The sequence below is a fragment of the Cydia splendana genome, chromosome 4 (assembly GCF_910591565.1).
Source record: "Cydia splendana chromosome 4, ilCydSple1.2, whole genome shotgun sequence".
Lineage (NCBI taxonomy): Eukaryota > Metazoa > Arthropoda > Insecta > Lepidoptera > Tortricidae > Cydia > Cydia splendana.
Window position 1 is genome coordinate 22,142,352 of NC_085963.1, and position 122,419 is coordinate 22,264,770.

The 122,419-nt window shown below is 37.9% G+C and overlaps 1 protein-coding gene across 1 annotated transcript; it reads left to right on the top strand.

Annotated features, from left to right (window-relative positions):
• Positions 1 to 25,202: 25,202 nt before the first annotated feature.
• Positions 25,203 to 116,004, top strand: LOC134790220 (uncharacterized). Its single transcript, XM_063761055.1, has 25 exons — positions 25,203 to 25,404; positions 73,871 to 73,899; positions 83,082 to 83,212; positions 83,885 to 84,007; positions 87,295 to 87,454; positions 88,877 to 89,111; positions 89,926 to 90,263; positions 90,661 to 90,828; positions 91,461 to 91,604; positions 92,376 to 92,565; positions 93,334 to 93,449; positions 94,066 to 94,165; positions 94,584 to 94,731; positions 97,403 to 97,467; positions 98,163 to 98,242; positions 105,072 to 105,179; positions 105,820 to 105,856; positions 106,317 to 106,450; positions 109,318 to 109,476; positions 111,196 to 111,450; positions 111,889 to 112,210; positions 112,736 to 112,929; positions 113,977 to 114,117; positions 114,988 to 115,307; positions 115,583 to 116,004. Exons 3-24 carry the CDS (start codon positions 83,118 to 83,120, stop codon positions 115,057 to 115,059), a joined length of 3,384 nt encoding a protein of 1,127 aa, XP_063617125.1. The 5' UTR covers positions 25,203 to 25,404; positions 73,871 to 73,899; positions 83,082 to 83,117; the 3' UTR covers positions 115,060 to 115,307; positions 115,583 to 116,004.
• Positions 116,005 to 122,419: the final 6,415 nt, after the last annotated feature.

A 122,419-nucleotide genomic window follows, 5' to 3' on the forward strand; every position in this document is an offset into this window, starting at 1 on the left:
AAAAAATCTTTTTTTGGAAATTTTGTGCCAGCCGTGCGCAAAATGTTCTAAAATATTTATGCAAACACCACAGTTGTGCTAATAGCACATGTCGTTAAGAACGTTAAACTTTCAAACTGTACACGATTCATCTATTTTGTACGCCAAACTTTTAGCAGTCAGCAAAACTGGAACCTACACATCAAGATGACGTGATTTGTGAACTAGTAGAGTCTGTCCAGCGCCTGGCCAGCAAGTCGTGTCAAAAAATGCAGTACATTCAATAGTTATTTTACACTGGGGCAAAGTTGTTGTTTAATCTCTCGTGCTAATATTGATTGATATCCGAGCAAGCGAAAGATCAGTCTATATCAAATTAAGAACTCAAAACTTGCCTCAGATTACTTTGCCACACATGTGGATAAAATGCAACTTATCAGTTTTTGAAGTACGAAACAGCCTTTCCGAGCTTTTGTGGTAAAAAACTTTTTTTACCTGGAAATACAGGGTGTGTAATGTTTAATATAATTATAAAAAAACTATCATACATTTGTTATAACGCCATTTGATATATTATTGTATGTTATAATGTAATTTTTATTATACGTTTCCTTTATTATATTGTGATTTCATCTAAACTGTCATTGATATAATGCCTAATGTAATATAATTTTCAAATAGTATATAGACATGTTTTATAATGACATTTGTTATATTATATTTTTGTATAACGTAATACTTCATACAATTTTATCAAGTATAAATACATATATCGTATAACATTTATTGTCATATTTCATTTACTGATAACGTTAAGTTTTACATACTTTTTGTAACTAGTACGCAGGCCTACTGCTTTTGCTAGCTATTTTATTCTAGGGAGGTCGCAGTTCTAACCTAACCTAACCTATTTTTTCACGGCTTTCGTTCTGCGGGGGCCGCAGTTCAAACCTAACCTAAACCACTTTTTTTATAGAATATTTTATTCTACAGAGGGTCAAAGTTCTAACCTAACCTAGCCCTCCTTTTGTTAGGTAGTTATTCGTTTGTGCGGAGTTGCAGTTTCAACCTAATCTAGCCCATTTATGTCATGCAACTATTATGCTACATAAATAATTATGTGATGTTACTTGTTATATCAAATAATATGCTTTAGAGTATGTAATAATTATGGCAATGTATTTTAGACGAAGTGTAAATATACCTTATGACCATTATACCAATAATAACATTATGTATACCGTTAATTAGGTATTACGGAAGTATGCCATTTATTACGTTATTCAAAATAACGATATATCAAACTATAATATATGAAAAGTAATTATAACAAATGTAATGCACCCGGAAATACAATTGCTATGACATTAAATGACAGCTTGAAACTGACTGAACTGAAAATGTGTGCATTGGTCATTACACACATCGGCTTTCTTATTCCGCGCTCGCTTACAGCTCGTGCGCATAATATCGCCTCGTGTGTTACGGGTGTAATGGCCAACGTAGCACAATAGGGAAATAGGGAATATTAGGCAAAGCTCTGCGTAGGTGGCACAACTAGCACATAAAGTAAACAAACATCAATGACACATCTTGCGTCACTACGTCAATCACCTGACTTACCGTGAAACACGACAATCGAAAGTTCGGTTTCTGCCTCTCTATCACTCTTGCATATTCGAGCGATAAAGAGGCAGATAACTAAATTTCGATTTTCGCGTTTACCGGTAGGCCCTTGTTAACAAACCGCCTTGATGCATCAATGTCATGTCTGTGAAAGCTTGTCAAAAAACAGTTTAAGGCACAGTATGTATAAGTTAGTCTATGAATTTACTAGAGTCGGTAGAGCTGCACGACAGTCGGCAGAACAGAACATTGCAGTAATATCCCCTATTGCTATCAATTATATGAACTATTTATATAAACTACACAATTTTGTTAGTATAAATCTCTATAACGCCTTGCCCTGAATTCCAGCTTCCCAAGAGCACCTTCAGTAAGTCGCAAACGTTAGACAGACGTAGTACAAGAGCAACAAGCCGCAACCGCCGCCAGCCGCAGCCCTAATGAAGCCAATCCGTGATTACAAGTGCAGTTACCGTAGTATTAGTATTTTATATACATACTTAGACTTACTTGGGAATAATATGTGTCTAAAGTGAGGCGATTTATAAGATCTCATTATTCATAGATTTTTCCAAGTTCAATAAATACTGATACTTACACATTTCAAACAGAATACCTATACGTATCTTGGACTCCTTACCTAGAGTTGGCTAGCTTCCCAAGAATCCCAAGAGGACCTACAGTAACTCGCAAACAGACTGCAGACAAACTGTAGAGCAACAAACTGCGTAACCATCGCCAGCGGCAGCCCTAATGAAGCCAATCCGTGAACACGTGGAGTTACCGTAGTATTAGTATTTTAAATAGTCTAATGCTTAAGGTTATACGGTAATTTCCAAAACTTATGTAAGCACCTCTTCGGAAACACTTGGGAATAACATCTAAAGTGAAACGATTTTTGTATTTGTAAGAAAGGGATAAAAGATAAGACAAGAAGGCAAAACAAGAATGCGCCTTACCCAGCCAGGAACGGCATGCTCCGGAACAGCCGGCATACCAGAAGCCGAAATTTTGTGGGGAGTGACACGTTCTGGGATGGGGCCTTCAGGTATAGGGATAAAACATAAATTAACTAATTGAAGCTTGTAAAGTTTTATGAATAATGGGGTTAGTAAGGCGAAATCTGTGCATGCAGCATATTTAATCTGCATGCAGGCGTGCAAATTATCAACTCGACATTAATGACTTCCATGAGCGACGAGCGGCCATTACACCAATAAATCGCCTGGACGCGACTGTATGCCATACTTCGCCAACAGTCTGGTATCTGCGCTGACAGCTATTAGTTTAATTCGGATGCGATAATATGCAAATGCGCCATCAATTATACTCGCAATATCGGTGCAGGCGGTGCGTCTGTACAATACAGTCACTACACTGATGTAAACTTTCACGATTATTAAACATTGCACACGTCGTTCGCCGTTCGTCGTCGTCGTCATCGTCGTTGTCGTCGTGGTCGTCGTTGAAACGTCGGAGGTAAATCTTAAAACTTAAATACGCGATTAAGTCCCGTTCTGCAATTTAATAACAGTCACTACAGTCAAGCACGACATGTTCAGTCAAGCTTATAATCTTTATGAAGTGTGCGGTTTTCAAAAAGTGCCAGTGTTGCCGAAATTAACTTTTTATGCGACTGAAAATTTCCTTTTCTAGAATATGCAAGGGGTTTTTTCAACACTTCCATACTCGTTAACTGTATTAACATTCATTATGGGACCAATTCCGAAAGAGGTGGAGAAAAAAAATCGCTTATATCCCGACATGCAAATGTTTCTTTCGTCAGATTAGTCCCAACGTAAAAAGTTGTTCAGTTTTGTCTATATATTCAATAATATATCGACCGAAGTTTAGATTTCGATATATTTCGACATAAAAATCATGTTTTAGCCGAAGGTTCAGTTTGGGCCAAGAAATGCCGAACCTTACGGACGCGCCGAAACTGTATTTTCGGCAGTGTCCGACTGAAGGTTCAGATTAGCTTTCGGCAAAAAAAAACGTTTTTCGGCCGAAGATTCAATTTGTATAGGTAAGTATATTGACTTCGCATAGTACGACTACCTATGGCTAAAAGTAACATTATAGATATACTAGTCCTGTCTTCTGCTGTGGCCACAGTGTAAAAAGTAACTTCTGCTGTGTATCGGCCCGATATGGATTAGATATGTCTGTGTCAAAAGTGATGTTTTTGTTTGAAGAAACGTCACTTACGACACTGACGAATCTAATCCATATCGTATCTAGTCGTAATATTTGACGTATCTTAAAGTTCTAATCGGGCCGTAACTCGGTAAGTTAATAACATCAATGAGATTAATATTCGTGCCTAACTCGTAACTTCGCCTGAATGCCACATAGCCCTCCATCATCGCTAAACTATCTGATTACGTCTGTCACTGACGCATTAATACATTAGATTAGAAACGGCACCTGTCAGTTAATCGGTTGATTCATAGTACATTGTGCAAAGTGGACGATAAATTATAACATTTATAACATACTCGTAACATTGCATCAAATAAGCCAATTACAAAAGAAATGTAAACAAGGACCCGCTCTTTTTATACATTTTAACGTCAGATACGTAAGACAAAGACCATAATGCACAATATCTGAGAGACAAAACATATAAAAACTCAAAAATACTCTAAATCGATTTATCACCCCCGAAAACCCACATATAGCAAATTTAATCGAAATCGTTAGAACCGTTTCCAAGATCCCCGAAATAAATATATAAATAAACAAGAATTGCTCGTTTAAAGGTATTAGATAGATGGACATACAGCCACGATTGTATACTATGTATATCCATAGCTTGTATAGGTACGAATAGAAACATAATACGTTAAGAACACAAATACGTAGGTATGTATTGTATCAAATATAAGGGTAACGGTGCCCAAGGGGTTCCAAGTAAAATGAATTTTCGAAGATGGGTCACGAACTAATCTATTTTGGCCTTTGGAACATTTGTTCCGCTTTGTAACTTTTGTCGTGAACATAGCAGGGGTAGAAAGAGAAGAGATCGTTTCTTACAACTATTTATTGGCCTGATTCGAACTTTAATGTACGTCAAATAATAGGTCTAGTCTAGATACGATATAATTCGGATAGAGTTTTCTTGATTTCAAAATCGTCCTTTGGAAACAAATCAAATTACGGCATTTTATTACTTTTTATTTAGTGTATGAAATAAATGTGATTTTAGTAAAAAAAATTATATAGCTGTTATTCTTTGCGTGATGGACATTTCAGTCGTTTGATTTACGCGTTTTCAAAAACTCTGAAGCTATTGTCAAAGGACTGTCTAATTTCAAACATAGATAGAGAGAATCATACTATCTTTGTCTTACACTAGTACTGGCACCCAAAAGAAAAGGATGAGTATAGTTTTTTTTGTTCCTATTTACTGACAAATTGGTTTGACCAGCGGGCTCAGCACGGTTCCATTTTTATCGACTATCACTATGCGCGTCCCTTTCGCACTTACATACTTGTTAGAACGCAACAGGCATGGTGACAAGGGATAAAAACGCGACCGTGCTAAGCCGCCTGCTATATATATCAACATTTTTGATATCTCAAACATCGACAAAACCATAGATAACATAACAATGTCCAAACAAAACAAGGTGATATTTTAAACGCAACGACCCGTCCAACTGCCAGCAACAAACTTAAACCCGAGTTCTGTTACTGGCAATACCGTGACGCGGGTCGTAACCTATATTTTGTCTGCGCCGTATCTGTCAGTAGCAGACTTTCGACAGTCTGCGGACCCATTTGGCACCGCTGCTAGGAATTGCCTGGTAAAATCTAGATTTCTCGGCAAACGCTAGGAATTGGAATATTAGACTAGCTTCTTACCACGGTTCTGGGTAATAGTTTTGCTTACGCTTGTCGGAATTTGCATTTATCTGGCAAATCAGCTTGCAACTATTGCTTCACGTGAGCTAGGCAAGTAAATTATATAAACTAACGATTTCTTTTTTTTTGTTTGCTTCGTATAGTTCTACTATTTTATATAAAGTTTTAGAATGCATCATTAACAATGCCCCACGTTGGGTGCCAAATAAAATATAACGAGTTGGTTCAGTTGGTACTATTTTGTAATGTCAGAAAAGAATTCAATACGTACAACTGTACATTTCAATTCCTATTATTCCGTGTTCATTTAATCTCGTATAGTGTAAATAACATTATTTGCGGTATTTGACACATTATGACTGACGTATATAGAGATGTAACTAACGCAAATCGATTGTCACAGCAAGCGATTACGATTGGATGGCACGTAGACTGAGGTATCGAATTGTGACGTATAATGAATTTTTATTTGAGATTTAAATAAAGCTAGAATTATATGGTTTTCCCGCAAGCTACCGGTCGGTCGGTGTATTTAATACACCGACCGAGTAGGTCGCACCCATTGTCAAAATTGAAACTAACTGGGGATCTATTTTAAAGTTTATTTATGTTATTTCTGTGTCAAATTTGTTGTCTGTTAAGTGACGATAAATATATCCATATTTACTAAAATTTTTATTAAAAGAAAAATGAAAAATTCATATCGATTTACTTAGACGACTACCGATTCATAACGGTGGTGTCCGGCCAACCCTAAAATTAAAAAAAAAAAGACGTAGAACGTAAACGTTCGCAGTGCAGTTGTTTTCCTTTGTGATTTTGATGTGCAAAACATTTTACGTAGTATTGCTGTTGTGAGTGACAGATGTCAAATACCGCAAATAATGTTATTTACACTATAATATACTCAATGTAGATGTAGGATTAAGACACATGTAATGACTACTTGTCACCGTAGTACAAGAAAGAAATTGCTTCCTATATTTATTCTGGCAAATCAACTTTGTCAATAGAGAAAGGCGCGAAATTCAAAATTTGTTTAAGATACCGATCTTTCACGCCTACAAATTCTACACTATTCAAATTTGCCGTTTTGCTACTGACAAAACTGACTTTGTAGAGTATATTAAATTTAGTTTTTAGCGGAAGCCATATTTGACAAGCGTGACAAGCAAAATCATCGCTAGTGATCCGGCTGTTGAAATCAAATGGGGGACTAATACGCAGCGGACTCCCTTTGACGTTTTTTCGCGACAATTATTCTATAGCCCAAACAATAACTAAAGTGCAACCCCAAAGCTTTATCAACGCAATCTGTGCCTTACGCAACAAAACATAAGTATTGAATTCCTTTGTAAGTTTCGAAATAATCAGGCGGACTGACGTTCCCAAACGAAGGCAATCAACTGAATCATGATTTCGAAATTTTAATGTCGTATCGTTTCAGTTCTGAATTCGAATGCTATAGTTTGGTTGGATGGCTCTGATAGTTAAATATATTCTACAATAAATATGTATCTAGTTAATTTCGTGACAGCCGATGCTCCTACAGTTGGCCGCATAGTATTTTTTCTATAATACGAGAGGAACAGAACATACCTATATTTGTGGTAGTTATATTGAAGGCGGCCTTATATACAATACAAATGTAGAATCCCCTCATTTCTTACTACAGACATTTTAAAACACGTTAAGGAGAAAGTTGGGCAGTTATTTTATTTCAAACCTAAGAACGAATAGGTACATAAGTTACTACCTATCTGATTTTGAAATCGCTAAAAACTCCGGGGTAACTCCATTGGCCAACCTATCTCAATTATTACGATTTCATCAAAACGGACAAATAGACAACAAAACCTAATGGATTGAAGTTTCTTTTTCCGCTGAACGGCAGCTGGTAAAACGTCTTCCCTAAACCACTCTCAGAAAATAAAAGATATAAACAAGTAGTTTCTTTGAAAATAGTTCCAATCAAGCTCCGGAACAATTAAAAACCCAACATTAATCTATAGTTAAGCTCCCCAACGCACCATCAGTTTAATCCAAACAACTACAACTTCTGGAAACTTTCATTAAAGGCATTAGGCCCGGAACTCCGGTATTGGCTGCCTCGATTTATGGCTGCAATACAATTTATCGACTAAGACAGATCGCTCGAAAAAGCCGTAAGTCCAAGGAAAAACCTGTAAGATACGTCATTCTTAATTAGCACGCGAGGGAATGTCGCCACGTGATCCAAGGGAATAAAACTTACCCGAGTAATGTACCATTTGCGGAGGTCAACGACGAGGGGTAGGGTGGGCAACCCTTTGGTTTAAATATATGGAAAGGTTAATGTTATAGGTGTTGTTTCAAAGAGATTTTATGGATAAACCGGTGAGTTTATCGTGCGCTATCGTATAAGGCTTTGCGTTATCGTTGATAGTTTTTTGATTGCTAAGTAACAAAAAAAACACACTGCTACAGAACTTAGAAAAATATTTTATAATAATTTTATATTAGTTCCACATGATTCATCTCAATATTTTTGGCTTTATATGAGGATATAGACCGTAATAAAAATGTTAGATCTTGCGAAAATGTAGGCCTCATCACAAGCCTCATCAAATCAGCCTTTTAGTACTATTTCTATCCAATTTTATATACTTAATATTTATCCAATGAAGCATTTACAAAATTTCATAGTTTTATATCACGCAAAGGCCCAGTCTCAAAGGTTCAGTCTTGTTTGTATTAAATTTCATTTAATATTTACTCAATGTAGCATTTACACGCTTTCACAGACTTATAAATTGTATCAATTTACCGCTACCGAACACAATTGCTTTCAAAGATACATTACGAGTAGAACTTTTCAGAATAACTAGCGTTCAGAAAATTTTCTCACAAAACTCGTTGAGTTATTTCTTAAGGGTGTCTCAGTCACCTCGTAAGTTGTTTATCGATCCGTCTAGCTTGCTAATGAGTCTGTAACTTTACTTTAGAAAAAAAAGTAGGTACCTAAGTACAGTTTGGCCCGAAATACGTTGGCCAAATTATTATAGGAACATTTTACTTACTAACACTTTACATCTTGTACATAATATCATTAAAAAATTAAACTAGAATAATTTTACTAAATAAAAAGTAGTTATTCTTATAGTTAATAGTAATAGGGTATTTGCCTGTATTTAACAAACCCTATTATTATCGCCTTTGCTTTCACTTTCACCCCCCCCCCCCCCCCCCCCCTCCGTCCCACTCCCCCTTCGGAGAAACTACTCTGCAAGTTGGACTCAATTGGACTCCCATCAAAAATATTATCTCAGTTAAGTACAAACTAAAACGAATAACATTTCACCAATAACACTCTCCAAGATTAAACGATAAATAAAACCAGTTTTCCTTGCAATAGCTTTTCCTTAACCTTTGAAAGATCTGAAAAGGTTTAACCCACAATCAAATTATAGTTTGTTGAGACTCAATTTCACTTGACTCAGCGTTTCATTCCGCTGACAGCTGTCAGGCGTGATATTTTTTTTTTATTCTGGCTTTTACTGCCTGCAATTTTGCACAGGGTGAATTTGCCAATGTGTTGACTTTCACACGTGAGGAGAATGTTTGGTAACAATTGCTGACAAAAATTCGCAATAAACTCTTGACAGTGACATGTGACGTATTCGTAATTTGACAGATTGAATAAGCTATGAATAGGTAAAAACATGCATTTATCGTTGAACTTAAAAATGGCGAAGTCGTCTCGAGAATATTTTTTGTTATTTGCTTATTAAGTGGGGGACCCGCGCAAAATCGCCTTTTCATACAAACGTAGTCCTCATTTTCCTCTGGATATTACCATTATTGAAAATATTTTGACACAATTGGTTGTATATCAACCACAGCTATGCCCTTAAGTTTGATTTTTTCGAATTTTTGATCAAAGAGTTAGGAGCATCTAAAAAATTGTATGTTAAACTGTTTTTACAATAATCAAAAAATTGAGAAAAGTCAAACGTAGAGGCATAACTATGGTTAAATTGGTTAATATAAAATTAGATCATGTTGCCGATCACAATGCGCTTTCCAAAGCTATCTACATACCATCAGGCCACATGAAAACAGCTAAACCAGGACTAGGTCCAATTTCCCTGAACGTGTACCAGAAGAAGCCAACCTAACAAAACCGCAGTAGCCCCGAGCACTAGGCGCTCGTAAAATGTAGGCCACTACAGTGCTAGCCTTAGTTTAACCGCTGCGGAGAATTTATGGCGTGGAGTTTACTTCAAGAACATGCAGCTAAAGAAGTCATTTTGTAGCACACTGACATATAGTCTTACCGGCCCGAAGTATAATCATACACGTCTAATTTTATGTAAATACGACCTTTCAAGTGACACTTCCACACTTTAGCACTGCATAGTTGTATGGGACCAACTCAAGCAAGACCTCAGGGTCTTAGAGCCCTATATGATTAGGTATCATTCTAGTTGTAGCGAAAATTACATTATTTACGACGAAATAACTAAGTAGGTTAAGTACTTTAATGTTCTATACTGCATGAAGACTGAGTAGTAGTAACCTTTATTACCTATAATAAAGTAAACGATTGCTTATTTTATTTAAAATATTTAGTAAGCGATAAAACAACGTGTAAAGCACTTTTGACACAATTTTTTCAAAGCAAGCGAAACATGTTCATAAAATTAATATCTAGTTTATAACTGAATAAATATTTAAAAAAAGGCTTTAAAACTCCGGCAACGTGTCTGTTAAAGACATCGGAAATTCTTTCTAAATTTGAAATTACAAAGTAGAACGGGTGGATCCCCTTGACATTCGTATTTTAAATTCCGCTCGCGCGTTGTTGGCAGAATTGTGGGGCATGCATTGCAAGCTTTACTGAATTAGGCTTGCCTCTAGTTTTGAATCTATGGAAGGGTGAAACTTTTTAAATACAGGGCAGGAGGGTCGACTTAATTTTAATTCTAGTCATTTGCTTCCTTTAAATATTTATTTTTGTCTTACTATTCACAGTTTATTAGGGTTCCGAAGCCAAAATGGGAAAAAGTAACCCATATAGTTTCGTCATGTCCGTCTATCCTTATGTCACAGTCACAGATATTTCTCTCAAAATCTATTAGGGAATACTTATGAATGAGTAACTGTATTTTGTGAGCCGCTACTAAGTTTAAAATTAATTAAAAATAAAATACTTAATAAAATCTTGTCCTTGTTTCAGATTGTGGCAATCCTGATGTTTTAAGCAATAAACTCCAGCTCTAATTAAAGGTGAGTGTTTTTAATTTATATTGTAATCGATTAGATAGTTTTTTTAAAACCAATATATATATGTGGCTACGACCAGGGTGCGTAGCCAACATGTCAATCGTTGACGCTCCGTAGCGAACGAAACGCAACTGTCACTGTCGCACTAATATGGAAGAGTGATAGAGAGATACAAAGCGGTTCGTTGTCGTAGCGCAAGCGATTGTCATCTTGGCTAGGCACCCAGGAACGCACTAGGTTTATATACCTATTATGTAAGTACGATTAAGACAAGACCAAAATAAGATATTTTTCTCAAAAATGGACGGCAAAGTCGACTTTGCCGTTTAAAAAATAGGTCGCGAAGCGCGTAGTTTATGGTCAGTCAAAAATTAAAAAGTTAAAAACATTGCAGTCTCGATTTTGGGACTGCAATGTTGCATACAAATTCCATTATTTGTCGAGTTCCAAACTTTTTAAAAGTTGAAATGGCCATATCAAATGAAGGCACAGGCCCATTAAACAGCCAAACAGATGATTAGTACCGCGACTATTTAGCTGTCTCAAATAGGTTGGCGTATTTTCGGCAGAAAAATACACTTCTATTTTTTTATTAAAAAAATAAAAAGGCGGCAAAGCTAATTTTTTCAATTGTTTCTACTTTTTTCTGTGAAAATATATACGTAAGAACGTTGCTTTTGTAAAATATTTCTATGATATTTATATTTCTTGCACCATTTTTGAGAAAAGCACTATATATGACTCGGCTGGAAGGCTACTTGCTGGCTTCGGATTCAATTAAACGGACTCCCAAGGTCGTCCGTTTAAAACGAATCCTCAGCCTGCAAGTAGCTACTTCCGACCCTCGACAATAATGTACTATATTAAAATTCCATTTGGTCTTGGAAATAATAAGCTTTCAAATTTAAATTTTCAGCAATAAATAATCATTATAAATATGATTCTAATCCTAACAAGACGTGACTTTATTTATTTAAAACTGGCAACATTTAATTCCAAGAAGGCGCGTTGTTCGCGAACGTGTATGATTGTAATTTATGTCCGTTTCGAGACTTTCCCCCGCGTCTGGTTCATTGACCCTGAATCCGCAACCAGCTATCCTGTTCCTGCGGCGAAAAAGGGAACTAAATTTCTCCATACGAAATTCCTGCGTTTTATATCTGACAGCGCCATCGCTCGGTTTTCGAATAACTTTGTCGTTATACTACCATCTTGTTGGTGCGGCGAAAAAATGAACTAATGTTTTGTCATACCAAATTCCGTTGTTTTCATATACGACAGCGCCACCCTGCGTTGTTCGGATAACTTTGTCGTTGTAATGAAATGATCCTCGGAATATTTGCAGTTCCCGTATGATATTAACTCGTTATTCTGAAGCGAAATGTTTGTAAATAATTATACGCGGAGTTCGTTCAGGTGGAAATAAAGACGTGAATTATGTATAAATAATGAGGCCCTGTTAGCTTTTTCCAGCATTTCAAGTTTTGCGAAATAAATGCCATTTTACCGAGCAATTTGTTGTATATCAACCACAGCGTCCACAGCTATGCCCCTACGTTTTAATTTTTTACGGATTTTTTTATTATTATAAGAGGAGCATTTTAAAATTTGTATGAAATCTGTTTCTTGCTCCAAATTTTTACAATAAACAAGAAATCGAAAAAAGTCAAACGTCCTCTTCAATGAGTCAACGAATGAATGGGTAGTAGAGTGACGTCATAGTTCATATTGTCTGCGTGAGGGTGAAATATGTTAGTCATCTTATAGCAATTTGATTCCTTTTTCGTTATTTTTATACAGAAAGTTGTAGGTTTTTTGTCATCTATTAATAATCAACCACCGAATAAGTAAAGATGTTTCTACTACCTTACTTATATAGATAGATATTTTGGAGAGCTAATATATTTTTTTACAATAACAAAACACAAATAGAAGCATAAAGAAATAATTTAATATTTTATATAAAGTGGTAGGAATAAACGTGTGCGAGACAGTTTATTTCCAAGTAATTTGTCACCGTCGACCACACGAGGATTCATCATATCTTGCTAAGCCTTACACGCACCTATACAACCTAAAATAAACCTTATCTTGAAGAAGTAAGGTTTAATTTGACAAGTCTGTCGTCATTGATAAACCAACCTTTTCATTAACTCGTGTGTTACCTTTATACGTGGTCGGCTCAGATAAGAGCTCAAAGGAATTTGTATTTAGACTCATTTGCATAAGATTCAATTTTACTTATCCATGTCGAATTATCGACTGTATTTCCAACCGTCTTAGCATGAAAAGGATGTGTCTTTGGTTTAAAATCAGGGCTCTTACGACGTTCAGTGCTTGAAATTGGTGTGGCATTTTATTGAAATTAGTATTGGCAAAGACATATGTAACTTCGTATAAGACGAATAAAGTCTAAGGAAAAAACGTGCCTCGGAATTCAAGTAAAAGTCATTCTCGAATAGATGGCGCACACACCTTTAGCCTATCCTCGGCTAGACGGCGTGACGACACCGTTTCATATTTAACAATTTTAACACATAGATATCAGTGAATGAACATGGAATAAAATGATATAAAAATAATAAAATGATTTATCCAGAGGATCCCCGCTCCGAATCGTTTCTGGTGCAGAGGCTGTCCATAGCCATCCAGCGGGGTAATGCCGTGAGTGTTATGGGCACTTTTGCACCGGAAGCGATTAAGAACGGGTTTGGCGGATAGTTACTTTCGTAATTATTTAAGATGTTCATATGTATTGTTTTAGAATGAATATAAATTGTATCATTAATTGAATCTATACAAAAATTATTAAAGGCATTTGCAGTTTAACCATATATATAAAATTTTTGATAACTCTATACGTTTTCATTTTGAGTTTTAGTCGTGTGTCGATAGATGGCAGTAAATTTACTGTGACTACAAAATTTACAATGACAGGACAGGACCCCTCTATATTGGTGTTTGCCGAGGTGCGATAAGGAACGCTTGTAGAAGGGGAGAGGAGTATGTAAACTAAACGAATAACTTCCGATTTACTGCAGGCCTACCGCGGACATCGATAATTCGATTTTTTATGATATAGGAGCCAAACGAGTTTCAATAGATAGAAAAAAAATTACGAACACAGGTCTAAAATGCACTTTAAAAACTGAAAATAATTATGCACAAAATCTAAATCGGCAATAGGTATCACGTTTGAGGGAAAGAATCGATTGCTTTTTAGGGTTCCGTACCCAAAGGGTAAAACGGGACCCTATTACTAAGACTCCGCTGTCCGTCCGTCCGTCCGTCCGTCCGTCCGTCTGTCACCGGGCTGTATCTCACGAACCGTGACAGTTGAAATTTTCACAGATGATGTATTTCTGTTGCCGCTATAACAACAAATACTAAAAACAGAATAAAATAAAGATTTAAGTGGGGCTCCCATACAACAAACGTGATTTGTGACCGAAGTTAAGCAACGTCGGGCGGGGTCAGTACTTGGATGGGTGACCGTTTTTTTTTTTTGTCGTTTTTTGCATTATGGGTCGGAACCCTTCGTGCGCGCGAGTCCGACTCGCACTTGCCCAGTTTTTTTTTACTTACACGTCCAAAAAATTTAAATTAAGGCACCCAGGCACTTCCATCTCGCTTGTGCTCAGGGAGAGTGAGAGAAAAACACAAACTAGTGGCCTATTTGCCCGATTCGAACTTTAAGATACGTCAAATATTACGCCTAGATACGATATGGATTAGATATGCCAGTTTCAAAAGAGAAGTTTCGTCAAAAAAACGTCACTTTTGACACTGACAAATCTATGAGATGACGATCTAGACGTAATATTTGACGTATCTTAAAGTTCAATTGGGCCACGGGTTGTCACTATACAGTGACAAGTACGGTGTTAAAAATAGACTAGAGTACTAGACGATACGTTCACGACGAAGGCGAAGCGTCGAAACAGCGGAGCGAGCATAATGAATGCAGAGCTCCATATTGGAACGCGCTTTCAGCCAAATAAAAATTTACCCTCCCATAGAAAATGGACCAGCCAAAATGTATGAAACAGCCAAATATTTTTTTCGCGATTTCGGGGTTGGTTCAATAGTAACAGTTGCTCAGTATAATCCCAAAACCTCCCTGGCAACGGGAATGCACTTATTTTTTGGCCACCCTGTATAGGCCCTATAGTGACAAGTACGGTGTTAAAAATAGACTGGACGACACGTCGCGACGAAGCGTCGAATCAGTGGAGCGAGTATAATGAATGCAGCTCCATATTGGAACGCGCTTTCAGCCTGGTTTGGATATTCGAGCAAAGAAGGTTACGAGTGGATTGAAAACATGTGAAGTGCGAGTCGGGCTACGCAAAATGGAAGCTTCAGATCTATCTTTATACTTCTTCTTCGTTACACTCTTGACAGAGTGGTCGTGGCCATTATGTAGACTTTTGAGCTAGGTACTCGTTTAACGACACGTCACCATTCCTCCCGTAGAGCTGCTTTCCGTGAGCCTGTGGCCGACACACCGGCTTTGATTTGGTCGGTCCATCTCATTGGCGATCTTCCTCTAGCCCTGTCACCTCCCACTCTTCCTAGCGCAACTAGACGTTCTATGGATGTTTCGTCTCGCCGAGACACGTGTCCAAAGAAGTTGAGAATCCAAGTTTTCTTATACAATATGTACGAAAAAGAAAACTGTTTCTAGAAGGGCCCAGCAATAGTTAAAAATACCGGTAAGGTTACCGTTATAAGGATTGAAAGCGACTCGACCGGAGGATGATTCCCGGTTAAAAATTTGTAATCGCTCTGAAGTGTGTTGATACGACCTTGACCATCATCTCGGTAAGGTAAACGTACTAGTGCTCGACTTGCTAATATGCCCAATAAATGACACCTTGCTGTCACCTCTATTGGCAATGACTTATTTCAAGATATGTACTGGGACCGCGTCGAGCACCAGTACGTTTACCTTAATTAGACGCACCTCGAGTGCGACTTTCACTCTATTTCGCATGCACCAATCAGCGTGACCGATCTTCAGAATCGTATCAAAATAGGTAAAAATCAAAACTGTAACAAAATGTTATATCTGACTGAACCAGGCGTGGCTCACTCCGCGATTTCGCCGCTTTGCTACAGGTAGCTAAAAGTACATCCGTTCGGCCCCAATTTTGGGGAAAGCCATAAGCCGCGCGTGGCGCTGTCGGCACCTAGCGTCCATATCTGTGCTGATCGTAACAGACGCGTTTTGTTAGAGAGTGAGTCTTCTGTACCTAGTACTATTATTTATTCTGTGACTGAACCAGGTTCCCGGTATCAAATACAGCCGCTTCCGTTCCGTAGTGCAGCGGGCAGGTCGACGGCCGCCCGGCGCCGCCCCATCGATTCACAGTACTCACACGCAACCTTCAACCCGCACCGCACACAAAACTAAGCAGGGGGCCTAGCCAAGGTGACAATCGCTTGCGCTTCGCCATCGAATCGCTTTGTGTCTCTCTATCACTCTTCCATATTAGTGTGAGTGACAGTTTTGTTTCGTTTCGTTCGCTACGGAGCGTTAGCGATTGGTATGTTGTCTACGGAACCATGTTCCGGGTATTAAATACAGCCGCTTCCGTTCCGTAGTGCAGCGGGCAGGTCGACGGCCGCCCGGCGCCGCCCCATCGATTCACAGTATTCACACGCAACCTTCAACCCGCACCGCACACAAAACTGAGCAGCCCTACTAGCGGCTTATTCGAACATACTGATGTGCATAATTACCTATATTCCATCGTATTTTCACGGAAATTATCTGGGAGAACGGAAAACATATAAAAACTCAAAAATGCGCGTTTTCCCAGAGATAAGACCTAGCTGGATCGATTTATCGCCCCCGAAAACGCCGTAATAGCAAATTTCATCAAATCGTTAGATCCCCGAAATATATATATAAATAAATAAACAAGAATTGCTCGTTTAAAGGTATTAGATAGATAGATAAATGTACGAACGTGTCTTGCTATTTCAGTCAGTCTCGGTACAATACGGCGACCGGTCTGGCCTAGTGGATAGTGACCCTGCCTGCGAAGCCGACGGTCCTGGGTTCGAATCCCAGTAAGGGCATTTATTTGTGCGATGAACACTATATTTGTTCCTGAGTCATGGGTGTTTTCTATGTATATAAGTATGTATTTATCTATATAAGTATGTATATCGTCGCCTAGCACCCATAGTACAAGCTTTGCTTAGTTTGGGGCTAGGTTGATCTGTGTAAGATGTCCCCTAATAATAATAAAAAAAATAAAATAATAAGTACTAAGGTTGACTGAATTAGCATGACAAAAACGAACGTGCCGAGAAAATACGAAAGAAAACAATTATACACTACATCTGTAGGTTGATTTCAGTGTCAAAAGTGACGTTTCTGCAAACAAAAACGTCACTTTTGACACTGACATATCGGATCATATCGTACCTATCTAGGCCTAATATTTGAATTTGACGTATCTAAAGTTCGAATCAGTACGGATATGATGGTCGTTCTCGTCTACGTGACAGCATGTTAAAACGGTGTCCGTCACTTTCTATCCCACGGTGTTAAAAAGTGACAGTTATTTTATCACGTGGATAAAGATGAATAAAGCCATCCATAATACGCCGGCTGGCCCAATCATAGTGTGGCCGTATTAAAACGTCCATTATCGCGATAATCAAGTTAATCAACGGCGTTTCCCGTTAGTGTGGCCCCGGCATTCGAGAATGGTGAATGCTTTTGACGCATAGCAAAGAGATTTGAAATAGAATGTTACTGTCATGGTAAATTATGTAGCTACAGTACCTACATTTACTGCTGTCTTTCGACAGAAGATTAAAACTGTTAGAACGGCATTTGACTTTGATCATTATTCTTTCACTGATATGTGTTAACACTGTTAACTTGTTAAATATTAATATTAACGCCATCTACTCGAGAGTAGGCTGAAGGTTATGGCGCCATCGCTCGAAAAGATTGCACCATACCTTTGGCCTAGTGTCGAGTAGATGGTGTTAATATTAATATTTAACAAGTTAACACATATCAGTGAAAGAATAAGGATCAAAGTCAAATGGCGTTCTAACAGTTTTAATCTTCTGTTGAAAGATGGCAGTAAAGTTTACAGTGGCAAGTTGGCTACATAATTTTCTTTGACAATCCGCCTCTATACACTCTATTCTCTTTGCGCATAGTCTGATACTACAGTCAGCATCAATATTAGTCTGATGTTACTATTATGCTGACTGTACACCGACAAAATACCAGTACACCCCGTCGGCGAACTTTTAAGTGGCCGTAGCGAAACTTGTAACGAAAAACTAAAAATGTCTACAATCCCTGTAAATGTTTACACCGTTTTAGAGCTTATTCTTGCAGCATTTAGGCGTGTAATCGCTTGTTAACTAAAATGGAGTTAGGTCACTCCAGTTATAAGTACATATTGAAAGCATATCGATATTCCTAGACCGTTTATATTTTAGATTAAAGAAGCGTAAGGTGGCGAGCTGTGGTCTGAACGATGTTTTTGTAACTTATTTGAAAGTCTGGGGTCTGATACAGGGCTTCTGGCTGTAAACTTTGGAAAATTGGAAGTGATATTTACTTACGAAGCCTATAGGCTTCCTACAGGTATCAGTTATTCTAAAGAGCTCCGTATATTTTACAGCAGTGGCAGGTGGTCTTCCACGTCCTCGCTTCGTCGTTGCAATATCGAGCGCTACCTTAACCATGTAGTCTACTGTACGGTTACCATCAGTTTGTCACTGACATAAACGCCGTCGAGAACGTAATTTACTTTCTATACATCCCGTTTGCACTAATATGTGAGTGCGAGCGAGATGTATAGAAAGTAAATTACGTTCTCGACGGCGTTTATGTCAGTGACAAACTGATGGTAACCGTACTGGACGCCTCTGTACATGACCGTACCACCTCAAACTTTTTCCGTCAGCTTTTCTTTTATTGGCCTTGAAACTACCCCGGATATACAAGTTTCTTACCTTGTCCATCATGGTGACGGTCGGGCCGTTCGATTTTTTTAATTATTTAAAGATTTTGGAACGAAAAACAGGTTTTATACAAAATTTTATAAGCTCCTAACTCTTGTTATAAAGTAGAAATCGAAAAGAATGAAACGGTCGGGCATAGCTATGATTAAAATACATCATATTGTATAAAAATATTTTATATAATGTAAATATCCAGGGAGGAAAATGAGGACTACGTTTGTATGGAGAATCGATCGTCGCCTTTCCTCTTAACGCCCTCCTCCGAAAGAATTTAAGTGCGAAGTTCGAAGTTATATGTGAAGAATTCGAATAGTATTCGCGAAGTATTCGCGATATTTGCGAGTTCCTCGCTGGCCTCGCTGCAAGCGTGCGTGGAACCAAATATGCTTACCGACCACGTTACTGAAAGGTCTTAGCCGACAGTGTTAGCTGTCATTCGCGCGTTCATTTCGCTGAGACTTGTTCTCACAAGTACGATCGAGACGCCCGCGCGAATGACAGCTAACAAATGTGAAATGATTACAGTATCATTCTAATAAGTACCTGTACTTAAAATAACTATTATTTACAGTACATATGGCCCTATTTTCCCGCACTAATAGTGCGTGAAATAGCACTTTTCGTGTGTATGTCAAAAGTTTAAAGGGCCATATGTAGGTACTGTAAAACGTTGTACGATACACGTGCGAATAGGTAATTCGCACTTGTATCGTAAATAACTATTTCATAAAATAATTTGATTTTTATAGATATTGTACTCGTATAATCGTTTTAAATAATATCATGGAGCCACAAAACTCTATATAATTTTAACTGCAAAGCTATGTAACCAAACCGTCGAGTTGGTAATCCTGGTTAAAGCAGAGGCCATGAAATATGCATTTTCGCAGCTGTTGTGCATCTAGACTAGGGTGACCAGACGTCCCAAATATTTCAGGACGTCTCTATTTTTAGCCACTACTTCAGATTTTTCCAGTATTAGTAGTTTCGCAATAAAAGATAAAAGAGAGATTGGTACTTATTCTAGAAAAGAAATGATTTAAAATAAATATACAAGGTAACCCTAACGCTGATTATGATTTAACAATTTGTTACGTGTTTCATCTTGTTTTTAAACGGCTTTGAATATATCAGTCTTAGGGTTACGTTGTATATTCCTTTTAAATCATTTCTTTTCTAGTTAGACTACCATTCCTTCAAATGGGCAAATAGATAGGTCGTTTCACGAAAGCTGGCACAAATGGATTGAACGAAACATTCATTGTTTGAGTGACACAAGATACAAGATACACGTGCATCGGCAGGTATACAGTCAGAGCTGCCAGTTTAATGGACATGTAAACTAGAGATGCACCGGATATTCGGTTACTATCCGGTATCCGGCCTATCCGGCCATGATTTTAATGTCCGGCCGGATCCCGGATAGTGACCTACTATCCGGCCGGATACCGGATAGTAACATAGCTTGATTTCGGAGTAAACTAATTGGATTTAAGAAACAGTCTTGATCATAATCGTACTTGTTTATTATTTTAAAACAATTTAAACATTCCACTGACTTGCACGCGCACTCGTTTCGAACCTAGAAATGTGTCAGCGCGAACGTTCACTAGGAAACAGGTCAAACCTTCAGAATGCGCACCTGAAAAACCGAAATGTAGGTATAGTACCGCTGGCCGAATATCCGGCGGCCGGATACCGGATATTCGGCCGATGGTCAGGCCGAATATCCGGTATCCGGTATTCGGCCAAACAACTATCCGTTGCATCTCTAATATACACATAAATATTTTCATTCACTCATTCGTTCCATTCGTGCCAGCTCTTGTGAATTGACCTGTACATACTACAGTATGTATTGAACTGATGTGTTGACTTGTATTTTTAGTCAATACCTAAGTTTAATTTCGAAAATGTATTGATTTCAAGGAAATACAATAAATTATTATTTGTCCCGAATTATAACCCCGAGTCCCGACTTTTTGGGATCTGTTCTGGTAACCCTAATCTAGACTGTTTAATTATTTGTTATTTTGCAAGAGCCGGGCAACAGTTGTTTTATACCATTGTATCCGTGATAAAAATAAGAACGAGAATAATAGGAACAAGATAGCTTTTTAATTAAAAATCTGTTACTGAGTTAATACAATGCTATTACTGTGAAAAATTAGGACAAGAGCATGTGTATACACACTACACCTTATAAAACTAAGTCCCCCGCCGCGTCTGTCTGTTTGTGTGTTTGCTCGCGATAAACTCAAAAACTACTGAATGGATTTTCATGCGGTTTTCACCTATTAACCTTTTGGACGCCAATGACCGATATATCCGCACCGCAGGTTCAACGCCAAAGACTGATTAATCGGTCGCAAACCACAGAGCAACATAGACCTACGTGCATATGCATAAAGTTCAATTTCAGATTTGACACTTCGATGACGTGGCATCCGCGTGACAGCTTTTGTGTTTGTCACGGCGCCGAAAAGGTTAATAGAGTGATTCTTGAGGATGGTTTACATAGGTGCATAATTTGTTAACGCGTGCGAAGCCGGGGCGAGTCGCTAGTATTTAAATAAAGTAGTAGGTAGGTACAGTCGCCATCAGATATATTGGAGCGGTCAAGGCGCTCACAAATATCTGAACACGCCTCTATTGTCAAGGCGCTAGAGTGCGTGTTCAGATGTTGTGAACACCTTGGCCGCTCCGATATATCTGATAGCGACTTTACTTAACATATTAATAATTACTAGGTATATTTTCCACAACGAATATTCCTCAGAACATTTCAATACCGTGCCGAGTATTTAAATGAGTACTTCTCTTCATAAAAAGATTATAAAGCAATACCGCGGTATTAACGGTATCTAGCGGTAACAGACGCCCTCGAGGGATTATACTGAAACTAAAACATACCTTCGTACCAACCTTTATAAAGGATGGCGCTCACATGCGGTTCGGCCTCCTAGACTAGACTATAAAGTGTCATTCTATGGAACTTGCTAACTATGTAAACAAACCGCCATATTGAAATTGTCTCTGAATGATGATTTTTTTTACATAGTTACTTTTGTTTACATAGTTATCAAGTTCCATAGAATGACTCTTTAGTCTGAATCTTTACGTATTTAAATAAAAGTAAACAAACAATTTGTAAATTTTTCGGTAGTTATAAGTGTTATAACATTTATTTGTTAACCAAGCAAATACAAAACCGCCTGAAACTGTCATTGAACGACCTGACTTTAACCTACATTATTTGATCATGTAATGTCTTCATCTACCCTCAACTGGCTTAAGCAGCCATTTGAGGGTACATTTTGTTTACTTTTATTTAAATACCTAAAGATACAGAATATAGAAGATGAGAGCCGAGAAAACAAAACCCACGCGAGATAACCGTTCAATTCGTACGATTTCTGACTAGAAAAGGCTGTCTTCCAATAGGGTATATGATTGTATTTAAAATAAATTATTTCACACCATGCATGAAATAAAGCACCCGATAATTATTAGAAAAACAGATAGCTGTTATTTTTTAACACACATTCTATTTAATAAATCGGATAGAAATATAAAAAGTAGGTGTGTAATCTTTCATATAAATTCCATATTAGCAAATCGTTTTGACAGTTCTAAAGAAGAAACTGGTTTGACTAGTAGGAGAATACCCTATTATGAAAATACTACATACAGTGATATTAACTATAAGGCCTAAACAACATTTGTATTAATTCGGCAAAGCCGAGCTGCTTGCGGTACGAGTTTCATTTAACTGTGAATAAGAGTGCAACAACCTTAACAGTCTAAACAATTGACGTATAATACAAGAAAATCCATGGCGCATATGACCTTTTAAATCTTCCAGTTGTAACCTATTTGAATGATATCAATCTTGCGCACATAATTTTAAAGTACAAAATCCAATGAAAGTATTAGCGAGAAGCGAGCTTGCGAAGGTAATTTTTTCTTTGTGTCTCTATTTCTGTTTTAAAATGTAAAATGATTTCGAAAAACATTTCCCTCGCAGATGCCGCTCGCGGCGTTTTGTTTTTGTTTATAAATTTTACAATGAAGTTTGTCTGAGTTTATTATAAAACAGAGTCCGAGATAAGTAGGACGAACATAAGCTGCTACTGTTCTTAATAATAGGTAGGGTAGGTACTTGTAATTTTTTTGTAAGTATAATGTTTTTAATATCTGGGGGACCAAGCTTTGCTTGGAAAACATAAAAAAAACTCAAAAATGCGCGTTTTCCCAGAGATAGGACCTAGCTAGGGACTTATTCTATTTATTAATTTTAGATATTTCAAATACTTACTGAAAATTAAACGATTTCGAACGAAATAGTTCTTTTGTAGTCTGATATATTGTAAAAGGTCAAATGTCCTTTAGCGCCAGGTCATAGAAAAGCTTAGCAAAATGTTAAATTCCAGACTTCGAAAATGCTATCTCAACACCGAGCTCGAAGTGCATTTCAACTGTTCAAGGGTTCCATTTTCCAGGTGACTGCACACACTCAGTGGAAAAACGCATTAAGTGCATTCGAGTTTCATATGTTTTTGCTACCCTTTGTTACAATGCAATGCAGTTGTTGTGTTTGAAACGCTTGGAGCGCTGGCGATACGAACGCTTACATAAACCAGTATAAGTGAGTTCATACCATAGACTATAAAGAAATACAGGTGTCCCTAGCCATTGGTCAAAGCCGAAATGTACATATGCATTAGGGTATTTAGAACCAGTATACAAAGTATCATAACAGTCGGTGTAGCGGTTACGAAGAAATTAACAAATTACGATTTTTTTACTTTGGAGCAACCTGTATGTGATAGTAGCTCCTGAGGTAATAAATAGTATGAAACCTTCTTCGACCGTTTTGATTATCTTTTTTATTTATGACATTAATAAGATTCTGACTTTTGACAAATGTCATCATTGCCGCACATTTTCAAACAAATTGTCAAAAGCACTGCCAATGACTCATACAGTATTTTTCTTTTTGTTGTCGATTATTGGAAATAACTTCTGTTTGATATTTTTTTTTATCTTTGTTCTAATTAAAAAAATATTTCCGTTAGAGCATTTCTGAGAAGTAACCCTACGTGGGATTTCAGGGTTTGTCCAATGGCTAAGGTCAGCCTGTATAAGTAAAGAAAGAGTGGTAACTCCATACATCAGTTTTCTTATCAAAAACGCGAATTATTTCGTAATCGACATCAAGCGTCAAGTAGCGGAATTTATCAGTACTGCTAGTTGACAATAGATGTCGCGACGAACGAAAACTCTAATGCTCAATAATTTTCAGCTAATATTATAACCGGATTAACCGGAAGTATATTTTCAACTCCTTCCGCTTATAACATTAGTTGTGACATCTGTACGGTTACCATCAGTTAGTCACTGACATAAACGCCGTCGAGAACGTAATTTACTTTCTATACATCCCGTTTGCACTAATTTGCGAGTGCGAGCGAGATGTATAGAAAGTAAATTACGTTCTCGACGGCGTTTATGTCAGTGACAAACTGATGGTAACCGTACTGGTGTTAAGTAGCGGTACTGATAGTTCCACTACTTGACGATACTTAACTCGCGTTTTGGTAAGAAAACTGATGTATGGAGTTACCACTCTTTCCTTAATTATGTTTCTCTATGGTTTATACTTGTAATACGAATCTAAGGCCCACTTGCACCATTCCACTAATCCGGGGTTAAGCGTTTAAACCGTTAACCTAGTGTCAAATTGTACGGGTAACCATGGCAACTCCAGGTTTAACCGGGTTAGTGGAATAGTGCAAGTGGGCCTTAAGGGCACTTTTTAAACTGGTATAAGTAAGCATGAGCTTTGGACTAACGCTTGGTAAGAAACGGGAATAGTGCGCAACGACCAAGCCTTATTGCAGCCGGCGAAATTACAGAACACTTTACAACTGTTGTATAAACAGAGCCGTAAAAGCCAAATTAGTGTGAAGAGCAATTTGCGAGCCGCATTATTAAGTTTGCTTTGTGGGGTTTCGGGAAATAAGTTGGTGTTACAATTTGGGGTATGGAAGCCTGTTGGCAATGTACGGAATTATACTTATTTAATGTTATTGTTGCGATCTCTTGATAAAATTTTATATTTAAAGCCACTTACAACATAATTATTGTGATTCATGCAATTTCTATGAGAGTATTTATAACACTCAAATACCACAGACCTAGGTTTTTTTTGCCAAAGGTTTGCATAGATGGCGCCACTTTCTAGTTCTGTTCTATGCGATTTGGTTCAAAGGCAGGCCATAAAATTGCAAAAAAACACGAGAATTGGACACAAATCAAGGGATTGACAGGAAAACCTATGCTGGCGCCATCTGTAAAATACTTCGACCAGCCAACCCTATTTAATAGGGTTCTGCATTGACAGAAAGCTTTTATTTTCCCGATTGAAAACCGAAAAACATTTGACACGCTACGAATCCATCCTTACGCAGGGCGTAGCGCATGCGCGTAGCCGCCGCGCCGCGCCGCAGTCGCCCTCCGCGCGCCGCCCGCTACGCACGTAGCTACGCGTAGCGCTACGCGCCCGCAGTGACGTGTGGTGTAGTGTAGTGTAGTCTTGTGACGTCCAAGTGTAAAATGTAATGACGTGTCGAAAAATGTAAGTGTGTGAAAAAGGTACGTAAAGGCAGCGTGGTCTATGTAGAAGTAATATATGTCTGTACAAGTGTATACATTGACGTTCCAATCGTTCCATATTTGAATTTTGACGTATATTCCATATTAGTGTTTTAACGTTTTGTAAAATATAGAAATCTATCTACAAATTGATGTTCTGTATTTGAATTTTGACATATATTCTACAGCTGTTTTACCTAATATACTTTCTTGACTCTTTGCATGTGAGCACTTGTTTAAGTTTTTTATGTAAGTAGTGACAGATGTTTGGCTTCAGATTAAGGGTGTTACATATGTGATCATTTAAGTGCTATATGGTTACTCGTTGTTGCTAAGCGCCACTTGAACCATCCCACTAACCCGGGGTTAAGTGGTTAAACTGTTAACCTAGTGTCACTCTGTACTGGTAAGTGGTAACCATGGTAACTCCAGGTTTAATCGGTTAACCCCGGTTTAGTGAATGGTGCAAGTAACCCCGAGAGTTCTATCTGCGATCTATTTGTTTTTTTTAATTAGGGTCAGGATTGGTCTTTCGACTTTCACTGAATACATTTATATACATAACTTGTTTTTTTCGGGTTCGTTATATAAGAACGGCATTATACCGGCGATGAAGTATCCTTTTCTTTTTTGCCTTTGTTTCTGCAGGTAGTAAAACACCGTATCACAAAGGAATAAGACACATTATCGAATGACTAACTAGTTTTTGGTAAAGACAGATTACTTATGAAGAATATAACATTGTAATATTCTTTTATTGAACTTGCGAACGTTATTAGGTTGTCTTTCGACGCTTTTTAGTACTGGAGCCACGGGTAGTTTAAATAAGCAAATTCCTAACCGTATATCTGGGTTAAATTGTGATAGAACATAGACATAGTGTTGAAGGTCCCCTCTGTGATATTATTATATTTTTTTAGGCTACCTCCGGGACACTTGAAGTGGGGATGAATTTTTTTTCGCTTTAACCCTATGGTGTCGGGTGTCATTGGATACGTAGGTATTTCAAAACGAATATGGGTTTTCAATAACAATTCTTAGATGAACTGATATTTTCGTAAATAATCGCTCCGAAAGAAAAACGAAACGTGCCTCCCATCAAACTTTTTTATTTGTATTATTTCTAAACCTATCGCAAGTCTATCTATAATTTTACCCATACCCGTTTTTCAGTATATCTTTTTCTGTAGGTATCTTATCTTCATCTAACCATGTATATGTATCCGTCAGAAGATCGAGTAACCCGTTTAGCGCTCCCGATTTCCGTAAATATCGACACCGGGACTAATTGACGGGATGCGGATATTTTCCGGGATTCCGGATATTTTCCGGGGTTCCGGACGGGCTTTTAACTGCCGTTGATTGACTGGGACGTGTCTGGGCCGTTATTAGGTTCTATTTCTTTAGGTAATCTGTCTCTTTTTGACAGTTTCAGTGTGGGAAAGATGGATGTCTAAATAAGTAGGCTAAAGTAGTATAATTACGTAATATACAGTCCTTGTTGTAAAACCTACCCGACCAATTTAAGAAGGGTCCATTTCTATACATATTATTAGCAATCAGTTACTATAAAATTCAGTCGGATTATCATTCATTACCTAACAAGCGCTATAATATAATGAAAAAAGCACGCGTGCGTAATATTTCGGATTATAAGCCTAGAAGCTGTTCAATAATTTCCACGACGCTATGTAATTATGTATAGGCTTTGGGAATTAAACCAGCGACCAAAAGCGACCAAAGCGACCGTTGCCTCAGGCTATACGAAACAGTTCAAAAATCGAATCTTAAAATCCGCGTCTATCAAAAATTAACCCTCACGTCAACACAAAGAGCTCAAAGTCCAACGCTGTTGACCAAAACAATCGAGGCTAAAAATAAACGGCAAGGTTTTCAGCGGCCGTCAATCGAGTGTTTCGTTAGCCGGCTCTTTTAGCTCTTTTTGGCTCTTTTGAGCTCTTTTTTGAACGTGTGAAAGCTGAAGGGCTAAACATTGCACGGTTAGGTTTTTAGTCGTCTGATGTTGATTGAGATTTGTGTGAACAGACCAAAAAATAGGTTACTGTATAAAAAAGGAGTCATGAAATTCGTTGTTACTAAATACACGGTTCGATTTGTTATCATTTAATTAAATCTACCACATTCATACTTAGAGCATTTAGTAACTGGAGATGTCATCGCTGTCATTTTCTTTACGAAACAGTTTGCCGATTTTTGCGGGGGAGGGGATGTCAAATGTATTGCTATTTCTACATGATTTATACGTAACGTACAAATAGCCATGTCAGTCCATACACAAGTTTGCACAATTGAGCAAGTTTTCCGGCAGAGGGGTAAGCTTTTAAAGACGACTCCATTTATTAAATGCGCTAAGATTCATACAAAACAGCCCATTTCGATCATAGGCAAGTTAGTTTTCATATTGTCCGATCCGATATCGGATGTCGGATGCGCTTGAGAATGACAGCTGCTGTAAAGTGCCTCATGGCTCTGTCCTTTTATTTTTGCATTAATTCTTTCTTCTAAATATTAAACTTTTCATGAACAAGTCAATATAATCGTAGCTGATATCGGATCGAACGTGATAACTAAATAACTTAAACTTTTAACAAATTAACAACAAAGTTTGTGTTTAAATTATGATGAGACCTCGTTGCTTATCACTACACGCGCTTGGCGCTTACGCTATTATTAACGTTGCTCCAATATTATTGCGGCGCTATGCGACGTAAGCGCAGCCGCCATAAGGTACCTTTTGCCGTGGAACGTCTCATAACTTTACTATTTCATATCTAGTGAATCTCTAATTCATTTCCCGAATCGCGCCGAAAGTCATTGATTTGAGTCAATCGGTCCTCGCTAGAAATACGAGCGGCCGTTGTTGCTCTTTGTTTCAGTAAGAGTTGTGTTGGTAGTGGATTGCGGTGTGATCGCAATATTCGCAATAGAAGCTGTATGTTTGTATTTATGTATGCATGTTCACGTGAATAGAATACAGTGCTTCTTGAACATGAAATTTGACACGAACATTCAAGTACCATATAGCTATGTCTGGTACTAGTTTTCGTTGCTAAAAATTGGTATAAAAAGAAAACAGAGCGAATAGAAGTTATTATTATTAACTTCTCACCAAAGAATTGACTATTTTTCTTTCTATACAACGCCGACTTTCCAATCTCATGTCCAAGCCACATAAATAGAAAGGTCCCCGTCCACTTCCATCGTAAATCAATTCATTACGTTTTCTCATTTTCTCTTCCAAGTTTCCCGCTGGGGCCGCAAATATTTGAAACCGAAGAAAACCATATAACTGCGAAGTACGTTCAATGGGGTTTCAAAAGGAGTTTTGTCGTATTACATATAAACTATAAAGTCTTGCAGTTCTTCTTTGTTTTGAGACACTGTTGTAGTACTTGTAGTGTTTGCTTAATCGGATAGGTTTCAAATAATGTCCCTTGATATTTTTTAATTATTTATATTGCTTATTTATACTCATGTTCTTGTTCCTTTGTATTTAGTTTAAAATTTACAAATTTTCAATGTAGGTATATTTAAACTGATCAATATAAATTACGTAATAAAAAAACGTTTGAAATCGTGATGAAAGATGCCTATATAGTCTTTCTAGCAGCGACGGAGTGGCCTAGGGGTTCATGGCGTAGTCACATTTATATTGATCAGTTTAAATATACCTACATTGAAAATTTGTAAATTTTAAACTAAATACAAAGGAACAAGAACATGAGTATAAATAAGCAATATAAATAATTAAAAAATATCATATCTTTCATCACGTTTTCTTTAGTAGTTGACTTCAAAATCAATTATAAATAACTTTTGAGAACAAATAAAAATATTTTATCAAATATTTTAATTTGTGCTTTTTAAGTAATAAAACTACTATATAGGTATATATTATATATTATAAACAGAAATATACATATGTCATATATGTATATAGTAGTTTCATTACCTAAAAAACACACATTAAAATATTTGATAAAATATTTTCATTTGTTCTCAAAAGTTATTTATAACTAATTTTGAAGTCAACTCGGGTTTTATGAATAGCCACAGAGGATATAATTTCTAAGTTGTATGCATAGAAAATTTTATGGGCCTATTACTAGCACTTGTTACCCAAAACTCAAGACACTTAAATAATGCACAATCCTGCGAGTTAACCCTACCATAAAGCACTTAAAAAGGGAGGTAATTTTTATTAAGGCACTTCAGGTTATAAACGTCTGAAAGTAAACACAATTTCCCCGTTTTTATTCCGTTGTTCGGTTTTATTTCTGAGGAAAACGGTACCATTTATAAGATTAAGTTTCCGCCATTTAGAATTATTATTAAGCAATCTTCTAAAGTGTAGGTACTCGTGAAGTTAGTACAGTCTGCGTCAACAGTAGTGAATATAACAGCGGGTCAAAATGTGGCTTTCCATCACAGAAGGATATCCGCGCAGCGACATCGATTTTGACATTTGCGGCAGCAAGACAGTAATGTCGCACTGCACTTCTGCTGCAGTAATGCTCATGTAGTCTGAATCGGAACGCAACTACAGACTGTTTATAATGACCCAATGCATATGGAAATAACAGTGACAGCGAGCGGCATTTGTTAAGTACAGACGCTGTTGAAGAATGAACTGAGTAACTTTGAGGTTAGCCATATTGGATTTACTGATAGATGTTTGAAGGCAGAACATTTGTAAAAGTTATTTTAAAATTAATCTAATAATACTCAGTGTCAGCTACAAGTGGTTTTATTATATCGCGCAGTCGGTAGGATCGCCCTACCTTAATTTTAAAACTAGAATTTCAGATAATTTGTGGCTTTCCATTAGAGAAGTCTTTGTACTTCAAGTGCAATAAGGACGTTTCCATGTGAAATTTCAACAGAAATTCTGATAGAAACGTCTCCTTATTGCAGGTTTGAATAGATTGAAAAATAATACCGTAAAATGGGGTGAGTAGGGATTGCGAGGAGAGTCGGGTTATGAATGGGGAGAGAAGGGATGACATGGTTTTTAAAGGCTACTGCTACCTAAATAATGTATTCCTATTACAAATGGAGCTAATATTCATAATAAAAAAATATCGATTTAACAATGTTTCAAAATCACCTTTTGTATTAAATCCCATCTCACCCCAAATACGAGGGACTACGGGGTGAGGAGGGATTTTGTGTTTATCGTTAAAGTTATGAAATGGAACTACCTAAAATCATAAACGAAATAAAATACAAACGGCCGGAACATTTATTAATAAAATAAAATTCGCGTAAAGTGTAAAAATAAAATGTTACCGAGGTTTGAATGTCAGTTTTGTCCCTACTCACCCCATTTTACGTACAGTTGCCAGTAATGTCGCGCTGCAAAACTGCTGCAGTAATGCTGCCGATTGCATTACGTTTCGCACAATTGACAATAACGATCGTTATACCTCGAGTAATAAAAAAAATATGGCTATAGGTAATCAGATTATTAGCCGGCATATCAAATTTACAATGCGGTTATGATTCATGGCAACGCTACACCCTGTAGGGGAGTTTTTTGGGGACGCCATAATAATTGGATTAATTGGCTTATTTGTTGCTGAGCTCATTATCAAGAGGGAAATAACAGCAATTAAAAATCCGTGCAAATTGCCATGGCTTTGGATCCACATTATTTTTGTCACAAAAGCGTTCAGCAAGAACTCATACCTATTAAAGAGGTGGATTCATCACTATACATTGGTACGATGTCTCTCTTACCAATGTTTCATGCAAAACAGTAGAACAGTAGCGAAGTATATACGCACTGGTTTTTTTTTTCATTCTAGGGTAGAAAAACGCACACATTTGCCATCTGTTGAGCTCCGGGGTTAATAGTCGTAGGGCCAAAAAAGCTGGAGTGATTGAAAGCCCTACATTTATGGATCTACCAAATGGTCTTCTGATAAATCGCGTCCATCAAACGTAATGGCGACTGCCAAGTGATATATCCATTTAAGAGATATCGGCTCTCTTCGGATTTTACTCGAGGTCTACCTTAAGGATGACTCACGTTAGACCGGGCCGTGTCCGGGCCGGAGCTTCCAGGGCTTACTTTTCTATGACATGACAGGCGATCACGTGATGCTTTCCATAGAAAACGATGCGCCGGAACCTCTGGGTCGGAGACGGCCCGGTCTAACGTGAGTCATCCTTTAATGTGTTTTAAATTCACACTGTCACAATAACTACTATTACAGTTCGATTAGGTTAGGCTAGATACCTAGAGGCCTAATCGAACTTTAATGTGACCACTCATTCACTTAATACCAACAAAAACCGGATAAGTGCGAGTCGGACTCGCCTACCGAGGGTTTCGTACTTTTTAGTATTTGTTGTTATAGCGGCAACAGAGTTGAAATTTTTAGTTTCTATCACGGTTCATGGGATACAGCTTTGGTGACAGACAGACAGACGGACAGACAGACGAACAGCGGAGTCTTAGTAATAGCAAAGAGAATAGATAGTATAGAGGGGTCCTGTCGTAGTAAATTTTGTAGTCACAGTAAATTTACTGCCATCTATCGACACACGACTGAAACTTAAAATGAAAACGTATAAAACTATCGAAAAAATTTATATATATGGATAAATGATTTTATTATTTTTATATCATTTTGACCCATGTTCATTCACTGATACCTATGTGTTAAAATTGTTAAATATAAAACGGTGTCGTCAACGCCATCTAGCCAACCATAGGCTAAAGGTGTGTGCGCCATCTATCCGAGAATGACTTTTTCTTGATTTCCGAGGCACGTTTTTTTCTTAGACTTTATTCATCTTATACGGAGTTACATATGTCTTTGGTAATAGGGTCCCGTTTTTAACCTTTGGGTATACGGTACACTAAGAACGTGACCAGTATTTATTGGTTTTAAGTAAATAAGTAGGTACTTATTCACTTAAAACCAATAAAAACTGGTCACGTTCTATAACAATCCTTACAGTGTCTCGTTTTCATTGCTCTTTTGTCCACATACACGTCACGTTTATTACTCAGCACTCTTCCATAAAATGGGCCGAAATTTCATTACTTCCCCCACAAAAATAAACAGGCCGTATTAGGGGAGGGTGGTGCTAATAGGAGTTCTCAGTTCGATTCCCCGCTGGATAAACTAGGGGCGACGTGAGTGCGGTGCATTATAGATGTGGCTTGGACCATACTTTGGAGTTTCACGTCCTTATACCTATTGTAAAAGTGAAATATACTCTGTCTATTAGGTACTTAGAGCATTTAGTAACTGGAGACGTCATGGCTATCATTTTCTGTACAAAACAGTCTGCCGATTTTTGCGGGGGAGGGACCGTAAATGTATTGCTATTTCTACACGATTTGTACGTAACGTACAAATAGCCAAGTCAGTCCATACAAAAGTTTTCACAATTGTGCAAGTTTTTCGGCAGAGGGCTCTAAGCTCTTAGAGGCGACTCCAGTTATTAAATGCTCTAAGGCGCTTAAGTACTGAAACAATTTTGTTAATATTTGGCACGTATGTATTACTTATAAAACTATTTAGATTTTGTTTTTAAAGCCCTAGAGATGCACATAGATTTTGTTTTTGAAAATCCACCCCTTGTGTTCTGCAGATTGTTTGTTTACAGAAAATAAAGTATTATTTCCGGCGGAGTTCCTTTCTAGGTCAAATTTGCTCTGACCAGTACGGTTATGATGGTCGTTCTTTGTCTACGTGACAGCGTGATAAAACAGCGTCCGTCACTTTCAATCCCGCGGTGTTAAAAAGTGACGGAGATTATGTCACGTGGGTAAAGCCATCTATAATAGGCCTGCAGCTCACTTTATTGGGTCAATGGGTTACACTTTATTAAGTAGGTAACTTTGAGCGTTCTTATGAGACAATTTGTTACAACCAGAGTTACAACCTGAGGTTACAACTTAGTAAGTACTTAAGTGTATTTCAAAGAATTCAAATTAAAGTAAATACGTACATTGAGCACTTCGATATGTGATTTACTAGTATTTAATACGCAATTCAATTCATACTCCGAACATGACTAAACTACTGATACTAAATAGATGATGTTATCCCATTCCATTTTCAAATCACGCGCCCATATGTGACAGCATTAAGGTACAGTCATAAAACATGGAATTTACGGCGTACTGAGGACATAACGAACGACGTGTAACAACCCAACCCCGTACCATCGCATACACTGTGGTACATCGGTGGACCTTATGCCTTTTGTTATAAGGTCTACCGATGTACAGTCACCTGCAATAATATGTTACACAACGAAGGCCGCAAAAATATCTGACACGATCTTATTTGTAGAGCATAACAGCGTGTCACATATTTTTGCGGCCTTCGTTGTGTAATATAATATTGCAGGTGACTGTACAGTTAGGAGTGTTCGTGTTGCTGTTTGTATGTAGCAGTCAATGACCTTTTATTTATGTAGACGTGTGACGTTCATAGTTGACAAAATTAAAAATTGATCCAACGATTTTGACAGCTTGACAGGTTGGCGTCACCCATATGCCTAACTAAATATAGGTTCCGGAACCTATATTTAATGGCTCACAATCGTGCGCCTGGTACCATATCTACCTCAATTTACTTACATCTATGGTAGCAGTATATTCCCATCGCCTACTGTTGATGTTGAAACAGCCAACCACAGTATTCTCAGGCTGCCTTTGCACCGAGGAGATGAGAGACGTACGAGAATCTACCAATAGCATATTTAATTACACAAACTGGTGTACCGCGCTGTAATTTCATTGTTTTTACCTTAAATTCCGACGTTTCAGCTGAGTTGCACCAGCTGTGGTCACGGAAATACCCGCGGGGTTATATCGCGATAGACCCGTTTGTGTAATTAAATATGTGTACAAAACGCGAGAGCTTAAAGTGTTATAACAACATTGGTTGTAATCAACATTTTTTCTAAGCTCTGCTGGATCACAACAAATGCTATTGGTTGATATACGTGGCTTTCAATATGACGAATAAGGCAAAACTAATAATATTTAGATTTATAAGTGCCACTTGCACCATTCCACTAACCCGGGTTAACCGGTCAAACCTGGAGTTATCATGGTTACCAGTACAATTTGACACTGGGTTAACGGTCTAACCGCTTAACCCCGGGTTAGTGGGATGGTGCAAGTGGCCCTAAGTCGTTTATCAACAACGACATACATATTTGACTCTTACTAATATTTATATATTTCTGAACACTCTTTTTAGGGCAGACCTTTTAACAACACAACAGTTCCCCCTCCTATTATAGAAAGAACAAACCAGTGGAGGGCCCTTGACTCGCCGAGGGCCCTCAGTCTTGCTCCACAGATATTAATAAACTTGCTATAGATATTGGGGATTTAGTTAAGACAATGGATGGTTTCAAGTTTCTATTGGAAACTTGTATGTATTATTAGACGTTCGTGGGTTAAATACTTGTAGGTTGTTATAATAAAATGTTTACATCAAAAAAGGAGGAAAGATTGCGTAGCATTCCAGTACTAACCCTACCACCATTTATAACCACTCGCATTCAAACAATAAATCAGTTGTATTTGCAATAAAAAATCTTATGAAATAATTAGGCTGCGTTTCCACCAGAGATGTGTTAGGACGCGTAGCGAGGATGGGTTTTACCCTGGCCGCACACGCTGTCTCGCTTACACATGTCATTCCGTACGGAAAATTCCGTACGTGTGCGGCCAGGGTAAGAGCCAACAGAATGATTTTATTTAAGTACCTATTCTAGAATAGCGCAGCTCTAGTCGGCAATTTGCTATTGATTCTTAACAAACACATCCACCGCTACGCATCCTTGCACATCTCAAGTGGAAACGCAGCCTTAGTACTTTACTACGTACTTTCATTTTATTTGACTACAATTACATGAAGTATTTGTAGTCAAATAAATTTATTGCCTTATGCAAGCTGTTTGTAGCCACACTATCATGCCAAAACCACCACCATTTTACCTGCTTATCGATTATTTCAAACGAAAACCGCGTGTCCACAATCGACTCAGTCCAAAACTTGGTAAACTGGAGCGGAAGCAAATCATTTCCAACCCCACAACTAACCGCCCGGCCTAAATCGGTCTAACCCTTCGCTGAAAGGTTTATGATTCGTAAGTGTAGCGACCACAACTCGAATGGAATCAAACGTAACCTGCTTTGAAAGGATTATACGCAGGAACTATCTACAGTATTGCAAATGCTCCTGTAGACAGAGTAGACCTTTGTTTAAACAGTTCAACGTCTTGCCTTTGGCTTGCATATATATATTAAAAATTTGTACTTTTGTTAAGCAATTTCCAAATTATTTCGTAAAGCGTTCAGACTTGTTTTGTGCTAATCCACGACCACAATATAAAAATCTCCTCAATCAGCCACGATGTATGACCAGCATTTATAAAAAAATGCTTTTAATATGAGTATTGTGATCTTTAACAAGTTGCCTGTTCAAATAAAAGCTATCGAAGGCAATGAGTTTAAGCAAACTTTAAGAAATTGGCATAACAATAAGACCTTAAATACCCTTTTTTGCAAATAAATAAATTGTTTGTTTGTTGTTTGTTTGTTACAGATGTAGTGCATAATTATTTTCCATCGTATTTTCACGGAAACTTATTACGAACGTGTCTATTTCAGTCAGTCTCGGTACAAAAAGTACTGAGGTTGACTGAACTAGCATGACAAATGAACGTTTCCGAGAAAATACGATGGAAAACAATTATGTCACTACATCTGTATCTATCTAACTAAGCGATAGAAAATATAGAAAATAGTAAGCTCAATACGGATAAGTGTGGTTGCGGGATAAGTGTAACTGGCCTTCACATTCGAATCGGGACACGCGGCCCGATTCGAACAATGCGTATAAGAAGAAACAGCGGTACGACACCGATCTGTCGGTGTCTAAGGGACATGGCACACTACGTCCTCCGAAGTTTGAGCGAGATAAAGATAACGCTATGCGCGTATTGTAGCGACATCCCCACGTGCGAATCGGACGCAGTGTGCCATGCATCAAAAGTAACATTACCAAAAAACGTCACTTTTGACATTGACAAATCGGTATCGTACCGCTGTGACTTCTTTAAAGTATTGTTCAAATCGGGCCGACACGACAGTGTGTCACTTCAGACGAAATTAGAATTATTTTCTTCAAGTCTTAGTCACATTTCATATTTTTTTATATTACCTTAAAACACATTTCTCTTATAAATACAATATTCCGTAACCTAAGCTCCCCATCCTTCTCAAAGCCACGCGAAAAGAAAAAGACAAAGCCATAATCCGGTCCATTTCTCTACGGAGTCATTTAATTTTTTTAAATCTGGGTATTACGAATCTCATCTCCTTTGATAAAGCGTGTTCGTTTCAAAGCGGAATTAACTTTCGGCCGAGTTGTTTGGTTTTATGTAAGGAGTTTTTTAAGCAATAATAACTCAAATTCTCAGTTCACTTGATGTGTGGACAGGCGTGGCTCACTCCGCGATTTCGTCGCTTTGCTACAGGTAGCTAAAAGTACATCCGTTCGGCCCCAATTTTGGGGTTTGTCATAAGCCGCGCGTGGCGCTGTCGCCACCTAGCGGCCATATCTGTGCTGATCGTAACAGACGCGTTTTGTTAGAGAGTGAGTTTTCTGTACCTAGTATTATTATTTATTCTGTGGTGTGGATAAGATGAAATGTGACCCAAAATAATGTGGATTATACAGAACCCCTAGTGTAAGACTCGCGTGACGAGACTCACGTTCACTAATGAGTAATGAGTGAAATAATGTATGTTAGTATGTCTATTTCTTTTGAACCTTACAATGCAAACGGTTAGAAAGTATTTTACATATAAGGTGTTGTCCATTTTTAAGACTAGTCAAGATTGTGGGTAAAATATTAATGTTTTTTAACTCATCTTAACATTTTCGTTTTCTTTTCAGGTACTTAAGCCTATTCCTGTTCTATTACGCTGAGACACACTTCGAAAGCAGTAATGTATAGTTTGGTATAGTCAACCAAAAATGGAAAATCTTAGTTGGTAGAGCAGTGGGCCGGTACCGGTATCCTGGAGTCACGAGTTTGAAATCCGCCCTAGGATTTTTTTTCTTTCTTTCAGAAGTTTTAATTATCGTCAACTTTGTTGAGGACAAATATAGGTAAATAAAGTCTTATGACTATAGTAAGCTTACATTTATAGCAAAGACATATGTAACTTCGTATAAGACGAATAAAGTCTAAGGAAAAAACGTGCCTCAGATTTCAAGTAAAAGTCATTCTCGAATAGATGGCGCACACACCTTTAGCCTATCCTCGGCTAGATGGCGTGACGACACCGTTTCATATTTAACAATTTTAACACATAGATATCAGTGAATGAACATGGATCAAAATGATATAAAAATAACAAAATCATTTTATCCATATATATACATTTTTTGATAACTTTATACGTTTTCATTTTGAGTTTTAGTCGTGTGTCGATAGATGGCAGTAAATTTACAGTGACTATAAAATTTACAATGACAGGACCCCTCTATACTATCTATTCTTTTTGATTTATAGTAAGCGTAGGCTATAGCCTAACTTAACTGCTGTAACTTTATAAAGTTAATTATAGTACCTAAGCGTACTGTCTCCGATAGTGTACATTTCATTCTATAGCGTGACTTGACGTTTGCGTCGTCATTTTGTATGGGATTTTGAGTTTCCAAAACGTCCCGCTTGGTGCGCTGTTCAAAATCCCATACAAAAATAGACATAGGTAACGCAAACGCGAACGCTCGTCACGCTATTGAATTCTTACACTTACACACTTACACATCACACACTTACACGTACCTGTACCGATATTACATATTGTCACAGAATATATAATAGTACTAGGTACATAAGACTCACTCTCTAACAAAACGCGTCTGTTACGATGGACAGATATGGCCGCTAGGTGGCGACAGCGCCACGCGCGGCTTATGGCTAGCCACCAAAATTGGTGTGGAACGGATGTACTTTTAGCTACCTGTTGCAAAGCGACGAAATCGCGGAGTGAGCCACGCCTGATATTGTAGAAAAACGACTCCCCTCATAATTTATGGCCAAGTCCTGGTAATATACATATTTGTGACCTTGACAGTACAAACGGATGGCATGAACATAACGAATGGGTGGTAACCTAAATTGAAGCACAAGGGGGCAAAATATATCTTTCTCGCACGCGTAACCGTAATAAAAGGATTCCCGCTCTATTACAGTCACAGACGCCGTCAAGTAACTCCGCCATCTTGTAATTGAAGACGGGTAATTTGTGTCTTGTGTCGTATTGTTAACAGGTTGCTATTTTCCGAGGTTTCCCGGAATCCTGTTTAAAGGTCATGAGGATGAACTGGTTACTTGGAAAAATAGAAATTGCTTAGGATTATTATCGTCGTGTAAGTACGGGCAAAAGATAAATAACAATAACCTCTTTAATAATTAAAAAACCGGACAAGTGCGAGTCGGACTCGCCCCCCGAGGGTTCCGTACTTTTTAGTATTTGTTGTTATAGCGGCAACAGAAATACATCATCTGTGAAAATTTCAACTGTCTAGCTATCACGGTTCGTGAGATACAGCCTGTTGACAGACGGACGGACGGACAGCGGAGTCTTAGTAATAAACGACAAACAAAAAGGTTTTTTTTTAATCGTGGAATAATAATTAATAATCTTATGCAAAGGAAATAAGTCAAATAAGTAAGAAAAGTATTTTTCTTTTCTCATGCTTTGAAACAGGGTCGTTGTCGTTCTACAAGGTGTGCAGAAAATGAACGAAGTACGAAATTTTTCATTTTTCCCACGCCCGCGCCAATATATGTATGAACGGACAAGTACCTACGAGCGAAATGCACGATAACTGAATGAAATCATTCTGATATCAGTCTAAGTACCTACGTACAAATTGGCCTGTAATTCTCTAACAAAAAATAAAGCGATTTTATTTGTACAATTACCGTTCTACTCCCTTAAGGGTAAATAGTTCGTAGCAAACTGCCACAAGTTAACAGTGAAAAGAGCAAAAATCGAAGTGAGGTCACTGACCTTGCCAGTGCACATACGGAGTATTCACATCGCTTTGTGAGGCGAAAATCCAATACAGGGCGGTAATCCTTAGTGAGGTAAATGAAAATTAAAAACCGATGGATAATACATTTTTAATATTTCGGGCAAGATTCAAAAGCCAAAGTGGCGTTTTTGAAGTGAAAAGTTCTTTAGCGGCGCGGAGCACTTTTTGAGGTGGGGAAAAAATGATAAACTCGAGACAGCGTAACGGGTAACGGGTAACGCGTAACGCGCTGACGTCATGTGTGACGGACAATGTTATTCACCAAAGAACTTTAGTCATAACGTATCATAATCAGGTCAATTATTTAAAACTGGACTTTTATATTAAGCAATAAAGCTCAATGTTCTAATCCTGTACGGGCTGAAATACGAGGATCTCACAGTTACATTCTAACTTTATATCACTCCTTAATTCAAGAAAGCTACATCTTGATGAAATGGCTAATAAAAGTGAACTCTAGTACTGGTGAATAAAACTCAAAATATCATGACCAAATATATTTAGATGCGACGTCTGCAAGGTAACTTTACAATTTCTATTCGAATTTTAAACAATTAACGCTACAAATTTAAGCTCACTGGCCAGCAATTTCGGAACTAAAGTTTTTCAATAGAAAGGAGGATGGGCATGGGTCAATTATACATAGTGCTGCAGACATTTTGGACTAGTCATTGAGTTTTCACTTCTGTTGGCACTCCCGGTGTGCAACCCGTTGTTTTTTTCCATTTTTACTTTATTTTAAACTATGTAGCGACCGTGTTAGCCTAATCGTTCGACTTGGCTGCAGCGATAGTAATATACCATCAGCTGACTAATATCGATCCTCTAAGAACGAAGCAGAACTACAGATTGTATCAACCCTATTTCATTTGAATAAGGTGTATAATTGTTTAGCTTATTGTGGTTTCGTTGGTAACAACTGAGCTATTCGATTAGGCTCGGGGTTTTTAAAGTTTGCGTTATTAATTTCTTTTGCAAGAAAATATTATTTTGTTATGGTTTTAGCTCACGAGTACTCACGACAGATCGTAAGTTTATTGTGCTTATGAAAAAAATTATAAGCATTGGTAATTATGCAAATCACCAGTACCGTCTTTACCATAAGGGCACATGGAGCCCGTGCCCAGGGCCCCCATCCTCAGGGGGCCCCGAAGGACAGACAGTAACAGTATATTTGATTACTCATAATATAGAAGATCATAGTAGAAAAATGTTAGTTTAATTCGCTTTCTTTACTTTCCAAAAGGGCTCCAAATTCTTATGTGCCCATGCAGGGGCCCCAGCATAATTAAAGACGGTCACACTACCGCATACGTTATACTAGACTTATTAAATTATTATACATATCTATCAAGATTTTAGTACGATAGAGTCGGACCAAACCAACTCTTCATTGCATTAATATTTGCTATGACAAGGTATGCTAAATTGGTAATGTATAAAATTTCTATGAAAATATGTTTATGACACTCCACTTTGTTCGTTCAAGTCGGTGCAAAGTTAGCTTAGATGGACTCTAACGGCCCGATTCAAACTTTAAGATATGTCAATTAATAGATCTAGAAACGATATGGAGTAGATATGTGGCAAATGTGACGTTTCATCAAACAAAAATGTCACTTTGACACTGACACATCTACTAATGTGGTAGTGTGTACTGTGTATGCAGTGAATGGAGAATTAATCTTGAAATGCGTTTAACCACCATTTTGACACTGACACATCTAATCCATATCGTTTCTAAACTAATGTGGTAGTGTGCTGTGAATGGAGAATTAATCTTGAAATGCGTTTAACCACCATTTTGACACTGACACATCTAATCCATATCGTTTCTAAACTAATGTGGTAGTGTGCAGTGAATGGAGAATTAATCTTGAAATGCGTTTAACCACCATATTGGAGTCAACGGCCGGTAGTCCACGTGCTACTTGTAAAGTCCAGCTATCGCTTTACAAGAGCTAATAAAATCACCGTACACTTGTAGTAAATAACCGTACAATTTTAGTCGTCGTATTTAGTGCTAATACCTTCACACTGGCGAAATGGTCCCACTGGACTGAAGCCATAATTTAAAAAAAAATAATGAATGAAATACCTAAAGATACAGAGTAACAGACATACCCCTTTTATTGATAAACGCGCTACAAACCTCAATTAGCTAATAATCGTTTGTCCTTATTTGTCATTTTGAATTATGTATTTGTAAGAAAGGGATAAAACATAATTTAACTAAATCAGGCCCGTAAAGTTTTATGAATAATAGTAGTAGTAGCAAGTAGGACGGCACTTGTACCCCACTTTAACCCCTTCAACGAACAAGTCGTTAATAACGGGCTTCATTAACACGAGGGTGCATTCGACCCGGTAGGCGGTCGCTCGTGACGTCACGCGCTTGACGCTACCGCAAAAGGCGTACTAGACAGCTGACATAGCTGTGTCATGTTTGGTCACAAGTAATATGAAATAATCGTAATAATTAAATTTGGCGTTTGTCGATGTAAGGATCGTCATCTTGGCTAGGCCCCTTGGAGTAGAACCCTGATAATAAGAGTAAGTAACATAAATTAAAAAATATACCCTCTACTTGTGTTAGCGCCACTTGGACCATGACACTGATCCGGGGTTAACCGGTTAAACCGTTAACCCCGGGTTATTGTACTGGTAACCATAGTAGTTATCTCCAGTAGGGTGGATCAAAAAACATTTTTTTTCCTACGGGGCACCCCCTTATTTTGTTACACTTTTATGCTGACAAAATACACCAAGTTTCGTAACTTTATCTCAACTACAAGGGGGTGTTCAACCACTTTGAAATTTTGTATGTTGCATGAAACCCAAAAAAAAAGTATTTATTATTCAGAATTTTATTTAAGTATCTGTTTTCACACTATTTGCACATGTCATTTATAAGTTTTAAAGTAGAAAAACATTTCTATTTATATTTTTTATAATTTTTCAAAAGTAAGATTTTTTGAATTTCACCTAAAAAAATCATAAAAATAGAAATAAAAATAAAACTTTTAAATCACACTTTCTAATAATGTTAAAACTACTACTTACAAATAATAATTTTTTTTTTTGGATTTCATACAACTTTGAAAAATTTCAACGTGTTTGAGCACCCCTTTGTAGTTCAGATAAGATTTAAAACTTGGCGTATTTATGTCAATTTATAATAAGTGTAACAAAATGAGGGGGTGCTGCTTCTTCTAGCTAGAGTTTGAATTTTTCCCATACAAACGTGAACCACCCTAATCTCCGGGTTAGAGAATAGAATAGAACAGAAAAAGTTTATTGGTGTCAAAATAAAACTTAACCTAAAAATACATCTTATTCTAATACATATTTACACCAAAATGGATGCCACTCAGCATTTGCCGATGGCTAAGATACTTAGCCATGGCGCTGGTTTTCAGGGTAACCAGAGAGAAAAACACAATAAAATTAAAAAATAAAACTAAGCTAACACATGGGAGAAGGTAGTTTAAACTATAACCAGACAAAAAACAGTAAATACTTTTCACATTGTCCGATCCAATTTCGGATGTACGATCCTACATCCGCGTAGTCAGGCCACGGGGGTGCGCCCGGTCGCCGTCTATAGCGGTCACGCACACTACAACAAGCTTTAGGTATGCCTACACATACGCACACAAACAATTGTTATCGGTCCGACAGCTGATGGGGGGCTCCGACATGGCTGAATTTATCGCAAGCGCATTTCCGATATCGGATGTCGGAAGGCACCTATGACAAAAACAGGTGCAGGAGAGTGCCTCTGGCATTAAGTCCGCGTTTTTTGCGTTATTTATAATTTTTTAGTAATAATAATTTATTAAATGCAAAAAGAAATACAGAGAAACACATATAACTACATTTTACTTTCTTCCTACCTCCGATATTGGATCGGAAAATGTGAAAACGCTCTTACTGTTTTTTTGTAAAATTTTCTTCTATTGTGGTGTTAAATAATGAATATTTGTATTGTATCGTATACCCCTGTAAATCTCAATTAATAAAAAACGTCAATTAATACGTTTTAATGGGCCTTCCTTCAATGATCGGCAATCGTATCAATGTCGCCGGTTTAAGGACTGATTTAGACGGCGCGTGAACTCGCATGCGATTTTAGTTACATTGCGGACTGTTGGCTACGCCCAATTCAACCGACCGATCAAAACCCGCAATGTAATGAAACTCTCATGCGAGTTATCGCATCGTTTAAATGAGCCCTAAAACTCGTAGGTTTATAAAGTAGGGCTCTTATTGAGGATGCCCTTTACAAGCCTTGCCTGTTCAATGGCGTCTGTAGGGCATGATATTAAAAGCTGGGGAAAGGGCAACAATCTATTGTTTGCAGTGATTGACGCAGTTAGTCTGTCGGTAGAGTTTGTTATAGTTGGCTCTATAACATCGCACACAGTCACAGAGTGCATGAAAATGTTAGAAGTTTTAGAACCAGATTCTAAGTGTCAGTTGCACCATCCGCATAGCGAACTCTTTAACGATGACAAACATTTGGTGCAACCGACCCTAAGTTTGACATTGTAACATCTGTTAGTTCTTAAGGCGTAACCTGCCTGCCTGAAAGTTGCACCCATAACAGAAAAAGTAAGGGCAAATCGCCTAGCGTGGTACGGGCATGTGATGCGGAGGGGATGTGCGAAAGTCATGTGACGAGAAATATATTACGAATGAATGTGGAGGGAGGTACGAGGAAAAGATGGATGGACTGTGTGAGAGATGATATGAAACGAACGCAAGTGAATGATGAGATGGCGTGCGACAGAGAGGTATGGAAGAAAAATACATGTTGCGTCGACCCCAAGTGAATGGGACAAGGGCAAGCGAATGATGATGAGTTCTTAAGGCGTAAAGCCACGAAATTAGAAAAGAACAAAAGATGCCACTTGCGACGGGGGATATGGCCACTTGAAAATAAATAAACATTAGAAATGTTTTCGTGATATTTTCTATCGAGCTGACTTTAACCTGGTAAGATTAAGTTGGAGTCTGCCCTTGGAAATATAATTTAGTTTCCGTGTGAACTGCTTAATAGCATTTGCCTGTTGTAAAAACGTGTCACAATTAAATATAAAAACTGCAATTTTGCGTTAGCCTCTTAATTTACAGCACCACCTACTCAACAACAATAACAAATTTAAGGTTGTTCTTGGAAAACTTTGATTAATTAAAAACTTAATAAAGTCAGACCGAGAAAAGTCTGCAGCTATTTTGATAGCCCTCGCAGTGCAAGTGTCATTTTAAACCTCAAACTTCTATGAAATTATGACGTATAAATAACACTTGCACTGCGTGGGCTATCAAAATCGCTGCAGACTTTTCTTGGTGTTACTCTAATAACCGTTCGATTATCTACCCATGTTAAGTATGTTAGTTTTCAAATTTCTTATTGTTATTTTACAGTTCTAGTTTGCTCTCACTACAATGCAGAATTCATTATAGTAGTTTATGTGACTGCTACATAATGAAAGGCATTAAAATGAGTGTGGATTTAAGAAACGAACGAAGTGAGTTTTTTAAAAGGATCACACGAGTGTACAGTTACATACAGTACTTTATCTACACCCATAATTATTATAAACTTTCTATGATATATTCACTAACCTCATATTTCAGCCGACATGGGGCATCGTTGCTCTCTAGCGGAACTCGCAGATTTGAGAGGTGCAGTCTCCGAAATATCTTTATCGCTCATTTTACACGAGGCTTTGGCTTTAAGTTTGTTTAAAAGCAACAAAACAAATTAATTTTATACTTAAAACTAATTAGAAGATAAACAGTACGTCAAATGGCGGTAAATGAAAACTTTTTTCACGCATGTCACATATCCGTAGTTTTTTTTAATTCATTGACAAAAGAATGAAGTCCCTATCCTCATGTCACTCGAGATCAAATGTCGTGCGGTTTATATTAAAAAAACATACTGAATTGACGTTTCGTATCGACAACTGTTTTAATATCTATGGATACTAGAATAGAGACCCACTTGAGTTTTGAAAACTGTTCCAAATTTAAACTCATAAATAACCTTACAAAAATCTATAGAGTCAGACCAAGAATAGTCTGCAGCGAATTTGATAGCCCACGCAATGAAAGTGTTATGTTAAACGTCAAACTTCTGTGAAATTATGACGTATAAATGACACTTGCACTGCGTGGGCTATCAAATCCGCTGCAGACTTTTTTTGGTCCGACTTTAATATAATAGTACATTACTACAGAGGCTGGGAATGAATGAATGAATGAAATGTATTTATTTGTCAGAATATGGTACATTGATGTGATCTTAAATTAGAATGAATGCAAGTTCCATCATATTCAACAGTATAGTCGGTGTACAATAGTACATTACTACAGAGGCCGGGACGAAAGGGGTTGCCGGCCGAAGATATATAGACGGCCGAGCGAAGCGAGCGCGGGCAACCCCATTTCCCGCCGAGGTATGTACAGTAGAGTCCGGTTAGTACGACTTCGCATATAACAACCAACCGCTTATTGCGACGTAAGTATAGGCACTTGTTTGGTTTTAGTACAAGCTACTATGAAAGTACAACCGTTTAGAACGACTCCGCTTATAACGACCGACCGCTTTTAACGACGGAAATTGACACAAAATCCGTCCGTCAAGTCCGGTTACAACGACGAGCGACGTAGTTTTTACAAATAAATTGTTGGTAAGAAACTTACTCCGTCCCGCGCACTCAACTCCTCCCCCCCTTTGCCTATACGCAGCAAGATGAAATAGTCATGCGACTTTTCGTAATCTTGCAAACAAATTAAAACCCAATTCCCATGTAAGTTGGGTGACAATGCAATATTTCAGTACCTACGAGCTAATCTAATGATGGACTCAGGAGGTGGCCAATGGCCATAGGAACTGTGTGACAAAACGCATCCTAATTGAGTTTGGGATTGTAAGAATTGTCTCAATTGAGTATAAGTTGCTTGTTGAAAAAAAAAGTACACAGTCAGCGATAAGCTTGAGTGAAAATTGAAATATTTTTTGACTTTTTTGATTGTCGATGTACGATTGTCATCTTGATTAGATTCCCAAGAATTACGACTTTTTATTTTACGGGATTCGAGTAATTTGCGGATGATGAGTTTTACGCGTTGCCTACAAAAGTACCTTCTTCTAAACACACAAAAGTCTCTCCATTGAAGACAAAGGGTTGTAATACTAACGTAAATAAATATTTTAATTGAAATGTTTTTTTTTCTTTGATTATCGCATATAATACAAAATGATGTAATTATTTTGTTTCAAAAATATATTTAAATTGGCAGTTCGTTTAGTGCGACGTCCGGTTAGTACGACGTAATATCAGCGGTCCCTTGAACGTCGTTATAACCGGACTCTACTGTATAGTGCTTTTCTCAAACATGCAATGAAATAAATAAAATAAAAAATCCACGAAACCCAAGTTTTATTTATAGAAAAAACTAAAATTAACTACACCCAAAATATAACCAACACGTACCTATATCATTATCACGCGTATGTTTTACACGAGTCGTGTAAAACATACGCGAGCCTATTATAAGGAACATAACATCGATATTTCATTGCATGTTTGAGAAAAAACATTCAAAATATTTCATCTAAACTAGTGTCCGACCGAAACATGTTTTTTTGCCGAAACCGAAACCGAAACCGAATGTTCGGCTTTGGCTCTAGTTTCGGCCGAAACCGAAACCGAAACCGAAACTTTTGTAGACTTGTTAAAATCGTTGAAAAATTACATAAAACCGCTTTTACACACATATTATGGGACTGTCAACACCCAATGTCCTTGAGATTGATGTTACTTAAGCAGTTTTTTAAGAAAATTACTAGAGTCAGACCAAGATAATTCTGCAACGATTTTGATAACACACGCTGTGCAAGTGTTATTTTAAACGTCAAAACTTCTATGAAATTATGACGTATAAATAACATTTGCACTAGTTGCACTGCGTATGCTATCAAATTAATTGCAGAATTTTATTGGTCTAACTCTATTCATTCACCAGTCAAGCTAACATGTAGATACAGGGTCAACCAAAAACGCGAGCGCAGCGAGCGCGAATTTTTTGTTAATAATATCGCAAGGCCGGGTACCGATCTTCACCTGGGCCTAAAAGTCCGAAGTGCCGTGCTTCAGGCTTCAGGATAAGTAGTGAGCACAGACTCCAACCAATGTCCATTGTATTAAAAAGCGAGACCGCAGGCCGAGCATGGCGCAGCGAGGCCAAAGGCTAAGCTGAAGTAGAGGACATGTGGAACACAACCCAATGGTAAATTGAGGTAAAAAGTCAGGCTAAGGTCGAGCATTCGTATGAAAAACTGTACTGGGGACACTTTCAAGGGTTTTTCTTCGTTTTAATCAATAGTCAGCTGTTCAGCCTCGCAAAATATTAACTATTGAGAAAATCAACTTTGCGGCACTAGTTGAGCGTAGCCTTTAGCCTCGCTTAAAATTTGCCATTAGAGGTAGATAGGAAAATGACTGAATAAGTGAGTGAATAAGAGCGAAAAAGACATCGTTGGACTCGGGCCGAGCTGATACTCGGCCAACGTGTGAAGATTGAAATTAAAAACGTAAACTTATTTCCCTGTACTGAACAACAGAACATGCTGTATGCAAAATTTGATATTTACTATTTGCTTTTCGGTGAAGGAAAAACATCGTGAGGAAGCCGGACTAGTCCCGATAAGGCCTAGTTTACTCTCTGGGTTAGAAGGTCAGTCTAATGGCAGTCGCTTTCGTAACAACTAGTGCCTACACCAATTCTTGGGATTAGTTGTCTATTGGACCCCAGGCCCCCATTCCCATTTCCACGGCTCGGAAAAAATTCCGGGATTACGCGAGGAAGATGATGAGTTTTAATCTTATTATTCTCTTTCCCAGGAGGGCCCAGTATCATGCGACAGTGCTATCTCATTCACTCCGATACAATTAGACAGTGTGCGCGTTATAGGTATTGACAGCCTCTTAAAACTGCGTCGACCGTCCAGTGGCGCCCTCATTAGTGGAATTGTGTTTTATAATAAACTAAATAATTTCTGTACCTATACATGAATCAGTATATGTAGGTATTAATATTGTTGTCCTACTTATTCCCCAACTTTTAGTCTTTGTCCGAAGTACCATTTCGTTAGTTTCGGCCCGGCCGAAAGGTTCGGCCGTTTTTTGGCCGAAACCGAAACTACAGCCGAAACATGATTTTTAGGCCGAAACTGGCCGAAACCGAAACCGAACCTTCGGTCGGACACTAATCTAAACGTTAGGGGTAAAAAGGTCTACTCAAACACGCGTAGTTATATTTTTTAAATTGTTATGGAGGTAAAGTTGAAAAATATTCATTCTGTTTTATTGGATTTATGGTGCGTCGTACTTTAACACATTCAACACCAAGAACCCGACTGTCGGGTACACTGTTCGTAGCGACTACGCGCTACATACGACGAAACCGTGGCTACGCGCTACGAGCGTAACCCGTAGCACTTAGTGGTATTGAATGTGTTAATATGAGTTCCGACGAAATAATGAAATTAATATTAATTGTAATCGTAGGTGTTGGAATTGGCAGCGTAAGCAGAATTGATTTTAATAACTTGCTTTTAAAATTATAAAACTATAGAATGTATTATATATTAAGTTCATGTTGATTTTATACAAATAAAACTGCAAATTATAGCAAACATTGTTTTTTGTTTTTTTTTTATAGGCGTAGTGGCAGAGTGTCATTACGAACCATAAAGCAAATACTGCCTCTAGTTTTTTTTTAATGGATGAATGCCACGATGCTGTGTCACAAATATCTGTGAAATGAAAATTAAAAAAGAGGACTATGCCGGCCTAGGCCTGCAAGATGTGTATGAAATTCCATTAACGACCTTTTGTCCTAGCCGCACCTGAAACGTCATACTTCGCAGCCTATTATAAGGAACATAACATCAATATTTCATTGCATGTTTGAGAAAATATTTTTACTTATATCTAAGTAAGTAAAAATAAGGGAAGTAAGGGGTTGCCGGCCGAATGCATTTTTTTATATTAATTAGGGGTTTCTTACAGACGAACGAACATTTTATTATTTTTGCGCTACGACGCATGGTTTAGGAGATACAACCCTATAAACATTTTTCTTTCCTTTTTTTATTTTTATTATTTTTCGTGTTTTTTAAATATTACTTGGGGGGCTTTGAAAGGGGAACGAATATTTGATTATTTTTGCGCTACGACGCACGGTTTAGGAGATACAGCCCTATAAAGATTTAAAAAAAAAGAAATCGTACCATAAACCATAAAGCAAATACTGCCTATAGTTTTTTTTAAAGCGGTGCGATAGTGTGTTACCACTTTAATGGCTGAATGCCACGATGGTGTGTCACAAATATCTGTGCAATGGAAATTTAAAAAAAATTACTTCCCGGCCTAGGCCTTCAATTTTGTATGAAATTCCGTTACAGTTCTCTGGAGTTGCTCCGCCCTAAACGTGATACTTCGAAGCCTGATATAACGCCCGGAGCAACGACATTTCATTGCATGTTTGAGAAAAAACAGTACAGATTTTACCTACTACCACAGATAAGAAAGTTCTCATAGTAAAATTGGTTGTAATAATGCTGGTCATTTCCTACGGTTTCTGAACGCATTATTGAGCACTAATGATATATACATGGCGTAGATACAAACTAATTCGTATTAAATTGCCGATGAATTTTCTGATAACCATACTAGTAGGCCGGTGGCACAGACTTTAGGTTAGGTTTCGTTCATGTCGTTTCGGATATGGATGAATGGGCCATTTTATTTAAAGTTGTCCCCCACACTTTTTTTTCGAAATTTCGAGCTCGTGATTCTGAGTAGAAATAACATAAAAAATCCCAATTTTGAAAAAAAAAGTCTAGGGGACAACTTTAAATAAAATGGCCCGAATATGGTATCAATGTATTCAGTGTAATGCCCTGAACACTGATGTCTATCCTCTATCCCTGGAGATTATCCTCCTTCTGATGTAGTCGGGTAAAATACTATTTTATACTATTTCGTTACTGGAAACGTATTTTTACGCGACTGATTCAGAAGGAGGGTAACGTTTTACTAGCGTGGGTATGTATATATGTCCATTTATTTGGCACGCCCTACAGCCTAAACGGCTAGACGGTTTTTGACATCTGAGGTGTGGTTGAATTCTTCAGAATTGTGGTAGTGACACAAATGAAAAAATAAGCGCGGGGGCGGGTTTTTTTTTTACATAGCAATATGGGTACCAAATGAAAGCTAGTAAAAAGGCCACAACAAAAATATATGTCAACAGTCGGGTTTTTTTGTTTTTTTTTTAATAATAGTTGTAGTTTAATGTAACAGAAAATAATACTTTTATCAACTTGATGTACTTTTCTTATCTGGTTAATTATTTTTTATCATGATATAGAGGATATTCACAGTCACTTGGTATGTATTTTGGACTAATCCATTCAGCCATTTTTAATTTAGAGTACTTGAAAGTCAACTGTGGATTGTACAATTTTTAAACGTTTTCTAATAATTTTATAGACCAAGTATTGAAAATGTTACAGTATGTTTATATTTGTGATCTACTCACAAAGCCCTTTCATTGGGTACCCCACATGATATGTTTAATAGAAAATAAAAAAAAGTCTGTACTGCCGACTTTATGACGTCAGTGACGTCACAGCAACTACCCCCACCACTTTCGCGCTTGTCATCTCATAATATTTGTGTTCAGGGCATTACACTGAATGCGTCGATACCATATTCATCCATATCCGAGACGACATGAGCGAAAATCGATTTCTAGAAGACTTTTCTTTCGCTGGCCGGTCTACTATACTTTTGTAATAGGTTTCCAAGCAATTTTATCATTAAATGCACATTGAACTTTTGAGCTCTCTAGCTGTTGTCATTATTGCTTGTTCCATCCTACCGCCATGAAGTGTTTAGTAATATTAACTTTTTTACTGCAATACAGTTGCGCTAAACAGTACAAAATTAATCTCATCAGCGTAGAAAATTGCAGAAATCCTGACCCGCCATACATAAAACCGTTTCCTTACGATGAAGACATAAAACTCTATAAAGACAGCGAAGGATATAATCTCATGAGCATAAACATGACACTAAAGACGGATATACCAGCAAAAGATAAACAAGGACGTTTAAAAATTGGTAAAGAGACACCTGCAGGAGTCAAATGGATAATGACGGTCAAAAATGTAACTTGCCATAGCGCTTTTTCTAAAGCGCTATTCACAGTTTTCAAATTCCCTATAAAAGGGTGTACGCTCGTGAAAGGACATTATTATATAAAAGATATAAACATTGAGAATATGGAAAAGGCGTTTCCTGGGACAATAGGACGGCAGTACGGTATCATGGCTTCAAAGATGTGGATATTTAGCAAAACTCATACGTTTGGGTGCTGGGACAGTCGGTTTGAAATAGTGCCTTTGAAGAAAATGGCACAAGCAAAATTCTAAATAAAATTATACTTTCAAAGTTATTGAGGTAAAACGTTACCTGCGCGCTCGTCAAATCATTCATCGCAAGTTTGTCGTAGCGCGCAATATCTTTTGTTCCTTTCTAATTTCCTGGATATACCCCCCTCTTAAATGCATAATAAACTATACAGTAGACACTGATTATTGTTTTATTAACCTAAATTACGTACCTAGTCGTAGTAGTAGTTTCGTAAAACTAGTGCCTACGTCAAATCATGGGATTAGTTGTCAAGCGGACCCCACAGGCTCCCATGAGCCGTGGCAAAATGCCGGGATAACGCAAGGAAGAAAATACACTTGAAGTTACGCATTAAAAAAAAGACTTTCTATAATAACATGATATTTGGTATGAAGAATAATAGTACATTATTGTCGAGGCTCGGAAGTAGCTACTTGCAGGCTGAGGATTCGTTTTAAACGGACGACCTTGGGAGTCCGTTTAATTGAATCCGAAGCCAGCAAGTAGCCTTCCAGCCGAGTCATATATAGTGCTTTTCTCAAAAATGGTGGAAGAAATATAAATATCATAGAAATATTTTACAAAAGCAACGTTGTTACGTATATATTTTCACAGAAGAAAGCCCTTGCCGCCTTTTTATTTTTTTTATAAAAAAATAGAAGTGTATTTTTCTGCCGAAAATACGCCAACCTATTTGAGACAACTAAATAGTCGCGGCACTAATCATCTGTTTGGCTGTTCAAAGGGCCTGTGCCTTCAATTGATATGGCCATTTCAACTTTTAAAAAGTTTGGAACTCGACAAATAATGGAATTTGTATGCGACATTGCAGTCCCAAAATCGAGACTGCAATGTTTTTAACTTTTTAATTTTTGACTGACCATAAACTAAGCGCTTCGCAACCTAATTTTTAGACGGCAAAGTCGACTTTGCCGTCCATTTTTGAGAAAAGTAATATTCCTGGGTGTTAGGAGGTTAATATCTGTTAAAAGTGACATACGTATGTACCTACCTATATCACTTTCTCCCTAACAGATAGCTACCTCCTGCTTTCACAAGACTGCAAGCTTTAATGATTTTAACTATCAAAATGGAAACATAGGTAATTAATAACAAAACTATGATAAAATGTAACCTAAATTTAATTGATGATGTACTCCAAATATAATTATATCTTCTTTCCCCTGCCCTTATCCCACGTTATGTGTGGTCGGCACAACATGTTTTTCTCTTCCATTCTCCTCTGTCTTTCGTCTCCTCAGCACTCACTCCTTTCTTTCTCATATCCTCTTTCACACAATCCATCCATCGTTTTTTGGGTCTACCATACGCTCTCCGTCCATCAACATTCATCCCTAACATTCTTTTGCCTATATGGCATTCATCCCTCCTCATTACATGCCCATACCACGCTAACCTAGTACTCCTCATTTTCTCCGTTACTGGAGCTACTTTCAAACTTCCTCTTATATACTCATTCTTAATACGATCCTTTCTCGTCACTCCACACATCCATCTCAGCATTCTCATTTCCGGTGCGTGCACTCTTCTTTCATCCGCTACTTTCGTCGCCCAGCATCCTGATCCATACATTACAACAGGTCTCACGATCGTTCTGTATATTTTCCCCTTAAGTTTAAGGGGCATTCGTGGATCGCAAGTTGTTCCAGAGACCTGTCGCCATTTCATCTATCCCGCATTTATTCTATACTCCAAATATAATTATATACACGCCATTATTATCGGAAATGCATCAGAAGAACTAATTCATTTTAAATTATGGTGGTATAATAACAATATTACCTATTATATTCAATGACCCTTGAAATTATGTTACATGGCGGTTTTCAGAAAAAATGGTACCATTTACTTTTTTTCGAATAACCATCAACTTTTGGGTTAATTTTAGACTCAGAATCACGAGTACTATTGAATGAGACAAAGAAAAAAAGTGTCCCCAGTTTTTCATACAAATTTTGGGTGTCAGTTTTGTAACGGTCCATACAAAATGTATGTGAAAATGCGTTACAAAACTGAATTTTTTTTGGGACTGATTTTTATTTCTTTTTAAATCGATAATTCCCGTGGTTCTGAGTAGAAATAACCCAAAAGTTAATGGATTTTCGAAAAAAGTAAATGGTACACTTTTTAAGTGAAAGTGCCCATATACATTAATGCAGCATAGTCCCTAATCACTAAACTTTATAAAACAAAGTCCCAAAGTCTGTTTGTATGTTCGCGATAAACTCAAAAACCACTGAACGGATTTTAATGCGGTTTTCAGCTATCAATTGAGTGATTCTTAAGGAAGGTTTAGGTGCATAATTTGTTAACCCGTGCGAAGCCGGGGCGGGTCGCTAATAGTAATATTATAAATCTATACTTACTAAAGTGACGTCTGTCTGTCTGTTACCTCTTCATCACGCTTAAACCGCTGTATACCGATTTAGATATTCATCTAAATCTATCGGTATGGATAAAGTAGGAGCCCTGTGGAAAAACTTGGGACCACGGAAATCATTCTACTACGCGGGCAGAAGCTGTAAATAGCAGAAAATAGTGTTTATTTAGGCTAAGTTAAAATAAATTTCCTACATAATAACAGCACTTTAAGTAAGTAATCAATCCACTCTACAAATGCCATGTGAAAGACTGCATTAGCTGTGTAGGTGTCCCGTGTCACTCACACAAAAAGCTAAGTCTATTTATATAAAAAAATATTGCCCGCAGCGTGTATTAAGTTAGTATATGGATATGCAGAGTAGATTGAAATGGCGTAGTCCATCTCCAATCGAAGATATTTACTATATTTTCATACGCTAGCGGCGCGTGCAAAAAACTAGGGACGATACCTTCTACATGGGCAGAGCTGAAGTATATACATGCTCATCACACAAATAAATGCCCTTTACCAGGATTTGAACCCGTGACCATCGGCTTCATAGGCAGGGTCAATAACTAAACCAGACCGGTCGGCAAATTTTGGTAGTATTTGTCAATAGACCGATAATTATAGTATCTGAAATAAAAATACATAGTTTAAAAGGTATATTTGAACATATTCGCAGTGCATCTCTTTCGCACCTCGTACTTATACACTGGTTCGAGTGATACTCGCTGCTGGATCGGAAACAAATAGAATAGGCATTGATATAGAAATCGAACGTGAATTTTTAAATATTTAAACATAGATTACTGTCCTTGTCCTATACTGTGATTGTGGTAAAGGTCCGGATGTAGGGAAGTCGGTCAAATTGCGGCTTACCGAAGAAAGGAAAAGGTTCCAGCAATTTTTGAGGGGCTAAAGTGTTGGTATAGAACAGGAAATGATAGTCCCAACTACAGTGCTACTGACAGGCCGGAACGTTGCGTTCAAAATAAAAATGAAAAACCAAAAATTTAGTATCAGGCAACAAGGCCTAGAAACTAAAAATCATCAAAAAACATCGCAGTTTTTTTGCTGTGACACCTGTTCTGCTGTAGGATTCTGCAGATTCCCACGGAATCGCCGAAATACCACACCTTTACCCAACATACATACCATATTTCAGGACTGTTCTAGAGATTTCGAGCTTTGTCCTAGCTCGATCTTAGAGAAGTTCGATTGTGCTATTTTGAGCTTATTTAAACTATTTCAATAACTAGCGTAGAGTTAGACCAAGAAAAGTCTGCAGAGATTTTGACAGCACACGCAGTGCCTGTGTTATTTATACGTCATATTTTCATAGAAGTTTGGCGTTTAAAATAACACCTGCACTGCGTTTGCTGTCAAAATCTCTGCAGACTTTTCTTGGTTTAACTCTAGTTGTTTGGGGCTAAGCAAGTAGGTAGAACGACCTTGAAAACCAACCCGTAATCCCAACAACCTTGACCGTCAAATAATCAATAGGCGAGGCAAAACACGTGAAATTCTCGATCATAACACCAAAAGGCAATTAATGGATCACAATACAATCCACGTGCCTCAACATATAATATATATATATTTCAGCGAATGTAGCCGCAGGTTAGTTGAATTGACGCGTGACCAGAGGCCCTCTGGCAGAGGGCTGGGTCATATCTAGCGCAGCGGATCAGCATTGCCATACAACGTGGCAATGCTGCCAGCCTTCTGGGCACGCTGCCAATAGACAGACGGCGACTTGGGGAAAATTTTCTATTTATTTATTTGTAAGCTTAGTTTTTAATTTTTATTTTAAGGCTTTTTATTGTTTATTACTAAATGTATCATATAGCGTATATATTATAATTGGTATATTATATGAGTGTTTATATTGACCGAGCGAAAGCGAAGGTTTCCGTTTTAGCCTGGGCAAAAATGAATGTACCAAACTATGTCCGGATGTTCTCCTATGCAGGTCGCATTTCTGAACCGATTCTCGTGAAATTTTGTGAGCATGGTCGATAGTTTGGTATAAATTTTCTGTCGTTTCGTTTTTTGGAAAATGTTCCAAATGGTGGAAATTGGCATAAAATGTCAGTTGGATCTATGGCACTTAGCATGACTCAGACTCAGACTCATGAGTTTGCTGAGACAATGACTCAATGAAGTAATAATTATTTTACAGTATTTAAGCTTTTGAAGCTTATCGCGAGAGCCACTAGTTTAATATGTCCGAGTTTTACAGAAGTTTTGTTACCAAGTCATAGATTATACAGAAAATATCATTATTGATTTTTAGGGATCCGTAAAAGGGTAAAACAGGACCCTATTACTTGCTATTACTAAGACTCCGCTATCCGTCCGTCCGTCCGTTTGTCACCAGGCTGTATCTCGTGATCTGTGATAGCTAGAAAGCTGCAATAACAACAAATAACAACAAATACTAAAAACAAAATAAAATAAAGATTTAAGTGGGGCTCTCATACAACAAACGTGATTTTTTGACCGAAGTTAAGCAACGTCGGGCGGGGTCAGTACTTGGATGGGTGACCGTTTTTATAGATAATGGTACGGAACCCTTCGTTTGCGAGTCCGACTTGCACTTGGCCGGTTTTTCAATATAATCGTATCGAAGACCGATGAGGCAACTCACAGGAGTTGCAAAACCAAGTGATCATGATCCTCAGTAATGAGGGACCGACAAAGAAGAGAGATAAATCCAAGTCAAGTCAGAAACCTTACACAACCAACCGCAACACACTCTAAATGTCACCCGGACCCGCCAATAATTGATTAGGAAATACGTCCTGTCACGCACACAATCAACACACCACAACACATGTACACAAACGTATTCATGTGTTCACGCACGCTTGCACACAATCATGGTTGACGTTAGGGTTGTCGCACGTAGGGTTCTTTTCCTATTAAGTTATTAGATTAAGTAACATAAGTTAGATACCATTTTTCTGTAAGAATGCATGTTAAATAGTTTTTTGTTAATAAATATTTTTATTTCCATTTCTATTCTATGGACGCTTCAGGTATTTTGGTACTTTCTGAGAGAGAGTCTATTTATTTATTTTATAGTATTATTATTTAAATATCTAGTTATTTGGATAGAAAATGTACAAAAAGCATAGAGTTAGACCACGAAAAGTCTCCAACGATTTTGATAGCACACGCAGTGCAAGTGTTATATTAAACGTCAAACTTCTATGAAACTATGACGCATAAATAACACTTGCACTGCATATGCTATCACCATCGTTGCAGAATTTTCTTGGTCTAACTCTAACAAAAACATACTTTCAAAACTTTAAAACATTAAAATTTCAAAATTGTACATAGGTATTAAAATCATATAATAATAAGTTAAAATGATTTTATAAGGAATTTCCAAATATGTTGGCAACCCTTCTTACCACCGATTCACGAAACTAGATGTGACATCGTATAAATTGTCTTTAATTGATGGCGATCAATTAATTTCGGGAGTTGGTGTTAAATCTGTTGATTTGGCGACTATTGAGAGTTTACTTGATAATGTAGATATATCAGGTTTTCCGATTATTTGCTTTACAGCAAAATAACATGTTTAATATCATCTTGAGGTCCCCAATGCTGAAAATAGCGCCATCATGCGGAGTAGACATGTGTCGTTCACGAGTGAGTGATTTAAATGAACTATATCTTTTGATGGAACTCGCTCACTCTTCAACTCACTGATGATTTAACTCGCTCAGTCGCTCATCTATCTCAGTGTTCCTTGCGCGGTCTTTCACACTCATGATTCGAATGAGCCGGCCGAGCGTGATGAGCGAGGAGCGAGTGGGACGATGCGAATAGGTTTCGGAGCGGTTCGGAAGAATTCGGAGGCAGTCGGGAAAACATGGCGGGATCGTATCAATCTTTTCAATTCAGTGTAGCGTTTTGCGCATCTCTAAAGGATGACTTAAACGTTAGACCGGGCCGACCGGGCAGTGTCCGGGCCGGACCTTCCGGCGCTTACTTTTCTAAAGGGGCCCACTGACAGGCCGATACCGTCCGGCGGACTGTTAATCAGTGGGCCCCTTTAGACAGATGACAGGTGATCATGTGATGCTTTCCATAGAAAACGAAGCTCCGGAAGCTCCGGCCCGGACACGGCCCGGTCTAATGTGGGTCATCCTTAATAAATCATCATCATCATCATTTCAGCCTATATACGTCCCACTGCTGGGCACAGGCCTCCTCTCATGCGCGAGAGGAGCATGCCTTAATAAATAATAATAAATAAATATAGGACATTTTTTACACAAATTGACTAAGCCCCATGGTAAGCTCAAGAAGGCTTGTGTTGTGGGTACTCAGACAACGATATAATTATATAATATATAAATACTTAAATACATAGAAAACAACCATGACTCAGGAACAAATATCTGTATCATCATACAAATAAATGCCCTTACCAGGATTCGAACCCGGGACAATCGGCTTCATAGGCAGGGTCACTACCCACTAGGCCAGACCGGTCGTCAATCCTTAATGCGGAGTACAGACGCCTTTCTGCCTTTCTACTGAGGCGGAGATATTTCATCCAGTAGCTCTACATCTCTCGAATTCAGTGCAAGGGCCGTATAATTCCCCCTGTCGAGGATTATTGAGAATAATTATCAAATCGCGGGGAGGCCATGAATAATACACCCTCTGTTGGGGGACGTAAATGTTTTATTTCGAATGGACAATCAGTGGACATGGGGTTGTATGGGGTTTCTGAAGTTTGAACGATATCTGGTGGGAAAGGAAATCATTTTACTTTAACCCTTTTCCAAGGATAGCACGATTTATCGACCACATAGGCGACAATAAAATTTCAACAGCATTCCGATTTTAGGTTCAAATTAGATGGGACTTTCGGGAAATGTGACTTGTCTTCATATGAATCATCAAAGCTGGATTAATTGTGTTCTATATTGTGTTGTTAACAAATATTTGTGTTCATCACACAAATAAATGCCCTTACCGGGATTCGAACCCAGGACCATCGGCTTCACAGGCAGGGTCACTATACCCACTAGGTAAGACCGGTCGTCAATTCTTCATCAAGAATTATCTTTTGATAAATGAAAACCGCATGAAAACCCGATCATTCGTTTTGAGTTTATCGCGAACATACGCGGAAGGGACTATGTTTTATATAGTGCACTGCCTTATGGGAATATAGTTCAGATTCGGAAACCGCTACCAACTTTTAGTATGTTATTAAGCATGGCATTGGGTCTCCAAAACTGCCGGGAGACAGCGGCGCCGGCCATCTACTTCAGCGGAATGACGTCTTCAAAATGACTCCCGCCGCGTTGCGAATATTGCATATTTCACCCAAACTATGCATGGCACATAATCGTGTGGGGTATTGAATGAAAGCCAATTAAATATGCTATATTTCATTTATCCAGCGTGTATCAAAATATACAGCAGTTTAAGAGCCATTTAAACAAAAATCAAAATGATGTAAAAAATAATCGGTTATTTGGGTTTTACAACCAAACCAAAAGTCGGATGTTAAAGCAATGTACTACAAATAAGATGTAAATGATGTATACTGCTTAGTGTGAGGAATACGTCATTAAAGTCTGTTTAGTAAGTAAGCTAGAGTATAGTATTAAAGTTTGTCAAGTTATTGCGGCTTGCGGCCCACGGTGTACCGTTCAGCGCCCGGCCCTTGAGCCTCTTGACCGGGATGCGGGCCGCGGTTTATTGCCCGGGCATGTTGCCAACTAATGTTTCATATTAGATAACCCGACTATGACACAGTATTACCAGAGTCGTACGTAAAAGAATACTGGTTCTGGAAATCTTTATTGTAACAACTCCCCTCTGTCATAACCCTCCTTAGTCTCCCCTACGTAGTTAGTTTGTCGGGTTATTGCGGCTCACGTTGTATATAATAATAATAACGTCGTTTGTCTTTATCTGTCATTTTGACTTAGGTATGTATTTGTAAGAAAGGCATAAAACATAAATAAATTAATTGAGGCTTGTAATGTTTTAATGAATAAGTAAGACTGGAAGTTAAAGGGATAGGTTATAGTAAGATTTTCCATTGGAGACCAAAATAAATATTACCTTTCAAACGGTCAATGTTGTATGAGTCAAATATACCTTTATTTGAATACTAGCGACCCACCCCGGCTTCGCACAAGGTAGTTCAACTATTTACAAAAAACCTAAACAAATTATACACCTAAACCTTCCTCAAGAATCATTCTATTTATAGGTGAAAATCGCATAAAAATCTGTTTAGTAGTTTTCGAGTTTATCGCGAACATACAAAGACACAAACAGACAGACGCGGCGGGGGACTTTGTTTTATAAGGTGTAGTGATGATGAAAACCGCTAAAGTTCATCTATTAAGCCACACTGAAACAGCATAAAATAACAACAGTATAGGTAAACTATGCCCTGAGCCATCGGCCGCTTATGCGATGGCCATTTATGCGACAATGATGCGATCACACGCCCGGAGTGGCCACACACAGCCTGCCTGTACAGCATGCTTATATTATAATGGATAGCTTTATCTACCTACGTGTTATAAATGTTAGAATAAATGTCACTTTTTAATACTACGCGATTGAAAGAGACGGACACTGACATTATCACGCTGTTACGGAGAATATACGACCAATCATATCGTTACTGCATACTGGACTGGAGGATACAGCCTGCACAACACAAAACAAGTTTTGTTGAAAATTGAAACAATAAATCGTTCGAGTAATAGTTGTTATGCAAATTATTTTAGTTTGCACATCAGGGATGTTGCGGATGAAGATTTATTGATATCCGCGGATGCGGATGTCAAGATTTGTTACTTAAAAAACGTCAAATATTACATTTTTAGCATTTTTTATTTAAAAAAAACGAAACGTTTAGTATTTGAGCAAGAATATAGGTGCGTTTTATTTAATAAACAGTAACTTGGCCTACTTTTCGGGATCTAGACGATTTTGTTATATATAATGACGAAATTACCTAGCACTTACGCCGCCGGCGCCGCCGCTAATCGTTTCTGTTTCTGTTACCGACTTGGTCGGCATCCGCATCATGCGGATGCTCCGCATCGATTTTATGCCGATGCGGATGCAGATGCGGATGTTGAAAATAATGCGGATGTTCCGCGGATGCGGATGCGGATATTCGCAACATCCCTGGTGCACATGTGCTTTGTGCTAGATGACTACTGCAGTTTTCGGCCCCGCCATAGTAATTGGCCATTCTTAACAATAAGACTTCTATTGCCGTGTTTCTTTCTGCCTTATTATTGAGTGGCCAATAAGTATAGCAGTCACCCTAATTTTGTAAAAAGTTGTACTTGTATGTTTTGTCATTGTTTCTTATTTGCAAAAGTACTTTTTAGGGTTCCGTACCCAAAGGGTTAAATATTACTAAGACTCCGCTGTCGTCCGTCCGTCCGTCCGTCTGTCACCACGCTGTATCTCGTGATCTGTGATAGACTAGACATCTGAAATTTTCACAGATCATGTATTTCTGTTGTCGCTATAAAAAAATACTAAAAACAGAATAAAATAAAGATTTAAGTGGGGCTCCCATACAACAAACGTGATTTTTGACCGAAGTTAAGCAACGTCGGGCGGGGTCAGTACTTGGATGGGTGACCGTTTTTATAGATAATGGTACGGAACCCTTTGTGTGCGAGTCCGACTCGCACTTGCCCGGTTTTTTTTATGTTATTCGTTTAGAAGCACGCCTATCGCGGAATTAGCTATTATATTTTTTATCTACCTTAAATTTCAAATAATAACATACAATAATCAATAATACATTATTTTTGCATATGTCGACCTTTGAATGTACCTTAACCCAACACATGCACAGGAGGTTACTCACGTATCGTAATTACCTTTACACACACATGTAAGCCTAACGAGGCGTGCATGCGGTTGAAAATGATTGTGCAAACGCGATCGGTGGCTTGTGGCCTTTATTGTAAGAGTGAATTGCAAAAAAAATGTACATAGTTAAGCACCTGTAATTAGTCTAAAGTTAATTGATTCCATTGTGTTACGACAGTTAAGCCATTTCTATTTAAGTTAGATGCATGAAAGTGTGTTAGCGTATGCTATAGACTTATATGTGTACGAATTAAGTACTATAAATACAATACAATACAATTTACAAGTTAATTTTCGTAAGACAAATGAATCAATTAAGTTAAACTAATCACAGCTTCTTAACTGCGCTTAATTACGTACATTTTCTTTGCAATTCACTTATAAGCGACAAGACGTCAAACTTCTATGTAAAACCCTTTTTATGTGCAAATAAATGATTATAATTATGAAATTATGACGTATAAATAACACTTGCACTGTGCTATCATAATCGGTGCAGACTTATCTCGATGGAACTCTATGTGTTTTTAAATTTTTAGTTAGCCTATTAAGGTGTCCCACTGCTGGGCAAAGGCCTCTCCCCTTGTCTTCCACGACTCCCGACATAGCGCCTGCTCTGGCCAGTTACTGAGAAAGGTGTCTAGGTCGTCCCGCCATCTCCGTCTGGGCCTGCCGCATCCGCGCTCTCCTTCTGGCATCCACTTGCCGGCATCCGGTTTTTTGCTGACTGTACCTAGTTATGTTGATAACCGGAAATGGTAGCTCAGTAGCTAATTTAATCTGTTAGGCAAATACCTTACCGACAGAATTTCACTTAATTTCCATCGAATCGCTAAATATTCCCGATAATCCTCGGCTGATCTAATAATCCTGATTCAACGATGTCTTGGAATCACTTTTAAACATTTAATCTTCACTGAGCACCGATTTCCTGTTCACAAAGCCTTTTATAGCAACGGACCTCAGATTTTTTATTAAGGTTCCGTCACACATGCGCGTTTTCCGGGCGTTGCGTGAGCGTTTTATATGTAAAAGCGGCGCGCCCCGCTCACGCGCCGCCCGCAAAGCGCGCCTGTGTGACGGAGCCGTTATAACTTGACTCCTAGACTTCCAGATACCAAAACAATTGACACTTTAGTTAGACTAAATAGTAGTATATACACTAATCGCATCAAATTTATGAGGTTATTTGACATTCCTTAATAAAACAGATTAATTCTACTGGAGTTGGCACTTCAAAAGTTTGCCGATCCCTCGACGATTCACTAATCGTCGTTCAGATCGTGATTCTGCACTCACTGATATTGGACTTTTTCATTACGATCACGATGGAAGTGATCCTGCTTCCATGTAAAGAATATTGCTGTACGGCGCGCTGTTATGGGGTAGTCATTGTATACGGCAGCGACAAAGCTTTGGGTACGGTCGTCTTCTACCGTTTACGACGATAAATAAGAGGTTTTTTTTAATAGTATTTTTTACAATGTAATTTCATATAGTCATGCGTGATAATCTGATAATGCAACAAGGTTACGAATTGTTATTAACATTGTGGACGGATAGTAGATGAGTAAGACATATACATTTAGACTCGTATAATTCTTGTTTATGACATCATAAATAAATACGACTGGCTGGCCTAATACGGATCTTCAGACTTCAAATAGTAAATAAGGAAACACGAAAACACAAACAAGATAAATGTCTATTGAGAAAACAGTTTCAGCAGAATATAAAACATTTCCTATATTTGCTGCTGTCATTGATTCTTTTTTTTTCGTGATATGGGCTTTTAAATATAAAAGATAAGGTTTCTAAAAATATGTATAAGTAACTTAAGTATGATTCTTGATAATATTCTAATTCTAGTGATATCTATCTTATTGCTGAGCTTGTTTTATGCCATAATACCTAATGGTGGCAAACAATAGGGAAGTTCCCTCTAATTAATATAAATTATTTCATACCGTGCACGAAATAAAGCACCAGATAATTTTTAGAAAAACATAGATAGCAGTTATTTTTAAACACAGTTTCTATTTAATAAATCGGATATAAATATAAAAAGAAGGTGAGTTGACTTTTTTTGTAAGAAGACACCGTAGCCTACTTTTTTGTAAGAAGACATTCTACGCCCCTGGATCTTACGACACAAGCTTTCTTAGACAGTAAACAAATTATAAAAACTTTACAAAAACAGAAAAGGATAAAATAAAATGTTATCCTATTTAAGTAGGTATAATATATGCGTTACCAACTGATATGTTTGAAGTCGGTATTGATTAGAGTCTGCCTGCCCTTGCAAATTTAGTCTATTTTCCGAGTCTTTATGAGTTTTATGACGCCTTTGATTAAAATGTGTGAAAATTCAATTCAATAGGTATAAACTACTATTTTACGCTAGCCCCCTCTTCGAAGCAGTTGTGAGTTGAGAATTAACGAACAATTGGGACAATTGGGTGAAATACCACTGATTTTGCTTTATTGGCTACTTATTTAAAGCTGCTACCTACGAAAACAATCAGATAGGCTTCGTTAATGGTAGAATTATTCATCAGGGTGCAAGTGTGGGCGCTTTTCAATTAATGAGGAGTGTTGTTGGGAGTAGAAATAAAGAACACTTACAGGAGATTTTTTTTTCTATTTTATCGTTAGAATTCTGCTTTTGATTGAAACTTTATTGTATAATCAAGAATAAACATAGATCGTAGGGCCTGCAATTCTTGAAAATAATTAAGTTTTTCGCAGTAATAAATTTCGCAGTTCGGTAATAAAAAAATATGTTGAAATTGAACGTTTATAAACTCAAATATCTATCCAAAAATGTTACAAAGAGTGGCGAATTTTAATTTTTTTTGCATTAATTTAGTTTTATGTGTTTATTTATTGAATGAACTGACATTTAATATACATATAATTTAATTTCTTACTATGTTTTTAATTGTAATGGATTTTTATTCTTTTGATTTTTGTAATTAATTCTGACATTACCGTAATGTGCATGTGGGTGGATGGGTGTAATGTGGGTGGGTGGTGTAATGTTAATATAAATGTATTTGCATGCATTGTACTATGTTTTTATCTGCAACTAAACGATTGATTGATTGATTGATTATAAATTATTAGGTACCTATTCATGCATGTAGCCCATTGTTCTAAGAATTCACCCGTGTTCGGTAAGTCATTGTAATAGCACACAGGTACCTCGACCTTTGCTTGCCCTTTCTTGTTAGATATTATCGGGGATTAGTTAAGCCGGAAGTTGATTGAGTCCCATTTGAGATCACTTCAGCTTATGCATATTAAATTTAGGCTTTTACGCGCAGATTTTACGTATACTTAGATAGATTATATACATATTAAGTATGTTATATATATATATATATATATATTAACATTTTTATGTGTAGGTATGTGTATAACTATATATTTTATCGTTTACTGGATTTATGTTTCATATTAATAAATCTCGATATTTACAATCCTGCACTAACTACAAGTTTCTGTTTAATCCAATGGTTGACTAGTAGAGAATGCCAGGGCTCTCCAAACCCCGGCCCGCGAAGCGTTCCAATCCGGCCCGCCGACAGCGGTCCTATCCGGCCCGCGGGAGCCAGGCTCCAGGTGTTCAGCCCTAACAGCAGCAACCAGATACACCCCTCCCCCCACCCCCGGCGCCGACGGTGGCCCGCGCGAAAATTCTGAGGCGCAATATGGCCCTCAGGTAAAATAACTTTGGAGACCCCTGCCTAAAGCCATTAAGCCCGCCATTTGTACAATTTTATATCGTGCAATAAAGTTTAAATAAATAACTAAATAAATGTTTGGAGGTAAGTGCGTTAAACTTTAAAGTACTGATTTTTACGTACAGAGGCTGTTTGCGTGTTTATTTTTGGACACATTTTTAGGGTTCCGTACCCAAAGGGTAAAGGGCCCCTATTACTAAGACTCCGCTGTCCGTCCGTCCGTCTGTCACAGGGCTGTCTGTATCTCACGAACCGTGATAGCTAGACTAGAAATTTTCACAGATGATGTATTTCTGTTGCCGCTATAACAACAAATACTAAAAAGTAAGGAACCCTCGGTGGGCCAGTCCGACTCGCACTTGTCCGGTTTTTTCAATACCACTTCGATGGAATAACAAGCATAAGGCCCGCCTGATGTTAAGCGGTCACCGTAGCCTACGAACTCCTGTAACTCCAGGGGTGTACAGATAACAATATATCTAAAAGTTTCATCTTATAAATAACATCTGACCGTGCAAGAACCATATTTCGCATGACAAAAGCAAGTTTAAGTTTGCACATACTTCCACTGCTACACCACAAAGCCTGTGTGCATTCCGTGCATTGTGTGCATTGTGCAGTGCACTGTGTGCATTAGCCAGCGCGCTCGTTCAAACATTGGTAACGTCATAATTAAGGAAGTTCATTAGCAGGGGTTTTCAGCGCGACACCTATAAGCTATTTTACACAGATGTACTTAGTGCATAATTATTTCCATCGTATTTTCACGGAAACGTACGAACGTGCCTTGCTATTTCAGTCAGTCTCGGTACAAAAAGTACTGAGGTTGACTGAAGTAGAATGACAAATACGAACGTTTCCGAGAAAATACGATGGAAATAATTATGCACTAAGTACATCAGTAATTGTAACAAGTCTACTGTTTGTGAAAAGTGAAAACGGTTTTATTACGAGTAACTTATGAATAAGTTTTTGGCAAAAATTTCATTTTTGATACAAGCTTTTATCGCTGACTGTACTTTTCTTACGACAGACAACTAATACTCATCGAGACAATTCTAAAAACCCGTAACACAATTAGGTTGCGTTATTTCATCACAGAGTTCCTACGGCCACCTCCTGTCTCCATCATCAGATCAGCTCGACAGCACCATATTATTTTATTGTCATCAGAACTACATACAGCTGCCAATTTTCATGACGCTACGATCCTTGGAAGTTGGTTAAATTAGTTACCTTATAGATTCCATTACAGTTAGTTACATACAGGTAGAGAGTTCCTATGGGCACCTCCTGTCTCCATCATCAGATCAGTTCGACAGTATCATATTATTGTATGTCATCAGAACTACATACAGCTGCCAATTTTCATGACGCTATGATCCTTGGAAGATGGTTAAATTAGTTACCTTAGATTCAATTACATAGTTAGTTACATACAGGTCGACCTAATAAAAGCTTGTTAATTAAAAACAATAAAAGCTTGTTTTTAGGGATCCGTAGTCTAAATGGCTAAAACGGACTCTTATAAAGTAAGGTAAGTTTGCCAGAGCTTAACGAGGGTGCGGAGTGTTAGGGTCGGCAACGCGTATGTAACACCTCTAGCTGTGCTGGCGTCCATAGGCTACGGAGACTGCTTACCATCAGGCGGGCCGTATGCTTATTTGCCACCGACGTAGTATAAAAAAATTAATAAAGAAAACTGAAGTCTCCGAATCCTGATCGTTCTAGCGTGAGTCATCTTTTATACTTATACTCTCTTCTCTGTCGTATCGGTCTTGACAGAGCGGTCGTGGTCACATTGAGGCGTCCGTATCGGTAGTAGAGGCGGGCACAGCTCTTGGCACGATCTCCCGCCATCTCTCCCTGTTGGCAGACTGTCTGGCACAGTCAGATACGCGGTTTCCCACTGCGGATTTTATTTGGTCAGTCCAGCGCATAGGTGATCTGCCGCGCGATCTGGTTCCCTCCACTCTTCCTTGTACGACCAGTCGCTCTATGGAGTCGTTACCTATACCTATACTATACTGGTTTATCTGAGGCGAAAGGAAGTAGACGTCGGGAATAATATGCCCTGTTCCAATATTTGGGCAAAGTTGCACGAGGCTTAAACCTCGTTGTTACCGAGCTTTATAGTTATGACGTCATTAAACTCCTTTATGGAGTTGGAATGCTCGGCTTTACCGACGTGAAGGCGACAATGACAGTTCAGCGTACGTTGAGTCTATTTTGGCGCTGCCAATGATATAGGGACCGTGCGCGTTGGGTCTGCCATCTTGTGGCCTGAATCCGAAACATATGTGCAAATTTACATCGCCAAAGTGCTACCATCTACCGTTCTCGTCGGTACGTTTCCATGTTCCATAGTAGGTTCTGCCATCTTGTGGGCGACATGGGAAGCATAAACGACACATTTACGTCTCGCGACAAATGCTGCCCCCTGTAGTTCATGCTCGGGGCCTATACAACTAAAGATAAGTTACAGGCGTTCCAAAATTGAAGCGCTTACCTTGTGACAAATTGTACAAGGAGCCTTTAGTCGAACGTAGGAGAACGTATCAATCGATTGTATGGCGGCGTTGCAATCAGGCCTAAATACTGTACTTTAACGTGCTTTAACGCAGCTTAATGAATTAGCCACGTTGGCACGGAGCCACCATTTTCCGGTAATGAGTACAGTGGCTATGGCTCAATACGAACTGTTTGCTCGCAAACAATGTGTGCGGGTTTATTCGCGCGATATTACAGCCTTAAATAGACTACTATTGACTACTAGTCAAATCAGTTTCTTTTTTCGAACTGTCAAAACGATTCTGCTACTATGGAATTTATATAAAACACTAGCATGTGACATCACAATCAAATCACCTACTCTTTATAGTTTTATACGGGTTTTAAAATAAAAATTGTGTCTAAAAATAACTGCTGTCTACGTTTCTCTATTAATCTTCTGGCGCTTTATTTCATGCATGGTGTAAAAGTATTTATTTTTAATACAGTCAAATACCCTATTCTCGGGATTGTTATCCTATCTGTAGAGCAATTTCGTTCTAAACCCATACTACTTATGTATAAAAAAAACTTTATTTAGGTAGGTATGTTGTAATTAAATAGAATTTTATTGTCGATTCACTTTTTGTAAAATTATCAAAATGGCGGGGCCATACATTTATTCAGTTTTAACTTTTTAAGCAATGCTCGCGAGGTTAACAGTTCACAGAGCCTTATTGTTACTTGTTTAAAGATTTTATTTTGCGAAAAACACAATAAATTTCGAAAGAGACTTTTAGCTTAAATACGTTAGATAAATGTACACCCTTAAAACAGAGCAAGTTGCACGCCGACTCCCACTAGATGTCGCTGCGCTTTGACCCAAAACATTTGACTGACATTTCTTTGTTTATTCCCCTATTGTTCTAAATTCAAAAAGGTTCACTGACCCACTTGTGTGTCCGTGCACTAAAACGTCCTTTGGAGTTTTAGCTGGAATTTTGAGTTTATTGTGTAGGTAGCTTTTTAGGTTAGTAAAGCAAAAATAAGGCATGCCTTATGCTGAGAAAGTTCCTTCCGAAAAATGTCCTTGGACCCACACTCGTATTTTATGCTTTTAATTATGTGGCACTCACATAAAAACTACTATTATAGTAATATACTTACCTAAAATTTTATGTCAAAAAATTGTTTTGTAACATCACACTTTTATTGCTGACTGTACTTTCTTCATTGGAGTAAAAGAGAAAGATCCCCGCAATTTGCGACTTGCGGTTTTCGCAGTAGGCCCTCTGATATGAACATATTCTAATTTCAAATCACACCATCACAACCACTTAAATTTTAACGAAAGCTAAAGGACACCATCACGGGGATCCCGTACGTAAATTGCGTGCGAATTTTAATATTAACAGGCCGTAAATATAAATTGCCATCGTTTGGGCGAAGTTTGCAAATTGTGCGCGGAATGTACTTGGAATGCTAAGACCTTTACAACCTTTACCTAAGACCTTTTAGATGGGTTAATCAACTTTTTCTTGTCACACGTTGCTATGGTTACGGTCTCCGGAGTCACTCTTCAAATTTTAGGGTTTTCGTATTTAAATGAACCACACTTGCATTTTATGGTAGTTATAAGACCTTTCCATAATGGGACATCTATTGAGCATATAACTCAAACTCTCGCGTTTTGTACACATATTTAACCCCCGTAGACCCGTTTGTGTAATTAAATATATTATATCTACTGAGCATGTTAGTAGGACATGGTACAGCAGTTCTTCTAACAATCTATGCTACTATTGTCTCCTGGCTGATGGGACAGAATAACAACAAGAAATAGTTGATTGATCCAGGTGTGTCCTGGTGAAGCAAATGATCATTTTGTCACAGTATTTTGACGACGTATCTGGCCTAGTGGGTAGTGCGCCCTGCCTATATAGCCGATGGTCCTGGGTTCAAATCCTGGTAATGGCATATATTTGTGTGATGAGCACAGATATTTGTTCCTGACTCATGGGTGTTTTCTATGTATGGGTGGTTTTATAAACATTGAGTTTACCAATTATTCCAGATTTAACATTTTGCTCTATCAGACGACCTATTTTCCAAATGAACTGTACCTATAGGTATGATAATAAACTTGATTAACCTAACCATCTAACTAACCCTAACCTATAGTCTGAATCTTTAGGGATTTAAATACACAAACAATTTGTCCTTTTTTCGGGTAGTTACAGCATTTATTGGTTAACCAACCAAATACAAAACCTTCTGGATCTGTCACTGAACGACCTGACTTTAACCTATTTGATCGTGTAATGTTTTCATTCACCCTCAACTGGCTTATGGTGCCATTTGAGGGTAGATTTTGTTTACTTTTATTTAAATACCTAAAAATACAGAGTATTGGCAAAACCCAAACTGTAAAACCAGGTAAATACGTCATAAAATGTTTTAATGTGTTCTACCCACCTATAAAAAAATTGGTTCCAATTATATGTATAATTGTATATTAATAAAATACAAATAACCCTTTTCACTTTTAGATGGTCCTGATGGACTTGTTAGGTGAAACCGCAGTAAAAACAAAGGTAATTACATCATAAACCGTTTTAATGTGGGGTCCCCAATTTTCATTACCCATACAATCGTCCCCGCGCGGCAACAGACATGAACAAACATCAGACACAAACACAGAGAGCACAGCGTCGTTACTGTACGAAAACAGTCGGGTCTTTAGCGGCCCACCATTAACTTATACAAGCCCACGCCAAAATCGACAGAGAAACTGATATTACCCCCAATTTACAAGAATGTAGAGGGTGTAAGAGGAAAGGAACACTAAGGCGAGATAATATGGAAAGAAAGCAGTCGAATGGTGAGATTACGAACTACAGAGTGGTATGGAGGAAAAAGACATGCTACGCGACCCCAAGTGATGGGAAAAGATATGATATGATGATGATTATGTCTGATTTCAGGTACCTAGTTGTGCCACCGAGACGGTAATTACTCCCAGGTTTGAAACCAATGATCTGCACGTGTGTTTCTTTCGTATATAAACATGTTTTTTACTTGTTATAAAGCACGTAGATACCTACTGCTACTTAACCGCAGAATATGGGAAATCTGATATTTGTCACATTGTGACAAAACGAGCGCTTAATCTTGTACAAAAAGGCCTGTTCTCCCGCATAATAATGAACATGAGCGGTCTCCGTTAACTGCTTCATTTAAAGGGTTTAACAGTTGAAAGCAGATAAGTGCTTTTTCCTTACTAACGCACGCACATGTTTGCTTTGTGAAGGCTTTTCTTTTCGCCTAGGGAATACGCGCAACAAAACCAGTGTTGACTAGCAATGTGCCTATAGAGAATTTTGAAAAATACGAAGTTCTAATGTAATGTATGTAGAGACATTTCATGGGGACTTTGCATTTTTTTCTGCACGTTTGTTGTCAAACCTTCTAACAGTTAGTTTCGATTTCTAGAGTTAGACCAAGATAACACACGCAGTGCAAATGTTATTTGAAACGTCAAACTTCTATGAAATTATGACGAATAAATAACACTTGCACTGCGTATGCTATCATAATCGCTGCAAACTTTCCTTGGTCTAACTCTATGACACTTGAAATAGACTAGATATTATGAAAATCATTGCCTGTGGGCTAAATGGGCTACAAAATATAAAAAGCTGCAGCAAAATATAACATTACCTTCATAAAATCATATACGCCTAGCAACCCCATGCCAAAACATACTTTTTATTTATTCATCCACCCCTCAGGCGAAGGTGAGGCCTCATTACCACCCTTTATCTCAAATATTATTAAGAAACAAGTCCCGACAATCCCGCAAACACCTAAATTGTATAAAGTGGAAGATTTTTGGTTGCTTTTCCTTGAGTGATCTTTTTAACAATCAGGGTTATTCGAAATATCAAAAATTAAATAGATTCTTTGTTTTCGTTGCTTGTCAATGTCTGAGCCTTCAAAAACATTTAATATGAAATGTTTCATAACAATTCGTTCATTTTTAGGGTTCCGTACCCAAAGGGTAAAAACGGGATCCTATTACTAAGACTCCGCTGTCTGTCTGTCTGTCTGTCACCAGGCTGTACCTATCTCATGAACCGTGATAGCTAGGCAGTTGAAATTTTCACACATGATGTATTTCCGTACCGATGAACCGTGATAGCTAGGCAGTTGAACTTTCAGAGATGATGTTTTTCTGTTGCCGCTATAACAACAATTACTCAAAAACAGAATATAATAAATATTTAAATGGTCTCCGAGCTCCCATACAACAAACGTGTTATTTTTGCCGTTTTTTGCGTAATGGAACCCTTCGTGCGCAAGTCCAACTCGCACTTGGCCGGAGCCGTCACGTTGTTTGTAGACATTTTTGAAAAAATTTCACATTTAATTTAAATAAAAAAATTACGGGAAAACATATTATTTCAATTATTTATGTTTTACCCCTTTCTTACAAATACATAAGTCAAAATGACAGATAAAGACAAACGATTCATAGCTAATTCTTCAGGCCAGTAAAACGTTTATGAATAACGCCATTAGAGTCTGTGCGGAAAGAGAAGAGTCGTAGAATGTATGGGCTCCCCTATTTAGTAACTGGAGATGTCATGGCTGTCATTTTCTGTACAAAACAGTCTGCCGATTTTTGCGGGGGAGGGGACGTCAAATGTATTGCTATTTCTACATGATTTGTACGTAACGTACAAATACCCATGTCAGTCCATACAAAAGTTTTCACAATTGTGCGAGGGTTTTGGCAGAGGGGTAAGAAGCTCTTAAAGGCGACTCCGGTTATTAAAAGCTCTAAGGGACTCCCTTACATTCCACGACTCATCTCTTTCCGCACAGACTGTAATCGTTAAAATTTGTCGTTGTATAACCACCCTAACACCCAATACAACAGGTTTGCACAATTCTGCGTGTATACAATGTTTATGATCACAAATTCAACGTTTAGTGGAGTGTAAAATCCGGCACAATCTGCAAACATATGAAAGAATTTCAAACGCAAACGGAATATATGATACGTTTTTATTTTCAGTTGAGTGACATATTTCCTTATCCTTCTTAAGGTGCCGTAGGTTTAGGGAGCGGAGTTTTTGAAAAACCGTACCGCTTTTTTAAGATCACACTTGCTAAAAAAATAATTAGCAATCTTGAGGATTTTCTCTAGTGATTTCATCGGTTTGAATCATGATTTTACAATACATTAAACCACTTAATCAGTTATAGAAGTTCTATATACCAGAATCACATTATTAAATGCACCTTTTTATTTTGTTTCAGGTGTAACGCAGAAGGAATGTTGAAAAAAGGTACGTAAATTATGACGTACGTAACGAGCGTTTTATATGTAAAAGCGGCGCGCCCCGCTCACGCGGCGCATGCATAACGCGCCTGTGTGACGGAGCCTTAATTTATACCTACTCGGCTCTTTGAAACTTAATACTTGTCAAACTTGGCATCATTATATGAACGTATTCATTAACGCACGTACACGTTTGAATAAACTCCAGTAATTACAAGTACATAAACTTTGTTCAAGTTTGTTTTAATTGTATCCTTTTCCCGTGCGAGTTCTCGGAAGGCAACTTTATTTTCTTGTGTTAGTATTAGTATGATGTAGGTAAATGTATGAGTCAAACTCAAATTCAAATGTTAGATTAGAAATTCAAAAACTGCATACTCTAGTGATTTAAGGTTGACTCACGCTAGACCGGGCCTGAGCTTACGGCGCTTCGTTTTCTATGGAAAGCACCACGTGATCACCGATCAGCCGTCATAGAAAATGACATGACGCCATAGAAAATGGCACTGCCCGGTTTAGCGTCATCCTTTATGGGCTTATTTTTATTTTGTTTTTCATCGAATTCTGACGATAAAAAAACCGTCAAAAAAGTAAAATAACCTTCTTCGTCATCAGTTATCGAGAAAACTAAATCAACAGTTCTTTCATCCAATATTTCTACGGCTTTGTTTGAATTTATTCTATTAAAAAATACAACGCCCGACCTTTCCATTCTTGACCTTTGAATGTGAACTTTTGTGCCTGGCAATTAGGTAAGGGTGACGGAAACTAGGGTGGTGTGCAAACATTAGTAGGGAAAACTTGGCACAGAAAAAAAAGTGAAAATTTGGCACAGGAAAAAAAAATCGCACTTTTTTCGGTATACTCTTTTATTTATACATATAAGTAATCTTATGACTACTGACTGGTTGCTTACTAATTTAACTTTACCTTTTAGTACATGTGCATATTGTGTACCTATACCTATCTGTATCTGGTACTTTGTGTACCTGAACTTTTGCACCAGTCCTGTTAAAATCCCATCTGATATTATAGTCTGTATCTTTAGGTATTTTAATAAAAGTAAACAAACAATTTGCGAATTTTCGGGTAGTTATAACATTTATTGGTTAACCGACCAAATACAAAACCGCCTGGACCAGTCACTGAACGACCTGACTTTAACCTCTACAGTATTTGATCCTGTAATGTTTTCATCTACCCTGAACTTAAGGAGCCATTTGAGGGTAGATTTTGTTTACTTTTATTTAAATACCTAAAGATACAGCGATAGAGCCATTTATCTAACCAAAGTAACTATTTTAGTACTAAACCTATCTGATGCCGTGTCACATCATTAGCGCGTCTTCAACTTCGTCTTTCAATATATAACCTAGATTTCATCGACTGAATATTTTCAAACGTCTATATTCGTTCTTACGCTACTCAGTTTGAATAGCTGACTAGCTGGCGCCGGCGGAACGCGCTAATGATGCAAAACGACATCAAAGGGTTATATGTAACTAAATAGTTGCATAAAAGTAAAAAGACTTGGGCTTGGGCTGTTTTATAGAAGAAAAAAAATCGAGCTGTAAAAGTGTGATGGCTTTACCTCATGACAAAAATCACATTATGTCATATGTGTGATATGGAGAAGAAAGAGGAGCGCTGGTGGCCTAATAGCGGTAAGAGCGTGCGACTTTCAATCCGGAGGTCGCGAATTCAAACCCCGGCTCTTAACAATGAGTTTTTCGGAACTTATGTACGAAATATCATTCGATATTTACCAGTTGCTTTTCGGTGAAGGAAAACATCGTGAGGAAACCGGACTAATTCCAATAAGGCCTAGTGTCCCCTCTGGGTTGGAAAGTCAGATGGCAGTCGCTTTCGTAAAAACTAGTGCTTACGTATGGTAACGTAATGGTATTAGTTACCAAGCGGACCCCAAGCTCCCATGAGCCGTGGAAAAATGCCGGGATAACGCGTGAAAGAAGAAGATGGAGAAGAAAGAGAATTTCGAATTCGAGAGAATACGTACTAAATTTGACGAAGTGGTTAGAATTTACCTTCCATAACCCAAGCAAACATACTTAACTGTCTAACAAGACAAGTCAAATAAAAGCTTGTAAAATAGTGCGGGTAAGCTATAGCCAGTCATATCCTTCCACGCAGCTATTTAGTTATGAAGATATCTGATGTTGTATTGCGCCGCCGTCTTTCAAAGTAAGAATAACCTAGATTTTATCGAATAAATATTTTCAAACATCTAGGTATCTATATGATTCGGTCAAATATTGTTTTTTGAAAAACGAATTATAGCCAGCATTTGATGAATGTAGTATGATACCTTTGGGTATGGTGCTTTACGCACACTAGTGTCCAATCCCCTCCCCCTGACGCAATCCCCCCTTTTAGCATGAAATGTCCCGGTTGACAGTTTTTTTTTATTTTTTGGGGAAAGTATACAATATAGGAAAAAAGTGTCAATGAAAGAAATAATCCCTATTAAATTCTTAACAAAAAAGGTTATATTCATTTTTTTGATATGACGCACCATATTCATGTTATGGATAGATGAACTTCGACAAAATTTAACCGTTGAAAAACTTGTTGAAGATCAATATAAGATAGTACGTGATAGTCTGATAGTACTGAAAGAAATCTTACACGGAGAATAACCTTGCAAGCTTATTTTTCGTATAAGATTTCTTTCAGTACTATTATTACGTACTGTTATATTGAACTTCAACAAGTTAATACATGAATATGGTGAGAAAAGTTGCATGTTACCGTTTTTGTTTAAAATTTACCGAACCGAACCGTCCTCCGGGACATATTTCATGCTAAAAGGGGCAGTTGCGTCAGGGGGAGGGCATGGGACACTAGCTATAGTGTACGTAAAGCACCATACCCAAAAGTATCATACTATATTCATTGAATGCTGGCTATAATTTGTTTGTCTTCCCCATACATTAGAACACAACTTGACCGAATCAATATTGGTAGCCTTATCTGTAGCCTTACCACGGCTGCCTCAGCGCTGTCAAACTGATATATTCGATAACGTCCACGTAACTTACTTTCTTTACATCTCGCGCTTGCTTGTGTATGCGAGTACTAGCGAGATGCATAGAAAGTTACGCACACACTAGCATATGTCAGTGTCAAACTTGTGGTAGCCGTACTGTTTGAATAGCCGACGAGCCGACGTCGACGCCGCCGGACCGCGCTAATGATGCGGAACGACATCAATGGGTTGTAACTAAATATATGAAATATATGAATGATAAAGTTATTTTTATTTTGATATACAGGATGACCTTAGCCATTGGACAAACCCTGAAATCCCACGTAGGGTTACTTCTCAGAAATGCTCTAACGGTAATATTTTTTTAATTAGAACAAAAGATTTAAAAATAAATTATCAAACAAAAGTTATTTCCAATAGTCGACAACAAAAAGAAACATACTGTATTATTCATAGGCAGTGCTTTTGACAATTTATTTGAAAATGTGCGGCAATTTGACGCACGCGACATTTGTCAAAAGTCAGAATCTTATTAGTGTCATAAATAAAAAAGATAATCAAAACGGTCGAAGAAGGTTTCATACTATTTATTACCTCAGGACCTACTAACACATACAGGTTGCTCCAAAGTAAAAAAATCGTAATTGGTTAATTTCTTCGTAACCGCTACACCGATTGTTATGATACTTTGTATACTGGGTCTAAATACCCTAACGCATATATACATTTCGGCTTTGTTCAATGGCTAGGGACACCCTGTATATTCAATAGGTACATACATGGAAAACTAATACTACTATTACAGTAGAGGCAAATTACAGAAACAATTATAAGTTTTAGCTTTTAAATAGATTTATTTATCTTACTACAATAAACACTAAGGGCCACTTGCACCATCTCACTAACCCGGGGTTAAACCGTTAACCCAGTGTCTAATTGTACCAGTAACCATGATAACTCCAGGTACCCCCAGGTTTAACCGGTTTACCCCCGATTAGTGGGATGGTGCAAGTGGCGCTAAGTATAATACAACTGTCAAAATTAATCAAAATATAAAAACTACAAATTCAAACGCATGCCGTTCAACACCTGTAGGTAACACACAACACAACACAAGGGGGTAGTTGAAAAACTGGAGAACAACAACTTACTAGCATACTCCTAAGGCCTGTGCACACCGGATGCGTGTGCGTAGACGTGCACGTGCGCGTTGTAGTGTACAGATCCTTATGAGAGACGGCACACCGCTTGCGTGACGTGTGCGTGTGCGGCTCCAACATTTTAACGCACGCGCACGTGCACGTCACGCACACGCAGCCGGTGTGCTCTGGCCTTTAATGTAAACGACCCTAATTCTGTTATAGCTTTGTTAAATCCATCTAACCCTGCATGGTGCAGCTGCAGCAATTAGCGAATGTGTCGTATCTCATTGCTCGTAGCGGCTACTAATGAGCTGATACGTCATTAGCTCATTACGATGCTTGTCATTAACAGGAGACCGATTCAGATGTAAGGCCCAGTAGGTTCGTGTTGGATCCACATCCGGTTGGAGAACCTCACGCCTTCCGTTAGACTACCAACGTATTATTTATTACCCATCATCTTCCTCAGCCTGATGGGGTCCGCTTGGCAACCAAGGCTCGGAACCGGTTTTTTCTTCATACAAAAATACCGGTATTATTACGTTCTTTTTCGTTCTTTGGTTTATTATATAATTTTTGATGGGTCAATCTAATAATACGAAGTCGTTACCTAAAACATGATTCAGTCCTACGGAAAGAGCATAAGATTATGGGCCCGATTCGGATTTTGAAATAGACATCTATTAGACATCACCAAGATACGATAGCGATATGTTTAAGATCTAACCTGCCAAATTTGACATTTGCACGATTCTGGGGATACTGTTGAACGATTTCCACAGGATATGACATAGAGATCCAATTCACATCCAATAGATATCTTACTCTGTCTAACGTAAAAGTGACATTGGTTGCCCGAATTGCGCTGCAAAAGAGAACTAGTTGATATCTAAGCTATAACGTATCTAGAATGGATCTAGTACGTGTCGTCTCTTGTGAATATCTTGAAGTTCGAATACGGCAGTATTAAATTTATTGGACTATTTTGGGATTAAAAAAACCGATTCCGAGCCCTGTTGGCAACTAATCCCATGAATTGGTGTAGGTACTAGTTTTTACGAAAGCAACTGCCATCTGACCTTCCAACATGAACAGTCTGTCTGGTCGTCTCGGCTGGAGGGAAAACTAGGCCTTATTGGGATTAGTCCGATTTCCTCACGATGTTTTCCTTCACCGAAAAGCGACTGGTAAATATAAAATGATACTCGTATTTCGTTCATAAGTAAAAAACTCATTGGTACGAGCCGGGGTTTGAACCCGCGACCTATGGATTGCAAGTCGCAGGTATTAGGTATTTATTACGCAAAGTAATTAAAATAGGATTTACTTTACATTAACTAGATTACAATTAATTTACTTAAAATTCCCCGTGCCCCAGATTCCAAGCCATTAAAACCGATTCCTGGTCCGAAATTTAATCAAACCAGTCTTCGTCACTCGCGTATTTCATTATCACCTCCTTTCATACTGCAAGCATTCGAAATGGACACTTAAGTTGTACGTAACAAGATCTAATTTCAATTAATGCGTGCTAATTGGCGCGACGCCTTCAAGCCTTTGGTTCGTCATAGACGTAGTGAGCAGGGCTGTCACATTCGTCAAAATGGATCTCAGGAAAGTCTGCGTTAAAATGTAGGTATAATGGCGTGACCCGGGATATCACAGAGACTGATGCTTCTTGTCATAAAATAAAAATAATATTCTACCTTATTAAGCGCCACTTGCACCATCTCACGTTAAACCGTTAACCCAGTGTAACCCAGTGTTACCCTTGTGGTAACCATGGTATCTCCAGTTTTAACCGGTTAACCCCGGGTTAGTGAGAGCTGATGCTAGTGGCGCTAACGGCTCGGCCACGACATTACGCGACTTGCGACGGCGGCAGCGATAACCGTAGGTTGGACCGAGACACAGCGATCGGACCTTTCGTTCCCACCTATGGTTGTCGCTGCCGCCGTCGCCAGTCGCGTAATGTCGTGGCCGAGCCGTAAGAGTCACATGAACCTAGCCGCCGCCATACAATCGAGTTTATGCTCTCATTTTAAATCATGTAATTTAAGCATGTCGTTCTAAAATGAGAGCGTAACTTCGATTGTGTGGGAGCGGCATTTTGACAGACGATTCGCGTGACACTTAACTATATGCTAATAAGGTAGACGTCACAGTGCTCGTCAATGTCCTAGTACATAACATCTTTAAACTTACTCGTAATTCGTCTCGTTTTTCCAAAAACAGTTTCACTTCGTCCGAAACGCTCAGCCACGAATTGCAGTTTCCCGTCCTCTGAAATATTTTGGGCAAATGTCCTACTTTTATTTCACAAATTTTAACTTGCACATTAAATGCTAATAACTGACAACCCTAGTTATTTAAAATATTCCATAAGAATAGTCGACAGCTCTCGCAGTAATTATGACGCCATTTACAGAATAGACCCCTTCTCACTAAATGGAAAATTACATTATTCCGAACAGAAACAAAAGCGCAACGGCGTTTTTCATTTTTAATTAAATATCAGAGTCTCGGAGAAAATGTTTGGCCAGTAATAAATTATGTTAAAAGGTTAGACCTATGAAAGGAATGTTAATTTATTTGGTTACGTTTAAAAAATGGAATTTTGGAACGTTAATGTGATTAGTGTCTATGCAGCTTTTGTTTTTATTCTTGGTCAGTTTTCGCATTTTTAAGGGGTCTGTTCTGTATGAGGGTTTCTATTTCTTGAACCGTAATAGAGTTAGACCAAGAAAAGTCTGCAGCGATTTTGATAGCCCACGCAGTATAAATAACACTTGCACTGCGTGGGCTATCAAAATCGCTGCAGACTTTTCTTGGTCTAACTGTATACAAGATTGCCTGTCATATATCAAAAGTGCGACTAAAACCGGAATGATGTCAAGTGTCATAGGAAGTAGGTATTGAATTCGGGAAAAAATGTATGTATAAAATGTATGTGTATGTGTAAAAATATCCATAATCGAGCTGACATTTTTAAACTTTAACCCCCTTATTCATAAACGTCTGCTAAAGTTGACAAGCCGATAATAATCGTTTGTCCCTTTATATCATACCAATACGTCGGAAAGGGAGGAACGATTATTATCGGCTTGTCAACTTTAGTAGACGTTTAATTATGAATAAGGGGGTAAGTAAATAGTTCCAAAGCCGAATATGCCCTAAGCAAGAATGTACGCAGTATCCCCGTAATAATATGTAGACAATATATTTATGTCACATGGAACGAATTCATATCTAGGCGATAAAACTGCCTCGAATAAATCGTGCATTAGGAAAGCTCTAGCCGCGTGCCAGCCTTAGCTGTTGAGCCATTAGATACGCGTTTTTATTTATTCATTTTATTTATAAGGCACACTATACAGACAACATTCAATACATGATTACAATAAAAGTGGTAGGCTTTATATACAAATGCCACCCAAAATAAGTGAGCACAGCAAGAACAATAAATAATAACGAGCAAAATCTATCCTAAAATTATAAATAAAATAAAAATATCTTAAAAACATACTTAATTATAAAATTACATAAATTATCTTAACATGTTAAATTGCTTACTATTGTTGTTGTGTAGTATGGTGGCCAAGAACTTTAACGACTTGCCACTTGAAAACCGCTAGCCGTGAGTTGAAAATATCGATGTCTCTATATTGTGATACTAAATCATTGTACTGACGACACATTCTAACGATTGGGTTATAAAAATATGTATTATTTTCGTAGACTTGAAGGGCGAAAGTCTTAGGAGCACGGGATCTGAATTTTAAAGTCTTTGCACTATTCCATGTGAAATGTAAATGCGTATGTGTTATCAGACTAAATAAAAAAATGAGCATCGGAAATTGATTGCTATGCTGAAGATGGCATTTTGGAAGCTTAATTTTCATTCTCGATTGCACACGCCTCCGCGACTTATTACACAATTTAAATTTGGAATTGATTCCTCCAGTTCGGCCTTTAATGAAGAAATAAATTTAATTGGAGCATATCAGTTTTCGTGGCCTTATAGCACGTATCGACCGCGTAGTTTGGCAGCGTCGTTCACGTCACGGCACGGAACCGGCTGGAGTGTATCAGCGTTTTTCTATAAAGCTGACGTCTTTATGTTGTATGCCATGCTTAAGTGACATTTCTAATCCATAGCGACTTATTACACAATTTAAATTTGGAATTGATTCCTCCAGTTCGGCCTTTAATGAAGAAATAAATTTAATTGGAGCATAATATCAGTTTTCGTGGCCTTATAGCACGTATCGACCGCGTAGTTTGGCAGCGTCGTTCACGTCACGGCACGGAACCGGCTGGAGTATATCAGCGTTTTTCTATAAAGCTGACGTCTTTATGTTGTATGCCATGCTTAAGTGACATTTCTAATCCATAGCGACTTATTACACAATTTAAATTTGGAATTTATTCCTCCAGTTCGGCCTTTAATGAAGAAATAAATTTAATTGGAGCATAATATCAGTTTTCGTGGCCTTATAGCACGTATCGACCGCGTAGTTTGGCAGCGTCGTACACGTCACGGCACGGAACCGGCTGGAGTGTATCAGCGTTTTTCTATGAGGCTGACGACTTATGTTGCATGCCATATTTCTAATCCATAGCGCGGCACTTATTACACAGTTTTGGAATTGTTATAGTTTTAGCGATAATTTTGAGGACATCTACAGAACAAATCAATATTTAATTTATATAATTACTAGAGTTAGACCAAGAAAATGTTATTTACACATCATAATTTCATGGAAGTTTGACGTTTAAAATAACACTTGCACTGCGTTTGCTATCAAAATCGTTCCAAACTTTTCTTGGCCTAACTCTATATATAAATTATAAACTGAAATAGACGTCATAAACTAATGAAGAGGACTTGTATAGGATATGCAAGCACGTATTGCTCACTCTTTAGAATTGGTCTAAAGATTGAAAATAATTTATAATTCGGGTAATTGGGACGGGTACACCGTCGTGGCTTAGAGGTAATGGTGCTGTCAAAATTAAGAAATCGTCTTGTTGTTGCAGTGCCAACGCGGGTGCAGGCGTGAGGCTGGCGGCGACATGAGCGCGGCGCGGGACGCGGGGGACTCCACGCCGGGCTCCGACGTCACGCGGCTGTTCCCCAAGTGCCGGCCGAGGATGCACCGCCACGACAGGTAGGAGGAGGCAAAGGTAGGGGGACATGAGCAGGGTGCCGAACGCCGCGGACTCCATGCTGGGCTCCGCCGTCACGCGTGTTCCCCAAGTGCCGGCCGAGGAAGCACCGCCACGACAGGTAGTGGGCGAAGGGAGAACTCCATAGCAGGTAGATGGGGGAAGGAGGACGCCACGCCGGGCTCCGACGTCACACGGCTGTTCCCCAAGTACAGGTCCAGGATACACCGCCATGACAAGTAGGGGGAGGGGAGCGCGGGGGACTTCACGTCAGGTAGCGTCAGGGTGCCACGGCAGGTAGGTCGACTTAACTCGACCTGATATGAGGCGTGAAGTAGGTGCACTTGATATCGGCTATCACACACACACATCAACGGAACAGTGCGTTACTATGATATTGTCTTCTTTCTCGCTTTTCAGATAATTGGCTCTCCGGATTGCCTAGAATATCTGTCTAGGAATGATATGCATTAAATATCATCAAATTATTACCTTCAAAGAATCGCCCTAACCATATTTAATTTAAGATTACCATTACCCATTTAAATGCTTTTTCATACTACTACTATCATAATATTTTCCTGGATGTAATGAAGCTAATGACCAAACTAATTCTCCTAATAATTGTTCTATTCATAACGTAACCTAACTAACTAACAAACTAACCGTTGCAGGTTGAACTCCGGTCTGGAGGGCCGGGAGCACAGCATCAACAACGTTTCCTCGGACGAAGAGCGCGAGAGCCAACTGGTCATACTCAACTCCAAGGGGAGCGCCTACAAACTTAGAGACTCTAGGTAAAATTTATAAGCCCAATGTTTTCTGCTGGACAGAAGCTACCCCAAGCAGACTTTCGCTACTTACCGGGTCTGACACGTGCTGAATAGTTGAATACTCACCGAGCCGACAGCGAGATTTTCTTATCGTCATTCGTCACCGAGTCATCTCTGAGTTGGGATCCAACCGAAACTGGGATTTATATCTACTACGTATCCTTATGAAGAGGGAAAGAGTCAACTCGCCATACACAACTCCAGGGGGAGCGCCTAATACAAACTCAGAGACTCTATGTCATACTAAACAGCAACACTCTTAACAAGACCCTAAAGATACACTATGTCTTGGCACAACTGTGAACCACAGAAGCCGGAATACACATAATATCCTTTGCTCGACAGAGGCCATCCCACCTGAATGGATTCTGCATAAAGGATAACTTATGCTAGACCAATCGCGGTCAGACACGTGCAGAGTCACCGAGCTGGCAACGGGCTTTGTGTGTCGTGACCGAATCCCCGACTATTAGGCGCTTCGGATGTGAGCTACTCAACACCGGCACGACGTACTTCCCGAGACCGGCCTCTTCCCGTGCCGTGATCGTACTGTCAAAATGATCACCGCGACAATTATTTTGGCAGTACGTTTATCCGCTCCAATGGTTTCTTAAGCGTTGATCCACAATGTTGGTCTTTTTCACGCCGCATACATGTTCGTTCACATACTCAAGAATCTTTCTGCTCCGCTCTGCTTAAAATCTCTAATAAAAGAGATGCAAGTCCCATCTGTATTATCATCCGAGAGCAAAACGCATTCAAACTACTCAAAGTTTGTAACTTTGCACAGTTGGAATATCTTATGTGAAGCACTGTCGTCTCAAAGCTCCCTTGTTTTGACTAAAACAGAATATCTAAAGGATAATAAACTAGAAGCAAACCTTTAGTCTGTTGCCTCGTCAAGCATTATTATCACATTCTCTTTATAGCAGTTTACTAATTTTCTAAGTCTTTGTCCATGCTGCTATGTATAACTCCAAGTACGAGACATTTTAATGAATTCTACAAACATTCTAGAACAAATCTACAAACATTCTTACAATCGCCCTAGACCAATGATGGCAATGATGCAGTAGCGTATGTGTGTTCTTGTAAGCAAATTACGAAATGCACGGATAGTTCCCCTCAGCATAAATAGTATAATCAACTCGATATTTAATTATTGATAAAGAACAATCCGCTTTCCGGTTTTTAGTAATAATTCTTACCCATTCTATACAACCTGAAAAGCCATTATCATCTCGTATTTAATCTGACTTAACACAAACTAGCAACGAAGATCTAGTGATAAGGAATTATTCCTCCATTCCCATTTATTTATCCCCGTGGGGACAAATAGGAACCGAAATAATCGTTCCCGAAATAGTTCGAGTGAATGGAGTATTTCAGAGCGGAAGGTATCGCTTTAACTTGCCACGGCATGGCACCGTGCCCAAAAGCTGGCGATCTCTTCGATGGAAATTCGTTGCATATTACAAATGTACGAATTGCTATTCCGCTAACTGAAACCTAGAATAATTTAGGCACTGTCTCGGAAGTAGTGTTTGCGTTACTTTCAAGTTAATGGATGCCAGTGCTAAGTTTCTACTATCTTACTGTTTCTAGCATCTTACGTAACTAAATATGTATGTAATAAGTGCATGCCGCGCGAGAGTCAAATACATACCTAAGTAAACAAATATAGGGAACTTTTCCAAACTTTAGAAGTACTTGTTAAATATTTTGTGGTGAAGTATCACACGAACACGCCGTCTCAAAGCCGCTCCCATATAATCGAAATAACGCTCTAATTTTAAAATGACATGCTTAAGTTACATGAAACTTTGCATGCACATTTAACATACATCTACATCATACAAAGAAAATAGATCGAGTAGAACTTTTATTTGTAAAGCTTGTAGTTGCTCGAATTTCTTAATATTACAGTTTTTAGCAAGACAAACTAGTACCAAACATAGTAAATGTTACTTGAATGTTCATGTCATTCATGTCATTTCATTTCAGAATGTCGTTTTCAAATGAGAGCGTCTTCCATTGTATGGTGGCAGCTAGGTTCGTGCTCTTAGGGCCACTTGCGCTTTCCAGGTTTAGCCACAGAATAAATAATAGTACTACCGTACAGAAAGGACACATCCTACAAACCCGAAGTTTGACAGCGGTTCAGGGTCGAATCATGCTGTCCCTTTCTAATATATGGCACTATCCCTTTCGGCTATTTAGGGTTGTCAAAATTCAAGTGATTATCTTATCTGTGGTCGTGCACGCAAAAGGAAGTCAAGTGGTGCCAACCCTAATAATTCGAAGCAATGCTGAGTCGAACGGAGCCGAGTTCGACCGAAGTGAGGAGTGTCTCCCCACTGGTTTAGCCAACTAACTCGAAGTTAACATACAGGGTTAAACTGTACTGTATAAACGGTTAACTCAGAGTTAGTTGGCTAACCCTAGAACGCGCTAATAGTGGCCCTGAAAGCCATAAACTTTACTTTAGTAGTTTTCTGTTAGAAGACCAGCTATCTTATGGGACGCTATTCTACTTAACAAAAGAACTCTATTGTATCAACCCCAAAACAAAATACCTATATGAAACAGATAATTTTGACTAGGAGTTGATAAAACATCCACTGCATTGTAGAACCAGATATATACTCGTACTATTTTGTATCTTTGTAACATTGTTACAAAACAACTGCATGCAAGTAACATATTAAGTTACTTAAGTGCCTACGTACAGCACGTACTGGTGAATATTTCATTTGATTTATTATTTCTATTCGAGTGAGTCTGCTCCGAAAACTTCATATACAATGCGGGTTGTTTTCTCTGTAACTGGATAATATTATTGTGTACTTCTAAGTAAAGCCTTCTTAATTTATGTTGCCAGGGTACACCTTAATTATTTTCATATTTATCATAAACATTACCTAACTTTATTTAACTAAGATATCTTAGATATCATTCTACAATTTCTACATGTCAGGCTTGGGAGGCCATGACGAAAATTTGTATAATTATATTTGATATTAATGCAAATTCATTTAGGCATTCTTCTTTGTGAAACATTTAAATGTGAATAACCGTATGTCCCAAAGCTTAAATGGGCCATTATCTATGAAAAGCGACCTTATTGTCGATGGCGCTTACGCCGCACAGCTTCGCGCGGCATTATATTTATATCGGAGCATCGTTAATAATGGCGTAAGCGCCATCGACAATAAGGTTCCTTTTCATTGATTAATTTCCTTCGTTACCAGGATAATTGAAATAGCAGGCGGCCGAGAGCTCTACTCGCAGAGTCGAACCAAAGCGGTTCGGAAGCTAAGGCACAGCAACACACACAAACATAACCTTCGGAACAAGGTGCGCTCTCTGGGCAAGGACACACTCGACTACTCGGACAATCTTAGTAACGAGGTAATTATATATGTACATATACGAGTATTACCCTATCCTACCAGTGGCGTAACTGGGATGATCAAGCGGGCAAAATACCACTGGCCCCTTAAGGATGACTCATGCCGGGCCCAGGCTGAGGCGTCCGACATATCATTTTCTATGACGGCTGATCGGTGATCACGTGGTGCTTTCCATAGAAAACGAAGCACCTTAAGCTCTGGCCCGGTCCCGGCTCGGTCTAGCGTGACCATTTACACGATTGGGGCCCCCCATTGCCCTAATACGATGGTGCTACATGCTTTTGTTGGTATAGTTACGCCACTGTATCCTACCAGACTGCGCCAGTTAAATAGTCTTGTTTATCTATGCTTGTTATATCGTCTGCTGAGAAAATTACCGCTACTAGTTTTCTATTTCTATTTATGAATGAAAAATACATCAATAGACGATCTAACTAGTGAAATAATATAGGTACTTGAATTAATAATATACTTCTAGTATAATTATAATTTCAAAGCAATTGATATATATTTCCTATCAGATTCCTTTGGTCCACAAGTAGTGACAAGGTTTTCAATCCTTTTACTGTCGTATCGTCAACCACTTCTGAAGACAACTTTCTAAATGCTAGGTTTTTTTTTACCAAATGTAATCTGCCAGGAAATAAAGTAATTTAGAGAATGTTTAAATAGAACTTTCCCAGCATTTTGAGTAGTCTTGTGTTCATCATCATCAGCCCATTTTGCACGTTGCCTGTCCTAAACTTTTTCCAATTCAACGGTGAATCTGGGACCTTCAATTTTATGGCCCGTACCAAAATTATCAGGGTTGTCTGCCAGAAACATTCAACTAAGTATAGAACCGTCACAGATAATCAGTATTTTGCGCCATGAGTTTTGATAACAAACCATAGAAGCCAAGCGTGTATCTCGCGACCTAAACGCGTAAGCGCCATGAGTTTTACGACGCTTGCGACGTTTTGGTCAAGTGGTGCGGGTTGCGATTGCGACAATTTCATTGTTTGCTATGGCTTCTCTATGGTAATAATAACTCAATGGCCAGAAAAGAGTTAATTATTGTTAAATTCCAAGATTCGCCTGTTTCGTTATTGTTGTTAACATTTTACCATTGGGCTGATGGTTTGCTATTTATTATGTTCTACGATTTAAGCTTGACGCTAGTGTAGTGTTTACCATAAAGACAAAAGTGATATGAACCAAAATCAAAAACATATCAGGTAAATAGTCGAGAAAATTAATAATAATCCTGGACAAAGTAAATGTATGTTTCAATTGCAATAGTGAACAGTAACTGTGCATATGTTTGATACATTCATGTACAACACCACTTACAATATAATAAATAAAACATGCCGCTAAAACACAACTTTAAAATACACTAGGGTCAAGCTTACACTAGCCTTAAAACTATTCTTTGCAGATATCCTTGCAAAGGCTAAACAATGAGCCTAAAAAAATGATATCACGCCACACGTCACCAACTTACACAAATGGGGATCGGGAGCCCATCATAGAGGAGACGATGGGGATTCCTAAAAACAGTTCACCAATTCTGGACCCCCATAAAACGAATGACGTGAGCACTAAAAGTAGCCCCATAGCGGTCGTTGCGGATGGAGAGGTCGTCGTTTTTGACGATAACGAGGACTGGAAAGGTGATTATGGAATTCTTTTGAATATTGAGTTGCTTTGAGAATGGAGTTGAATGAAACGTTCCTACGTTTACTTTTAATGTTGTCAATAAATCATCGTCAATACTGAAACAATAACTCTGCAAGCCATTTGCAATGTCAGTCATCATTACTGTCAAATTTCTATGAAAATATGAGACTCCCTCACTTGTATCCAATAGTCGCTGCAGAGTTAGAAGCTTAGACTCAACTTAATTTTAACACATTCATCAATTTTTAACTGTTGTTGACTTACTTCTTAATTAGCTAATTATATTGTGTTTGAATGTGACGATGCTTAAAAATATCGTCCGCTAACACTTTCGTAACAACAACTAATTAGCAACTAATTTACTGCCATTATTATATAAATATACAAAAAGAATTAGTAAACATGCATTCTCAAAGTAAACTCAATCCTCCTACTACTGGTTCGGTTGTTTCCTTTCGCTCAAATACAGAAATGTTTATTAAATATTAATGCTCCATTAGCTATGAATGGTGGCTCAATTTTATTCGGTATCTTATTTGGCAACATAAAATTTGATAAGAGTTTCTGTTTTTGGGTTATTAGTGCTCGTTCCCAATAAATAGTTATTTGAAATGGCTAAAAGATCTTTAGACTAAATTCATCTAATCGTATCATCGTCCTTATCCTTAGATGCATTCATGTTTGTAACTTCTAGTTTCTAGTCTTCCTTTCCTTTTACTTCAACAGTAACATTAATTTACTAATTTTTTCCCCTTTGTTTTTTAACCCAATGATTCACAATCGTTTTTTTCTCTCATTTATTTTCAGTGATATTGAATTCTGTGTCCCTAGGTCTTCGGATGGACCCGGATGCTAGTGATCACGAGATCGATCTGAGTGTAAAAAGGACTTTAGACAATATGAAAAACGGTGACAGTGATGTGATGAACAATAAAAGTGAGTTAAGTGAGAGTGAGTCAAGTCCTGGAGAGGAAAGGAGTGATGCGAGCCCTTCTGGTGTTTGGATGTCAGAGGATGAAGATAAGGGGAGGGTTACAAGGGTGATTGGGGAGCTACCTATAGCTGAATATGAGGGGTCGCCGCGGAGATATGGTATTGGCAGTCAGAAACAGACTGTCAGGTCGCCGAGGCCTGGATTTCCGCAGGTTGGTTGACTTTAAACCCAGCACTTACTGTTATAGACACCGAAATTAACACTTTTTTATGAATGATGTTTTAAAGTCTGCTTTTGTCTAAGAATATGGCACAGAGCATTTTGAGCACAGAATTGAGCAATAGTTTAACGTTTTGAACTTTTGACATGCATTGCAACTTTGATAAATCTTATATTCAGATGATTGAATAGAGAAGACTTATATTTTACAAATCTTATACAAAACACACTCGTTTTCATGAGTTAGGCCACCCATAGTGTTTTATAAACATAATTTATTATTAACGTTGAACAAATGTTAAAACAAGTGAACTCTGACAACCCAGTGACAATTCTAAAGTGCATAAATAATAGATGACCCAGCTTACCTCCGTTCTCAATTCTTCCAGCGCATAGTGACAGAGAGCAGAGACGTGACGCCGCCATCAGGGTCGGCAGCATTCGACTACCTGTACGAGTTCTCTGAGACACGGAAGGTTCTCGAAGAGTTCTTCAGGTGTCCCGCGGTGGCTGGCCATACGCAGCTCAACAGCAACGATGAGATTGTTAATTTTCAGGTTAGTATCAAAGTCCCTCTCATTCTTTACGTATGAGCTGGACGGAGACAATATGCGTTGGACTTTGTCAAGTAAAAATTTTTGCGAATGTCCCGCGGCAGCTGGCCATGTGGACATCATGCGCCAGATAAAAAGTCTATTTAGAAACATTACATTTGTATTTTATTATTTTTATTATTTGTCCCTAGGAAAGTATCTCATGATTTTGCAAACCTGAAGCAGAAAAAAAACTGATGTTCACCTATACCTATTCGCTAATATTAATTCTCACAAACTTTTTTAATCAAAAGTATACATTTACCCCTGGAATAGTATCTGTTTCAAAATTGTCGAACCAGTCATTGCGTCTTTGCCTACTAACTAACTAACTTCCGAGAGCTTGGCAAGCGCCTCAGGGAGAAAGGGAATGATCCCCGTTCTGAGTCATGGCTTGTCCAACCGGTCTCCATCGCCATACAGCGGGGTAACGCTGCTATTGTGATGGGAACCTTTGGACCCGTCATGGCTCAGAACGGGTTTTTAGTTTCTTAAGTTTTGTAGGTCGTTAGTAGAATATATTGTAATTAACTAACTAATTGATTCGAATCCAGGCTTCTAGATCCCGTTTAAACAGTAACCATTATTTTCCACAGGAGTTAGATTACGAGCTCCGTCGTCAAACGCAAGACTGTCCGTCGGAGAACGGAGTTGAGGGGAGCGACGCGGAGTGGCCGCACACAGATACGCTGGACTCGCCACACACGGCGCACAACCACACCAACTTCTTAGGATTACAGGTAACACAACAGTCATAAAAAGTTAGTCACTTTGCCAGGTGGAAAACATGGTAGAAGTCAGCACACTGACACGGTTAACTTCTCAGGACTACAGACAGTGGCGGATTTGCCCTAAGGTCCAGTAGGCCCGGGCCTAGGGCGGCAAGATATTAGGGGCGGTAAATTTTTGCAAAAATTCGCTGATGATAACAAGAAATAACTCAAAATATAGTCCATACGGGTGTCCCTTTGTTTCCCATAAAGTTTTAAGTCATATTGTATTGTTTGTCATATTATCGTTAGTCATAAAACTGAAACCGTTAACTTTTCAGGATTTTCGTAAGGTTATTCTATAGATAGGTTAGGTTAGGTTTGTTCTATGGCAATCCTGAAAAGTTACGCGTTTCTGAGAAAAACCAATTATAACTAACGAAAATTTGGACAAACAATATATTATGTCTTAAAACTATTTGGGAAACAATAGAGACCCAGTCAATATGATGGGTGCTGAGAAAGGGGCAGCTACATGGCCTGGGGCCTAGGGCGGCAAAGACTGCAAATCTGCCAACGACTACAGATCTAGATGAATAATTAGTATCACTTGGAAACAACGGTACCTACTCTACAAATACATATTTGCATCTGATTTGCATTCATTCTATCAAGAGGTCACCCCTTAAAAACTCCTCAAACAAGCATGTTCGCGCACAAACTTACGTGTAGACTCTCTGAAGCGATCTTACAGCTCTAAACTCCTTTTTTTAACGTATAGATCTTCCTTTCTTTTCACAGCAACAACGCGAGTGCTACGCCGAGCCCAACGTAGCGGCGCTCCGGGTGGGGTCCGCGTGGAGCGGCTCCGCGTCCCCCGCCGCGCCGCCACCCCGCACCCGCGCCCCCCTCGCCTTGTCCCCTGAAACAAGCGACGAGGGTAGTGATCTCTCGCTCATCATCATGGAGAACGAGCTGAGCGAGATGAAAGGTAACATGTACAATAACCTACTGGTCGACGAAATGGCTCTAAAAGACCTGCCTCCTTACGCCAATGCGCGCGCACTTTCATCTGATACTTCAAGTGATGTGTGTAGCGACCTCTCGCTCATCATCATGGAGATTTTTTGCCATCCCTCGACATTTCTCGAACGATATTAGTCTAATATTATTGGTGAATTGTCATGGCAACCCATACGGTTTGAAAGTTTGTGGACTAATAATATTAGTCTAATATCGCGCTGAGCCGACTCGTAGTGCTTCCGCGCGTTGCCATTAAGCCATATATCTTATCTTTCATCTCGCTAGAGTGAGAGAACACTACCCTCGTCACTAATCTCCGGACAGAGAGAGCAAGTGGGACCAGGGTTCGCGAGCGCAGCTCTTTTAGAGCCACGGTGGTTCTAAAAGAGCTGCGCTCGCGAACCCTGGTCCCACTTGCTCTCTCTGTCCGGAGATCAGTGACGAGGGTAGTGTTCTCTCGCTCTAGCGAGATGAAAGGTAAGATGTATGGCCTGATTACCGATGACCATGCAATATTATGATGACATCGGGATCTAATAATAGAGATCTAAAGTAGTCATTGGAACTAGATGATCAAAGAACGCAACCTCATTGAATTTGAGTTTGTTAGACTCACCTTGATGATTTGTAGATGACTATTGAACAAAGAGACTTCTATAAAAGCTTATATTAATCAAAATCTCAAACCGAAGTTTATAATTATTGTGCTTATTAACGTATGTTAAATTGTTTCCAGTTCAAATGGACGCAAGTCGCGTGGTGGTGACGCACCTGCCCATCGTGGAGGACGGACTGTCGTCCGGCCACGTCTCTGACAATGACAATAATAACCAACTGCCGACCTTACAACAGGTATTATGATTGTCATTTGCTCTTTATACTAATAGTAAGAGTAGAGAGCAGCTTATTACTCTCTGGCACCTTAAACGAAATAGTAGAGATGCTTTTGAGATGTTACACTTGTCCGCCCGTGAGGCATAAAACATGCATTATACGATTAACAGAAGACGCGCGCGGTACAGTGCGACATGAAAAGTAGAAACCATGTAGAAATTAAATAGAGTTAAACCAAGAAAAGTCTGCAGAAATTTTGATAGCCCATAGTGCAAGTGTTATTTTAAACGTCAAACTGCTATGTAATTATGACGTATAAATAACACACGCACTGCTTGGGCTATCAAAATCGCTGCAGACTTTTTTTGGTCTAACTCTAAAATGGAACTAAACAATTTGCATACAAATTGTTGCCATGTTTAAGCATTTTACGTCAAAAATGTGACAGTTACGAAGAAAGTGGCGCCCTCATTTAATTTCTACTACTTTATGTCGCACTGTAAGTCCCCGACCCCTTATTATCTGACGTTATCTGTCTTTTAGCGAAACCTTTACAATTACCGAAGAAGTACCCCAGTTTGAGAAACTATTTATTAAAGAATATCACTGTAATTAACTTATATTTATTTCGCAGGCGCACTCTTCGGTTATAATCGAGGAGATTGTGGAGAACGGAACCAGCGCAGAGGCTCACGTGCTTTCTGACGCCGACCTACACTCGCTGGATCCTTTAGGTAGGTATACCGTACGACGAGATCTTTTTGCCAAATCGCTGCCGCACACTGGCCTCTTAAAGGCATTAGCTTATACCAGCTTATATTATATCATGAGTTGTAGAGTGGTATTCCATGCGTGACCGCTTTCAAATAAATGTATTGGGTCTATAGTTCGTTATTTTAGCATTAGAAAAAAGTAAACAATCTTTTGTGTCTTTTTATTGGAAAACACTTTTGAAAAATAAGTCACGGCAAATATGTAACAATTATGAATCATATACGATTATTTACATTCTTTTGCTTTCATAGGTACCTAATAGTTACTGATTTTTAAAAAACGGTTTTTCAATTAAAGACACGTTAAGAACGCCTAGTCTTTTTCTAATGGTGAAAAAACGAACTGCAGCAGCGATTCTAACTGTACCCCGTTTTTCAGCGTGCAGCGAGGTGTCCCCGCCGCCGCCCGCGCCGGCGCCGCACCGGCCCCCCGCCGCCGCCGAGCCGCACGCGCCGCCGCCGCACGCCGCGCATGCGCCCCATGCGCCGCACACACCACATGCAACGCATGACGACTATCCCAATAGGTATACATTGACTGTGACTTAAATATAATCGATAACTTCTATCAGCACCACTGTTCATTAACAATCAGTAAACGCTCTACGAGCCTCAATTAGCTATTGATCGTTTGCCTTGTGTCATTTTGATTTAGGTATATAAAGGGATAAAACATAAGCGGGTCTATCTTTACAATAATTGTCAGTTAACAGTGGACGATTGTACAAGAAATGAATTCCTACTTTTCATAAATAGGTATAAAAGCACGAGTAGTAATTATGAGATTTATGAGCTCATATTTTTTTAATGTGTGACCATGAAAACATTAGTATCTGAGCAATGTAACTTGCCAATTCATCATTTAATTTAACACGTAGGTATTTAATAAAAAAACCTTTATTCAACATCCCAACTCGTACAATTTAATTTAACAATACAATTATAATAAAAAAAATGCAAATTAGACGTCAAACAGTATTAATTATTATTTTAATAATCAAATATACCGTAATATTAAACTCAAACTCACCTTCGACCTTCGGATTAATCAATTAAGGTTGACTGGCGTAAAACTTGTTTATATTCTTACTAATGCTAGTATTTTAACTTGATAGTGATTTTTAAATACCTATTTATAAATCACTATCAAATTAAAATAGTTGCCCTTTACATTATTAGCATAGGTATGCTAATAATGTTTGTATACAACTTCAAAATTATAAATAAAAACTCATTTTTTATGATATTAATAATATACCATAAGGACGAAATTTGTCTATATCTTTATAGTAACAGCACCAGTCATGGGACATTTAAGAGGAAATTTGAAGTATTTATGATATTTCCTTTGTACATGTAAATGGTCTTCCGCTTAGTGTGTTAAAAGACGAAAGTCCTATCCGCCTTTCATGTTTTAGGCGTGTTGTATCAAAGATACTGCAATGAGTTTCCACATAATTAACAAATTAAAACTATGCTTTTTTTCTCCAGTCATGGACACCAAAGCTCCAGTAATGGGCCCCCGGTAATGGACGTGGATCCAGTAATGGGCCCCCTATAATGGACATTGCTCTATCAGTATAAAATATTAAAATGGGGAATAAGTTATGGCAAAAAAATCAATTTTTGGTATAAGCTTTTATCGCTGAATGTATTTTTCTTTCCACAGCCAATTATTATTGTATTAGATTCATCGAGACAATTCTAATATACCCAAACACAATTAGTTAGGGTTTATTGCGATAAAGTTCCCATGGCCATCACCTCCTGTCTCATCAGATCAAGTCCATGTTATCATAATGTTGCATTATCATCCGATTTGCATACTTAATTACGTACTTACACAAAATTTCAACTGAATCGGAAATCGAAAAGTGGGTCAAATTCAGCTACCAAGATTTGACCCACACTAACTAACAAGGCAAGTTAAATAAAAGTTTGGAAAAACGATATTAATTTATCCTAAGTCCGAGAATACCTCCCGGTTGACATATTTCGTAACTACATTTTACTTCTGTATTGTTTAAAACATGAAATTATGGCATGGCAAGCATCATTATGTCAATTATTTAATTACACAAACGGGTCTACCGCGATATAATTTCATTGTTTTTACCTTTAATTCCGACGTTTCAGCTGAGTTGCACCAGCTGTGGTCACGGAAAGACTGACGTCCCAACAAATGTCAACGGAGATATTAATAAAACACCACTAAACTACCCGAAATTAGTTTATAAAAATGTTCGGGGTAGACAAAGAAATTGCAGCTACCCGTTAAAGTTTAATGTTTATTGTCCACGGCACGACACGCAACACTCACAGTATCCGTACACTGGTCCGAAGATATATCCGCTGGACCAGTGTACGGATACTGTGAGTGTTGCGTGTCGTGCCGTGGACAATAAACATTAAACTTTAACGGGTAGCTGCAATTTCTTTGTCTACCCCGAACATTTTTATAAACTAATTTCGGGTAGTTTAGTGGTGTTTTATTAATATCTCCGTTGACATTTGTTGGGACGTCAGTCTTTCCGTGACCACAGCTGGTGCAACTCAGCTGAAACGTCGGAATTAAAGGTAAAAACAATGAAATTATATCGCGGTAGACCCGTTTGTGTAATTAAATATGTGTACAAAACGCGAGAGTTTAAAGTGTTATATTATGTCAATTGTCCCATCATAGGAGGTATGCAGTTTTACAGCTCCTATAATGGGATTGGGCCAAATACCACTATTTTTTTACATCTGTGGAGTCACAACATAGTGTGGTGTATACCTTATCTCATGGTAAATGCAATTAACAAAACACATTCTAGTTTTCATCAAGTATTAATTAATTAAAATTTAATAAATTAACTCACCTCTCTTAGCGAAGTTGTTAAGAATTTTTAGTGATATTTTTTTTCAGTGGCACGACAACTTTTGGGTTGACGCACATTTCTTAAAAAATAACCGAATTTAATAAAAATTCAAACATAATCAGCTCTAGGACTCTTATTTATGATAAAAATATATCCAGTGTTTATAAACTACTTTTATATACTTATTTTAGAGGAATTGTGTTTTTTTGTCCCATTACTGGTTCCGTGTCCATTATAGGGTATACTACTATATACGAATAACTTGTCAAAGCGTCCTTATGGCAAGCGACAAAGTGGTACCTTTTGCTTGAAAATGACACAATTTGTTTCACAGCAGGAAAAGGCCCTCATCAGCGCAGAGCACAGACTCCGTGGAAATCAAACCTGCGAGTGGAGATGAAGGTAATAATACTCGTCAACTTTTTTTTAATTTATAAAATAAAACTAAACTTTATCTTTAAAAAATCTACAGTAACTTGTAATATGTAACGTCTCCACCGATGTAATTTTACCTATCTACTTACCAAAAAAATATTGTCACAGTAATCATAGTATGAGGTCTCTAGTGAATTTCATATTGATTATCACCTTAGATTATCACTGAGATAAGGTATGAAATGGGTCGGAAATTAAATTCTTTGACTGTTGAATTCACTTATAGAGTGGCTTATTGGCAATTGCATGGCCAATTGGCCACTTTATAAGTGAATTCATTCATAATATCTCCATGCAATTTTGCAGCTCGCTGTACCTTTGACGCAATCCATCTACCACCACCACTCTATTTCAGCTGTCAAATATGGGATTACATATGTAGTGCATAACTGTTTTCCATCGTATTTTCACGGAAATGTTCGTATTTTTCATGCTACTTCAGTCAACCTCAGTAGTTTTTATACCGAGACTGACTGATATAGCACGACATGTTCGTACGTTTCCGTGAAAATACGATGGAAAATAATTATGCACTACATCTGTACAATATTACGACGCGTTCACTTTCTACTCTTTACATGTTTTTCTATTTGTCTATTATACTGAGTTGTTAGCTGAAGTTTTATGTTGTTTACAAGCTACATTAAATTATATTGTTATAGATGAAGCGGACACGGATCTGGAGACCGACAGGCTATTAGGGCAGCAGAGAACGGACGACCAGGGATTCTTCGACGATAAGGTAAGAAGAAATTATTATCTCACAGACATGTTGTCACTTTCAATAATTTACGGGGTGAATATATAGGCCATACTGAGCAACTTTTACTATGGGACCAACGCCGAACTCGCGAAAAAAAATATTCATACATTTTGGGTTTGATGTTGATATTTTGTATGGTAGAGTAATTTTTTTCGCGATTTCGGAGTTGGTCCCATAGTAAAAGTTGCTCAGTATGACCTATACCTACATATATTCACACTGTAAATTATTGCAAGTAACTAAAAAAACAGCTTGTATAGAACAGCCGCGTGGTTTTCATATTCTGCCTGCAGGAATTTATTGTGGACGCCACGATACCGGGTTATTCCCACTAGTTACTACCAAGTTCTTACCAGTGGTAACTACTGGGAATTTTTTTCCCACCTTTTTTTTAGTATTGAACTGTAAGAATATTTTGGTGGTAACTTCTGGGAAATAAATTCCCACCTTTTACCAGTGGTAACTTATGGTAATTTTTTTCCCACCTTTTACCACTGGTAACTCCTGGGAAACAAAATTCCCAGTAGTTACCACTACGAACTTGGTGATAACTAATGGGAATAACCCACGATACCTATATTCATATCCAGATTTAAGTACCTACAAGCAGCAGTTAAAAGATTTTTTTATTTTATTTACCAGTATTAAATTTAAGTTGAAAACAATAAGAAGAAAGGCAAGTAAATAAAACTGATGCATAACATATTGATGCATAGCATATTGTATGTTAATTTATTGTGTTAATCTTTGTACCTTTATTGTTTGTGTTGTTGTAATATGGATATCTTGTCCAAAATAAGAGGCATTTTAATTTTTTTTTTTTTATAACAAACAAACGTCAGTTTATTCTTTCTAATACATGCTGGATTTACATCCAGTAAGTGAAGGGTACGAGTTTAATTGATTTACCGTTAATCGGGGTGAATAGGGCTGGCGGGGTGAATACGGATAAAAACCGGTTTATGAAGGTATCTATCTATTTATTAGGAAAAAAGCCCTAAACACAATTATTTTTATTTACCTACACTTTTAATTCAATGTGAGGAATCAGTACGGTTACCATCAGTTTGTCACTGACATAAACGCCGTCGAGAACGTAATTTACTTTCTATACATCTCGCTCGCACTCGCATATTAGTGCAAACGGGATGTATAGAAAGTAAATTACGTTTCTTGACGGCGTTTATGTCAGTGACAAACTGATGGTAACCGTACAGTAGCCTTATAATAACTGGAGACGATTTCATAACCCATTATGATAACTAATCAACAACTATTCCCAATCTGAGGTCAAGACGCTAGTATGTCATCGGTAATTGACAACGTTTAACGACCCATAATATTTTAACCTCCAATATTATCATACCACAAAAACTACTACAGTGGAACCTCGATAGCACGAATCTGAAGGGAAACGCGAAAAAGTTCGTGTTAGGGCATTTTCACTTACTGTGTACCATTTAGACGTGTGCGCCGCGCCGGCGCGCCGCCGCCGCCGGGCTTTTTGACCACGCCGCCGCCGCCGATAAATGATCGGCGTGAAATCGGCGTGACCTTGAGTGTTGTTAATTAGCTACTCCAAGTTGGTTTTTCGATTACAATATGGATTTTTTGTATTATTTATGTTACAGTTGTCAAATATACATCAATTATTAATTAAATGAAACTGAATAGCCAGTTGCAGAAACTATTTGACACACCAATTAAAGGAAATGAGTAATCCTAAGTATTCACCGTCTACTGTTAACGAACGAATGAAAACTGCTGCTTATACCTTGGACAGCTGGGAGAACAAACCCCTCCATTCTCAGAGAGCTCTATATCGCCACTCAGCTCTTCCTAACCCAACATGCCATGGGTGAGCCCTTAAGGTGAAATCAGACGGTTCATTTTGTGTTCATTTTCGTGTTTCATTATTCATCTTTCACTCAAAGTGACACGTGTGAACACAAACTGAACCAAAAGTGAAAAATGAATTCATTAGTGAAATGATCCAACAGTGTTGGATATTTTCATTCGGCATCTTTCACTCGCACTCCGAATGAACAAAAAATGAACAGTGTGAACACAGAGTGATTGTTTTCTCGAATCCTGTGGGTAGTAGGTAGTACCTAGACTTCTTGGAAAAAGCAGGATATGGTATTTGTAGGTACTCAGTAAAAATATTTCAGAGTTCCAAAACAATCGCCAGTAGCAAGGTATTAGAAGATCTTCAAAATTACTTAAATTCATCCGCAAATGATTGCGATACAATTCAGGATCTTCAATGATTACCTAGTTTCCCCAATGTATTCGAAGCTCGCACCCACCACCGTCGACGTTTTCTTTGCTTTTTGCTTGTTAACATCTTTACTAAATGATCACAAATAAAAATGAATCCAAGACGCACAACTTCATTCGACGCTATAGTGAAAGAAAATGAAAAGTGAATAATCTTAGCACCAGCACTGTGTGAACATGCAATGAAAGAAAAATGAATCATTCACTCAAGTGAACATTCATTCGAGTGAACCGTCTGATCCCACCTTTAGATTCTTAGGACATATTGGATGATATGTCCGAAGAATATATGATGTGGAGAAACACATGAATTTAAAGCCGAATGAATTTTGGCAAACGTGCTCGAGTGACCACGACGGCTCTGTCAAGAGCGATACGACAGAGAAGAGCTCGAGTTGGAGCATGTGTAAGATGGTCGAACGCTATGAAGAGTGCGGCAGTCTGCACCGTGCAGTCCATACGGCTTATGACCGCATGAAATGGACACAAATTACATGTAACGATCCTCAGCAATGAGGAGACGAGAAAAAAGATACGGCTCAGTGAATCTGGTGCTTGTACGACAACAAACCATTAAAAAGAAGCCATAGCAATCCAATATGTCTAGCAAATTTCAAGGATATGTGGAGTTCTGTTTTGTTAAAGTATGTCATTTTTAATAGGATAAGCCATGGAAAGCTTGAGAAAACGGAGAGTTACTGATCGGATCGAAGGTCATTAGGACCAGGTAACTTATTAATGCAAGCCAGTGTTAGGGAAATCAAGTTATTATACCTATCCTATATTCATTTACAAACCCTATTTTACTCGCAGCATATTCAAACTATATGTAGTTCACTGACCAGCAACCTGCATTGATGAAATTTTCAAGAAAAACAACAAATTAATGATTTTTTCTAAAGAAAGCTGAAAGTCAAGGTCACGCCGATTTCACGCCGAAAATACGCCGCCGCCGCCGATTTTTTGGCAAACGCCGCCGCCGATCATTTCTTAATCGGCGCACACGTCTAGTACCATTAACGGCCGGTTAGCAATCGTCATAAAACTGACGGTCAATGTCAAATCCCATATATTTTATCAGGAATGTAACGGTTAGACGTTACTGAAACACGACTTAAGTCGCGCTTTAAAGTAAAAGTTAAAATAAAAATGCCCGTTAACGAGTTTTGAGGTTCTTATAGGTTTTGAATCGTCGTACAGAGGTTTCGAGTTGCAGAGGTAAAATGAATGAAAAATTCGTATTAGATAGGTCAATAATACATATGCATAAAGTACGGTCTTATTATATTGTTCGAGCTACAGAGGTTTGTTGATAAAAAAGATAAAAATTTCGTGTTATCGAGGTTCGAGTTAGCGAGGTTCCACTGTAAATATAGATAATTCCTTCTAACTTCATGGTCTACGAAGTACAAACTAAAACTACTTTCGAGATTTAGACCGGAAACAGAAAGAAGTACGTCAGCGTTCAATCTTCTTAATGCATGAGAAACTTCCATTAGGCTAACCACTCTAGCGCAGCCGTATTTGAATGTATTTGCATTCATTACAAACCGTCTTGTTCGGCGTAGTTCTAAAAGGTCGTATATTGGTAGCAAACTGTTGTTACTTAAGACTTATTCGTGGAACGGAATGCACTGTAGTCGTTCAAAACTGAAATGTCGTAAAACGTTACGAAACATATTTAAAGATACGACTTTTTTATTTTAATCTGCCAATGCAGAATTGTTCAGTGATACGCTTTGTTCCGTTGTATTAAGGTTTACGTTTGATGAATTATGTTGTTGAAACAATAGTCTCGTTTAATCATGCTACTGCCATACTGTAATATGTGTAATTATAATTGGTCATACATTCCTGTCCAAAAGAGGTTAAAAAGCGGTAATATAAACCAATCATTTACGCAATTTTTACGTATCTTAAGTGACTATAATTTTTTTACAATGAGACAACTATATTCAGACCATAATAGACCTTACTTCCTTACAATAATGTTGACTCGTCTACTACATACGCCATCAGATATATCGGAGCGGCCGAGATCTCGAAAATATCTGAACACGCACTCTAGCGACTTGACAATAGAGGCGTGTTCAGATATTTGTGAGCATCTTCGCCACCCCGATGTATCTGGTGGCGACTGTACAACACAATTGTCTTAATTATAAGATTTATGAGACTACTGCGCGCAGTGAGGTCACGCGCATGATTTAGATCGAGCGACCTTGCTACAATATTGCGGCCTGAGATGCGTGGGAGTGGCCGTTTGTGCCTACTCGGCGTTTTACTCGGAGAGAAAATGGCGAAACGAAATATTTGTAACACTTCTTTGTTTCGATGTGTTTATTTTATTTTTAAGTTTCGGTTATCATGTTTTTCATATGTTTTGGTAAATTAATTTAACTGGTGCCAGACTAGCCAAAGCAATTAGTGGGTAGGTATAATTAAAGAATCAAATTTATGTGATATTAAGGACAGGACTAAATATGTAGGTAGGTAGGTAATTTGTACTCATCTTTCCGAAAAATAAAAAATAAAATAATGAAATAGGTAGGTACCTATTTATATAGTATACCTACGTATAAGTTTGTCAAAAAATATATATAAATAGTTAATTCCAATAAAAAAAAACACCATATTAAAGGTGTTCAGACATGTTTTTTTCGAGATAAAATACCAAGATGAATTGTGGAATATTATATCAAATACCTACGAGTACATCTGCAAAAAAATAGAATTCGTTCATAAAGTGACCATGCATTTTTGCCGCTCACTGTACAGGGTACACTGATAACATACTGGTTAGGCTTAAACCGCCTAGTCCAATAAGTACCTACGTAATAATCGTTTTCTTACGCCAGCGACACTTAACCATTGTAACCAGTCTGTTGTTTTATCTTTGCCCACCCATATGTTTACACATCATAACAGTGCGGCCAGTGCCAACGCACCATGTGTGTCGTGCACATGTGTGCGTGCTTAGATACCGTATCTCGCTGACCATTGATAACGAATCGATGTAACGCTTAATCAATAAAACACCTTTAACTTTTTAATTCTCACCATGATCGACGACGAAAAAGAACCTTGCCTAGAAAGTGGCCAATGCGCGTTGGACCGTAAAGAGGTTTATAGCGATAACGAAACTAATAACAATGTAGTTAAAAGTGTCGCGGAAAAAGAACCTTGTTTAGTGTCAAAGGATATGGATCAATGTGAGACAGAGTGCAAGGAAAACTCCGAGGTTGTTTATAGAGAAAGTGAGAGTAATAATACAAATAATAATGAATTAGCCAAAGACATTAGTGGACTTTTAGAAATTAAACAAAGTAATGGCCAGTTAGAAAATATTGAATGTTGTGATAAGGATTTAGAGGAAAAATGTAACGTGAATGGAGAAATAAGTGACTCAAATTCTGATGAAATAATCGTTTCAAAGAATGACACAGAGTCAAATGAGGAAATAATACAGGATACGACGAATTGTGATACAAAGAAGGTTTGTGATGTATTGGGTATTTTATCAGTGTTACTTTCTACTGTATTTTTCGTTATGAATAATGTATGTACCTGTCGCTGATGTACCTAGTCCAGTGCATTGATTGGATTTAATTGCCTTGGAATAAGTTAAGACGGTCTTACACTTTTAATAATAGAGTGGTATTCAGATACTGATTGCATTTCGTTTTAATGTATATAAATTGACTGGAATATAAATAAACTCCTGCTAAATTGTAAACAAATCGGCACCGAAGGAAGGCTAAGAACTGAAAATACGTAAATACATCGTAAATAAATACATGACATGCTGAGTGATGATGGCATTTGCGTACTAATTAATGTAACAACCGTTTCGTAGCTGATAAGATAACAGTATGCTACATTGCCTAAATAAGTTAAGAAACTTCTTAGGTTGCTTTATTTACAAGACAATTTAGTTTATGTATTAATTTTCATTTATTATTTTTAATAATTTAAGCATTTAATATAAACATAATGATACATAGGCAAATATAGGGTAGGGTAGGGTATATTGAAAAATGTAGGGTAGAAAAGGGGTTTCAATTTAAAGTGCATTTGTGGAAACGAACTATAAAATATTGCAGATCTACATCAAATACTTGACTTGACATTGGCAAATTTGTGCAAACTTGTTCGACCAGACCGCCACTAAAATAAAAGAAGAAGAAGAACTATAAAAGATGATCACACGACATTAAAATAAACTAACATAAAAGATTATATTGTCAATAACAGTTAAAAAATAACACAATAGAAAAAGGAGCCCGTTGATTAACATTATGGATATTTTAGAGAAGTACCTAGATCTGCTACAGTGCGTCCAGATGTAGCGAATACGAGGTGTACGTACGCGATGTGACCGAGAGGCATTCGCAACATATTCACCAACCCCCATTACTCAACAATAATGGCTTTGCTCAACACAAGCCTTCTTGAGCTTACTGGGGGACTTGGTCAATCTGTGTAAGAATATCCTATAATATTTATTTATTTATTTATTTGCTTCCAGGGATGGCGCAAACCGAAATCACGTACAGTGATGCCAGCGGGCAGCGTGTCCGGCGGCGCGCGGTCTCCTCCACACGACGATCAGGATGAAACGCATCATAATGGGAAGGTAAGTGATACGACAGAATAAGTAATAGTACCTACTACCGTACAGAAAGGACACTTCCTACAAAACCGAAGTTTGACAGTGATTCAGGGATTTCAGGGTCAAATCAAGATATCCCTTTCTAACTTATGGCACTATCCCTTTCGGCTATTTAGGGTTGTCAAAATTCAAGTCATTTCCTTATCTGTGGTCGTGCACGCAAAGGGACTCCAAGTTGTATCAACCCTAATAATTGCTCGGAGCAATGCTGAGCCGAACGGAGCCGAGTTTCCCCGAAGTCAGCAGTGTCTCCCCACTGGTGATACGTCTATGGCATACACTTTTGGATACCGTTGTAGACCGGGGTGGTACAATCTGAGGTTGCGTATAGTGAAATGGAAGTGTGCTAGGTCTAAAAATTGACTTTCCAGCACCAAAATCGCGATAAAATCGCATATCCCATACCGGTAGACCTGAAATATGATACGAGCCGGTAACGAGGATGTGTAATTTGTGACTAGTGACTACGTCTAAGCGCAGCCCTTTAATTAACGGGACCCTTGGTCCTTCAAGTGCGGTGGCGGAGCCAATCTTTCCATCGAGTAGAGTAGATGTTACGACATTCATATCAAAATTAATACCCAATTGTTTATTTTGTTTTCAGGATAAAGATGGAAAAAAGAAAAGCAAAAACAAAGAAGGTGAGTTGATACATATTCGCAATAATATGGATTTTTAATTAATCAAATATAAAACATATCTAACTTTAATGCATTACTAACTAAAACTTAATATTCTGCTGCTTTTGGACTTCTGTTGGTGAGTTTACTAATTATTTTGTTACGTAAAAAAAATAGGTAAAAAATAGTAACCCTAATTATTAGTCGTATAACTTAAATGCCGGTCCCGCATTGGCTTACACAACCACGAGAGACGTTGTTTCTCGCTTACAGACGCTGCATAAATCATCTGTCAAGATGTTAAAGGCCTGATAATGATGAACTTGAAATATATTTTTATCCATAAAATGTGGTATTCTCGAAAAACTGAAAAATCTAAATATTAAAGTTTAAGTAGTGTGATTGTTTAATCGAAATACGATCTTAAAATATTACAACATTTACAACAAACAATTTAACATACGTTTTTTCTACTTTACAGATATGCGTTCAGTTCTCATCGAAGGCGTATTATTCCGAGCACGTTACCTCGGTTCGACCCAGCTGGCCTGCGAAGGACAGCCGACAAAAGCCACCAGGATGCTTCAGGCCGAAGAGGCGGTCTCCAGAATCAAGGTAACATTGGCTGTTTGACCATTCCATGTCCTAACCTCAATGTGAAAATAAAAAAGTTTTGGAGGGAAATGCACGCCATATTGATAACCATAGATAAATGTCAAATGGACTTTGACAGATGCGTTTAGTTTTTCCAGAACTAAATATATATTTTTTTAATATAAGTAATTAGTTACTGGAAAAATTAAGCTGTAATATACTATAAAATAATCAAATAAAACTTGTACTAATTTCCGTTTCGAATTTATTAGACAGGTTGCACAACATACTAATATCTTTACTATTTTCTTTAACTAATTTGCATTCTCATTATAAACTTTTAATAATCGTGGCGAGAACCACATTTGCCAGTGTGAATCGGTATAAATGTAAAATATTATTTTAGTAGACTTGCATTGGAAAGAGCATGGAATTACTTCTTCTGTCTCTCACTGTGCCTATATCATTTTGCACCGAACAAAAAACAACTCACTGGCTACTAAAACTTGCTTCCTCTTGTCTATGATTAGGACTACTAAAATACTCAGACACAACACTATTTAAAACGAAAAAAAACATACACTCTTCCTTTTTAAACTTCGAACACTACCTATGCTATGGGCACTTACCTTCGCACGACTACCTGCCTATAATCATGGCCATTTTGTATATAAGACCTTACGTAATTTCATGCTCATTAGGTTAAGTGTTTTGAGAATGCTAGTGGGTTGTCCTTACCTTAGTACCTGACATAGAGGTGCGTGGATAAAGACCGTAACCGTTTAAAAACTGCCAACTGTTTTCGCTCTTATTGACATGGCACTAGAGTATTTTTTTCAGTGTCCTCCTCACCCCTCGACCCGACCCAGGAAGACTATAGTCATGGCCGGCTAACCTCCTCTGGATTTTGTCGCTTATCGCTTGTCGCTCTGCTTTTTCCCTTTTTTTGCACATGTTTGGTGAAGGTAAGATGCTATGCTACCTTTTCGCATGCTCACAATCTATACATATTGGCAAAGAACACGCTAACACCTATTAAATACCAAGAATTTGATATTTATGCACATTGACTGATATTCTGGAATTTTGTCCTGTTCTAAAGAGCGTGTGAGAAGAAACAAAGCATCAATTGAAGAAATGAGTAAACAATCGTAATCATAGCTCTTACTCCAATATTATTTTATTGAAATTAATTATTACAATAAAGTGGTGTTTAATATTAGGTATTAGTTATAAATTGCAATCGTTTTGCACTTACGCATCTTTGACCTTAGCCTATAATGGATGACTCTGTTTCTCTTTATAGATAAGAAGGAAATTTGGGAATATGAGGGTGTTAATTGTTTTTCGTTATAATTATCAATCATATAGATAGCAGTTCGCCACATTAATATGGCTAACTTACATTTTTTTTATATTGGAACACAGCGTGTGCGTCGTATTGAATATAATCAAATCAAGTACCGTATTGACCAACACTCCTCTTAACGCTCGATGCAACACACATAGTGATTTAATTGTGTACGTTTGTGTAATTTTACTTCACTCATTACGTTTAGCGTTTGAATGAATCATTCCCGCTTAGCTTATACCAGAGTAAAGAGGTGTTAAAGTCAATGCCAAAATCATGTCACAAAATTCTAGTCTGGGCATTTGTCTGTTATTACACACACACATACAGACACATATTTTTGTGACATTATTACTTTCATTGACTTTAAAACATTATTAAAACTCGTTTCTCTCGGGGCCTACCATCGCCCACAATGTTAACTGTCCATCGGTGGACCTTACCTTTTATAGAGTCGGACCAAAAAAAGTCTGCAGCGGATTTGATAGCCCACGCAGTGCAAGTGTCATTTATACGTCATAATTTCATAGAAGTTAGACGTTTAAAATAACACTTTCACTGCGTGGGCTATCAAATCCGCTGCAGACTATTCTTGGTCTGACTCTAATAATATACCTTTTGTAATAAGGTCCACCGATGGACAGTTAAGAGTGTGGCTGTATGTAACACATGTTCACGCGTCCGCTTCTCGCACGTTTCATTCTACGCACGATGTTACCCGATTCACACCGGCTCAGGTGGCCAATCACGTCGAACGGAATGCACTCGCGGACAAGCTTCAACGCCTTCGCACAAAATCGAACCCTTTGTCTGACTAATTAAGGTTGATTTCCGTTAGGACGCTTTCATACTAACAGGGACGCTCGCTTCTCACATCATTGTTGAGTGTTTTCGAGTTGTTTTGCTTGCTTTTGCGCAGTTGCGGGATATGTGTGGTTTTACTGATGTGTGGAAAAAGTTGAGGGCTTGCCAATAAACATAAATATCTTTTAGGGAAGATGAAACGAAAACTATAACTTTGTTTGGCTTTCCATTTAAGGTAACATTTTTAAAGTACATATTCGCATATTAATTTCGGATAGGTTGAAGTTTGATTAGATAGACAAATATATTTTTTTAATGAATAAATGTTACAAAATCTTTGTAGTAGATTTTTCAGATTCACTACTTTTCTTTACGATCAACATAAGTAATTAAAACATTATTTTATTAGGCACTTAAAAACAGTTTAGACTAGAATTATTTAATTCGCACATGATGCATTTATGAGCACAAAAAGGATACAATTAAATTACTTTTAGGTATCACTAAATCTTCATGTAATACGTTTTGTCACGAAAGACTAAGGGTCAAGCTCTGGTCAGTTTATCCTGATATCTAAGCCCGGAGTTCTTGTAAAAGTACATTTTTAAATCGTGTTTTGTAGCCTTTAAAAAAATATAAATGGCTCTGGAATTTAGCAGCTAAATTAAAAAAAAAAAGCAAAGCTTGGCGTTGTATGTGAGAGCGAGCGTCTGAGGAGGCTAGCCGTCCACAGTGGGGCTGCGAGGGCCCGTACTCCGGCGTGTACGCGGCGCCGGCCGCCGTGTTCCGGCTCACCTTCCTGGGCTCTGTCGAGGTGGAGGAGGACAAGCGGCGACGGAAACGCCTCAAGAAAAACATGGTGGAGGAGGCGGTCAATAAGATTAAGGTGCGGGTGGTAGCACTGTAAGGTTGTCTATGGTCAGTTTTTTTTTGGTTAGGGCTGAGGCGTTTTGTTTCTGACGATATTTTCTATACTTCGCGTATTTTCTGTAAGGGATTGTCTAGTTCTTTTTTTTAAGAAATGTGTTTTCACAATGCGCAGAGTACGAGACTGAGGGATGGTCACTAGACAAAGGATATAAAAATGATCTGTATGATTTGCCTGGTCGAGCAAAAATAAACAAAAACACAGCCACACTATCCTTTTCTCGAATCCATTTAGGGCACCTCAAAACTTTTTGTTCAGTTAAACTTACAGTGCTTACGCTCATAGATATAAAAACCCAAAAGTTTAGAACGATTTTGGTTTTTATTCACGAAATATTAAAACCTGAAAGAAATTAATAAGAGATTTATTAAAATTTAAATATGTTGATAGGTATTAATAATTAAATCAATACCAGAATATTCGTAACGCTTTGCTTGCTTTCAAAATTTTATTGGGTTTTATATTCCCCAAAAATTTGTATTCATTACGGTTAATGTTATAAATGCACTATCAATATATAGTTAAGAATGAATTATATAAATGAAATAGAAAAGTACCTACTCTACTATTTTCATATACATAACATGTTTAAAATTGTGGTACCAACAATTAACGTGTTTAATATAACTGATATCGATAGTGTTAAATCGGTTCAAAAGTATATTCCACCATCTCCATTGTTTATGTACTTAATTCGAAACTTCAATGTAGAATTTGGTTTCAATCATATTTCATTACAACATAGCATCTGATAGCATGCACGAATAATGTACTAATAACAGTTGTTTTCCCTTCGCCTTCCATGGGGTACATCAGGCATTGGTAAGTTCTAAATTCTAAATTGAACACATCCTCGCATGGTCGTGTGTCATTGCCCTTATCCTACTATTTAAAAAAAACTTACTTATATCATTTAAAAAAGTCTGGCCAAACTTTTCCGGCAGTAGAAAAACGCGCAAAATTAAAAAAATATTAATACGGAAGTTCTGTGTGTTTAGAACATTTAACCTTCAGAAACTTCATACTCTTTTTTTTAATTGCGCCTTTTTAGTAACGGAAATGGTTGTCTAATTTAATCAGTAATGCCAACATAATCGACAAATAAGGTACCTTTCACACGCGACCATGTCACCATTTGTAATCTGTGTCAAAGCTAAGCTCGGCTCGTATGAACTATTTTTCGTTTCACAAATCAACATTAACAACATAACAACAGATAAATGCAATTTTCACCACTGCAATATCTACAACACTATTGAAACTCGAATATAACTAAACACATTTTTTCTTCAAGTATAAATTATATTTACTAAGTAGGTACATTTTAACCTTTTGACCACCACAACTTTCTGATTTAAGTTAAATATTAAAATTACACCTTATTAGAACACATAACGGTTCATAATTGTACGAGTGGAGGTCAAAAGGAACAACACATCTATATCGATAAAAATGTTTGTAAAATCTAGCACCGTCTAATTTTAAACATTAATTTAAAAAAAATATTAAATCCTCAAATTTAACAAGCATCTACAGTTATATGTACACGTATAAGAATGACTACCTATATGAATATAAAAACCAGTGTGATAATATTGTTTTAGTGACACGAGACGACAATAGCTCAACATGCAAGTAATTTAGGCACATGGAACCAAAGTTTAAAACTAACTTTTTTTTCAGGCTCCCGAAGGTGAAAACCAGCCAAGCACAGAAGTAGATCTCTTCATATCGACGGAGAAAATCATGGTCCTGAACACAGAACTGAAAGAAATCATGATGGACCACGCCCTCCGGACCATTTCCTACATCGCTGATATAGGGGACCTGGTGGTACTCATGGCGAGGAGAAGATTTGTGCCGCACGAGACGGATTCTGATCAACCGAAATTGAATAGGACGCCGAAGATGATATGCCACGTTTTTGAGAGTGAAGAGGTAAGTTTTTTTAATATGTGAAAGTTTATTCCTTCTGTAAGTAGTCTAACACCCAGGAGTTTAAGGCTTTATGAGATTTCATTATAGTATACATTAGAATCTGATTTGTACTATCTAATACACATATTAAATTAAATAATTCAACCGAACCATTTTCGGTATATTGATGATTCAATAGTTTTAATTCTACGGTGGAACTCAAGACTCAAACCTAACCATCCCACTCATATGCAGATTTACTCACAAAGACTGCTAAAAGCAACCTCTGATTTTGCCTTTGCTGTAGGTACCTATTTGAAGTTGGATTAACAGCAATTGGCTAAAATAAAAAAAGCGTCATATAAAAAGTCCATAGAGAAATAATTGAACTAGGTAATAAAAAGGATTGAGATGCTCAAGGGTTTTACTGAGAAGTTAAATTTTCCTTTCGTATTTCAGGCGCAATTCATAGCACAATCCATCGGACAAGCCTTCCAGGTGGCATACATGGAGTTCCTAAAAGCGAACGGGATCGAGGACCACAGTTTCGTCAAAGAGATGGACTATCAGGAAGTCCTGAACAGCCAGGAGATCTTCGGAGATGAATTACAGATGTTCGCCAAGAAGGAGCTGCAGAAGGAAGTGGTGGTGCCGAAGACGAAGGGGGAGATTCTGGGGGTGGTGGTGGTGGAGTCGGGGTGGGGGTCCATGTTGCCGACGGTTGTGATCGCTAATTTGGCACCAGCGGGCGCGGCGGCGAGGTGTGGCCAGCTCAATATAGGTAAGTTCAAGAGAAGTTAATTATTTTTCTATAGAAGGTAGATGAGTGGGTAGATGAGTTGCTTAAGTACTTCTTATAATTATAGTTCTCTCCGCCAGAAGTCAATAGTAACACAATGTATTTTAAAAAAACTTGTAGAAAAAAACAATTCTTTTTTGGTTCATGGACTACCTGGTCTAGGGCTCCTAGGAGAAGTAGATAAACCCAACTTGATCCAAGATGTATTTTATTTAGTATATATTTTGCCGGCTACGTTTTTCTCTCGAATCCGAAAATAATCAGCAGCAAACACTTTCTAGAAGTAAGTCGTTTTTATAAAGTTAATTATTTCTGAAAAGCATTGGAAAATATTCATTCTTAAATCTTGACCTACACTTCTTTTCTGAAATATTGGCCGATCCTATTCTACTTGTAACTGAAAGCTTATTCAGAATTTAGAATCCTGACCTCCTTGTGTTGATGCGAAAGATACCCGAACTCTATTTTCATCCGCAATACATCTTTAAATCCCCTTAAACTTTGCAGGTGATCAAATAATCGCAATAAATGGCGTGAGCCTAGTCGGACTACCGCTCTCAACGTGTCAGACGTACATCAAAAACTCGAAGAACCAAACGGTGGTGAAGCTGACAGTGGTACCGTGCGCGCCCGTGGTCGAGGTCAAGATCAAACGGCCCGACACTAAATATCAGCTTGGGTTCAGCGTGCAAAATGGTGTGGTGAGTTTTCACTTTGCAAATGTCCTTACATGAACCTATCTTCCGACTCTCAAGTCCTTTTATCAACCGCCTCCAAGAGATTAAAAATGGTAACTACTCGAACCTTCGAGCAACACCGGCTTCCGACACATCGGAAGGGAGGGGCCCAAGCGATATCTCACCGTACAAATCTTTCTGCCATTTTTCGCGGGGGGAAAGGTGCACACAGTCGCACTTCTCACACACTTACATACAAAATCCAATCTGTAATGACGACACAAATACATAGAAAATGACACACGTCAAAGACAAATCTTGCAAACCTCGATCTCTTTTTGTGTACGGACGAGTGACAAGTGTCACAACACGCACACTAACACATTTTCGTTGAAGTATGTTATTGTATTCTGAGAGATGAGAAGTCGGATTTGTCGCTCGACCGATCCGCAATTTGTACTGAGCGAGCAAAATCGATAAATCCAACAATTACATGAGACTAAAATATAATAATTGTGTTTGAATGTAATTAAACGTATGATATGTAAAAAAAAATATTACATGTGAAATGTAACACTTTCTTTTTGTAAATTTGATGTCCCCGACCTCTCGAACAATTCGTACATGTACCTATCTATCTATCGTCGCCCTCCTATAGGCTATCGACCCACTTTAGCACATCGGCTGGCGACGCTCTTGTTGATCACGTACCTTGAGGCCAATGGAGCGGTGTTATGCTCGGAGCTTAGCTCTGTGAGATCCAATTTGAAATGAAAAGGTACGCAAGAGATTTAATGGCACTTGCGTTCTCTCTCACTCTGGGTTCTAAAAGAGGCCTTTAAAAAGGCGGCCCAATATTGACTAAATTTAAAAGTGTTAGATGAGGGCAATCGTTCAGCGATCCTTAAGGTTTCCAGCGTAGAGTAGGTATATCGGTCTATGTTTATCGGTCTTATATTTGATTTTCATCTCTATTTGGTCATTTTGGAGTTTGATTTCCTCATCAATGAGTTAAGTTTGTAAAATTGTGTTACTTTGCTGTCTTTACTACAATAATGTAATATTCTACAGATATGCAGCTTACTCCGCGGCGGCATCGCCGAGCGCGGCGGCGTGCGCGTCGGGCACCGCATCATCGAGATCAACTCGCAGAGCGTCGTCGCCGTCCCGCACGAGCGGATCGTTAATCTACTGGCGACATCTGTGGGCGAGGTACCACGTTTTATCTTAGCCATTTACATTATTACCATGAATCTAGTATAACTGGATTAGGCATGAGGGTTGGGGGAAATGACCGAACGGGATAGTCTTATGTATATTTCAGTAGGAGTAACGGAAAAAGTGCTATTATTGTTTGCCCTTGTCACGGTCTCACGTTTTTTTATTCCCCATCGTAAATTTAGTACGGTTTATATTGGGCAACACATAAACTCGATCAATCGTAGTGTCGCATTGCGTATGTTCTGTCCCTCACGGACGCACGCGTATAGCACATCTATAGGATCCTACCATCTATGATGATTACCAATCAAGCTCCCGACGGTCCAAGATTACCCTGACCTTGGTCGGGGTGCAATGCAATTTCGTGGCCAACCAGCGATCACATTGGTCGGAAGCTTTGCTGGTAGCCGTAAGGTTCTTTATTCTCATTTTGTTACATTGCAATTAACCACAGATTAGCTAGATTTTTTTTTATTGCGAAGAGTTAAGATAAAATTATTGTGATAGACTTCGACACTGCACTATTGTAATGTCCGTGCAGAGTTAGCTTGGTCTGACTTTAACAGTAGACAAAATACTTATCTTTTCCAAACGGAGTAGATTTACAACTTTATTTAGGTACCTACTGTCAGTTAAGTCTCAAATCTCTTATCAACTTCATACATATTTAAGAGTTTTGCAATTTCTTCAGCAGCGGTATCATGGTAGCATTTTAACACCTGTCATTCCATGCGTCACTTTCGCACTTACATATTTGTTAGAACGTGACAGGCATGGTGACAAGTGATAAAGAGCCGACCATATTAGCCCTACAGAGCTTGTTAATATTGTTTTAGCTGACTCCAAATGTTTTTATTACAGATCTTAATGAAAACGATGCCGACGTCCATGTTCCGGCTGCTGACGGGACAGGAAAACCCCGTGTTCATATAAGCGCCGCCGCGCGACACAAGTGCCTGCTTACGATATTACACGCCGATTCATGTTGGCCCTGTCATCACACTTTAACACAGATAAAAAATGTTCTTTAACACAGATAAAAAATGTTCTTTAACACAGATAAAAAATGTTCTTTAACACAGATAAAAAATGTAAGGGCGTTTATATATTTAATATTCTGTACGGTCGACACCTGGATGGCAGATCGGATTGTCTGTGGCAATATTTTCCAATCTATGGAAGTCTATACAGGGTGTAATAGTTAAGTGTAGCGATAATTCCGTAAATATAACAGATATCAGAAAACTTCAAATTGATATCGAAAGTGTCGTCGTAATACATGTATGGGAGGGTTTGAAGTTAATGTTTGGGATATTTATTTTTTTTTATTTAAAAAAGTTATTAATGTAATTTTACTCATTGGGTAACGCACCTTCGATATCCATTTGAAGTTTTCTGACATCTGTTATATTTACGGAATTATCGCCTGGCTACACTTAACGATTACACCCTGTAGATACTCGTAGTCTGTCAAGCCATTTCCGTCAGTAGAAAAAAGCGGCAAATTTAAAAAATGTAGGGGCGAAGGGTCATCATATCATCCCGTAGAAAATTATAATTTCGCGCCTTTTTCTACTGACAAAGTGGGTTTCTTACAAATTTCCGTAACCATAGACCAGCGGTTCTCAATTTTTTTTTTGACGGAACCCTTTTGGAAAGCGAAATACTTGATGGAACCCTACAATAAAACAATAGTTTTTAGAAGTGTGTTTTTTGCATAGTAAAATTTTTCGAGGCGACTAAAGTATAGTGTTCTAAATTCTTGCGGAACCCCTACAGGGGTGTCGCGGAACCCTAGGGTTCCGCGGAACACACTTAGAGAATGGCTGCCATAGACAATCTGGGTCCAAATTCAGATAATGTTATATGGTGATGACCGATGACAAAAACGAAGATGTTACTTTTTTAAGTAGGTAATTTGTTTGGTATAATTACGCGTGTATTGTTAATTTATTGCGTACGACAGGAGAAAAAATGAATCTGTAATAGAAATTACATTTGCGTGTGTTTTAAAAATGGCTTTGTAACTATTGTAATTAGTTATACAGTGTTGTGTTGTGTTTATGAATCTCAAGAACGATGAAAAATAATTTAGTTAATGAACTAAGAAAATACCATTTTACCCTTTGAACGCCGCCTATCGTGTGCGGCTGCGCGTCATCGTGAACCAAGGTTTCATGGTGACAAGTCGGTGCACGAAGGCTGATATTGGGCTGTAGCTGCGCGCGTCAGTTGACGTATTCGGCGGTCAAAAGGTTAAACGCATGTCGAAAAAGAACGCACATACGATTTACTATGCTCTATTTTCTATAATAAACAAGTGACGGTGACAGGGCCCAACAACTAGCTTAGCCTCAAAATACTCGAAATCCCGCGTGGAAACGTGACGACAGAGCGGGACGCTTTATAAATGCTTATGTGGCTGAATAAGGTACTTAGGATAAGTTGTGTATCTCTCTAATAACACTTGTGTTTACTGAAACGGGAATTTTTGCTATAAGTATCACTTCAATATAAGCAACTATAGGACAAATAAATATAAAAGCCTGTAGTGCAACATATAGTAATCGCAAAATTGTGGTAAAATTGTATTAAAAACGTTACCTAGCGCTTGAAGTACGGAATCGTTTAGAGCCATCTAACTCAACTGTAAAATTTTCGACTAACTTACAATTTTGGCTCGGCGATCCAAAGAGAATCTTGGCCTCCGAAACGAGAGCGATCCTCCTGTCCCGATCCTGCGCAACTTCCTGCCAGTTACTGACGCGAAGCTGAAGCAGATCCGCCGTCACACTGTATTCCCTGCGATACCTGTACGGTTACCATCAGTTTGTTACTGACATAAACGCCGTCGAGAACGTAATTTACTTTCTATACATCTCGCTCGCACTCGCATATTAGTGCAAACGGGACGTATAGAAAGTAAATTACGTTCTCGACGGCGTTTATGTCAGTGACAAACTGATGGTAACCGTACTGGGCCGACGGCTACCAGTCGGTCGTCCCAAAAACGCCCTCTTGACAGCCCGATCCTCTCCCATAATAATAATTTAATTTGTAATTTTCGACTAGGTAATCTATATTTTTTACTACTATACGCAACTTGTGTTTAGATGAACAATGTCATTAAGTAAATTTATCACAATTCAGTTGACTCTTGTAACCTTTCGTTCTCAGATTAGAACTTGGAATTCCTAATGCTTAGATACTTGAAACTGACAAAGATACCTCTCACTGATAACCGATTATTGGTACCCATTATAGTGTTGTAACTGTTAGTTTAATTTTACCATTATTATTTTTTTAATAGCTGCGGGTGCCTAATTCGAATTGTGTTTTTCGAGATAAACCTTCAAATTGCGAATTAGCATGAGGCGGTTAATAAATTAAAAAAATGTTGCCAGCATATTTGAGATAAAATTGGGATTCTTTCAATAAAATTTCATTTATAACTCTGACGTGTTAAATAATTTTCGTTTAAGTAAATGCAAGTGTCAGTTCTTTAATTGTCATGACAATGTGTATTTATACCGGTGTTGTGAAAAGGTTCGAGTGTTATTCAAGGCATTGTCAATAAAACCCTTATAAAACCCACGTTATTAATATTAGTAAAATGTATTTTTTTGTTTATATGAGACTGACAATATTGATCACCGCTTAAATACCTAATTAATTAATATTTTATTAGGTCTTTGATGATGATGATTAGGTATTTGACTTGAATCTACGCTGGAACCTTTTCATGACACGAATTTATACTCCATTAAATGTACCTATAGATTGAATATCACATACCCCATCATATCTGCTTAGTTTGTGATATTTTTCAAATAAACGCCGGAAATGTATACATTAAGTATATTATCGTACATATTAGTTGTCAAGTAAAGTAAAAAAATAATATTTACGCCATTTTTGATCAGAGACTTTTGTGTTGCCATACTTGTCGAATATTTCTCATTAGTTTTGTATTAAATAATATATTAATAATCTCTGCCATTATTTTGTAATATTTTTTTTACATTTGCACCTCATCATTCCATGACTTATCTCATTGATCATCGACAGTAGGTAATCAATTATTATTATTATAACTTCATTAATTTCGTTAATTTTATAGAATAATATATATTTATATTTTATTTCATTTGAATAGAGAGAACGCTCCAGTATTTTGAGAAAATAAATTATAGATTTTGAAAGTCATTTATGCATCATTGATCAAAATGTGATTACATTTAAATTTTATTTGGAATTAGAAACTGCTGTACATTTTGTAGTATGTGGTTTGAATCCATGAAAAAACAAATTTTAAGACATCTTTTAAACGTCTATCGATGTGTTAAGACCATTCTACAGTGATTATATTTAAAAAATGAATTGATTAGTGGATATAGTAATGGATGAAAGCATTATTTCGTGTAGCATTTCAAAAGATATATCATATTTTGTAAATTTTATAGTGTCGCTATAGCATTACTATGTAACCTATAATATAATGTATGTCCTATGTTATTAGCTAGGCTTAGCGCTCTGAGGACGCGTTCTAATATTTATTTATGTATAAATATTTACTAAATTGACTAAATCGTCATTATAAGACCATTAGAACCTTAACATCTTGCTTGTATTATCCCTATGGAATATTTTAACCTTATCTATACTATCTCCAAACACGTTAATTTTACCTCTCTGCCAGCGTTTTTTATGCCTTTTGTATCGCCATTTCTCTCACTCCCAAGTTCCCAGTTGTAAATTTAAATTACCCCATATTTTACTATAATTTCTGACGCTGGCAACACCATTCAAACATTATCGATGTTCAAGTTAATATTATATCATAGTCTGATGTAATTTTATATTGCTAGCTGTTGTGAATAAAATTTATTTACATTGAGACAGATAATAAGTATAGCTTTTATCGTGGGAGCTGGTATGGTAGGTACACTGTAACATGTGAAATAACTATTGTTGTTTTCATTTCTAAGAATATTATTCTAGTCTGCATTAAAGTTAAGAATAAACTGAACAAACTGGTCGTTGTTGTTTTATTGTTTGATGTAACGGGATATTCTCACTAGTTACCACCATGTTGTTATCAGTGGTAACAGCTGAGAAAAATAATTCTCAGTAGTTACCACCAACTCACATTGGTGGTAACTTGTGGTAAATTTAAATCTTAGTTGTTACCATTTCTCAAACCTCTGGTTCAACTCACCTCGGTCTCCCCATAGTAACCTGCAGATCGATACACACGAGCTATGGTGCTGTTCTCTAATAAATAACGTAAGATACCTATGTAGGTAACTGCCAATAACATTACAACCGTAATTGGTGCTAAAGTTGACCTTTTGCCTTTTTTCCTCTATTTAATAAGGAAAACGGATATATCAAATTGTCATTATTATTAACTGCGAATGGACTAATGAAACCTACCTACATAGTTTATTAATGTTTCTGTATAAGTAACAATATTATTAAGTACGTACCCTACTCCTAGCAGTTGTTAGTAGAGATGCCACGAATATTCGGCAACTATTCGGTATTCGGCCACTTTGCCGAATATTCGGTATTCGGCCGAATAGTAGGCAACATTCGTATTTTATATCTATTGCACCTACCTAAAATGAAAAATTACACAAAAAAATAACCAAAAACTAGGTATATTTATTATTGACCGAAGCGAAGCGAAGGTCTACGTTTTGACTCGGGCATTTTGTTTTCGTATGTCCGGATGTTCTCCTCTACAGGTCGCAATTCTTAACCGATTCTCGTGAAATTTTGTGACCGAATTTTATGACTAAATAAATTTTTTTTGTCAATCCGGTTTTTGGAATTTTTTAAAAATGGCGGAGTCGTGATACCTGGCGCCTAAACAAATAGTCGTATCGATATCATAAGAGTTTTTTCTTTTTGAGACATGTTTACAGAGTTAATAGCAAAAAAATGCAGAAAAAAATTATCGCTGGTTTAGGCGGTATTTAGATATTTAGTTTTGTATTTCCGGATGTTCTCCTCTACAGGTCGCAATTCTTAACCGATTCTCATGAAATTTTGTGACCAGATTCTATGACTAAATAATTTTTTTTTGTCAATCCGGTTTTTGGAAATTTAAAAAAATGGCGGAGTCGTGATACCTGTCGCCTAAACAAATAGTCGTATCGATATCATAAGAGTTTTTTCTTTTTGATATATGTTTATAGATTAAATGGCCAAAAATTCAGAAAATTTGTATCTCTGGTTTCGGCGGTATTTAGATATTTAGTTTTTACTTGAGAATGAGTAGCTAAATTTCGTCAGCTTTAGTAAGAACTATCATGGCGCATTTTGCAAACGTTCGCTTTTTTGTTTGCATAGGGAGGTCCCTGGTTCCATCCCCAGTAATTGTATGCTGCTACATAACTTTTTGTATTTTTTTATACTTAAATTTCGTATCAATTGTTGTTTTTTATTTTATTTTTTTATTTTGAAAAAATGAAAAAAATCGTATTTTTTATTTATCAAGCGCGGGCTAAGCGCATTCGTTTATTTTTTGCAAGAGATGATGGCTTTTTGCGCTAAAGAAAATTTGATTCTTGAATATACGGCGCCATACCTTTGGCCTATGCTCGTCTAGATGGCGACACCATTTTATATTTAACAATTTTTACTCATATCAGTAAAAGAACATGGGTCAAAATCATATGGCGTTCTAAAAATAAAAAAAAATATTTATCCATACATATATACATTTATTGATTTTTTTTTTTCATTTTCATTTTAATTCTGTATCGAAAGATGGCAGTAAATTTACTGTGACTACAAAATTTAGTATGACAATAACCCTCTACTACATATAGGGACCGTGCGCGTTGGAGGGTCTGCCATCTTGTGGCCTGAATCGGAAACATGTACATTGCCAAAACAAGTTCTACCATCTACCGTTCTTGTAGGTACGTTTCCTTATGCATAGTAGGTTCTGTCATCTTGTGGACTACATCGGAAGCATAAACGTCACATTTACGCCTCACGCCAAAAATCTGACGGCTCCTATGCTACCCCCTATAGTTCACGCGCGCCCACTATAGGGACCGTGCGCGTTGGAGGGCCTGCCATCTTGTGGCCTGAATCGGAAACATATGTGCACATGTACATTGCCAAAGCAAGTGCTACCATCTACCGTTCTCGTAAGTACGTTTCCTTGTGCATAGTAGGTTCTGCCATCTCGTGGGCTACATCGGAATCATAAACTACATATCTACGCTTCGCGCCAAAGATCTGACGGCTCCTGTGCTGCCCCCTATACACTTTATTCTCTTTAGATTAGATATTTAAATTCTTACTCGAGAATAAGTACCCAAATTTCGTCAGCTCATCTAAATGCTATCATAGCGCAGTTGGAAAGACGCTTACAAGCAAGGATATGGGATAGGTACCCGGTTCGATCCCCAGTAAATGCAAATTTTTTTATTTATTTTTTGCACTTAAACATCGTATTGCTGATTGATCAAGCGAGCGCGAAGCGCGAGGTAAGCGTATTCGTTTGAGTTTTTGTTTGAAAAATTTTTTAGCGATTTTAGTTCAAGGGCATGGCTGTTCCAGGAGTCAATTTCCACTTACGTTTATAGCATGGGCGGTCACCATCCATAAATCGCAGGGGTTAACATTGCCTAGGGTAGTGGTCGACCTTGGGCTCAGGGAACTAGCTGTAGGTTGCTCGTACGTTGCGCTTTGAGCCTTTTAATTTGGATCGCCTCGCTAAAATGGCCCATAATTTCCGCAAATCATTTTTTCTTCGAGGCAATTACTCCGTTTTCATTTTTTCCCAGTGGAATTTCTTCGCTTTATTTAATTTTTCGTGTACATTTTTTCATAAACTAAATTTTCCTTTTCTCAATTTATTCCCTTTTCTTTTTAATCCCAGTAGTTAAAATAACCAGTAGGTTTTTTTTTCACTAACTAAATATTCTCTATCTCCATATTTTCTCTTTTTTTTAATGCTAGTGGTAAAAATAACCAGGTTTCTTTCAAATAGGTAGGTTAGGGTTATTTTTTTTGATGACCCTAAGAACGAAACTGCTCCCAGAGATAGGTAGGTTAGGGTTATTTTTTTTTTGATGACCCTAAAAACGAAACTGCTCCCAGAGATAGGTAGGTTAGGGTTATTTTTTTTTGATGACCCTAAAAACGAATCTGCTCCCAGAGATAGGTAGGTTAGAGTTATTGGCTGACAGCGTTTGGTTTTTTACTTGTAGTTTTGTAGATTATGTTTTAATTTTAGTGTTTTTGATATTTGTTGTATGTGAAATACCTA

What these genes read in the sequence shown, in the direction of transcription:
- LOC134790220 (XM_063761055.1), top strand. Translation starts at nt 83,118, where the DNA reads ATGAGCGCGGCGCGGGACGCGGGGGACTCCACGCCGGGCTCCGACGTC. An exon ending in CATGACGACTATCCCAATAG is followed by an intron (nt 94,732 to 97,402) that starts GTATACATTGAC and finishes GTTTCACAGCAG; the next exon opens with GAAAAGGCCCTCATCAGCGC. An exon ending in TCAATAAGATTAAGGTGCGG is followed by an intron (nt 109,477 to 111,195) that starts GTGGTAGCACTG and finishes CTTTTTTTTCAG; the next exon opens with GCTCCCGAAGGTGAAAACCA.